The sequence below is a fragment of the Ictidomys tridecemlineatus genome, chromosome 14 (assembly GCF_052094955.1).
Source record: "Ictidomys tridecemlineatus isolate mIctTri1 chromosome 14, mIctTri1.hap1, whole genome shotgun sequence".
NCBI lineage: Eukaryota > Metazoa > Chordata > Mammalia > Rodentia > Sciuridae > Ictidomys > Ictidomys tridecemlineatus.
This window is the reverse complement of record NC_135490.1, coordinates 5,443,706-5,552,149: the sequence shown is the minus strand read 5'-3', so window position 1 is coordinate 5,552,149 and position 108,444 is coordinate 5,443,706. Positions and strand designations below refer to the sequence as shown.

Below are 108,444 nucleotides of genomic sequence, written 5' to 3'. Positions count from 1 at the left end.
GTTTGACAAAAATAAGATACTCCATGCTCTTAGAATTATAGCGGAGTGAATGCATGATTCCTGAAGGTAATAAAGCAATCTTAACCAAAGGGAACAATTTTGCCTCTATCCAAATGATAACCAAAAGAGGAAAGGTGAAGAGAGGTAAACCTAGTTCCTACAAAGAGAGATCAAAAGGAATTTCATCTGAATACAGAGATTTGCAGAGCACGGTTATCCAGAGTAATTCTTGACAAAGTCAGAAGTCACGAGCTAGAAATGCTAGTAGATATCCAAGAATGTCCTTGCATATCTGACCTAAGCAGATTGACCTTGAAAAATATTTCCAAATTAATGATACAGAGAGCAAGCTCAGGAGTGGATCAGTGGTAATGAAGCTAACCAAATAGAGAAGCTGAGGACTAGTAGATATCCAAGAATGTCCTTGAATATCTGACCCAAGCAAATAGACCTTGAAATATATTTCCAAATTAAAGATACAGAGAGCAAGCTCAGGATTGGATCAGTGGTAATGAACCCAACCAAATAGAGAAGCTGAGGACGACGTGGTGGGTTCAATGTGGAATTTCACCCAACCCAGGCTTCAAAAAGTTCTAAGAAAGGTTTCTTAAACTCTTCTACAGAAAGAAAGGGAAAAAAATCATCCCCATGGGATGCTGTGGGGTCACGATGATTCTCTACCATAACATGATATAAGAAAAACCGAGCAAGACAATGAGAGCTATTCAGCGGCAGAGAAGAATGAAATTCTGACATTTTCCAAACAAGCTGTGGATGGAACCAGTGTACATCCTTTGCTAGACATGCCAAACCAGTGTTTGTTCCTAGGTGTGGATACTAAGGGGAGAAGCTACCCTAAAGGGGGAAGGGGGAAGGCGAGAGGTGGGTGCTGAGAGGGGGGAGGGGAGAGAGAATGGAAGAGCAGGTCAGAAGAGAGGGGAGAATGGGTAGAGGAAGGCTGGGTGAGGATGACCCAGGACTTCTATGTGCCTGTGTGGAAATAGCACCGGGAATAACACTGCTCTATCCATCGGAGGTAGGCCCTATTCTACCCAAGAGTCCATGGTAAACTACAGCAGTTTTCATACACATTGATCCACCTGCTCACAGGTGTCAGAATGCTGCAGTAAATATTCTCTGAAATTGAAATAGTTCTGTAGTGAGTTGAACCTCCAATGACCTATTTGACCCTGCTCAGCATAAAGAAACACACTTGAAAAACCTTAATTTTACAAGCACCTCCCCCTCCATCCTTAACATTTTCCCCACCTACATGTCTTCTAAGGAATCTTCTGTAAACTACCTGGGAAAAGAAAACCAACCTGAGACCCCACTGTTCTGCTGTCTCCTGTCAGCAGGCGCTCAGACAGGTGAGGGCTGTACACAGAGCCCAGGAAGAGATGCAGCCTCCTGGATGCCAGCCGGAAGGGGCAGTGAGGGAAGGGGGCTTCTGGGAACTTGTCTCCTCCCCCAGGATCACGTGATGCAACACGTCATCTTCAATACCACAGGTGCAATTTTAGGCCAAAATTCAGTGACTCACACCTTTGATTTCCATGACTCTACCCAGAACAAAGATTTGCCAGCCTTTTCGAGTCAGTACTTTCCTGTACAGAGGTTTGAAATCCATAGTTTGAATGACATTGAGGTGCTGGGAAGAGGTCAGAGGCCAGTTGACATAAGGGCCTTGGAGTTTTTACAAGTTTGCTCTCTGGGGTATCAATTTTTTTTTTAACTCTGCCATTTTAACATAAGGATTCCAGAAATCAAAGAAATGCTTTCCAATGCTTTCATACTTTATGTGACATAACTAAGCTCTGGATTGCATTGACTCTACACTTTCATTGGAAGAGTACTTCTTTTTCTGCTGGGTTTGGCATGACATTTGTGGACATGCAAGTGCTCAGAATGACCACAGGGCTGAAGTCTCCTTCTCCTGCTGCTGAGGGCTGATGTCCCTGGTTTCTCATCCAAATCTGGTGGGGTTCTGAGCTCCCTTGGAGGAAGAGGGTGGGGTTCTGGCTTCAGCTCCCAGGCCCCGCCCCCAGGGAATCCCCTCAGGCCCTCTCTTGGGCCAATCCTGCAATGTTGCTGCAGAGGAGAAATACACCTGTGTAAGTCTCAAGAGTCCCTGACCAGCAGGATTTTCCAGCACTCTACCAGGGCTCTTGTGCTGGTGTCGCTTCCTTTGTAGGTCACCATGGATTTTGTGCACACACATTTGCACTTCTCAATACACAGGCCTATGGGTACACAGTTCAGAACACCTGGTACCTCAGTAGCTTTGCTAATCTTCAATACCACAGAAAAGTGAATGCAGCCTCCACTCCCACAGTCCCCTTTAGAGGTTTTCCTTTTATGTTGTTAAATATTTTTACTTGTTCATGGACCTTTTGTTTATGCATTTATGTAGGTGCAGGGCTTAGAATCAAAGCACACTCACCCATGGTTGGGAGGCCAACCCTCTGCAACTTAGCAACACCCCGAGTCCTATCTTTTCATAGTTCTTGAAATAATGGGTAGAATCAATTCGAAGCTAGCTTCATTTTCCCAGTTCAAACCATCATGAAATTCTATCAGGAAAGAAGTCAAAATAATGGAATTGAAGAAAGAATGAAAATGTTTGTTTTTCATGAATAGTTTTGAAGGAATACCAACTCAATGCATTGTTAGCCTGTAATATTAGTAGGCTCCATTCATAACTGAAAGTACATATGAACACACAGGCACATGCATAGGAATGTGCACATGAACATATCCACAAACACACTCACGCACACACAAACACCCATGAACACCACCATCCCCTCCCACACACACACAAACGCCTGTACACACATAAGCAGCTAGAATTCTTTTTCTGGAATTTTTGTTTGTTTGTTTGGAGAGAGGAGATCCAAGTGCATCCCATTACCGCTTGCGTGCTGCCCTACTTGAAAGTTTATGAAGCAACTGGACCTCCCTAAATATACTTGAACCATCCTTGTAATGAATCTGCTTCATTACTTCTGGTGTTCACAAAGAGTCTTTGGAGAACAGGCTGCCTTCAGCACTCCAGGCTGTGAACTGGCCACACCCAAATCTTTCTCATCTCCTTAAGTTCTCAGGAGGTATTGTGGATCTGACACCAAGGGAGTGGGTGTGCTGGGTCGACTACTGATCACGTGAGTATATGGAAAATTCCCCCCTTGGAAACCATCTCAGCAGGGGAAGTGTCTCTCTTCCACTTGAGGTCAGGCAGGAACTTCCACTAGTCACTGAGGGTGGAGACGAGGAGGCAGCTTCCCTCCACAGGTGAGAGCAGTCTCCTGAGGATGACCTTACTTAGCCCAATTCTTCTCCATCAAATGCAGCTGATGCTCAAGTCCTCTTGGGTTCTTCTCTACATGCAACTTCCAAAGAGTGACCCTGGGCACATGGACACTTAACACGTAACAGTTTCTTTCAATCCACTTTGGGATGCTAGAGAGAAACTATCTGCCTGGAAGAGTCTTTCTGTGGGTGGCTCTGGGCTGTGGAATATGGGAAACACCTGCTAGGTGAAAGCAGCTCTGCTCCGTCTGAGCCCCAGAGCCCCTCAGTCAATGAAGGAAGTGGAGGAAGAGGTTCTATGTTCTGGAGAGTACAGAATGCATCCTAGTCAAGGCTAAAAGAAAGTATTTGTGTCCATGGACCCAATTCAGTGCCTCCAAAGGTCCCCATTTGGGAAACCCAATTGTTACAGGTCGGAACCCTTCCCAGGGAGAAGGGGAAGTTGACTCAGGACCCATGATACTCTTGGCATGCAGGATAGAAGAGACTCCTCACAGGACACAGTTGAGCACATTCACAGAGGTTAGGTTAAGATAAACAATGCTGACATGGTTGGAAGGCAGCAGCCAATGCAGGCTGAGATGGATGAACCACTTCAGGCTGGCCATTCACAACCTACTCTCTGTCCTTGGAACACACCCATCTGTGTAATCAAGAAAAAATCTATCTGGCCACTGGAGATTAGTACAAGATCTCAGGGCAGTTAATTGTGTTAATGAGCCAATGGGAGCCTTGCAACCAGGGCTTCCTTGTACAGCTGTTCCTTTGGGTTATCATTTAATAGTAATAGATTTAAAAGATTGTTTCTTTTCTCTACCTTTCCACCCAGAGGACTGTAAAAGGTTTGCCTTTAGTGTCCTGGCAATAAATTTGAAAGAACTAGTCAAAAGATATTGTTGCCTTAGGGAATGTGTAACAGCCCTACCCTATGTCAAAATTTGTGGCACAGGACATCATGCTTGTGAGGGAGAAATTCCCTGATGCATATATGATTCACTTTATGGATGATATATGTGTATCTCATGCTAATCCAGATGTACTCCTAAAAATCTTTACCCAAACAGACTTCACTCACAGCAATGGGTTTGTGCATCTCACCTCAGAAGGTGCAAAGGACATCTCTTTTCAATATCTAGATCATGTGATCGAAGGACATAGAATCCATCCTCAAACCTCACAAATAAGAGTCAAGGAGCTGAACACCCTTAATGATTTTCTTTCTTTTTTTTTTTTAAGAGAGAGTGAGAGAGGAGAGAGAGAGAGAGAGAGAGAGAGAGAGAGAGAGAGAGAGAGAGAGAGAGAGAGAATTTTTAATGTTTTATTGTTTAGTTCTCGGCGGACACAACATCTTTGTTGGTATGTGGTGCTGAGGATCGCACCCGGGCCGCACGCATGTCAGGCGAGCACGCTACCTCTTGAGCCACATCCCCAGCCCCCTTAATGATTTTCAAAACCTATTGGGTGATATCAATTGGCTGAGACCATTTTTAAAGCTACTACTTCAGATTGGAATCAGAGTTTTAATGACTACACAGGATGAGTATGTAAGTGTTACCTCTCTATTTCTTGTAATTTTGAGTTGAATTCACACTAGTTTTTCCTTAAAGAATATTAGAATTCGGCAGTGAAACCAATGTGGTCCTAGACTTTAAAAAAAAATGGGGTAGGGAGGGAGAGCATGGGAGGAGGATTACCTCTAGATAGGAAATGAGGGAGGGAGGGAAAGGGAGGGAGGAGGGGAATAGCATGAATGGTGGAAGAACACCCTCATCATGGTACAAAATACATGTATGAAGATGTGAATTTGGTGCACCTCTGCTCCTCAGAGAATCAGGCTCCACTTCAGGGACCTTCTTGGCCCTATGCCTGGTCAGGGGGGCGATCAGGTGCACTCCTGCTAATGGACATGAAGTGCCAGCATGGGCATGCCTTTCTCTGGTCCAGTCATGGCTCTGGCACCCGGGTGTTCTGCACACCTTTCTTTTAGACCCTACTATGTGTGAGGTGGGCCCAGAACAAAGTACTCCTGAGTGCACACTGGGGAGCAGATATGGTTCCTTCACCCTCTGCATTGTCCAGACTAATCTCCCCGCCTCTCCACCCCTGCTTTCCCTTTCTAAATGTGCATCACTTGGTGAAGTTTGCTCACAGCACGGCTGGGAGAAGCAATTCCTACACTAGTTGGGGGGCCCAGGACAGACCCCTGTATATATGGCACTCTCCACATCAGGATTGCAACTAGGAAATGTACAGGAAAACCTACACTGAGGGAAAAACCAAATCTGAATATGGAATGCATCTCAAGAGCTGCCTGTCCCAGACATCAGTGTTCACATATCTCCATTCTTTCAGGCTCCAAACTCAAATTGAGGAGCTCCATGTTTCTCCTCCCTGTTTCCCTGCGAAATCACCTGCCTGTGGGTCAGAATTCACAGCACCCGGACTCTGTCTCTGAATAGGAACAGCCATGTCAGTGCCATCTGGAGAAGGGAGTGTCCAGTTGATAAATCTTGGCTAAAAAGCCACAGAGTCATTCTGGAGCCTGGACACACATGTTCCCAGACATAGGACAAGAGCTCTTTCCACCTGCTGCAGTGGTTCCACAACTGCTCACAGTTAGGAGCACCCAGAGAGAGTTGAGAAGCCCCAGTGTTCAGGCCTCCAAATCACAAGTGAGTTCTTTGATCTGGAAACACAATTTCATGCCGGGGTCCTGCCCTAGCGGAGTCCAGGAAGACCTGATGGATGAGTGGCGTTGGCGAAAAGATGAGACAGGAGTCGTTCCGTTGGAGCAATCTCCAGAGAGAGAGAGAGCTAATGCAGCTTTCTCTGGGTCATCTTTTATTACAATTTTCCTCATCCTTATAGATTGAGAATACGTCATTGATTATATAATTTCAAACTTTGCCAAGACATGACATTTCCTTAACCATGATTGGTGTTACAAAAAATGGAACATTAATTTACATATTTCCAGGATATGACCTTCAGTTATGCAATTATTAAAAGTATAGAATCATTAATAAAATACATCACTAATTTACATTTTTCAGATTTTCCCAAGATTTACTATTTTCCCCAAGATATGTTATTTTCTTATTGACTAATGCCAAACTACGTAACCAAACTCTAAGTCTCCTAACCAATCATTAACCTAAAGTACACTTGTACTTTATTTCTAATCTAAAATTCCCATCTAAAAAAATCCCATTAAATCTTATACTTAAAGCATCCTAAAGTATATCAATCATTCTTAAAACATATCAGAAACCTATACAACTAAAAACTTAAGAATTTCTAAACTTAAGAATCTAAATAAAATAATATTTCTAACATTCTAAAACTGTGTCTTATAAAGCTGTTTTAATTAATTTCTAAATTTATTCTCATAAAACTGGTTGAGCTATTTTCTCAAAGAATTTCTTTGTTTCTCAGTCAAGGTGCACTAGTTCTCATATCTTTATAATCTTTCTCAATAGAAAGTAAGATCCAAACATCAATCCACTGTCCACCAATATTAACTATGCTCATCATATATCCCTAGGTAAAGTAAGAAAGGGTTTATAAAAAGAGAAGAATATATCTTTATATGTTTTAACTTTCCTAAGTGTATAATACAACTTTCCTTAATCAAAAATGAGACTACATGTGGTGAACTTTGTAAAATAAGCCTAATCATTAAGTTTTCTAAGAGGCTGGAAATATGGGCTTGGGTTCTCCTTGATATAATCAATGTGGTGCCTAAAACTCTCATGACCTTTCAGAGGATGATTGTTGTCCATGATCAGGTTTGTCCACAATGTACTGAGTTAGAAGAACAGCCTTCTACTTTGTCCTTGATATGCTGAGGGCTAGTAGAACAGCCTCCATGGCATGATGTACCTGTTCTGTTCTAGCCATCTGAAATTTAATTTGTTTGGCATCTAACATACTTATGCCTCCTGAAGAAACATAAGCATGAAAATGAAAAGTCCCAATTACATAAAAAAGGGTCTCATGGTTTCAGTTTCCCACCAACCAGCGTGGCTTTGCCAGCATTCATCCTCACTGTGACCCTGTCAAGACAGTGGGAGAGCGGCTTTGCCAACACTTTTTCTCACTGTGACCCTGTTAAGACAGTGAGTGGGGGATCGCTTTCGCCAATTTCACCCATTTATCATGGTAGTATGGGGAATCCAGGGATATCCTGAACTACAACCAATGAATGATCTTAATTGACACGTGGACATCACCTGAGACATTCGGGCTGTCCAAGGCATTACAATTGAGCACCAGGACACAACAAATGCAGTTTGACGGAGAGACAAGGTACAAAGGCAAATACCTATTGAGCAGTCCAACTATGCACATTGTAAAACATGGGGAAAATTGGATGAGGATTCAGAGAAATGTCAAGTACATGATTATCATAAGGGGCAAGGAACAAAAAAGGAAAGGCCAGGGAAAGTGTCCACAATGCTTTCCATGACCACATTCAAGAGTCAAGAAGGTCCACTGCAGAACAGGACAGAGGTCCCAGTGATCAGCAGGTGCTACACTCCATGTGGTCATAGGACAAAAGGGACAAACTTGAGCCTTCTACTTCTGTTCCACTTCCGTCTCTACACCTGCATATCCACTCCATTTGTCATCTCATAGACAGCCTGTGGAAGGTGACATGAGCACATTGGACCATCCCCTGGAAACCCCATTCAGAGGAGTCTCTCCTCTGAGTCCTGGACAGGTGGCTGTGCATCAGAGGCAGGGTCCGGGGCTGTGCCAGAGCTTTCTGAAGTCCCAGCCTTTGCTCCTACTCCATAGCTAGGAAGGTCCTGTGACCCTGGTGCCACCTGCTCCTGCATCTTTGCTTCCTCAGCGTGAGAGACCCTGCAAGTCATTGGAGCCCCAAAGGCCATTCTTCCCTGCTATGGTGTGCCTCACTCCATGTCACTGTCCTCAGAGGAGGAGGACACCTGAAGGTCTTCATAGAGGACACTCAGTGGCTCGTGGGAGCTGGGCCTCTGGGACTCATCAAGATAGGGAGGAGTGTCAGCAAGAGCACTGGTCTCTGCAGCGGGACAGGAAGGGAGATCGGCAATGAACCTGGATCTCCACCAGTTCTTGTGCATTCTCTTGAAGAGCATCCGGAGGGGCTGTCGGGGAACACAGCTGGGTGCTGGTGGACTCGATTTGGTGCGCGGCTCCACTGGATTCAGGAAGCTGCTTTCCTTGGGAGGGCGAAGATCCATGCTGGAATCATGGGCTGGAATTTTTCTGGTCACCTGGGGTGACCCATTTAGTCCGATACCACTTGTGTCTTGCCAAGCAGGCAGAGACTTCCTGGCCTCCGAGCCTGGCCTGCAGGTGTTCCCCCGTGGAGTGGGACTGTGCCCCAGCCTGAGTTTCTTTGGGGAGTTCTGGCCAGTCTGGATGTGGACCTGAGCTCGTCTCTTGCCTGGGGCCTGGAGGCTGAGTTCGTGGCCCTGGCCCTGTGGACATGCTGCAGGCTGCAGGCAGGGCTCTTTGCTCACATCAGGACCCCTGGCTAGTGATGGAGGGTGGAGCAGAGGGCCCCCTCCGAGAAGACTGGCAGAAGTCTGGGCAATTTTGGAGGGGACCACCTCTGGTGTTTCAGGTGCTTTCTTCCCAAGGAGGGCAGGGTTCTGCCCTGAGGGCCTTGCTGCCGGCTGGATGGTGCCAGGGGTGCTCACATCCTGTTTATCCTGGATCCCGGGACCTGAGTGGAGTCCACCTTTGGGTCTCTGAAAGGGAGGTGCGCTAGTGAAGGTGAGACTCTCATCCGAGCTCTGGACACAAGGCTGACTCTGCAACACGGAGCCCAGGACACACCTCGTCCTGGTCGTGTGGACGGGCAGTGGCCTGCTGGGCTTCTGGAGGAAAAGACAAACACAGGAAACTCTCCTGAGTCCCTGCACTCAAGCACCAACAAGGCCCACCTAAACAGGAATTCGGCTACAGAACATAGAGTGGAACAGGAAGACACGTCTTCAGCCCAGGAAAGGAAAGGGGCGCTCCACCTCCACCTCCATGGCTATCGGCCAAAGACCCATTCCAAGAAGGACTTGACATGTTTCAGGGCACATCGGGAAGTATCCCGTTCTTAATCGGAGGTCTCGTGCCTTGAGATGGGCAGGGCTCTTTTGTGTGTCCTTCCATGGGATGTCGATGGCTAACGCTCCTCTCAGCAGATGTGGCCACTCAGGAGTTGGCCTACAGAAGCTGAGAGTGTTCTCCCACTTTCAATAGGAATATGCCTGCATTGGACATTGTGTCCTCTGAGACGTTGGCGTCAACTCTGCCCCCATGAGCCCATGCACCACGTCATGGGGAAGATGAAAAAAGTCCCACACAAAATTGGAAAGAGCAAATGTGGAGGACCCCCAAGCTTCAGTCCCATTGGGCTTAAATGTTGATAGCACATGCCTCAGGCAGAAGGGCCACAGAGAAGGAATTTATCAGGCTTCTCCAGGACACCAAAAGAGCAGGCCACCATGCACATACTCACCCTTAGGCAGGCACTGGGTTCTGTCTCTTCCTTCCATTTGGGTTGCTGCCTCTCCTGGGGTCTCCTATAGGTACTCCATGTCTGGAGTAGAGCCTTTCCCCGTTGTTCCTCTTCTTGCCTGCAGAACACACGATGGTATTTGGATGGATGCAGAGGAGGGAGCAAAATGAGAGGTGCCCGTTTTCTTAGTGTCTCCTGTGCTACCCTGGGTTCTCCCCCAAGTCTGTGCCTTTCCTCCTACAACAGCCAGTCCCTACATCCAGGAAGCCCTTCTCATCTACCACTAAGTAGTTGCCTGTGGACACATTGCTTTTGTGCCTCCCGCGGTCATGTTCCTAGTGCTGCCCTGACCCCCTTCCCTTTCTGAATTGAATGCACAGGAGAATGTGCTGCAGGCTCTGGCTTTGGGACATGGAGTCCTTGCCTATCTCTCTCCATTGACCCAGTCATTAGCTGCATGCGAATGTGTGGAGATGACTATGTGGAGAAGGGGAGACACCACCCCGCTGGAGTTCCATGCCCGAGGCTTGGATCCCAGCTTCCCCATCCCTCACCTGTGCACCTGGCCCTTCATTCTGGCTGGCTGCTCACAGGCCCCTGTGTTCTGGAGATTCCTAGGCTTGCTTGGTGCCTGGTTCTCCTTCTCCTTCTTTGGGCCCAAGGGTTGTGGGGCCAGCGCACCATCCCAGCGCTTGATGGGGCATCTTCTGCTCCTCGCAGTGTGTCCAAAAGCCCCACAGTCCCTACACTTCAGCTGTCGGTGGAAAAGCACAAGTTGTCAGGAGTCGGCCCAACCACAACCAGCTCTGCCCTTTTACAGACAAAGTGAGATTTGAAGTCTTAGTTTCCCCTCGTTGTAGGTCAGGCACTCAGGCCTGTGAACCATGAATTTCTAGGGATTTTAAGGTCCTAGAACACGTTTGTGGAAGCGCCTATTATGAAGGGGCACTGGAAGGAAGGTTTGGATGTTGCAACTTGAGGAGCCTGGGCCAGATTTCAACAACAGGACAAATGTTGGGATGCATGGGTTTCAAGTGGTTCCAAAAGATGACTCCTCCCATCCTAGGAAAGGACTAAGCTGAGAGGAGGTGCCCGGGCAGGTCCTCTTGGGGTGGAATGGGAGAATTGGGTGGTAGAGGCAATCTGAGAGGACGTCACCACGATTCTGACCTGTGTCGGCCCCTGGCTTCCCGTTGCCTCCGATGTCCACATACCCTGGGGTCCTCCTCTTCAGGGGGAGGAGCCCGATGCCCCACAGCTCCCCTCTGCTGGTGCTTCTTATTCTGGATTTGCATGAGGCTCGGGGCCAGAGGCTGTGAGGCCTGCTCTGCCGACTTTCTCATGTTCTTCAAGTCAGGCCCCATTCCCTCAGATGCTGACACTGGGCCCTCCTAGGTCCAAGAGAAAAGAAAAAAGTGTCATGACCAAAGTCAACATGGGATCTTTCATTTGTTCTCCACATTTTGGCATGGAGCACATCCCATGATCTGAGGAGCCCAGTAGAATAGGTGGAGCACAGATGGGTGCACAATCAAGGGAGAGTAGGCCAACTACTGCGTTTGACAAAAATAAGATACTCCATGCTCTTAGAATTATAGCGGAGTGAATGCATGATTCCTGAAGGTAATAAAGCAATCTTAACCAAAGGGAACAATTTTGCCTCTATCCAAATGATAACCAAAAGAGGAAAGGTGAAGAGAGGTAAACCTAGTTCCTACAAAGAGAGATCAAAAGGAATTTCATCTGAATACAGAGATTTGCAGAGCACGGTTATCCAGAGTAATTCTTGACAAAGTCAGAAGTCACGAGCTAGAAATGCTAGTAGATATCCAAGAATGTCCTTGCATATCTGACCTAAGCAGATTGACCTTGAAAAATATTTCCAAATTAATGATACAGAGAGCAAGCTCAGGAGTGGATCAGTGGTAATGAAGCTAACCAAATAGAGAAGCTGAGGACTAGTAGATATCCAAGAATGTCCTTGAATATCTGACCCAAGCAAATAGACCTTGAAATATATTTCCAAATTAAAGATACAGAGAGCAAGCTCAGGATTGGATCAGTGGTAATGAACCCAACCAAATAGAGAAGCTGAGGACGACGTGGTGGGTTCAATGTGGAATTTCACCCAACCCAGGCTTCAAAAAGTTCTAAGAAAGGTTTCTTAAACTCTTCTACAGAAAGAAAGGGAAAAAAATCATCCCCATGGGATGCTGTGGGGTCACGATGATTCTCTACCATAACATGATATAAGAAAAACCGAGCAAGACAATGAGAGCTATTCAGCGGCAGAGAAGAATGAAATTCTGACATTTTCCAAACAAGCTGTGGATGGAACCAGTGTACATCCTTTGCTAGACATGCCAAACCAGTGTTTGTTCCTAGGTGTGGATACTAAGGGGAGAAGCTACCCTAAAGGGGGAAGGGGGAAGGCGAGAGGTGGGTGCTGAGAGGGGGGAGGGGAGAGAGAATGGAAGAGCAGGTCAGAAGAGAGGGGATAATGGGTAGAGGAAGGCTGGGTGAGGATGACCCAGGACTTTTATGTGCCTGTGTGGAAATAGCACAGGGAATAACACTGCTCTATCCATCGGAGGTAGGCCCTATTCTACCCAAGAGTCCATGGTAAACTACAGCAGTTTTCATACACATTGATCCACCTGCTCACAGGTGTCAGAATGCTGCAGTAAATATTCTCTGAAATTGAAATAGTTCTGTAGTGAGTTGAACCTCCAATGACCTATTTGACCCTGCTCAGCATAAAGAAACACACTTGAAAAACCTTAATTTTACAAGCACCTCCCCCTCCATCCTTAACATTTTCCCCACCTACATGTCTTCTAAGGAATCTTCTGTAAACTACCTGGGAAAAGAAAACCAACCTGAGACCCCACTGTTCTGCTGTCTCCTGTCAGCAGGCGCTCAGACAGGTGAGGGCTGTACACAGAGCCCAGGAAGAGATGCAGCCTCCTGGATGCCAGCCGGAAGGGGCAGTGAGGGAAGGGGGCTTCTGGGAACTTGTCTCCTCCCCCAGGATCACGTGATGCAACACGTCATCTTCAATACCACAGGTGCAATTTTAGGCCAAAATTCAGTGACTCACACCTTTGATTTCCATGACTCTACCCAGAACAAAGATTTGCCAGCCTTTTCGAGTCAGTACTTTCCTGTACAGAGGTTTGAAATCCATAGTTTGAATGACATTGAGGTGCTGGGAAGAGGTCAGAGGCCAGTTGACATAAGGGCCTTGGAGTTTTTACAAGTTTGCTCTCTGGGGTATCAATTTTTTTTTAACTCTGCCATTTTAACATAAGGATTCCAGAAATCAAAGAAATGCTTTCCAATGCTTTCATACTTTATGTGACATAACTAAGCTCTGGATTGCATTGACTCTACACTTTCATTGGAAGAGTACTTCTTTTTCTGCTGGGTTTGGCATGACATTTGTGGACATGCAAGTGCTCAGAATGACCACAGGGCTGAAGTCTCCTTCTCCTGCTGCTGAGGGCTGATGTCCCTGGTTTCTCATCCAAATCTGGTGGGGTTCTGAGCTCCCTTGGAGGAAGAGGGTGGGGTTCTGGCTTCAGCTCCCAGGCCCCGCCCCCAGGGAATCCCCTCAGGCCCTCTCTTGGGCCAATCCTGCAATGTTGCTGCAGAGGAGAAATACACCTGTGTAAGTCTCAAGAGTCCCTGACCAGCAGGATTTTCCAGCACTCTACCAGGGCTCTTGTGCTGGTGTCGCTTCCTTTGTAGGTCACCATGGATTTTGTGCACACACATTTGCACTTCTCAATACACAGGCCTATGGGTACACAGTTCAGAACACCTGGTACCTCAGTAGCTTTGCTAATCTTCAATATCACAGAAAAGTGAATGCAGCCTCCACTCCCACAGTCCCCTTTAGAGGTTTTCCTTTTATGTTGTTAAATATTTTTACTTGTTCATGGACCTTTTGTTTATGCATTTATGTAGGTGCAGGGCTTAGAATCAAAGCACACTCACCCATGGTTGGGAGGCCAACCCTCTGCAACTTAGCAACAACCCGAGTCCTATCTTTTCATAGTTCTTGAAATAATGGGTAGAATCAATTCGAAGCTAGCTTCATTTTCCCAGTTCAAACCATCATGAAATTCTATCAGGAAAGAAGTCAAAATAATGGAATTGAAGAAAGAATGAAAATGTTTGTTTTTCATGAATAGTTTTGAAGGAATACCAACTCAATGCATTGTTAGCCTGTAATATTAGTAGGCTCCATTCATAACTGAAAGTACATATGAACACACAGACACATGCATAGGAATGTGCACATGAACATATCCACAAACACACTCACGCACACACAAACACCCATGAACACCACCATCCCCCCCCCCCCACACACACACAAACGCCTGTACACACATAAGCAGCTAGAATTCTTTTTCTGGAATTTTTGTTTGTTTGTTTGGAGAGAGGAGATCCAAGTGCATCCCATTAACGCTTGCGTGCTGCCCTACTTGAAAGTTTATGAAGCAACTGGACCTCCCTAAATATACTTGAAGCATCCTTGTAATGAATCTCCTTCATTACTTCTGGTGTTCACAAAGAGTCTTTGGAGAACAGGCTGCCTTCAGCACTCCAGGCTGTGAACTGGCCACACCCAAATCTTTCTCATCTCCTTAAGTTCTCAGAAGGTATTGTGGATCTGACACCAAGGGAGTGGGTGTGCTGGGTCGACTACTGATCACGTGAGTATATGGAAAATTCCCCCCTTGGAAACCATCTCAGCAGGGGAAGTGTCTCTCTTCCACTTGAGGTCAGGCAGGAACTTCCACTAGTCACTGAGGGTGGAGACGAGGAGGCAGCTTCCCTCCACAGGTGAGAGCAGTCTCCTGAGGATGACCTTACTTAGCCCAATTCTTCTCCATCAAATGCAGCTGATGCTCAAGTCCTCTTGGGTTCTTCTCTACATGGACCTAGACCAGCTAATTGTACTCTTCCTGGAGACTCAAAGCCTTATATCAGATCAGGTATTAAATTGGGAGTTTTTGTTTACAAATGAGTCATCTCAGCAGAACATCCACCAACACCTCATGGTCCTAACTGTTCTGCAATAGAAATTGGCACCTTTCCTAAGTGGATGGATTGTATAAATACTTTCCCAGTACAGCATAAGGTGTCTAGAAATAGTGGCTACTTTTCCGACTGGTCTCCTAGAATTGACAAAAAACAATTGCAAAAGGGTGCTGCCATGACCCCTGGAAGATTTTTAGTAACATCTTGACCTTCAGTGGAGGTGGCATTCAAAAAGATGTCTGATGCTTATTTGCTCCCTCAGAATTCTTACATTTTACTGACAAGACTTTACTGGACTTTGTAGGCAAAAACTGGAAGGTGGACTGAATTGTGGGCCTGTGTTCAATCTCCTTACATTTTAATTACTGAAAATGTAAAAGTTAAAAAAAGGTGATAGATATCTTGTATCATGTAATAAATGTAATTTAACTATTTGCATCACCAGATATAATAGAGGGAAATGAATGCTAATACTTCTCAAGCCCCCCCCCCTTTTTTTCTTTTTGTCAGCTAATATTTCAGGGCCATGGTACACTTATGCTGGTTGTCAAGTCTTATAACAAATACATGTCCAGTTACTAAGACCTAAACGGGCTCTTGGACTTGTATTATTGGGAGTAGTTGCCTTGGTTTCCTTTGTAGCTTCCACAGCCACAGCTTCAGTGGCCATATCTCAAAATATTCAACATGCAAATTTTCTTAAATTTTGGCTCAGAATACTTCCAAAGCTCTTCATAATCAAATAAATATTGATGAAAGGATTGAGACTAAGCTAAATTCCTTAGAAGCTACTGTCATAAATATTGGTCATGAACTTTCTGCTTTGAAATTCAAAGACTTAAGTAAGTGTCATGTGACTATAAGTATGCGTGTGTTTCTAATGCCAAATACAAGGCTTCCTAATGGGATTGGGAGAGGGTTAAAAACCATTTGTTTGGTATTTGGCAAAATAATAATAACCGCTTGGATCTTTTGGAGTTACATCATTATATTCAAGATATACAAAAAAGTAAGATTAATTTTTCATATTCTACTTCTTTAGCTGATCAAATACTTAGAGAAATGAATGGCTTTAACCCTGCAAACATTCTTAAAACATTCTGGGGGTCTATCCTTGAATTGTTCTCTTTGCTACTAATTCTCTCTTGTATTGTAATTGTAGGATGTCATACCTTCAGAACAAGAATTTGGGGCTCAAAATAATGACTCATCAGCTTCTTTTTCAAAGAAAGAAGGGGGACTATGTGGGGAGCTACATTGAATGACCACACTTTCCAGTCCTGATGCCTCAGATTCTGACCAAACTCTGCATTTGCTGTGGCTTGGGTGGGGTCTAGTTCTGATAGTAAGGGGTCTTCTTTGTGGGGCGTGCCCCTAGTGTTGAGTTACGCTCACCTGTCCCCTGTAGTCCTGCCCCTTCTTCCCTTTTTGGATAGAACTTTCTAAGAACAAGAGTCCCACAATAAATGCTCACTTCCAAATGTGTTCCCCCTCTCTCTCGACAGCCTCTCATGACTTTCTGTTGCTCTCCCTTTTGGGAGCATGAGGCTGAGAGTCAGGGAAGCCATCCTGAAGTTTGTGTAAAGGTAAATTGTGTCTGTGTTTTATTTGATGTCCCTGAAAATTCACAGGAGCAATCTTAAGTTCAGCTGCCTGCCCTGGTCGAGGGTGGCAAAGGGTGATAATCCCCCTCCAGCACTGCAGCCCAAGCTAGCTGTCTCTCCTTCTCCACACCACTCCACTTCTATCTCCAGGCAATTACAGAAAAACCTGAAAGGAATAGGCAAGAGGTCTAGGGTTGTAGCTCAGCAGTAGAGTGCTCGCCTAGCCCACACAAGGCCCTGGGTTCGATCCTTAGAACCACATAAAAATAAATAAATAAAATAAAGGTATTATGCCCAACTATAAATAAAAAATGAATATTAAAAGAAAGAAATAGACCAAAGTTCCATAGCAGGAATCCAAACCCAGGAGCTCATTTTTCTCAAGTCAATTAGTAATGGGGAGGGTTCACAGCACCTGTAGGTGCTTGGAACATCACAAATACAAAAGGAATGGAGAACATATAAAACTACTTAGATGGACCTTGAGAAGGGCTGCCTGGGGTTAGGGATAGGGTGTTATATGAGTGCAGGCACAGACTAGCAAAGGTCACAGGGCTTCAGTATGTGTATCATCAATCTGTTCTGGACAATGCAATTGTGGTTTGTGTATTTTTCAGATGTAGCATTTCCAATGCTTTGAAGGAGGACTTGCATGTCTCTCCTGGCAGGTAGGCATGGTTGAATCTAATCACTCCACAAGAGCAAGTCCTACTACAGGAGACCTTTTTTTTCTTAATATTTTTTAGCTGTCAATGGATCTTTAATTTATTTATTTATACGTGGTGCTGAGAATCAAAACCAGTGCCCCACACATGCTAGGCAAATACTCTACCACTGAGCCACAACCCCAACCCTACAGGAGATTCTTATTTACAGTGGGTATATATCCTCAACTTGTCTTCAGAGTGCCCTTAAAATTATGTCAATCAATTACACTTGAAACAAAAATGCAGGAAAGAGCCTTTTAAATCCTCATTAACCATATGACATATTAAGAATGTTTTTATTTTCTAATTTGGCATGAAGTGTATCAAGTGGATAATCTAATGTATTGATATTGTATCACCACAGAGGTGGAGCACTTCCTCAAGTTTAAAATGACTATGAGTTTTTATTTTACAGTTAACTTTCACATGCTATGTTCCATATCTTATTTGATTGATTTTCATTTTCACCTGATGTAAGAAGTACTGAGTATTTTATGTATCTGTCTTTTCCTACAGAATCGAAGTAGACCAATGCCCATTCAATAACCAAGAAGAGATCTGTCCTAGGCCCTGTCCTCTTGAGTCAGCCACCTGTCAATATCAGTCACGGGAGACCCATCTGTACAGCCATGCTGCCCATCCAAATGCCTGAACTTGTCCTCTACTCACCTCCTGTCCTGGGAAAGAACAGGAGGTGGTTGTCACTGGTACCTGCCAGCCAGCATAAAGGCACTCTGGCCAGAACCTTGCCTTCCTTGTGAAAACAGAAGTCCAAAAGCCAAAGGGTGTCTCCTTTAAAGGTCTCATGCTGCCTTCAAAAGGAATGGCATGGGCCAGGTACTCAACCCTCAAGCACCAGACAGGTGTCCTGATGTGTCCAAGCTGCCTGAAGCTTGTAGCATACAGAGAGGACCAGGACCCAAAAGTCAGCCTTAAGGGCCCCGGATAAGAAACATGTCCAGGTCCCCACTGAGTCTTGCCAGAATGCCCCAAAGAAACCTAGACTCAGCCACACCCAGACGTCCCAGAGGAGCACCCAGAATCCTGGGTTGGGATCTTTCCAGCCTCTGCTGCCTCTGTCAGGTACAAGTGAACTTAGACCAAAAGTCTCACTCCAAGTTATCAGGAAAATACCAGCCCAGATGCCCAGCATTGGCCTGTACCCTCCAAGCAAAACACATGTCCTGAATTCTGTGGAGGTCTGCACCAAGTCCCATAACCCACCATCCACCTGTGCTTCAAAACAGCCCCTCAGAGTGGTCTTCAGGAGACTGGGAAATGACAGGTGGATCTCCCAGTTCATCACAGCTCTCTCCTTCCAGGCTCCTGAGAAGACAATCTGTCCTGCTAAGAGCCCTCCCATCCTGTAGAAGGCTGAGGGACAGGGCTCCCATGTGCCCGAGAGTGTCTTCTCTGAAGACCTTCAGGTCTGCTCCTCCCCTGAGGTCAGTGACAGGGAGTGAAACACTCCATGGAAGAGAAGTCTCATGCTCGTCACACACAGGTGACTAAGAGAGCCCTCTTGGCCTGAGGAGGCAAAGACACAGGGAGCAGGCTGCACCTAGTGAAGAGGAACCTTCCCATCTGTGGAGTCCATTGCTGGGACCCCAAAGTGCTGGAAACAGACACACAGACGTTGACTCTGAATTATGGGGAAGTAAACTGACCCTAACATTGGCACTTAGTGAATCAGCATGTAAGGTGTTTTACATGAAGTCAATTCTAGGAAAACGTGAGTTGATATGCACGTGTATACAGAGGGCTGATATAAGTTGATACTAGGTGATGGTCCACACTGTTGAGATAGTTTTGATTTCTTTTATGAGTTAACAAATGTTGAATCATTGTACAGTTGTAAATTAGCCCTTCCTCAATATCATTCCTTTTAAATGAATTTTCCTGCAGATGAGACTTCTGCTTTGGTAGGAAATAGTGATTTGGTAGTAATGTACCCATACAAAGTCATATTTTAATTTCTCTAAGAAGAGTCTGAGACTAAGAAGTCACAGTCTAAAAACAACAATCTTTCTGGTTTTACTTCTGGGCACACAGCATATGATGTCCAGGTAGACCAAATACGTAACAGTTAGTAACATTCTAATTATTTGGCCCACAGATTAATTTTGAGGATTTTAATGTTTCCAAGGCTACACATATGGGCAAAGTTTACGTGATTGTCCATTTTTTAAAGCAATCTCAACTCCTGGTTTTGAACTCATGCCAATTTCTCAGTTATCTTAGATAACTCAAGAGTTTTGGTTCAGAAAATGCTAAATTTTGACAATAGAGTTTGCTAATTCTGCTAAATTAATCTATTATTTCATTGTCAGTGTGCATTTTCATCAAATCCCCAATGTTTATTGGAAAAAAATAAGGCTAACCTTCTAATTCAGCCAATGAGAACTGTTTAACAGGGAAAATATTGAAGTGTTTTTTTCACAAGAGTAGGATATAATCTTGATGTGTACCCATAGCTGGGAGGAGCCTACAAATGCTCATGAACACATTCAAAGAAGAGTGCAGAAAAATCAGTCTTTTCAAAATGGAGGAAGTGCATTTCTCTACAGTGTACTAAATATGATCTTTAATCACAATTCAATATGAACCTCAAGAGAACACCAAACGTGCTGTTATTTTCACTATTCTCTTATCAAGCATAGAGGATAAAAGCCGTTTTTAAAATATTTCATCCATTTATAAATTCAAAAATGTTCCTTATGTTTTTTGCTTCCCTTTGTATTTTTGGATTTGGTGTCAAAACATATAAAACTGTGGTCCAGAGTACATTCTAGTGTGTCAAAAAATAAATTGTAGTTAAATGAAGATACAGCTATGCTCTGTACAATTATGAATTCTGTGATAGAATCAGGAGAGAGATTGGAGAGGGATATGGGGATTCTATTCAGCTGTAAATCCATCTGGATTTTTGTTGGAAGGTTCCAATTACTGCTTCGATCGCATTGCACATTATTGTTCTTTTTAGGTTTTCTACATCCTCTTGCTTCAACTTGATAGGCAACATATATCTAGAAATTGCTCCCTATTTTGTAGATTTTCTAATTTGTTGGAATATAAATTTTTAAAATATTCTCTAATCATCCTTTGGATTTCAGAGATTTCTGTTGTATTATCTCCTTTGTGATTTCTAATGTTATAAATTTGAGTCCTCATTCTTTTTCCTTTTATTGGTGTGGTTAGTGGTTTATCAGTTTTGTTATTCAAGTCTGTTTCAGTGATCATTTTTATTGTTTTTTCTCTTTTATTAATTTCTATTTTGATTTTCAATATTTATTTATTTCTCTTGATTCATAAAAATGCTTACTATTGCTTTTCTGAGACCTTGAAATGCATGCTTTGGTTGGTTTCTTGGGTCTTTCTTTTAATGTTGGTGATCATAGCTATAAAGATTCCTTCTTAGAATCGCCTTTGCTGTATCCCACCGGCTTTGTTTGCTGTGTTAATATTCTGGTTGATTATAGGAATTTTTGAACTTTTCTTTGATGGACCAGATCATTCAGAAGTATCTTGTTTAATGACTATGTATTTGTGTAGTTTCTGTAGTTTATTTCTTTCTGTTGATTTCTAATTTCACTCCATGATTATCTAAAAAGACATGAGAGACTATTTCAATTAAAAATTTATTTAAACACATTAAACATGTTTTCTTGGCTGACTTCCAACGTTTTCCTTATTTTTCCTCCATACATCATGGACTTGATGATAATGTACAATTATTAGTACAAACTCAAAATTTCATTGTTTTCTATATCCCTGGGTAGAGTGTGAATTCTACAAATCAGATGTAGAATGAAGAGAAATTCTATGAATGGTAACATACAGGGGAGCTCCCCACACACAGAGTCCATTGCACAACAGAGACTTATGTTTCGGTACAGCTGTGTGCCTAGCCAGTGGGTCTGTTCTTAGAAATGTCAAATGAAGGTGTCGTTAAATGAATGATATGGTCTAAATGTAGGAGAGGACAATGGAAAAATATTCCTCATGTGTTGTCATGATTCTTGTCATATGCCAATCATAAATTATGTGTTTTTCATGCATTGGTTCTGGCTTTAGGGGAACGGGGTAGTAATGCATGTACTGGGTCATATTTCTATAGAGGCTATAGTTCTCATTGTCTTTGATCATATTCCTGAATCATATCTGCTCAGGTTGTCATCTCCATTTTATATTCTTTCTGTTTTCCAATCTTGAAAATTTTATAATGTGTTTCTATTACCTTCAGTTTTTTTTCATCTGACTCATATATTCCATTTAGGTGTCAGGTTTGAAATACATTATTATGCCCATGGATTTTTTCAACATTTTCATTCTCTCAATATCATGATAATGATTTGTTTGGTTCTCTAGGAAGATAGGCTGGAAAATTACATGCAAAAACAGCCATTTAATTTAAGAAAATAATTAGGAACGACACACTCACCATGTCAGTTTCATGGATGTGAACATTGGTAATGGAATTAAAGACCTGGGAGTGGAATAAATGACTAATGCAGCTCAATTGCCTGATAGTAATATAGTTAAGATGAAGAATTTTCTGAGCCAAAAACTCTAACTTGTTTGAATTAAGTGTGAAATTAACATAAGTTAAAAAACAGAAGTTGAAATCTTTAAGAAAGGGGAAATTTAATAAGCATTATCCATGTATCTGGTCTTTGAAATATATTGAAATCCTCAAAATTAATAAGTGGATCCCACAGGAGGGTGCTACCAAATGGACAATATTTGTCCTACATGGCAATAATGGGCTATGTATATAGAAGTAAAAATGGATTTTTTTTATTATTACAAGTTTGTTTAGGATCATATATAGAGAAATTAATACATGGTTTTATGTAGGAACATGATTACCAACTTTCAATCTCTTTCCAAAGCAGAAACCTCATAGCCAGAAAGATGTATTTGAAAACAGTGATTTGGAGGCAGGTCTAACTCACTACATTGCATTGATTCGACATTGATTAAGTCAAAATGCAAAGAAATGTTACGTCAACAAACAGGACAATCAATCCTTTACCAACTATTCAGATCTTAATGGACATGAGGAAAAAATCATAGTAAAGATAAATATGAATCTTATGTATGCATAATAATATGCTCATAATAATATACTCGGGCCATGGTAGTGTTCCCTAGGACGCTGCAGGCGCGGGAGAGAGATGGTCACCAGATGGAGCCGCGCCAAGTCCGCAGTCTGTGGGTCAAGGACGGCGTGTTGTGTGCGTGGAGCGCCCCCTGCAGACCAGGCCGGGGCGCACTGCTTGGCTGGCGCCAGCTTTATGTAAATTAACTTTATGTAAATAAGGGCTGCTCCAGGGCGGGGCGGCCCTCGCGTCCAATAAGAAGAGCCCCGGCTTGGCACCTGCCCACGCTCCGGGAGCGCGCCCGCCCGCGACCCCGCGCACCGCCTCGCCGCCCAGCCGCGGGCGAGCCACTCCCGGACGCTACTCCGACTTCCAACGAGACCGGGAAGCCCGGCGAGGTGAAGGCCGTCCCCACCGTCCTCGTGGCGTCCCTGCTCCTCCTGCTGTCGCCCACGCCCAGCCTCGGCTCAAGTCCTCCAAGGTAAGCGGCCGGCGAGCGCCCACGGCCCACGGGGCTCTCCAGGGGGCGAGGGCCGGGGTCTCGGGGCCAGCCTGCCACCCTGCGCGGCAGTGGACCTCCTGGCGGCGTTTGAAGTGCCAGGGACGCCCCGGGTCTGGCCCCAGCCCGAGGGCAGCGCTGAAGGGTCGCCTCAAGGCTCTGCCCGGCCGCGGGGAAGGCGTGGGACCCTCCCGGCTCCCCTCCCGCTGCCCTCCCGGCCGCCGGCAGGTCCTCGGAGCCGGCCCTGCGGAGCGCGCTTCCCCTGGGAACCGCAGGACTCCGCGCTCTGGCCGCGAGTGGGGACTCCCGCGGGGACCTGGTGACCGCCAGCACAGCGAGGGCCGGCGTCAGCGTGGCCTTTGAATTCCGTAGGCAGCAGAAAGCTGCGTATTTGTGCAAACCAGCGGGTTCGCGTCTCCACGGAAACTTTTGTACCACACTTTGACGTCTTGGGTTTGCCAAAGGGGAATTTGTTGTTGCCTCACAGTAACAACAACCGAAGGACGTGCGTCTGCTACCCGATGTAAGTTGCCTTTTCCTACTTTTCACAGATGGGTCGCAGGAAAAGTCTGTGGATCATGTACGTGAGCGGGGAATTGTAATGTTATGGGTTAGTGGGGGCCCCAGAGATGGAGTTTAAAGCCACATTTCTTGGAGAACACTTTACAGTTCTTACGGAATTTTCTGTTCCTGCGGCATACTTCTGGCAATTAGCTTAATCATATGTGCACACACACAATATCGCTAAAGTTGTATTCCATCACCTCATTACAAGGTGCAGTACATTTTGTAGAGAAGTAAATTGTTTGGTTCTTGGCTTACTGGCTGAAAAGACAAATACCCCAAACCACCACACAATACTGAAATTTTACTTGGATTGAGTTTTTGCTATCAGGATGATTCGTGTTTTGAAGTTCTTGCTAGCTTTTTTAGATGGCGTGACAAATTTTGTTTTTAAAGATGGTGGAATGAGATGGACATCATTACCCTAGGTATATGTATGGCTGCACATATGGTGTGACGTTACATCGCCTACAACAAGAGAATTGAAAAGTTGTGCTGCAGTTGTGTACAATGAATCAAAATGCATTCTGCTGTCATATTAACCTAATTTAAAAAATTGATTGATTTAAAAATTAAAAATATATTTAGTTACACATGGACACAATATCTTTTTTGTCGTAAACCTTTTATTACGCTTTATTTTTTAAATTTATTCTGATTTGTTATACATGATGGCAGAATACAATTCATTTTATATTATACATATAGAACATGATTTTTTAAGACATTGATTGTACCCAGAATATTTTCACACCATTCGTGTCTTATACATGTATTTAGGATAATAATGTCTAACTCATTCCACCATCATTCCTTTCTTCCTCTCCCTTCCCCTCCCTCTCCTATGCTCTTTCTAAATTTCCTCTATTCCTCCCATGCTCCACCCTGCCCATCACCATTCTGTGTTTGGCTTTTGGGTTTTGGGGATTGCCTTGCTTCACTTAGCATTATATTCTCCAGCTCCATCCATTTACCTGCAAATGCCATGATTTAACTCTCTTTTAATGCTGAGTAATGTTCCATTGTGTGTATATACCAAGGTTTCCCTACCCATTCATCTACTGAAGGGCATCTATCTTTTTAGTTTCAGTCAGAAGAATGAAGAAGGTAGAATGGATAGTTAGTCTTTTGAAGTGATGCCATATTTATTAGAAAAATTGAAACAAGTTATTGGTTAAAATATGCTACAGGGCCCATTGGAAAGCATATATAAAACAATATTCACATCAGCTAATAGTAGTCTAAGATGAGCGGATATATCATTAATTAATCATTTTTAACTTGTTAAACAAATATAGTGTTTTTAATTTTTAAAAGGTAGTCTTTTAAATACCTTTATTTCATTTTAAAAATGTGGTGCTGAGGATTGAACCCATGCTAGGTGAGCCTCACCCATGCTAGGTGAGTGCTCTACTACTGAGCCACAACCCCAGCCCCAAATGCAGTTTTACTGAGGGCTATTACAATATGATTTGTCTGTGTAATTTTACATTGTGATTTGAAGATCAACATAAGTTGATATGTAGATATAATCGGATTATGAGCATTTCAGTTTGCATGCACTTAGAATATTTTACACTTGTGATCTTGGATTGTTCTGCATTTTTACTGTTTACTCACCCAGCAAAGAACCAGTGGGTCAAGAAACACTGAGGATGATCCCTTGCTGACAATTTGCATCCGGGTGAAAACAACAACAATAAAATGATTATATCTCATGTGAAGGGCAGGAATGTTTGAAAGGACATAGGGATTTTTTACGACCCAGAAAATGCAATAAGAAGGACCCTGGAGGGATACAATATGAATGTCATCTATGTAGCAAACACTTAAATCAAACCTCTGATCTCAAGAGAATCAATGAAACTAAAACAGGAGAAATGATGCGTGAATGTAATTTTTGTGAGAAAGTCCTTAGGAACTGTTCTGAGCTTAGACAACATGAGAGAACCAAAACTGGCGAGAAGAAAATGAATGCCATGTGTGTGGGAAAGCCTTTTGTAAATTAGACAACATTCAAATGCATGAGAAAACTTACACAGGAGAGAAACCATATGAATGCCATGTGTGTGGGAAAGCCTTCAGCAAATCAGTTCATCTTAGACATCATCAGATAATCCACAAAGGAGAGAGACCATACCAATGTCAATTGTGTGGTAAATCCTTTAGTCTATCATGTTACCTTAGAATACATTATAGAATCCACACTGGAGAAAAATGATATCAATGTCAATTTTGTGAGAAATCCTTTGGTCAGTCATGCCACCTTAAAATACATGAAAGAATCAACACTGGAGAGAAACCATATCAATGACAAATTTGTGGGAAACCCTTTGGTCTTTTATGCTTCCTTAAAACACACCAGAGTATCCACACTGGTGAGAAACCATATGAATGCCCTGTGTGTAGGAAATCCTTCAATCCAGCAAGCCACCTGAGACTGCATCAAAGAACACACACTGGAGAGAAACCCTACCAGTGCCACGTGTGTGGGAAATCCTACAGTCAATTGTGTTACCTTAAACCACACCAGAAAATTCACACTGGTGAAAAACCATATGAATGCGATGTGTGTGGGAAAGTCTTCAGTCTATCATCTGGCCTTAGATACCCTGAGAAAACACATATTGAAGAAAAACATTCAAATGTCACCTGTGTGGAAAAGCTTTCAGTACATACTCTCTTCTGAGATGGCATGATAAAATACATACTGGAGAGAAACCATACAAATGCCCTGTGTGTTGGAAAGATTTTAGCTGATCAGCTGGCCTAAGAGTTCATGAGAGAACGTACACTGGAGCAAAATAACATGCATGCCACCTGTGTGGCATAGTCCTTGACCATCACCGTACCATTAAAAAAATCAAAGAAGAGTCACCTTGGAGAGTGGTCACTGGAATGTAGCCTGTGTGGAAAGGCCTCTCTTTAAGACCCTAACCTTAGAAAACACGAGCCAGCTCAATAAAGAGAAACCTCATGTGTGGCATCTATGTGGGAAAGGCTTCAGTCAGTCTTATTGCATGAGAAAATGCACATGAAATCAATTGTGGGAATGTCAGCTGTTTGAGATCTTGCCAATGTTCTGCATGTAGGAACCCATGCTGGAGACAAACTTGAGTTCCTGTAACATATATTCTAACCTGGTATTGCAAGATATAATAACTAAAATTTTTGACTTCTATTTCATATATTTCTGCTCCTACTCTTATTTTTTCTTTCCTACTTACCTAATTTCAAAATAAACTGATTGCTGACCTATTTATTACGGATGAAAGTATTTTAAGTTATAAATGTTTATCTGTGTACTCTTTTATCCCACAGATTCTGACATTGAAAGATCTCTCAGCTCATTTAGTTCAAAGCACTTTTTATTTACTTCTCTTTTGCCTTTTCCCTTGCCATTTTATGTTGAAGGACTTGACATGGGTGATGGGTTCTATAGATCTCAAGTGGTTTGATTTCTAATATAATAAACTATGCAGGAAACACAGTCTTCCTGGTTTAAATTATTTAGAAGTGTAATGGAAATGCTTAAAATTTGAATGATAAGATTGTACTCATTACATACATGTCAAAATTGATAAAATTGCATTCATCCAATATGTGCATTTGATTGTTCTTCAGCTTTACCTCAATAAAGCTATTTTTAAAAATGTGAAGCAAACTTCAGCTCTACATGTGAAATCTAAATCTGAGCACCCCAAAATTGATGAATCACCATTAATCTGTTTGAAAAAATTTTAAGTAATTTTAATCCTCTGTTGACAAACACAAGTTCCTGGAAAATAAGCCATATGAATAAAATTTGTTTTCAAAAGCCCTAGTAAGTGATCCTTCTTAAATTGCATGAATATTATAACCCTTGTCAAGAAAAGATTGTAGTAGTCTACATTCTCAATTCTCAGCTTTTAATATACCAGCGTGTTTTACAGGAAAGTCATATTGACACTATCCAGGTCCTAGACAGGATTTCCTCAATCCTGTGTACTTTCAGACCTAACCCCACCCCCTTGTATTCCTCAGGAACTTCTTGAGCTTCATTCACATTGGTTCCCCTGTATCCACTGGTGGGACTTTTGAGAACAATCCCATAAACAACAAAAAGTATTTTCAAGGATTTTACTTTCAATTATTATGTGCTTGAATCTCTCCATTTAATCTGGTATTCCAAAGAGGGGGGAATGAATGATTAAATTTACATTAGTAAGTTACAGTTGTATTCTTTTTTTTTTTTTTAAGAGAGAATGAGAGAGAGGGGGACAGAGAGAGAGAATTTTAACATTTATTTATTTTTTCTTAGTTCTCGGGCGGACACAACATCTTCGTTTGTATGTGGTGCTGAGGATCGAACCCGGGCCGCACGCCCACTAGGCGAGCGCGCTACCGCTTGAGCCACATCCCCAGCCCTACAGTTGTATTCTTGTTACTCAGATCAACAATGATTACAAGTAGAATGAAACAGTTTTAATGTGAGAGACATAATGACACAAAGAGTGTCGTTGGAAAATTGTTGCCTTTAATGATATTTTCCCCATGTTCTTTGAACAAGAAAATAAATTTTAATTTGTGCTGGAATTTGTGAAATAGGCCAGAAACTTGGTGGCAACACCAATAAAATCCATTAAGTCACAGATTAACAGGTCAGAAGTCCAAGTCAGAGCAGGTTGGATCCTCTGGAAGCCTGTCACAGGACCTCATGCAGGTGCTGGCTGCATCATGAGCTCCATGGGGCCTGTGGATCCCCTCTCTCTGTCTTTGGGGTGGGTGAAGTTACTTGAGGCTGTGGGGCTGTGGACCTGAATTTTGACACCCTGATTTTTGTTTCCTTTTATATGTCTCCTTATATTCTGTGGAAATTTGCAGACTTGGGGTGTGTTTGTGTTTGTTGCAATGTTTGATTATTTGGGCTGGCTAGACAAGCACTGTACCACTGCACTGTACCCAGGCCCACAGTTGCTTCTTCTGTGCCTGAAGGAGACCTGTTCAGAGTTTGATTCTGTCTGCGATCCTCCTATCACAAGTAATAGATTCCTGTTACACCACTCAGCTTTTCAGGTTCTCTCAGGTGCCTTCCCTTTGATTAGCTCACAGTGTCTGTAATTGCATGAGCAAACTACCCCCCTCCTTGCCAGTTTTTGTGGCTGGGAACAAAATATGTGTGACAAGAACAACTTATAGAACAAGTATTTTGTTTTGGACTCAGTTTTACAGTTTCAGTCCATGGCCACCTGACTGCAATGCTTTAGGCCTGAGGTGAGGCAGAACATCCTGGCACAAGGACATGAGAGAGGAAAGATACTCTGCTAATGGCAACCAGGAGCAGAGAGAGTGAGGAGCCAGGGATGAGGTGCTTATTCTCCAAGGCCGTTAGGGGACTACTTCCTCAAGCTCTGGCCCAACCTCCAACAGTTTCCATCTGGTAGCCCGGTCAAATTATTGGCCAATCAATTCACTGATCAGGTCACATCCATCTCTCCTAATGTTATCATCTCACCTCCAAAATTTTGGAACATTTCTAGATTTTTAATAGGAGACTTTGAGGGAGACCTCATTTCCAAATTATAGTCATGAACAAGAGAGCAAGGTGAGGACAATGATGGTGACAGAGCCACAGGGAACCTCAACAGAAAGGAGAGCACCACAAAGATGAAGCCTTGGGTATCAGATCCTTCTTCAGCTGCAATTGTACCTCTGGATGTAATTTAACAAATCTAGTCTTTCAGTGTCAGGTCACACCCTACCCACTGGCTAGGACACTCTTGTTGCCCAAACTGTCACAACCCCCAATCACCCTACAACCAAAGCATCAAAAATAAAATGAAAGCTCACTGGTAGCTATTCAATGAATAACAAACCCACTGAGGAGCAGAAAATTGAGGCAGAAACAGAAGAAACATTTCCTTAACAATTCCACCTCTGGCTAGGCACCCAAGGGAAGCCTAAAATTCCAGACTCCAGAGCCCCAGGAAGAAAAATTCCAAGATGAAAGCCAGCCTCTGCAATATGGTGAGGCCCTAAGCAACATAGAGTGGCCCTACCTCAAAAAATGAAAAGTCCATATAGTTACTTCACAAAAACATGGGCAAATGAACAGACACTTCCCCAAAAAGAAATACAAATGCCCAACAAACACCTGAAAAAAGTGATTGATATCATTAGTTATCAAGAAATGCCAGTGATAACCAGAAAAGATATAAAATGAATATTCACCAAAGAAATAAAAATGTAACAAATGTTAACAAGGATGTAGAACCTTCATGTGTAGAAATTAAATCTTATATAGTTGTGAGGTCACTTGGTGATCAACAATATATCTGTTAATGAAGTGGAAACAGTTCAATTTAAACGTGTGTGTTGGTATGCACACACGTGCATGTGTGTGCCTGTGCAGCCATTCTCGAAGATACCCAAACAAACCTTGGGATTCTATAGTGTTTAGTATCTCTCATGTGTGGATAAGGAATATTTGAGGCTTTGCCCATTCAATTTTTATTTTGCATACTGTTTGCTGTTTACAATAGGAACTAGAAAGTGCAATGCCAACCTCTCTGTGCAAGAACAGTTTCACTCCAATGTGGCAAATTCCATTTTGACTTGCTATTGGCAAGGATAACAGAGACCAATCTGTGGACTCACCTCCTGGCCCTTCATGGAACCATTCCCTGGGCAGTGCTGGTAGAGGGCTGAGCCTTTGATTTAATATGACAGAGTTTCTTGCCATTTTTGCACAGATAATTTCACCTAAACAGATGCCCTATGTTTCCACCCACATCTCCATACCAGTAATGACTTGTATACTTCTAAATAGATAGAATAGGGACTTTGGATGTTCTCACACAATTACATGGTATCACTGAGGAAGTAGATTTACTCAATGAACAGAGTTGTGGAAATATCAGGTGGTACTCTGCAGATATACACAATTATTCCATCAATTAACAGGAAAAAAAAACAAAGATAGAGATGGTATGTAAGCTCCCTTCTCTTTATTTACTTTCAATTTACTTTATTTCCCACTTCAGTCAGTTTATAAATTTAAATGCCTTTGGCACAACTAGGTGTGGTATTCCATATTTGGATCAACTTGTTAATTTCCATAACACTGTAACTTTTGACTCATATTTATTCTCTGAAATACTATTGTAAATTTTAAAATCTGATATTTTATCTCTTATTTGTACTCTGTTGCTAAGTATTTATGTCATATCTCTATAATATAACCTCTAAAATGTGCACTTGGGAAATAAATGAAATTTGCTTCTATCCATTAAAAACTAATTTGAGGTTTTTCAGGGATATCTAATAGGTGAATCTTTCTTTCCCATAAATATTAAAAAAGAAAACATAAGAGAATTGATCTTCACATTTTAATAACCTAGTTTATATCATCATTTTGTCTATAATTTCTTTAAATTTATAATTTCTATAAATTATCTAATTTATATTTTTACTATGACAAATTAAATTCAGGAAAATTAAAAGCCTTCAGAGGAATTTGTTCACTAAAAACCTAGACCAATAAAAGGAGAAAATATCATCTTATGTACATAAAGTTCCTTTGGGGCAGTTTGATGGGGTCACCTTTCAAGGCCACATGATAACACTCCTAATGGTATCAGTGGGACCAAATTACATCTATTCTAATCATCTCTGGGATATTTTCAAACTCATCACTTAACATTTCTTTATATCTAACTATTTTGATACATGCACATTTGTAAAGTGAACACAATACTTTGTACAATTGTCACTATATTGCTTCATCCTCCACCTTGGCTTCTCAAATAAATAAGTAATTGCACATTAAATGGACCTGATGGTACACAATTTAATCTCAGGAACTCAGGAGGCTGAGGCAGGAAGGTTGCAACTTGGAGGCCTGCCCTAGGAACTTAGCGAGACCATCAGATCTTAGCAAGACTCTCTCTCAAAATAAAAACTGAAAGGACTCGGGATGTAGCTCAGTGGTAAAGCTTTCCTGGTTCAATTCTAGCAGCTAAATAAACAAATATATACATAAGAAATAAAAATAGTTTCACATGAAATGTTACTCTCTTGTTGAATATACCTCTAGTTTACTGCATTGCACTGTGGTTTGCTAGTGATTGATAAAGATGCACTAAGATTGTTTAAATTTCCTATGTCCTGTAGATCAACATTAGTAGTTTCCAACTCTCAAATGCCTTCTCCTCTATACTTCCAGAATTTACCTATTTCCTCATCCTTACTTTCCAAAGTCTTATTCTAAATTAATCCTTTATGAAGTCTGGTGGAACACTTCAGAAAGAGCCAACAACAATGAGTAAGTGTGGAAATTCCACCTATGAGTTGAAAGTTCTCTCATAATAATTTTGTGTTGAGATTGAGAAAATAAGATGTTACCATAAAGGAAGGACTGATTGGGGGTTCCTCTGTCCATGTCATTCTGCAGTTCCCAGCCTCACATTAAAATGCATTCCAAAAAAATGAGGATTCTGCTTATTCTACATCATTTCCTTTGCAGTCAGTTTTCTGTCCGTTGCGTGTACATAGTTCAGCCATTGTTTGGAGGTTTGATGCATCCAGTATTGAAGGAGGGAGGAGAAGAGAATGTATCTACACATTTTTATGATTGTGTGTATAAACTGGGACACAACAGTTGTTGAAAAAAATCAAGTCACTGATTTATAAGTCAGGATTCCAGGTCCGGCCAAGCTGGGTCCTCTGAAAACTTCTCATGGGCCCTCCAGTTGGTGTTATCTGGGGCTGTGATCTCAGGAGAGGCTGCTGGTCCTCACATATCCCACAGACTGTTGGAAGGGTTCCATTCCGTGGGGGCTGGGGACCTCAGTTTTCATACTCTGACTTCTGTTCCCTCCTATATATCCCTGTCCCTTTCTATTCTATGAGGTACTCTGTATAATTTTTTCTACCATTTCAGGAGAGGGCAGTCAGGGCCTCAGGCTTGCTGGTTTTGCAGTGCACCACTGCATCTCACAACCAACTCAAGGTTGCTTCTTTAATGCCAGCTAGAGACCTTCTTAGGGTTCAAAACTCTGCCTGAAATTCTCCTTTCATAATTAGAACAAGAAATTATCAGGCTCACCTGGTCAACTTAGGTTCACTCTGGATTTTTCCCTGTGATTAACTGACAATGAATGGAAATTGTATCTGCAAAATCCCTTCATAATTTCCTCAAAACCCAGCCCTGAGAGGTGGGTGCACAGAGCCCTGGACAGTATTTCAGAATTACTTCCTCAACACAGTGACCTTCTGCTCTCTAACCAACACAGAGAGTGTGTGAGTCCCTCAGTTTCCTGGAGCTGCTCCTTAGTACTCAGCACAAAGTCCTGGGACAGGAGAGACGGAGCATGGTGAGGGGGGGAAATACACTTCCCTGGACATTATTGTCACAGCTCACTTTCTTCCTTTAAGAACAGGCTTTTCTCATAATCACTCTATGCCAGTGATCATGGTGTGTTTGGTAAAAACTGGAGTTTTGTCTATTGTAATGTGGGAAATATGGAAATCAGACTCTGAAACCAGAATTATTCATTTAATTTATTTTTTGTTTTGTTTTGCTTTTGATGTTTCTAGGATTGTAGCTGCCACTGGTCATACCATTTCCCCAAACTATCCTTACAAAATCTGAGCTTCCATGTGTGCTCCTTAATGTCTCAGGGCCTCTTGCTTCTGTTCCGATGATGTGTTGACTGTCTCGACAATAGAAATTTAAAGACATCTCTGCTGGTAAGTCAACTGGATGAGGGTTAGGGAAAAAGAACAGGGGTGTCACAGGGTAGGTGGAACCCCCACATCCAACTTCAGGGTTCTCCCTGAGTCAGAACTAAGAAGGAGAGGTCTCAGGAACTTAGGCTCAGACCCCAAAGGTCATGAGGATCCATAGGGGATCTTAGCAAGGTGTGGCCTGCGTAATGTCAGGGCCAGGGGAGGTTGGCACATCCCTGCATTATCTGGGAGGAACTGAGAATGGTGAGAACTGACTCGCTGGTGAGAGTGGCTTGTCCCTGTGTGGGGTGAGGAGGGAGATGGGGAGGAAGGAAAGCAAGGAAAGGGGCGGGAGAAGAGAGTTGGAGAGACTCTAACCAAACACAGCCAGGTGCAGATGCCCCCCTAGGGGTGTGTCACCTAGTCTCCCAGGGCCCTGACACGTGGGTGGAGACCACGATGTGCGCAGGGACTTTAGGACTGTGGAGCCCACATGTGGAGAACTGGGTGACACAGGCACTTATGAACTGAACTACTGACACTCACTCCAGAAGAGGGAAACCTGCTTCAGGGCCAGCAGGAAACTGGTCTGCAGGGGTGTGGCCAGAATGGGTGGGGCCTTAGGCTTCTCTACAGCACCTTCAGGTCCTTGCTGGCCTGGGGCCCTCCACACCTCCAGACCAAGGCACCTCTGTCTCCATGGAGCTCAGTAGCAGGCTTGGTGTCCAGTAGGCTTGGGCTGCATCTGGCTCTGCAAGGTAAGGTTCACATTTCCCACTTATGTGAAAATTTAGAGTCCTGAAGATATTTATGCTGAGCATGCCAGTGTTTTCTTCTCAATGCTGAAAAACACATTATGACAAAATCTGTATATTGAACCAGTCCTGTCGGAACCGAAAGGTTACATGATCCAGCCTCAAAGTGGGGACTTTGATCAGGGTCCATATAGGGGGTGGATCACTTTAGAAACTTCTGTGGGTCCTGCATTCAGACCAGTTATTCAGGTGAGGACATTCAGCTGGACCCATCTGGATTTCTCACTTGAACCTGGTTTCCATTTCTACTGGTCAGGTGTACACCAGCACCCCAGCTGAGCCAGAGTGAAAGTGAAGAATCTCCCAGGGTCAATGTTCAGCCTGAGGAGGGAAGAACACCTGCCATTCTGGGGCTGAAAACGCATTGACCACAGAACCCTCAGCTGGATGAACTGCACCTATCTCAGTCGGCAGCTCTCAGCCTGGGGCCAGTAGTCCTGTCCATGGAGAGGCCTGGCAGGCAGGAGGGAGCCTGTCTCCCAGGACAGCAGGCTGCCTTGGGCTGCAGCACCACGTCACTGCCCAGCACCTCTGAGACGGGTCAGAACGTCAGGAACTGAACCCACAGTCCACACTTGAGGTGGACTCCTTCCTGGAAGACCCCACGAGATTCCTGCAGGTCAATGAATATTTACATACAGTAGTCCCTATGCAGCAGGGCATGAGAGTAAGGGAGGAAGTCTTCAGACATGACTTGAGTTGCTCTTCATCACTAAGGTTGGTCAAGTGCACACACACTACAGAGGGGTGCAGAGTTGAATGGCAGGTGCTCCTCACCTGAGCACTTCTTTTAGGTCATTGCTCTTCTTCACACACTCTGATGTCTTCTCTTCTGAGGGCAGGTACTGAGGTCTAGGGAGAGTAGTGAGGGCATGAGACCTAAATAAAGGGAAATGGCAAGCCCCAACACCCAGGACTTCCGAAATCCTCCCCCCCAGCCAGCAGGAGTACAAGGAGGCCATTCCCCTCTGCCAATCACACAGACAGACTTCACTCCAGGAAGGTCTCCCTATAATTCCCCCTGAATGGGAGCATTAGATTCGCTGCTGCACCTGGACACAATGCTCCAGCACAGCTTGCCTCTCTGAGGTTCAGCACCTGGCAACAGGGACCTGTGTTCTCAGTGCCTCTAGCTTCTATACCCCAGTGCCTGTGCATGCAGAGCTCCACAGAAAGCTCCCTTCCTTTTATGGAAATTCTCCCTGACATTTTCCTTCTCATCCTTCCAGCACCTGCACCCTGCTTCCTTTCTTAATGTATTTCACTATCAATCACTCAAACCAAGGGACATGAGAATTAAATCCCACAATGCATTGGGGGGTTCAAGCACAGGTGCCTGAGCACAAGGCATCCTGAGCCACATGTGAGAAAAGAGTGAAATGCAGTAAAAGTCATTTTGGTAGGAGAAGGCATATTGTTTTCCAAAGGCTGCCCTGCTCAGACATCTTTTTATATGACTGCATTTACTATTGCTCAGAATTACAGTGATCTTTCAGGGAGGAAATTGATACACTTCAATGATCCCAACCCTAGTTTAGATAAGAAAGGCCACTTTGCACGAAGGGTGTCACTGTGCTGTGCTGTCTCCCATAACAGGGATGTGCCTGCATCCCATGTTATAGGGCATAGTCTGTGAGGGGACTAACATCACCTTGGGCATTGACCTTACTAAAGATATAAGTGTTCACCTCTATCCAGATTTCAGAGTCACACATTTCTAGAATTTAAGCCCTGCTTCTCAAAGTGAATTCCAGGTCATTGGGGGTTTACGAAGCTGTCTTTAGATAAATAGTTCTCCTCCATGATTCTCCATAGAGATCACCTGCCTTGTTTTTTTAAAGTCATTTTAAGAAGTATCATCACATCAAATACTCCCTGTGAATAAGGACAGCAGTGTTAGTGCTCTCAGAGAGGAGGGAAGAGGCATCTGCTTCATGTCCCTAGGAAGCCATAGAGACTTTCTTGATCCTAGTCAGACAGGTTTCCAAAGGGAGAGAATGGTGACTGTATGTCACTGACTTGTGGTCTTTTCCAGCCAACTCCAGTGATTCTCAAATTTTGCTCACAGTTTGAGTGGCTTAGACATTATTTTAAATTTCCAGTTTCCAGGCCTGGAACAATAAAACAAACTTTTGTATGTCAGTTATTAGCATTTAATAGGTTTGTTGAGAGAGAATGGGAAAATACAGTGATAGAGGATTCAGCATACAGTATCAATCAGCTTGATTGCTGTATTCACTATTTTAGGGCCACCCAGTGTTCCCAGGGTGAGGCAAGTAGAGATTCTGTGTATAGCAAATAAACTTTGTGAAGAAAACCATTTTGAAAGAGATTTGCATAGCCAAGCAGTCAAAATGTGGACATGGCATCCCACACTGGGGAGAATATTATTAACATTGAAATAAATGTTTAGGACTACTGAAGAAAGACTTTAAAGAGCCACAACATGCAAGGTCAAGATAAGCATTTCTCAATGTAGGTCCGTAATTAGGCCCATCAACAGTTCCCCCCTCTATGTCTTAAACAACCTGAGTAGTAAGCCAATTTTATGTTCAGCTGGATGCACACAGCTAAGAAGGCATGTTATAATAAACAAGGCTAACATGAGAAGAATACTGAGTATGCCATATATTAACAGATTGTAGGGATTAAATTATGAAATTAACTTTTGCCAATGGTTAAGTAGGTGTTTAGCCCACCCTTGGATGAAGTTGGGAACTGTAGGTATCTTAATTTGAGTAGAATTCATTTTTTATAATTTTAGTAGTCAAATTAAGGAGAGTTTGTTGAAATGATTGACCCAAGGTCCATGAATATGATTTGACTAATTAGTATAATTTTGTAAAGAATCACTCCAAAGAAATTGAGTCACACAAATGTCCATAAAATGCATCTCACAAAACAGTCTTTGAGTTTGATGTAGAGCTTTGATTTGCTCTTCTTGAAGGTCATTTTTTTTGTTGTTGTTGGAGAACCAAGATGGCAGCATGTAACTGTTGACTGATTCATTTTTGATTCTCAAAAGTGGTGCTGATTTGTTGTGTTATGTTGTTTACAGTCTGGCAGTCTGTAAAGATTGGGTTAAGGATATTGCAGCAGAGGCACTAGAAGCTAGCATTGTAATAAGAGAAATGATTCCAGCCATGATGTGGCCAAGAGTTTCTTCTGTTCCCTTTAGCCCTCGTTGTAACCAAGGTATGTTAACCAAGTTAATATGTTAATTCTCGTTTAACCAAGGTATAAACTTTCTTCCATAGACTGATTCAATTGTCTGTCAGGTTTATAGGAAGCCAGATAAGAGGAAGCATGCAAACTAAATAAAGAAAAGTACTGAACTTATTGGCTGCAACACATGAAATTAAGCAGCAGGTATTGTTGCTGGAATATGGTATTCCTGTTGAGTTAAAGGAATCATTAGTGGCAAGTCAAAGGATAGAGAGGTGACACAAGCTTGAGAATATAATTTCATATCATCCTAAGAGTGGATTGAAACATTGGTTTATTGATCCGCCCAGTGTATAGTGACATTGATATCTCAAAGCAGAGCCCAGGACCATGCATCCAAGTTAACAGTGGAAGACTTGCGTGCATGACAAGGATTCCAAGGAAAAGTGGTGTTATCAAAAGCTTGTGCAGGGGTACACTGGGAACAAATAGGGACAAAATGCTGTTTACAGGTTCCATTAAACTTTTGATCACATCGTGAATGAAGGTCCAAATGGGTCATCAGAACACACTCATAGAAAAATCCTGCAGAAAATGTAGTACAAGGATGTGTGGAAATTCTTTCAGTGATGTTATTATGTGTAAAAACTAAATAAAAACAAAGAGGTTTGTCTGGCAAGGCAATGGAGGAATCCCAGGATACTTTGGAGAAACCTATTGGAGAAGCAATATCTGTAAACAGGTGAGTTTTATTGCTGAATTGAGGAAAGGGCTTATCTCTTTTTACATCTGTTAAGGAAAGGAGGATGAGGGATGAAGGTCCACAAAGGAACAGCCTGTGGGCTCTCAATGTTGAAAGCAATTAAAGGGCAAATGAAGAGTATAGACAGCTGGGAGATATTTTGATGTGAGTTTCTCCCAATCTGTTCAGCCTGTATGACCAACCCTTTGATGTCACCTCAGGTGATTGGATGTTTTGTTTCCTTTGCCATTTGCTGATACTTTCTCCTCTTGAGAGTCAGTTGGTGCCTCAGGGAATCAGCTGTCCAAGGTTGCACAAGGCTCGCTGGGACCCAGATTGATTGGTATAGCGTTTTCTGGAAAGACACAAGCAAAACTTCACCCTCAGCTTAATAAAGGGTCTGGTGGTTGCTCTTGCTGTGTCTGAGGATGCTTCCAGACTCTTGTGGTAACTGTGAGGGACCTATTAATGGCTCCCAATGTCTCTGTATTGGGGTATGGTTAGCATCATCAAAATTTTTAAAAACTAACCTGTTTAAGGTCTTATTGGTTAAAATATGAGGATTTGCTTTAGTTAGCAAGGGATTCCCCCCTTTGAGTTTTGTGATTTGAGACTTAATATTTTGGTTGGCTCTCTCAAGCATGGCTTCTCCCTGAGAGTTACAAGGAATCACAGTAGAATTTTGAATACTCCATTGTGCACAGAATTCAACAAGCTTTGGAAGTATAACTGGACCACTGTCCATTTTTACATTAAGTGGAATGCCTGCTGCTATAATGCACTTGAGTATATGTTAAAGGACATAATTAGGTTTTTTCTCCACCATAGGGGTAGCCATAAGTACCTGAGAAAAACTGTCAATAGTGACATGTACGTATTTTCATTTACCAAAAAAGGGTATGTGTGTAACATCCATCCACCATAAAGATAATGCATTTAAACACTGTGGATTGACTCCTGGAGGCTGTAAGGGTCCCAAAGGCAGAAATGGAGCACAACTTTTACAAGTTCTATCTGTTTAGTTTGTTGGATAGTGAGTGCAGGAGACAACTGTTTGAGGGAGTGGACGGACTAATGGAAATGAGCATGAGCTCTGGTGCTGATTCCCAATCAGTAATGTATACATTTCCTGTGGTTTGCTCTGTTAAACTATTAAGCTTTGAGAGAGGTTCCAGTAACCAGTATGAGCTCTGATATGAATGGTAAACAGTGAATTAGTATATTTCTAGAGCACTCTTTGAAGATAATAAAGGAATATATCCAAAGCTGATTTTGTTTACCTTTAATAAAGGAATGAGGAATCTGGGTATAAGATGGGTACAATAAACACTATCAGTAAAGATATTTATAGCTTGTGAAGTTAGCTTTGATGGCCCATGAGATAACTCTAATAATTGAGGTGAGTTATTAGTTATTATATGGTGGCTCCTTATAAGTGCAAGTTTTGTACTCATCCCTGGTAAGATTATAAATGAGGGTTACTAGGCCACCAGAAGAACTGGCATCAGTAAAGATGAGTTCAGCTCCAGGGATTGGTTCATAACAAATTGTTTTTGAAAAGTTAACTGTTTTAACAATTAAAGCTTGGATAGATTTCCAAAGAGGTAAATGATCATCCAATTTTCCTGGAAAAGACAGAGTTGCACCCTGAAACAGGATATTATTTTTTAAAAGAAGGCTTATCTCCTGTTAATACCAAGGTTAGTTGATCAGGTACTAGCCAAAATAATTGAAAAGTCAGTGTGCAGATGTGATGTCATCAGACAAAAAAAATCTAATTTTGTGGTAATTTTGGAAGAAACATTGGTATAAAGAAGCACCCATTCTATAGGGTTACCTGTTTCCTGCAATAATGTCCTTGTCAGATTCCATCAACTAAGATGCAAGTTAACAAGTTGATTATTAACCTTCTGCAAGGTTAATAATTTTAGGAGTTAATTTTAGTAGTTAACCTTGTTAAAGACAAAGGGCATATGTCACCCTCCAAACACTGGAACACAGGAGGTACAGCCTATGAAGAAACCTGGAGAAATGACTTAAGCCAATTTATGTCTCTTAAAACCTTTTGTAACTCATTCAAAGTAATGGGAGATATTATGTAAATGCTTGGAGCCTATATTGAGATGTCTTCAGGGGTTAATATGGTTCCCAGAAACTGAAAAGGAACTAGTTTTTGTGCCTTTTCTGGAGCTGAATTTAAAACCAATTTCTTTAAGCACTAGTTGGACTCATTGGAAAATAGATTCTAGGTCTGGTGCAGAGCAATGGGCTTAAAGTCATCCATTCGATGAATAATCATGAGCTCCATACCTTTAAAAAAAGGCTCCAAAGCCTCAAACATACAATACTGAGAAATGGTAGGCCTGGTTTTCATGACTTGTGGTAAAACTTCCCATTGCCCTCCTTGACAAGGGACAGCTTGATCCAACAGATGCAGGAGGAGTTGAGTCCTCTAGATGGCGATGTTGCAACATTCCTGACAAAGCAGGCTGTAATAACCTGTAGCCAGAAGAGGATGCTCCTTGCTCTGAGTTTTTATGTTCTTGCTCCTGTTCTTTCTTCAGTCTCAACATTTGCATTAGATCCCTGTTTTCTTCTACATCTGTGTTATCCTCCTCTTGTTTACCACCCCCACCCCATCCGAGCAATGCCCAGCACTTTCTTTCATTTTTCTTTGCTTTCTGGTTTCTTTTGATCTTCTCTCCTGGTAACTGCCTGTCCAAACAACAGTGAGTGGGGCAGGGGAGTGCTAGGCACTGGGATTGGAATTTTCCTGGTCACTTGGGGTCACACTATTCTTCCAAGTCCACTTGTACCTTGAACATTAGAGAAGCTGGAGTACCCCCAAGCCTGGTCTCTGACTGGTCCCCTGAGGAGTTTAGAAGGAACTGCTCCTAGGGAGGCTTCCTTCAGGCATTCTTGCCAGTCTTTATGGGGTCCTGATGGTGAGTTTGGAGTTTGGGGCCTCTTTCTGTGCTGCAGGTTGCAGGCAGGGCTGTTTGGTCACATCAGGACACCTGGCCGGAGCCCGAGAGTTTCTCCTTTGGCCCATGCCTTGCCTTTTGGAGACTGCCTTGGCAACTTTAGAGGAGACACCCTCTGGCCTTTGGACTGCTGTCTTTACACATAGGAGAGGGTTCTGCCCAGAGTGACTTAAATTTGCCTGGCAGGTGCCAGTGCCAGTCACTCCCTTTACTTTTTTTGGCCCAGGAGATGAGTAGAAAGCAATTTTAGGGTTTGGGTGGAAGACAGCAGGGCAGAGTGTTCTCATGTTGGTGTTATTGACAGATGGCTGCCTTGAAAACACATGGTCCAGTAATGTCTTCCTGATTACTCAAAGGCACATTGCCCTGCTTGGGGCAGAGTCCAGCACAAAGTTCTCACTAATACTACATCAAGTACAAGATAAAATTAGCCAATTAACTCATGGAGCAAATAAAAGAAGCATAAATATAAAACAAATACAATGAGTTTCAATATGAAGAAGTGTTCAACCTCAGTGGTGATTTGAAAAAAAAGACAATAAAGCAATACATGCCATATTAGCAAAAGCACTGTATATGCTGTCAATTAATTTGTATCGACTCTGTCCTATATTTTATGGAGTGTCTCTGGCTAATGCAATCCTGAGGGCACTCTTACTGTGGTTGTAACCTATGGAGGCCTCCTGTTGGCTTGTCTCTTCAGGTTTTCACATGCTCTATGTTGTTGGAGCACATAGTGCAATGGACTCTGTTGTTTCTGTTGTCTCAGGGTCCTCTAATATAAAGGGAATTTCAGAAATGGAAGTTCAATCTCCAGTCCTAATTAGAGAGGAGAATACTTGTCATTTAATAATCACCCATATAGTAACATTTATTGAAAATTCACTATGGTTCTCTACATTCTCTATATCTCCTGGGAAAGGATGATCTGCCTCCAATACTGATTCCTTCTCAGTACCTAATTATCTTTCCAGCTCATGCTGGGAAATTGCTGAACACAGCCTGCTTCTTCTCCTTCCACAAGGGGCCACCACAGATCTCCAGTGCAGCCAGAATCTATCCCTTCCATTAATTCTGTTTGTATTCTCAAAACTGACTTTTCTGCTGATCCTTGAAGATGCCCTCAAGCTCTCCCCCTGGTCTTCCTACCTCATCTCATCCCTGCAGAACTGGGCTTTCCATCTAGCCTTGGACAGTAGGGGCTGTGCACTGGGTACATCTAGTTGGCCACTTTCAGCACACCCTATCAATAAGTTTTGATATTGTCTTGAAAATACAACTTAGCCCATGTCATACTATTGCCCTCTCCATCATAGTAATAATTTTTTTGTTACACCATTTTCTTCTTGAAAACTTTCCTGTATATTCATTTTTCATTGCATTTTCAAGTCTACTATTCTGCCAGGCAGTTGTGCCTTTTGCCCATGGGACCTCTGTCTGCCAAATTCCTGGCCAAATTCGTATCATTAGAATGCCTCCCATCCACAGGATGCACACAGGGCTATTTATAAGTGAATGCCTCTCATTTTGAGAGTAGCCATCCCTTATTAATCTCCAACTGTGTGTGGAAAACCACTTTAGAGTAGTCTGGAAAATACAATCAACCTGAGAGGGTGTATTCCAAGTTGAAGCCGTGGTTAGGGTCGGTGTCTGTGAAGTCAGATTGTGTCCCTAGAATGTGGTCCTGATGAGATTTTCAAACTGATTGACCCTAAATAAAAGGAAGTTAAGCAGAGGTCACATGTTCCCAGAGAAGAGGCACTGAAGAGTCCAGAGCCTGGGAGAAGAGCAAGTCCCTGCTCACCCGAGGAACCCTGCTGGCTGTCTTCTCCACCTCCTCCAACTCTTCTTTCCTGGAGAGTTCTCCAGGAAACGGGATGGGAGGCTCATTGCTTCACAGTGAGAGAAACCCTCTCTGGGCATTTGGGCCATCAGAGCAGCATTTTATGATCTCTAAATTTATTGTTTCTGCAGGGACTTCTTTACTCTTTCTGACTTGACTCTTATTGAACCATTTTCTTTTTTTTCTTGAATCTATTTTGTGTTGTGACTTTAGTTTCTTCTTTCATGATTTTACATCTGATACTACCAACAGCCAGTAACCAGTGGTATAAATCTAAATGATTCATAATTGAAATGGAAATAAATATGGACTATGAAATATGAGTAGGAAGCTGCAATGTATCTGGAAATTAATGAGTTGATCAAACTATGGAATAACACCCACATTTGTGTCAAAGGGAATTGAATTTATAAAATCAACTTAAGTGTATAATAAAGTAAATTGAAAGTAAATAAAGAGAAGGGAACTTGCATACCACCTCTATCTTTGTTTCTTTTACCTATTGATTGACAGAATAATCGTGCCTATCTGCAGAGTACCAACTGATATTTACACACCTCTATTCACTGAGTGAATCTGCTTCCTCAGTGATACTATGTAATTGTGTGAGAACATCCAAAGCCCCTATTCTACCTATTTTGAAATGTACAAATCCTTACTGGTATAGACATGTGGGTGTAACCAGAGGACATCTGTTTAGGTGAAATAATCTGTGCAAAAATGCCAAAAAACTCTGTTGTATTAAAGCAAAGACTCAGCAGGTAGTAGAAAAAATATGAGTAGGAGCAAAAATATGTGAATTATAGAGAAAAATTTTAGTTATTACATCTTGTAATACCAGGTTATAATATATGCTACAAGAATTCAACTTTGTCTCCATCATAGGTTCCTACATGCAGAACATTGCCTAGACATCTCAAAGAGCTGACATTCCCACAGTTGATTTCATGTGCATTTCTCATGCAGTCTAAGGCAATAACATTGACTGAGGCCTTTCCCACATAGATGCAACTCATGAGGTTTCTCTTCATTGAGCTGGCTCATGTTTTCTAAGGTTAGAGTCTTAAAGAGAAGCCTTTCCACACAAACTACATTCCAATGGCCACACTCCACGGTGCGTCATGTTCCATTTTTCCAAACACAAACACACCCAAATCTGCAAACTCCTACAGAATATAAAGAGACATAAGACAGGATGATGGGTGATGGACAAGGAGTATGCTACACAGGTGGCATTCATGTTATTTTGCTCCAGTGTGTGTTCTCTCATGAACTCTGAGGCCAGATGATCGACTGAAGGCTTTCCCACACACAGGGCATTTGTATGGTTTCTCTCCAGTATGTGTTTTCTCATGGTGTCTCAGGCCAGAGCATGTACTGAAAGCTTTTCCACATAGGTGACATTTGTATTGTTTGTCTCCAATGTGTGTTTTCTCATGGTGTCTAAGGCCAGATGATAGACTGAAGGCTTTCCCACATACATGGCATTCATATGGTTTCTCACCAGTGTGGATTCTCTGATGTGGTTTAAGGTAACTAGATTGACTGAAGGACTTCCCACACAGGTGGCATTGATAGGGTTTCTCTCCAGTGTGTGTCCTCTGATGAAGTTTAAGGTAGCACGTTTGACCAAAGGATTTCTCACATAATTGACATTGATATGGTTTCTCTCCAGTGTGGATTCTTTCATGTATTTTAAGGTGGCATGATTGGCCAAAGGATTTCCCACAAAATTGGCATTGATATGGTTTCTCTCCAGTGTGGATTCTTGCATGTATTCTAAGGTAGCATGATTGACCAAAGGATTTCCCACACAGTTGACATTGGTATGGTTTCTCTCCTGTGTGGATTATCTGATGACGTCTAACGTGAACTGATTTGCTGAAAGCTTTCCCACACACATGGCATTTGTATGATTTCTCTCCAGTATGGACTTTCTCATGCATTTGAAGGCTGTATAATTCACAAAAGGCTTTCTCACACCAGTGGCATCTGTATGGTTTCTCTCCAGTATGGACTTTCTCATGCATTTTAAGGTTGTAAGAATTCCTAAAGCCTTTCCCACACACATGGCATTTATTTTGTTTCTCACCCATTTGGGTTCTCTCATGTTGTCTAAACTCAGAGCTGTAACTGAAGACTTTCCCAGAAAAATTACATTCACGCTTCTTTTCCCCTGTTCTAGTTTCAATGAGTCTGCTTAGATCAGAGGATTGATTAAAGGATTTGCTGCATAGATGACGTTCATATTGTATCTCTGCAGGATCATTCTGGTTGCATTTTCTAGGTAGTAAACAATTCCTATGTCCTTTCAAACATTCTTGCCCTTCACATGAGACACAATCATTTTTCTTGTTTTCACCAAGATGCACATTATCAGCAAGAGATCGTCCACAGTGTTTGTTCTCCCAGTGGTTCCTTGCTGGACGTGTAAACCAAGATCGAATACATGCAGGGCTGTGACATAGATCTTCCTCCAAGACTTTCCATTCCAAGGAATTCTCTTTAACATGAGATTCCTGCTTCATAAAGAAGATGAATATTTCTTAATGATATCTCCATATAAATTTACAAATTAATTTTTCTACATAAGAATCCATTATAACATGAATATGTAAATCTTTTTACGTTTAATTCCATGTACATTGTAGGTAATTCACAGGTGAGCCAAGTATTTTCCATTTGCTAGTATTTAATTTAAAGGGGCTCAGATTAACTTTATGGTCTTCAATATTTCAAAGAATAGCTACATGAGAAATTCTTGTGTATTTGGAGTCTTTTAAATTTCTCCCAGAATGCAAGCTATACAGATGTTTTGACACAGAAATTTTGTATTTTTAACATAATCACAGCCATGAAATTGTACTCAGTTACTAATTTATTCCACAGACAGATCTTTAACTTACATAATCAGTGTTCCCATCTTTGAAACTTACCATTGACATGTTGATGGGTGTGTCCTTTCTTTTCAAAACTTCTCTGCATATCATTTCATGTCTTGGATGTGCACTTTCCATTCCTAGAAGAGTTTGAAGTACAAATTGTTAGTATGAAATTCAGAGAGACAAAGTTAAAAATCAACAATCTCACGAGAATGTCTTTTTCATCATTGACACTTTCATGGAGGTTATGGCTTAAATCAAGAAAAATTATATTGTTGCAGTAAATTCACTTGCAGGTCAGCATGAGAAAGAAGAAGCAGAGCAAGCAAAGCAGCAGCAGAAAAAAAGTTCTTTATTATATACAAGCAATCTTTTTATAGTATTGTGAACAAAGAAGGCAGCCTTCCAACAGCAATAAATCAGGTCTTTCAGCTTATTAAACATAGAATACAGAAGTTGTGCTTTATAATCAGAAGTGACCCGCTTCTCATGGCTAATCTACTCTCGGCCTGGAGCATGCCCAGCTCTGCTCTTGTTAAGAGCAGATAATAAAATTTTTCTCAGCGCCCTCCTAGCCCACTTGGCAGAACATCCCGTTTGCAGGCAAGTCCTCCCAAGGACAGCAGACACCTCATTTTCAAGCATGTCCGCTGTTACCTATCTATACCTTGACAGAATATCCCATTTGCAGGCAGACTCCATCAAAAACAGTAAGAGTAATGCAGTCACATCTGATTCTCTACATTATATATCTTGGAAAAATAGAACACTGATATATAAAAGATTTCAAGATAGAATTGTTTTTAAAAATGTAATTTAAAGGAGAAAATCTGGAAAAGACACATGGAAATTGACCTAAAAAATACACTAACAGGTTTTTTCCCCTCAATGAAAATATAAATAAAGAGGAAACATTTTGAGTGTAAAATAAAATGAGCTATCTCAATACATGAGAAATTTTGTTCCATGATCCCCTACTATATTTTAGACAACCACATTCATTTCACAGCTATGTCAGTTAATATTTCCAAGCTCAATAACTGTGCACCCATCTCTGTAGAATCACAAAAGTCTCTGTTTCTTAAGCACTCTGGCTTGGGAACAACCCTGTCCCTTCTCCCATCCACAGATTTTTCCTTCCTCCAGATACAAAGTCCAGTCTGATTTGCAGAACAGATACCCTATGCATGGTGAAAGAAAGCCATTGGATTTTAGGGTTTCTGTTAAGAAATGTGCATAAGTTTCAAGGCCATGAAGATGACTTAACAATAATAAAGAGAACCAAAGAATTGGGAGAATCTATTTAGCAGAGAAAAGATAGAAAGCTCCCATACTATGGAGGATTGAAGGACACCCATGCTCACGATGACATTCAAAGAATGCTGAACCAGGTACTTCATCTCTCCACTAGATGTTACTTTCAAATGGAATCCAAATAATACAAAAAATGTGCAGAATTCTCTTGTTTTGGTATTCAATCCTCCAGCACACTGACCATATAAGGATAATTATTTTTAAATATTAGGTCTATGTATAATTTAACTTTAATGGATACATAACATTATGGTGTGGACCATATTGTAGGGTGGTTTAAAATAAGTTGTAATTAAAGTAAAAAATAAGAGCAGCTTTCTTACATGTAATTATAAGTTCTATGAGAAAATCAGGATAGAGATTGGAATTGAATAGAGAGAGGCTATTCCAGATACTGTTATTGAAGAAATAGGTATACCCTCACATCTTTCATATGTATCATTAATGGACTTACCAACTGATACCAGATGATTAATGATTTCCAGCATCACTGATTGGTGTAGCATTTTCTGAGATGGGTCCAGCATGGCCCACTCTTCTTGGGTGAAACTTATGCTTACATCTTCAATGGTCATCAATTCCTAGAACGGTATTGACAAGCTAGTTTAGAAAGAGCAAGGAGATCAATTTCACAAAAGAAGGGTTGAGAGGACAGCATGAGACAGAGGGGAAACTAGGTGTGCAGGAGATCAAACTGTTAAAGCACCAGCCTATTCATTTTCAGCTTCCAACATTCTTACTTTCAGAAACCCAGAATGTACATACATTGAATTCATAGAATTTATAGTAAAGGAATATGGAACGATAGAGAATCATGAAATATGAAAAAAATTTAAAGACTGGTAAGAATAACTTTCAATCAGGCTATTATAAAATTTTCACTTGAATCTTTTCAACTAAAATTTAAATCCCCATTTATTTAAATAGCTTTCCAGAATTATCACCAGGCCAACCTTAACATTAATTTGTCATCTTGGAAATTGATTATGTATAAAATAGTCATTTTCACAAAGAGGTATCTTAGATCCCTCATCAGTAAAATATTTAGTAATGTGTTTAAAAGGCCAATGAATTTCTTTATATCTTCAAAACATGTTTAAACTGTAACCAGAACAATGCAGACATTCTTGAACCAATCTCCAGAATTTTTGAGAACTGAACAAACTGCATGTAACTTGCTGTCAGTAGGAAGAGTCACTCTTCTCAATGTGACCAAGGAGGTCAGAATAAGGTTAAGGACAGACATTTGAGCAGCACAAGACACAGTCTCTGAGACTTGTACTCTGAGGCAGAGTCCCAGCAACCATCCCTATACTACAACTCTCATCCTCAATTCTCTCTTGAGCTCCAAAGACTACTTTTCAATCTCTCTGATATCTTGATCTCATTTCTCTGTTTCTTTATTGTTTTTATGTATCCAGTTCTTCAAAAAAATTGCTACATCTACTTTGATTTACTAGTATATTTTAATGATAAACATCAATTAAGTTAATATAAGTTGGTGTAAACAACTTCCAGTACAAAATATGAAGGAATATTTTATTAATAAGTTATAACAACATTAGGAATAAAAATGATCATGATTAATTTAGGGTTTTTTTGGGGGGGATTATCAACAGTTGAAATTTATTCCATAAAACTCTAAGTTTAAAATTGCAAAAAAAAATATTTCTCATGCCTTCTCTAGCTTAGGTCTTTTATTTTTTCTCAGTATGACTGCAATGACTGTGGCACTGGGTCAACAGAATACACGTGCTAGAATATCTGCCTCCATGTCGGGCTGTGAGGTTCTACTCCTCACTCATTTCCCTGACCTGAATTCACTACAATCCAAACATCATTGCAATAAGTAGCATCATTAATCAGCAATTATTTCAAATGGAGTCATAGGCAAAATGTGAGATTCAATATGACCTTCTGGAAGTACACAGCCAGGAATGGTACCATGGTATAGTGGTGTTCTAACAGGAAGGACATCAGCTGCCTGCTGATGAGTTCCTGACCCATGGTGACAGCTGCAGAGTTGAGGGGTACAGGTGTAACTCCTGCTTGCACTGAAGACTTGGCATCTCTGTCAATAGGGCGGAAATTTTAGTAGAAAAGCCATTCACTGCTTACCCACCGATGGATTATTAGCCATGGTTTTGCTTTCTGAAATCTTCCTCTTCATTCACACACAGTCCAAACAGTTTTCAGAAAATACCTTGGATGAAGAAGAAAAAGCATGATATTCAGCACATTTAGAAGACATCCTGACTCCTCTCTTATGAAATCCTAAACATTCTTTTGTCTAAAATGTAGTGCTAACCCTGGGAAAATTCAGATTGCCCAAGAGTTATAGGTGCAGTACTCTGTTCATATTCCAAGGTCAAAATTCAAAAGAATGTGAACATGATTGCTAACAAAAATGAAGGAATTAAACCTCCATATATGCATTTACATATATATGGAGAACCTTGATTTTCACATGTGAATTGCCCGGTAAATGGTCCAGAATTTTAAAATGCTCTTAGATTTTGAAGAAGCATCACTTTTTTAACCAACATGCATCACTTTTTTAACCAACTTTGGTTTCCACTTCTAGGGAAACATTGTGGAATTTCTCAGATTTCACTGATTTTGCTCTATTTGTTAGCAGTGATTCTCTAAGTTAAATTGTGTCCCCTTGGAGTCTCACTCCCTGCCAACCCTCCCTCACGCATGAGATAGATCTATTCTTCCTGGATTTAGGAGCAATCAAGTCAGGATCTCTATTATGAAAGCATGAATCAACTCAAGTTGATTTCCATTTTGAGGAATCAATGGCTCCATCCTGCCAATCCAGCCCTTATAGTTCCATTTATCCAAATCAGCTTAAATACTGGGGTCCTAGTGGGAGTGTCAGGGCTGGTCACATTAATTTATATTAAGGATGTTCAGAAATGATGCTCATAGATGATGACTGGGGATCAGGATGAAATCTATTTGGTTAGTCTGGTCATTTGCTAATGTGCTGGTTGAAACCTTTGAAATCCTGTTCAATATCCATCCATCATCAGCTTTGATATCTGTTTTTAATTATACATCCATACATAGGAGAGAGATATTTATAAATTATAGTGTATCCATCAACATATTACACATTTTGTGGAGGAATTATGATTTTTATTACTAAGATTAAAATTCACTCACATTATTGTGCCTCCACTGAAAAAAGCAAAAAATCTACATGCAGTGATGCATCAACATATCCTAAATTTTGTGGAGGAATTACAATTTTTATTATGAAGACTAAAATTCATGCATGTTATTGTGCCTCCATTGAAAAAAAGAGAAAAATCCAGGTGCAGTGATGCATACCTGAAAGACCAGCCGCCCAGGAGGCTGAGGCAGGAAGACTGAAGTTCAATGCCATCTTCAGAAACATCCAGGCTCTAAACTACTAAGTGAGATTCTGTCTCAAAATACAAAAAAAAAAAAAAAAAAAACAAAAACCAAAAACCCAAAAACCACAAAATAGGCTGGGGATGGGGATGGGACTCAGGGGTTCAGCAACCCTGTGCTCAATCCCTGCTCTCAAACATAAAAAATAAAAATAAAAAAGTGCTGGGAATGTAGCTCTGTGGCATGATTTCCCTGTGTTCCATCCCAATCAAAAACAAAGAAACAAAACAAAGAAACACAAAACAAAACTAAAAAAGCACCAATAATTTACTAAATGTGATTACAAATTTTCAAATATTGGGTTCTTATCATAACCCTGCTGATTAAAGGGCAATTCATAAATTAAAAAATGACCTAAACAAAGATTTACATGGTTTTCATTAGATGATGAATTTATCCAACTGGAAAATAAACAGTAACATTTTTCCCTTTTTTTTCCCTTTTGCTTGAGTGCAAAAGAAGATACCAACACAACCTCTAAGCTGACCTATGACAGTGCCTCTGCTGTTAAAGAGCACAAGCCCTACCTGTCAGGGCACGGTCTTCCTTCTCACCTATCAAGCTCACTCTCCTTTCCCAGACCCTACCATTCAGGATCTTCCAGTGCACTGACCCCACCTCCCAAACCTCATCCTCTTTTTCTTATCACTGCTCAACTTGTTAGGCTCTTACTCATTTCAACACACACTCATCAAGCTCATCTGGTCTTCACTACACCATTTCCCACATTTGTCCTCCAGCCCCTGTAGCAGGGGAATGCTTGTATGTGTCTCTTCTTCAGCTGCATCTGAGAACCTTTGACTGTAGTGGCCATCCATATCTGAACTCAGAATCACGACTCCCATTGGCTTTCAAAGTATTTAGAATCTGATATATTTTTCTAAATAAGCCATAATTTTATGATCCACAAAATTTTTCTTCTCAAAATTGTGGAAAATCACCTTCTAATTTCATCCATATTTTCAAAAGATTAGTACGTCTGCTACTAAAACTATTGTGTTAGTTCACCAAGTTTGAATGGGCTTTCATGAGAGTTTCATAACTTTCATAACAGTAAGACAGAAACAGGGTGGCTTTAAAAACAAATTGATTTTCTCATGATTCTGGAGGCTAGGAGTGTGAGATCAACTTGTCTGCAGGGCTTGTTTCTACTGAGACCTCTGTTCCTGCCTTGTACACGCTGGCCGCCCTGTGTCTCTATATGGTGTTCCTGCTCCCAACTCTTCCCCAAACTCTTTCTATTGTGAGGGTACTGATCATATTGCAATGGTGTCCCCACAATTATCTTGATTGAATTTTCCTCTTTTAACACCATATGTCCAAATACAGTTAACTTTTAGAAAACAACAACCTAGCTATAGAGCAGTTTTGAAGAAACTAACAATTGGATTAGTGCTTCTCAATTAGTCATTCATGTAGGCAAAGTTACACTAATCCACATGTCATGTGATGTCAGCAAGGGTATTGGTACAACTTGTCCTCTCCCTCCAGGTCCCTTAGGAAGACATCAGGGAGGAGTCTCTCTGTATCCTCACTATCAAGTTAGTGTTTGAGGCATTCCTCACCACTGAGATGCCAGCTTGGGAATTCCCAGTCCTCCTAGCATGTTTCAACATGCATTTGGTTCCCAATTGCAGAAGAATTAAGTAATTGTACTATGGTGACACAGGCATACCCATGTTTATGGTAGCAAAATTCACAGTAGCTAAACTATGGAAGCAGCCTCAGTTCCATCAACAGATGAATGCACAAAGAAAAATGTGGTATCTTTACACGGGGACGGGGGTTTAGTTACAAAGAAAAATGAAACTGTCATTTGCAGGAAAACGGATGGAACTAGACACCAGTATGTTAAGGGAAATAAGTCAAACTCAGGAAGTTAAATGTCCTGTGGTTTCTCTCAAAGGCAGAAGCTAAAGAGGAAAATAGGGTGGGTGTGGATGTCCTAAGAATGACAGATCAGTAGAGGAAAGGAGCAAGGGGTGAGAGGGAGGCAGCAGGGGCCTAAGAAAATGCTGGGGAGTGATATTGGCCACTTTATGTTGTATACTGTGTGCATGTACAAATACAGAGCAACAAATCCCATCATCACGTACAAATATAATGCAACTCTAAAAAATGTAAAGAAAACTAAAAAGAAGTCAGGACAGGTCATAATAGCAAGAAACCACGAGAAAACTTCAATCACCAGAGATAAAATATAAACCCAAGGCATACCTTGAGTGGTTTAGAAAACTCAGCTACACCCTACCTGCCCTCAGTCACCACCCAGTTAATCCCTTTAAGGCTTTGAATCACTGATTAGGTGAAAGTTATCATAAGCCAATCTCTCACCTCTAACTTTCATGCATTGTCTCTCATGCAAGCCTTCTAAACCTCAAATCTAAACCATGACCCCCTAATCTCATAATTCTCAGTGTTCAAAATGGGATAAATCCTCTACCCAATGCTGGAGATATGCTTCTTCCCAATGCTGGACATAGCTGAGTGGTTCTTCCCTAGTGCCTTTTATATTTTAGCAATGCAGGCATAAAAGCAGAGTCTAAATCTATAGTACAGGAGAACAGCTTTAAACATACAGTAACTGAGAAATCAATATGAACCTATGTCGATGAGATAAATGGAAAATACAATTTGATAAAATTGGATTACAACAAAAACCCCAGCTGTGCAAGATTTTCATAATCTGGTTTATCCATAAGAATGCAGCTAATGGAAAAAAGAAATCTCTACCACTTGAATCAGAAGAGATTCTGATTTGTATTTGGTATTTGGTACTGGAGATTGAACCTAAAGACTCTTACTGCAGAGCCACAAACCTAGTAATTTTTGTATTTTTCTTTTGTGTCAGAGTCTCTCTAAGTTGATGAAGACCCTGGTACATTATTTAGGAAGGCCTGGAACTTGCAATTCTCCTTTCTTAACATTGCAAATGACAAGGATTACAGATATACATGAGTTCATTTCCATTTCAATGATGAGTCATTTAAATTTATAACCACTAGATATTGGTTGTTGGTTATAGCAAGATACAAAATCATGGAAGAGGAAACTAAGATCATAACCTAGATTCAAGACAAATGGAAATGGTTCCCTAATTGTCAAAGCAGGAAGAGTTGAGAAGTCCCTGTTGAAACAATACAATTTAGAGATTATAATTCTGAGGTGAGGCACAAATTCCTAGAGAGAGAGGATTTAACTCACAGTGAAGCAAAGAGGCTCCCATCCCATTGTCTGGAGAACTCACCAGGAAATAAGAGTTGGAGGAGAAGACAGCCAGCAGGTTCCTTAGGTGAGCAGGGACTTGCTCTTCTCCCAAGCTCTGGACTATTCAGTGCCCCTTCTCTGGGAACATGCCACCTCTGCTTGACTTCCTTTTATTTAGGGTCAATCAGTTTGTAAATCTCATCAGGGCCACATTCCAGGGACACACCCTGGATTCACAGACACTGATCCTATCCTGTCTTCAGTTGGGAACACACCCTCTCAGGCTGATTGGATTTCCCAGACTACATTAAATCTGTTTCCCCACACCTAGTTTGAGATAAATGAGGGAAGGCTACTCCTGAGGGGGAATTTGCAAGATAACTTTGGTCTTCACTCACTTACAAATAGCCCTGTGTCCATCCTGTGCATGGGAAGCATTCTAATAATAGGAATCTGTCCAGAAAACCAGCAAACAAGTGTCTCATGGGCAAAAGGCACAATTGCCTGGCAAAATAGTGGATTTTAATATATAATAAAAGGTGAATAAAAATGTTTTCAAGAAGAAAATGGTTTAACCAAAAATTATTATTGTGTTGGAGAGGGCCATGTTAGGGCATTGGCTAAATTGTATTTCCACAAAGATATTGATAATTTGTTGCAAGGGTCTTCTGAAAATGGCCAGTAGAGGAACCCAGTACAGAGCCACTGCTGTCCAAGGCTGAATGGTGTTGGGGTTTTAAGTCCTCATTTCTTCCTGACCTGTGGGATAGTTGGGGAGAGTATGCCCCGACCAGGAGAAGCCAAGAAAGGAGAGGGCCAACTAACCACTCACTCAGTCCTCCCTCGCCGGAGGACAATCAGATGTGTCATGGAGACCAGTCAAAGCAGGATGTCGTTTAATGAGAAAACACACACAGCTAATATAATGTACAGGAGCCAATCAGGATAAAGGTCAGCAGGGTTGGGAGAGGTCACGTGTACACCCATCCTACAGGCAGTAATGGGAGACATGAGCTGTCCACGAGGGTGGAAGGGTTCTGAGCCTATCCTAGAGGTGGTCCATTTTTTTTGTCACAACCCACAACAATGCCTTCTAGCTGATTGGCAGGAGCTATCTTAGCCACATGTGGCCCCCGGACCAGGAATCAGGGTAGCAGCTAGCAAGTTAGGTTTCCTTTTTTCTGATGCAGCATGCCCTACATGTTGCATGCCCTACATCAAGTTAGGTTTCCTCCATTCTGATGCAACATGCCCCACATGTTACATCATACCCTATAGAATAGGAAGCACAGTTCTGCAGGGATTGAAAAACTGCTGTGACTCCATTTTTGAAAACCCAGCTTCTACCTCAAGACCTGTCCAAAGGGAGGGGGCGGTGACCGTTGTCCTTGGAAAAATCAACAGAGCATTCCTAGTCACATAGCAATCCTGCTGAGTTGTTTTTCTGCAAATAACAGGATAGATCTGTAGGGTCAGGTGTCCCTAACTCAGATAAGCTAGGTGAGTACCCATAGCAAACCCCTAGCAGCCAACAATCAGCATGAGACAGGGAAAATTTTCTGAAATGCCAGGTGACCGTCCCAGTAGTGTTCATGATTGATAACATTATTTAGGCAACTCTGCAGTTTAGCCTATACACTCTTGCAACCCCTCATGGCTTAAACCAATCAGTTCAAATGTATCCATCTCTTGAACTCACCAATCACCCTTAACCAACTTGTTCCCACCAGTGAAAGTCCTAATCAGTGTTAGGAGTTGTTTGATTTTCCCCATGGTATGAAATGATTTGCTGTGTGATGTTGTGATGCATAGAGTATCCCCCCAAAAAACCTATAAATACTCAATGAACTAAGGGCTGGGACTCACTCCTCAGGACCCCTGTGTCAGAAATGGTTGTGAGTCCAGGCTCAAGCTTGCAATAAAGACTCTTGTGTGATTGAATCAGATTCGGCTCCTGGAACTCTATTGGGGATTTTAGCCCCATGCCACGAATCCGGCATTACAAGATGAGAAGAAGTAGGAAGAGCAGGGAAGAGCTGGAAGGTGTCTCCCAGGGTTAGAGGCCAGAGGAGGAGCAGATTGTCAGCTTTGAGAATAAAAGGTGAATGTATAAAATGAGTAGACTGTGGCAGCACTGGAGACAAGTAGAGGCAAGTATCAAAGGTGAAGGAGAAGCAGGCTGTGTTGTCTAGCAATTTTACAGTCTGAGCCAGAAAAACATTCTGATACTGAGAAGGAATCAGTATGGGAGAGAAATTGGCTTTTCCCAGCAGATGTAGAGAATGTGGGAGTCTTGCCAGCTTACAGACCCTCTGTGTCCCCTTCCTTCCTTCCTTCCTTCCTTCCTTCCTTCCTTCCTTCCTTCCTTCCTTCCTTCCTTCCTTCCTTCCTTCCTTCCTTTTCTTTGTCTTGTTGATGAAGTGGTGTTATAGTTGAAGCTTTGTCCCGGGATTTAATAAACTGACTGTAAAGGACGATGGAAAAGCTCCATAAGCTCAACAAGCCAAAACAACCGTTTACATGTCCGAGATTTTGTTAGCAGGACCATAGCGGTCAGTCACAGAAGAGGAGGGGATCGTGAGAAGGGGGGGGGAGAGATAAAGAGAGAGAGAGAGAGAGAGAGAGAGAGAGAGAGAGGAGGGAGGGAGGGAGGGAGGAGAGAGACAAGAGAGAGAGGAGGGGGAGAGAGAGGAGGGGGAAGAAAGAGGGGAGAGTAAGAGAGAGAGGGAGAGTAAGAGAGAGTAAGAGTAAGAGAGTGAACATGAACAGGGCGTTGATATTAATGGGCTTAACACAGGATGAGGAGGAGCAAGGTGAGTGGGCTGTTACTTCTTTACTGGCTGAGAGTTCACGCCACTTCAGGGATTAGAGGTGCGCCATTCAAAGTTTGTGCATTCACAGGGATTGGAGGTGACCGTACACGTGCCATTCAGTGCATCATGGACCTGAGCTCCCTGAAGAGAAGCAGTCTGTGCACCATCTTTACCAACATTCTCCCTTTTTTGTTTTGGTTTGGGGGCGTTATATTTGATCTGGCTACTTTCTACTGAGTAGGGGCATAATTTAGAGGGAGGGAAGGAGGTCAGTTGGTTGGAGAAGGGCCAGGAGGCCCCATATCCATGCACTGAAGGCATGGATTTCCTCTGGGGAGAAGTCCATGAATATGCCCTGCAACTATGAAAAGAAACAGCATTCATTTCTGGCATGTCATCCAGTCTGTAGGGCTGGTAGAAAAAGCCTTTGCCCAGGAGAAGGCAGATTAGAACATATAAAGCTGAAAACCAAGGGCTTATTTTTTTGGCATGATGGCCCTTTGGTGGAGTTGTCATTCGGTATCTTCATCTTTCAGCACTTGGTGGAGGTTTCTTGGGATGACTGGATGTGCATGTCATCCAGATTGTTGGCAAGTAGCTGGGAATCCCTGAGGAGCAGCTGATTGAAAGTTTGGCTAGAGATTTTGTTAATTTGTCCTTGAAGGAATTTTAAAATGCAAGGAAGGAAAGCACAGAATAAAAAGACCAACTAGAGGTCCCAGTATCAGAAGAATCCAGCGGATAATGGGGTTTTTGAAGAGGTCTTCTCTGGAATGGGATGAAGAGTGGTGCGTGACTGAAAAACGGAGCTTGAGAGAGTTATCTGGGGATATCTCACAGGTAAATCTGAGTGATTGTGGGGGTCCTGCAAGGTTGGGAGCTGTGGTGGGATTGTTCTCTGGAGGGCTTGCCTTCAGTTTTAACCTAGAAATATGAATCCAGGGGGTTAGTTTCTTTCCTTCCTGTTGTAGTTTTGCAGCATTAGGTGTACACAGGACTACTTGTAATGGCCCTTCCCATTTTGGGGTTAGGGGGGATATTTCCCCTGGGGAAGAAAAGTAGACCCATTCTCCTGGTTTGAGCAGAAAGGAGGCAGCTGAGTTCTCTGGATCCAGAAACAACAAATCTTGTTGCTTTCATAGCTCAGAGTGTATAAGGAAGAGGAGGGGAAGAGCATATTGGTTGGGAAGGGGCCAAGGCTCTGGTAAGATTCCTGGGGGGAGAAGGGGACGACCATACATTATCTCAAAGAGGGAGGCAAGGGATGGCTTTTTTGGTAAAGCCCTCATGTGTAGTAGGGCAAGAGGGAGGAGTTTAACCCAATCTAAATGAGTCTCTAAAGATAGTTTTGATATAATGTCTTTCATTGTGTGGTTGGCTCACTCAACCTTACCTGAGGCTTGGGGGCAATAGGGACAATGAAGGAGCCATGGGATGGACAATGTCTTTGCCACATTCTGGGTTACTTGAGAGACAAACTCAGGCCTGTTGTCAGATTGAATTGGTGGGCATCCCAAACCGAGGGATTACTTCAGTTAGGAGGATGTTATCCACTGTGGTAGCCCGCTTATTTGAGGTGGGGAAGGCCTCTACCCAACCCAAGAATGTGTCTATTAAAACTAGTATGTACTTGAAGTTTTTTACTCTGGGCATGTTGGTAAAGTTGATTTGCCAATCTGCCCCAGGAATATGACCCCTAGCCTGGTGAGAAGGGAAGGTTCCAGGTTTTAAAGACGTATTGGAATTCACTCTTTTGCATATCTGGCATGAGGCTGTGATTTGCTGTATCACTTCTTTATCTCGGGGAGTCAGAGTAAAGAAAGGCTTTGAGAGACTGTAGACTGGTATGGAAAATGGAGTGGAGGTAAGTAAAGAGGGCATGTTTAGGTGGGTCTCTGTTATTGGGTAATGATGGAGAGCATGTGGCAATGAGAGATGTGGTGAGATCTGAAAGAGCAGCTGACCTGGCTGCCTGATCTGCTTTTGAATTCCCCTGTGTGACGGGAGAGGAGTCATTTTGGTGTGATCTGCAGTGGACAACTCCAGTTTTTTAGGAAGCTGGGAGGCTTGTAGTAGCTGTGTGATGTATATGGAATTGGTTATAGAGGTGCCCTTTGAGTTCAGGAGACCTCTCTCCTTCCAAATTGCTGCATGAGATAAAAGAATGTGAAAAACATATTTGGAATCAGTATAAAGTGTAAGATTTTCCCCTGCTTCCAATTTGCAGGTTCGTGTTGCAGCTACCAGCTCAGCCTGTTGGTTAGTGGTATTTGCAGGCAGGGGATTGGCTTCTATTACTCATGATAGGGACACTATGGCATATCCAGGTTGTCTGATCCCCTCATGCATAAAGGAGCTGCCATCAGTGAACCAGGTGTAATCAGATTGGTCTAGAGGTCCCTCAGTGATATTAATTGGGCATGGGAGGAAGTTTTTTAGAATTTCCCTGCATTTATGTATTGGGGACTGTGTTTGACCTTGAGCCTGAATGGGTAACAGAGTTGCCGGGTTGAGAGAGGCGTAGGTTTGGAAGGACATGGAGGAGTCATAGAGGAAAGAGACCAAGAGAGAGAGAATTCGACAGGGAGGGAGGGTTTGCAGTCTTTTGTATGTTAGCAAGTCCTTGTGGTGATGAGGGGAGGTGAGAGTGATTTGGGCTCCAAAGGTAAGCTTTTGTGATTCCTTTAATAAAATATAGGAGGCCGCTAGGGCATGTGTTAGAGTCTGTAAACAAGTCAAAATAACATCTGGTATTTTGCCAGGGGAATGTTAGCATTCGTAAACAAGTCTGGATGGTGCCTGGTAAAATGCCAGAGGGAGTGGTTTGAGAAGTAACAAAAGCGAGCCATTAAGTGTGGAGATTCCTTATTGGTTGACTGATGTATCTAGTTTATGCTAATTAAGATAAGCTGTGCAAAATGTATGAATATCTCTGTTGCCCTACAATAAACGGCTTCCACTCCTGCTGTATCAATCTACACAAGTTGTTCGTCACCCCCCCGTTATTCTGCTGCAGCTGGACTGCGGCAACACGGAGACAAGGAACCCATCCCCAGACAGTTGGATCTAATGTTTCAAAAGGTATGCCACCAGAGCGAAGGTGGGCCCATACCTTTGTCCCAGCACCCCCAAGTTTTGCCTTTTGTTTTCATGAACATAGAGAGTAAAAGGCCTATTAACATCTGGCAGGTGTAGAGCCAGTGCTTGTATGAGGACCTTCTGGAGGGTTCTGAAATGTGGTGCTGCTGAAAGTAACAAGGGCTCATGCGTGTTCCCCTTTGCTAGATCATATAATGGTTTGACAAGTAATGAGTAATTTGGTACCCATGCTCTAAAATAGCCTTCCAGACCCAGGAATGAAAGAATCTCCTCTAGTTTTTGGTACTGGAAGGCTTTCAATAAGGCCTTTTCTATTGGTTGTAATAGCTTTCTTTCCTGGGGAAATGTGGAACCCTAAGTAAACAACCTCAGAGAGAGAGAGAGAGAGAGCTGTACCTTTTGCAGAGAAACCCTATATCCTCAGTGAGCAAGAAAATTCAGAAGGGTGGCTGTGTCTGAATTTGAGGTTTCTAATGAGGGACTACAGAGGAGGATGTCAATAATATATTGTAGGAGGGTTGAGTCGGGGCATAAAGGGAAAAACTCCTCAAGATCTCCAGCGAGGACTTGTCCAAAAATATGTTGGCTGTCTTGAAACCCCTGGGGCAGGACAGTCCAGGTTACCTGTTGGGAATGTCTAGTTTTTGGATCAGTCCAGGTGAAGGCAAATATGTCTTGGGAAGAGACAGATAGTAGAATCAAAAAGAAGGCATCTTTAAGATCAATAACTGAAAAACAGGTGGAGTTTGAAGGAATGGAGGAAAGGATATAAGGGTTTGGAACCAGGGGATGTATGGGCCTGGTTGAAGAATTTATAAACCTTAAGTCCTGCACCAAACAGTATGTTCCTTAGGCTATTTTACTGCTAAAATTGGGATATTGAGTGAAAAGTGTGTGGGACAGAGGAACCCCTTACTTAGTAAGCTCTGAATGATTGGCTTTAGGCCCTTAAGACTGGCAGTTGGCAGCAGATATTGAGCCTGGTTTGGGAAGTGGTTAGGGTCTTTAAGATGCACTTCCACGGGAGAGCAATTTGCAGAGGATGGGGTTTCAGTGTCCCATACAATTGGATCTACCATTTTACAGGGGAGGGGAAAATGTGTGTTCTGGTGGTCACTGGGATCTCCACACCAGACAAAAAGGGGTAAAGTCTCTTCTTCATCTGGGAGTAAAGCCATAATGAAGATATAAGTAGGGGAGGAAAATAAGGGTAAGGTTATGGAGGCCTTCAAGATGGATAATATATCCCTTCCCAGCAAGGGCACCAGACACTGAGGCATAACCAAAAAATGGTGTGAAAAGGAGAACTCAGATAAGGAGCATGTGAGGGGAGGAGTTCTGCGTGGGATGATGGTTTGACTTCCTACCCCAACAATAGGAGATTCAGAGGGATAGGTAGTTCCCCAAAACTCTCTCAGAACCAAGAATTTGGCCCCGGTGTCTATCAAAAAATTTATGGGACACCCATCCACTCGGATAACTACCCTGGGTTCCTGCTTAGTGATTGAATAGGTTGGGACAGAAGACCTAAGACCCCATCAATCCTTGGCTGCTAGGCCTAGCAAGTCACTGGCGGGGTGACTGACCTCTGATCCCCTACGGGAATTGGGGCAGTCTGATCCCCAGTGGCCAGGATGTCTGCATCTGGGGCATGGTCTGGGTGATGCCCTGGGGTTAGGGCAAGCTCTAGCCCAATGTCCTTCATCACCACACTTAAAGCAGGGCCCAAGGGGTTCTCACTGGTGAGGTTGTTGTCTCCCCCTTTCCATAGGTTGGAAGCAGTGCCCAGAGGGTCCTCGTTGAGGGGGTTGTTGTCTCCCCCTCTCCTTAAGTTGGAAGGAGCCCTGTAACACCTGGGTCAACATCTGGCATTTTTGGCATTTTGCTCTTTCATCTCTGTTGTGTAGACCTGGAAGGCCATGGCCAACACCTCAGTCTGAGGAGTCAAGGTTTCCCTCTCTAATTTTTTTAGCTTTACCTGTATGTTGGGGTAGCTTTGGGAGAAAAAATAGGTCATAAGAAGTTGCCTGCCATCTGGGGATTCAGGGTCCAAATTAGTGCACTGAAGGAGAGCCTTTGTTAGTCAGTCTAGGAAGGCTGAGGGGTCTTCATTCTTCTCCTGGATGACTTCCTGGAGTATATCAAAGCTAATTGCCTTTTGTGCTGCCGCCTTTAGGCCAGCTGTCAGACAGGTAATAAGGTGGTCCCTACATCCCAGGTCTTGGGGTCATTATAATCCCAATGGGGGTCTTGGTCTGGAACCGCCTGGGCCCCTAAGGGATGGTGGGCATCAGTCTGATGAACCTGGTCTGCATAGGCCATAGCCTGGTCCCAGACCCTTCTCCTTTCCTCAGGGAGGAGAGCATTGGACAGAATCATATAGAGATCATGAAAGGTGAGACTATAGGCTTGAGTTAAGTACTGAAACTCTTTAATTATAAGAGACAGAGTTTGCAATGTAAGATCCCAATTTTTTTTCTACTTGAGAAAGGTCAAGCATAGAAGAAGGAACATAAACACTTAAAATCCCATTCGGCCCAGCGACCTCCCGAAGGGGGCCACAACATGTGAAGTTTGAGTCAGGTGATGAGATGTGGTGACTTGTGGGGTAGGTGCTGTATTAGTGAGTGAACGGGTGGCTGAATGGGTGGCGGGTGGACTAGACTGAGATGGAGGGACTGGGATGGAAGGAACAGAAGTGGAAGGAGTTTGAGCAGAAGTATCGGGAGGAAGAGGAGGAGAAGTGTCTGAAGAAGAAGCCACAGATGTAGAAGACAGGGAAGTGGGAGGAGTGAAAGTGGGGAAAGCAAGGCTGAGGGCAGGGGAAAGTGGTATGGAGGCAGTTCATCAGCCGGATTAAAAGTGGAGGCGGAGAGCAGAGAAGAGGAAGGAGGAGGAGAAGATGTGGAGGCAGAGAGTGGAGAAGAAGAGGAGGAAGGAGGTTTGAGAGCAAGGAGTAGCTGTTGAGGCTTGCATTGAGTGCAGAGATTTGGATGACATCGAAGCAAGGGAAAAGCCTCAACATAGGGAATCAAGTTTCACTTTTTTGATTGCTCACATAATTAAAAGATCCCAGAGTAAATTGGGATCCAGAGACCCACACATGGGCCAAACATTTTGGATGTCTAAGGGGTATGTAGGCCAGTCCTAGGTACAGAATTTTATGAGCCTTTTCGGTTTAATATCAGGGGCTAGGCTCAGGGTTTTCAAATTATCTAAGAGGCCCCACAAGGGAGAATGGGCCCGGAGGGACAAGGAATATCCCATGCTGGAAGGGCAAGATGGGAGTCAGAGAAAGAGTAAGAGAGAGGGACAGAGAGAAAATCTGGTCCGGAAAAAGTTTCCTGGAAGCTCCGGGGGAATGGAGGATCAAGTGGGCATCCCCAAAATGACCAACTGCCGCGATGAAATACAGAGGGCACTACCCAGTCATCACCAGTGAAGTGCGATCTGTGAGACCCAAATAGGGCCGGGGCTGCGGGCAACCTGACATCAGGAAAGGATTTCAACTGGAACGAGAGAGTCAGGAATGGGAGGAACAGAGTTCAGGGAGGAACAGAGTTCTGGACTCTGGTTGGACGGGCTTTAGCAATTACACTAACCCATCCACAGGTTATAAAAGTGAAGAGAGACGGAGGAGTTAGAAAGAGAGAATTAATCCTATGTTCCAGGAAGTTGATTCCCAGGGGTGTCCTAGCAGAGCACACGGGGTCCACTGCAACCCTGATGGGTCTGGGTGGGGTGCATCCCCCCCCCGCAAAACACTCGGAGGGCCAATTCCCTCATTCTGGTGAGTTAGGATTCAGGAGCTCATGGGATGGAGGAACTCACCAATTTGCAGGATGGTGGTGGATGTCAGGCAGGTGATCAGAGGAGTAGACTACAACAGGAAAGGTTGGACTCGGAATTTGGGAACGGGGTTCTGCCTTGAGCGATGGGGATCCACGTCCCAGAGTTTGGCACCAATTTAAAGGACAATGGAAAAGCTCCATAAACTCAACAAGCCAAAACAACCGTTTACCTGTCTGAGATTTATTAGCAGGACCATATCGGTCAGTCACAGAAGAGAAGGGGATCGCGAGAACGAGAGAGAGAGAGAGAGAGAGAGAGAGAGAGAGAGAGAGAGAGAGAGAGAGAGAGAGAGAAGGGAGGGAAGAGAGAGGGGAGTGTAAGAAAGAGAGGGAGAATAAGAGAGAGTAAGAGTAAGAGAGTGAACACGAACAGGGTGTTGATATTTATGGGCTTAACACAGGATGAGAAGGAGCAAGGCCAGTGGGCTGTTACTTCTGCATTGGCTGAGAGTTCACGCCACTTCAGGGATTGGAGGTGCACCATTCAAAGTTTGAACCATTCACAGGGATTGGAGGTGACGGTTCGAAGATTCGCGTGCCATTCAGTGCAACATGGACCTGAGCTCCCGGAAGAGAAGCAGTCTGGGTGCCATCTTTACCAACACTGACTTCCAGACCACTCACGTATAATCAAATCAAGCCTTTATTGAAGCACACTAGTGGCGACTGATCAGAACATAAAGCAGTTCCCCGGATCAGCTACAAACAATTGCAAGGGCGCTCCTTATAAGCCTCAAAATCACAAAAGGGATGTTCAGGGGCCCAGCCAATGCAAGCCAGCCAGGATACAGAAGCGGGAGAGTGCAGTCAAGCGGCGGGAAGCCTAACCAATCACAGTTAACCCAGTCACCTCAGTTATAGAAACAGAGCCCTGTTACCCTAGTTACAGAAACAATGACACATTAGGTAGTTCCATGTTCTTAAAGGTTTCTATAGCAAAAGGAAAAGAACATCTTGCCCCAGTCATGACCCTTCTACTTGGCATGGTTGTTTTACAGGATAAAGTCATAAAACAAAATGGAGTCACATTTGCTTCTACTATCACAGTGATACTTCTTTCTCCACAGAAAAGACTCCACAGAAAAGGTTCGCTGCCCACGTTGATGTGTCCTGCCGGATGGGACACATGATTTTGTGGCAAGATGCCCAATTTTAAGAAAAGATCAGGTTGGGTCTATCAACAGTAGTTTCTCAATCTCTACAGAACTGTGCTTTCCATTCAGCCTTGGACAGCAGTGGCTGTGCACTGGGTTCCTCTACTGGGCATTTTCAGAAGACCCTTGCAACAAATTATTGATATCTTCTTGGAAATACAATTTAGCCCATGCCCTAACATGGCCCTCTTCATCACAATAACAATTTTTTTTGTTAAACCATTTTCTTCTTGAAAATTGTTTTATTCACCTTTCATTATGTTTTAAAATCCACTATTCTGCCAGGCAATTGTGCTTTTTGCCCATGGGACATTTATCTGCCAGATTTCTGGCCAGATTCCTATCATTAGAATGCTTCCCATGCACAGGATGGACCCAGGGCTATTTATAAGTGAATGAAGACCCAAGTTATCTTGCAAATTCCCCCTCAGGAGTGGCCTTCCCTCATTGACCTCAAACTAGGTGTGGGGAAACAGATTTAATGTAGTCTGGGATATCCAATCAGTCTGAGAGGGTGTGTTCCCAGCTAAATACAGGATAGGATCAGAGAGTCTGTGAAGCCAGGGTGTTTCCCTGGAATGTGGCCTTGATTAGATTTAGTAACTGATTACCCATATAAAAAAGGAAGTCAAGCAGAGGTTGCCTGTTCTCAGAGAAGGGATACTGAAGGGTCCAGAGCCTGGGAAAAGAGCAAGTCCCTGCTCACATGAGGAACCCTACTGGCTGTCTTTCCCTTCATCTCTTATTTCCTGGTGAGTTCTGCAGACAATGGGATAGGAGCCTCCTTGCTCACAGTGAGATAAACCCTCTCTCTTGGAATTTGTACCATCACAGCAGCATGTATGGTCTCTAAATTGTATTGTTTCAACAGGGACTTCTCCATTCTTACTCTGATTATTAGAAACCATTTCCATTTGTCTTGAATCTAGGTTATAATCTTAATATCCTCTTCCATGATTTTGTATCTTGTGACTTACTATGAACAACCAATAACTAGTGGTTATAAATTTAAATGACTCATCATTGAAAAGGAAATGAATTCATATATCTGTAATCCTTGTCATTTGCAATGTTGAGAAAGGAGGATTGCAAAAAAAAATTCTGAGTAATGTACCAGGGTCTTCAGCAGCTTAGTGAGACTCTGACTCAAAAGAAAACTTCAAAAATTACTAGATTTGTGGCTCTGCAGTAAGAGTCTGTTGGGTTAAATCCCCAGTACCAAATACCAAATACAAAAAGGCTCTTCTGATTCAAGTGGTAGATGTTTCTTTTTTCCATTAGCTGCATTCTTATGGATGAACTGGAATATAAAAATCTTGCAAAGCTGGGTTTTTGTTGTAATCCAATTTTATGAAGTTGGATTTTCTATTTATATCATTGACATCGGTTCATATTGATTTCTCTCTTACTGTGTGTTTAAAGCTGTTCTCATGTACTATAGATTTGGTCTCTGCTTTAATCCCTGCATTGCTAGAATATAAAAGGCACTAGGGAAGAACCATTCACTATGTCTGCAATTGAGAAGAGGCATATCCCCTGCATTGAGTAGAGGATTTATCCCATCCTGAACACTGAGAATTATGAGATTAGGGGGTCATGGTTTAGATATGAGGTTCAGAAGGCTTGCATGAGAGACAATGCATGAAATTTAGAGGTGAGAGATTGGCTTATGATAACTTTCACCTAATCAGTGATACAAAGCCTTAAAGGGATTAACTTGGTGGTGACTGAGGGCAGGTAGGGTGTAGCTGAGTTTTCTAAACCACTCAAGGTATGCCTTGGGTTTATATTTTGTCTCTGGTGATTGAAGTTCTCTCCTTGGTTTCTTGCTATTATGACCTCTCCTGACTTCCTTTTAGTTTTCTCTACATTTTTTAGAGTTGCATTATATTTGTACGTGATAATGGGATTTGTTGCTCTGTATTTGTACATGCACACAGTATACAACATAATGTGGCCAATATCACTCCCCAGCATTTTCTTAGGCCCCTGCTGCCTCCCTCCCACCCCTTGCTCCTTTCCTCTACTGATCTCCAGTCATTCTTAGGACATCCACACCCACTCTTATTTTCCTCTCTAGCTTCTGCCTATGAGAGAAACCACAGGACATTTAACTTCCTGAGTTTGACTTATTTCCCTTAACCTACTGGTGTCTAGTTCCATCCGTTTTCCTGCAAATGACAGAGTTTCATTTTTCTTTGTAACTAAACCCCCCTCCCCGTGTAAAGATACCACATTTTTCTTTGTGCATTCATCTGTTGATGGAACTGAGGCTGGTTCCATAGTTTAGCTACTGTGAATTTTGCTACCATAAACATGGGTATGCCTGTGTCACCATAGTACAATTACTTAATTCTTCTGCAATCAGGAACCAAATGCATGTTGAAACATGCTAGGAGGACTGGGAATTCCCAAGCTGGCATCTCAGTGGTGAGGAATGCCTCAAACACTACCTTGATAGTGAGGATACAGAGAGACTCCTCCCTGATGTCTTCCTAAGGGACCTGGAGGGAGAGGACAAGTTGTACCAATACCCTTGCTGACATCACATGACATGTGGATTAGTGTAACTTTGCCTACATGAATGACTAATGGAGAAGCACTAAACCAATTGTTAGTTTCTTCAAAACTGCTCTATAGCTAGGTTGTTGTTTTCTGAAAGTTAACTGTATTTGGACATATGGTGTTAAAAGAGGAAAATTCAATCAAGATAAATGTGTGGACACCATTGCGATATGATCAGTACTCTCACAACAGAAGGAGTTTGGGGAAGGGTTGGGAGCAGGAAGACTATGTAGAGACACAGGCAGCCAGCCTGTACAAGGAAGGAACAGAGGTCTCAGAAGAAACAGGCCCTGCAGACACGTTGATCTCACACTCCTAGTCTCCAGAATCATGAGAGAATCATTTTGTTTTTAAAGCCACCCTGTCTCTGTCTTACTGTTATGAAAGTTATGAAACTCTTATGAAAGCCCATTCAAACTTGGTAAACTAACACAATATTCTTAGCAGCAGGCGTACTAATCTTTTGAAAATATGGATGAAATTAGAAGGTGATTTTCCACAATTTTGAGAAGAAAAATTTTGTGGATCATAAAATTATGGCTTATTTAGAAAAATATATCAGATTCTAAATACTTTGAAGCCAACAGGAGTGGTGATTTTGAGTTTAATCATGGATGAACACCACAGTCAAGGGTTCTGAGATGCAGTTGAAGAAAAGACGCATACAAGCATTCCCCTGCTACAGGGGCTGGAGGACAAAAGTGGGAAATGGTGTAGCAAAGACCAGATGAGCTTGATGTGTGTGTGTTGAAGTGAGTAAGAACTTAACAAGTTGAGCAGTGATAAGAAAAAGAGGATGAGGTTTGGGAGGTGGGGTCAGTGCACTGGAGGATCCTGAATGGTAGGGTCTGGGAAAGGAGAGTGAGCTTGATAAATGAGAAGGAAGACCGTGCCCTGACAGGTAGGGCTTGTGCTCTTTAACAGCAGAGGCACTATCGCGGGTCAGCTTAGAGGTTGTGTTGGTGTGTTCAAAGACATTGCGCTCAGCTAAAAGGGAAAAAAAGGGAAAATTGTTGCTGTCGTATTTTCCAGTTGGATAAATTCATCATCTAATGAAGACCATGTGAATCTTTGTTTTGGTAATTTTTAAAATATGAATTGACCTTTAATCAACACGGCTATGATAATAACCAAATATTGGAAAAATTGTAATCATATTTAGTAAATTATTGGTGCTTTTTTTTGTTTTGTTTTGTGTTTCTTTGTTTGGTTTCTTTGTTTTTCATTGGGATAGAACTCAGGGAAATCAGGTCACGGAGCTACATTCACAGCACTTTATTTTTTATTTTTATTTTTCATATTTTGAGAGCAGGGATTGAGCACAGGGATGCTTAACCCCTGAGTCTCATCCCCATCCCAGTCTATTTTATTATTATTATTGTTATTATTATTATTATTGTTTGTATTTTGAGACAGAATCTCACTTAGTAGTTTAGAGCCTGGCTGTTTCTGAGGATGGGATTGAACTTTGGTCTTCCTGCCTCAGCCTCCTGGGTGGCTGGTCTTTCAGGTGTGCATCACTGCACCTGGATTTTTCTCTTTTTTCAATGGTGGCACAGTAATGTGAGTGAATTTTAGTCTTCATAATAAAAATTGTAATTCCTCCACAAAATTTATGATATGTTGATGGATAGTAGTAAACATCATAATTCCTCCACAAAATTTATGATATGTTGATGGATACACTACAATTTATAAATCTCTCTCTCCTATGTATGGATCTATAATTAAAAACAGATATCAAAGCTGATGATGGATGGTTATTGAACAGGATTACAAAGGTTTCAACCAGCACATTAACAAATGACCAATCAAATAGATTTCATCCTGATCCCCAGTCATCATCTATGAGCATCATTTCTGAACATCCTTAATATAAATTAATGTGACCAGCCCTGACACTCCCACTAGGACCCAGTACTTAAGCTGATTTGGATAAATGGAACTATAAGGGCTGGATTGGCAGGATGGAGCCATTGATTCCTCAAAATGGAAATCAACTTGAGTTGATTCATGCTTTCATAATAGAGATCCTGACTTGATTGCTCCTAAATCCAGGAAGATAGATGTACCTCATGGGTGAGGGAGGGTTGGCAGGGAGTGAGACTCCAAGGGGACACAATTTAACTTAGAGAATCACTGCTAACAAATAGAGCAAAATCAATGAAATCTGAGAAATTCCACAATGTTTCCCTAAAAGTGGAAACCAAAGTCTGCATGTTGGTTAAAAAAGTGATGCTTCTTCAAAATCTAAGAGCATTTTATAACTCTGGACCCTTTATCAGGCAATTGATATGTGAAAATCAAGGTTCTCCATATATATGTAAATGCATATATGGAGGTTTAATTCCTTCATTTTTGTTAGCAATCATGTTCACATTCTTTTGAATTTTGACCTTGGAATATGAACAGAGTACTGCACCTATAACTCTTGGGCAATCTGAATTTTCCCAGTGTTAGCACTGCATTTTAGACAAAAGAATGTCTAGGATTTCATGAGAGGGGAGTCAGGATGCCTTCTAAATGTGTTGAATATCATGATTTTTCTTCTTCATCCACAGTATTTTCTGCAAATTGTTTGGACTGTGTGAGTGAAGAGCAAGATTGCAGAAAGAAAAACCATGGCTAAGAATCCATTGGTGGGTGAGCAGTAAATGGCTTTTCTATTGAAATTTCCGCCCTATTGACAGAGATGCCAAGTCTTCAGTGCAAGCAGGAGTTAGTCCTGTACCCCACAACTCTGCAGCTGGCATCATGGGTCAGGAACTCATCAGCAGGCAACCGATGTCCTTCCTGTTAGGACACCATTATACCGTGGTACCATTCCTGGCTGTGTACTTCCAGAAGGTCATATTGAATCTCACATTCTGCTATGACTTCATTTGAAATAATTGCTGATTAATGATACTACTTATTGCAATGATGTTTGGATTGTGGTGAATTCAGGTGAGGGAAATGAGTGAGGAGTAGAACCTCACAGCCCAACATGGAGGCAGATATTCCAGCAGCTGAATTCTGTTGACCTAGTGCCACAGGAATTCAAGTAATACTGAGAAAAAATAAACAACCTAGGATAGAGAAGGCATGAGAAATAATTTCTTTTTTGCAATTTTAAACTTAAAGTTTTATGGAATAAATTTCAACTTTTGATAATCCCCCCGAAAAATAACCTAAATAAATCAGATCATTTTTATTCCCAATGTTATTACAACTTACTAATAAAATATTCCTTCAAATTTCATACTGGAAGTTTTTTACATCAAGGTATGTTAACTTAATTGATGTTTGTCATTAAAATATACTAGTAAATCACATAGTAGATGGAGCAAATTTTTGAAGAACTGGATACATGAAAACTAATAAAAAGAGAAATGAGATCAAGATATCAGAGAGATATTGAAAAGTAGTCTTTGGAGCTCACGAGAGAATTGAGGATGAGAGTTGTAGTAAGGAATGGTTGCTGGGACTCTGCCTCAGAGTACAAGTCTCAGAGACTGTGCCTTGTGCTGCTCAAATGTCTGTCCTTAACCTTATTCTGACCTCCTTGCTCACATTGAGAAGAGTGACTCTTCCTACTGATACCAAGTTACATGTAGTTTGCTCAGTTCTCAAAAATTCTGAAGATTGGTTCAAGAATGACTGCATTGTTCTGGTTATAGGGTTATAGTTTAAACATGTTTTGAAGATATAAAGAAAATCATTGGCTTTTTAAACACTCACATTACTGAATATTTCACTGATGAGGGATATTAGATACCTCTTTGTGAAAATGACTATTTTACACATAACCAATCTTCAAGATGACAAATTAATGTTAAGGTTGGCCTGGTGATAATTCTGGAAAGCTATTTAAATAAATGGGGATTTAAATTTTAGTTGAAAAGATTCAAGTGAAAATTTTATAATAGCCTGATTGAAAGTTATTCTTACCTGTCTTTAAATTTTTTTTCATATTTCATGATTCTCTATCATTCCATATTCCTTTACTATAAATTCTATGAATTCAATGTATGTACATCCTGGGTTTCTGAAAGTAAGAATGTTGGAAGCTGAAAATGAATAGGCTGGTGCTTTAACAGTTTGATCTCCTGCACACCTAGTTTCCCCTCTGTCTCATGCTGTCCTCTCAACCCTTCTTTTGTGAAATTGATCTCCTTGCTCTTTCTAAACTAGCTTGTCAATACCATTCTAGGAATTGGTGACCATTGAAGATGTAAGCATAAGTTTCACCCAAGAAGAGTGGGCCATGCTGGACCCATTTCAGAAAATGCTACACCAATCAGTGATGCTGGAAACCATTAATCATCTGGTATCAGTTGGTAAGTCCATTAATGATATATATGAAAGATGTGAGGGTATACCTATTTCTTCAATAGCAGTATCTGGAATAGCCTCTCTCTATTCAATTCCAATCTCTATCCTGACTTTCTCATAGAACTTATAATTACATGCAAGAAAGCTGCTCTTATTTATTACTTTAATTACAACTTATTTTACACCACCCTACAATATAGTCCACACCATAATGTTATGTATCCATTAAAGTTAAATTATACATAGACCTAATATTTATAAATAATTATACTTATATTGTCACTGTGCTGGAGGATTGAGACCAAAACAAGAGAATTCTGAACATTTTGGTGTAATTATTTGGATTCCATTTGAAAGTAATATTTAGTGGAGAGATGAAGTGCCTGAAAGAACTGCTGATTTGGAATTCTTTGAATGTTATTGTGAACATTGGTGCCTTCAGTCCTCCCTGGTATGGGAGCATTCTATCTTTTATTCTGCTTCAGTGAGTGAACTTCAAAATTTTCTCTGCTAAATACTTTCTCCCAGTACCTTGGTTCTCTATTGTTGTTAAGTCATCTTCTTGGCCTTGTCACTAATGCACATTTCTTGGCAGAAATGCTAAAATCCAATGGCTTTTTTTTTTCTACCATGCATAGGGTATCCGTTCTGCAAATCAGATGTGACTTTGTATGTGGAGGAAGGAAAAATCCTGTGGATGGGAGAAGGGACAAGATTTCTCCCAAGGCAGAGTGCAGGTAAGAGACAGAGACATTTGTGATTCTACAGAGATGGGTGCCCAGCCAGTGACTGAGCTTGGAAATATTAAATGACATAGCTGTGAAATTAATGTGGTTGTCTAAAATATAGTAGGGGACCATGGGACAAAATTTCTCATGTATGACTTTGCTTCTTTTAATCTAAATTCAAAATGTTTCCTCTATATTTATATTTTCATTGGGAGAAAACCTGTTAGTGTGTTTTTTAGGTCAATTTTCATGTCTCTTTTTCAGATTTTCTCTTTTAAATTTTTTTCTCCATTACTTTTTTAACAATAATTCTATGTTGATGTTTTTATTTTATAATTCCCAGTGTTTTATTTTTCCAAGATATATATTTTTTATCTAAGCCATATCCTCCATGAAAAAGTCAATGATGAAAAAAGACATTCTTATAAGATTGTTGACTTTCAAATTGTGTCTCTGAATTTCATGCTACTAATTTGTATTTCCAACTCTTCTAGGGATGGAAAATGAATATCAAAAACATGAAATGATATGCAGAGCAGTTTTGAAGAGAAAGGCTACACCCATCAACAGGTCAATGGTAGGTTTCAAGAATGGGAACACTAATTATGTAAGTTAAAAACCTGTCTGTGGATTAAATTAGTGACCGAGTACAACTTGATGGCTGTCATTATGTTGGGAATACACAACTTCTGTGTCAAAACATCTGTATAGCTTGCATTCTGGGAGAAATTAAAAAGATTCCAAATGCACAAGCATTTCTCATGTAGCTATTTGAAATATTGAAGACAAAGTTAATCAGAGCCCCTTTAAATAAAATACTAGTAAACGGAAAAATACTTGGCTCACTTGGGAATTATCTACAATGTTCGCGGAATTAAAAGTAAGAAGATTTTCATTTTCATATTATACTGTATTGTTTTAAGATTCTTATGTAGAAAAATTAAGTTTATATGGAGACATTGTTAAGAAATGTTCATCTTCTTTACAAAACAGGAATCTCATTTTAAAAAGGATTCCTTGGAATGGAGAAAAGCAAGGAACCACTGGGACAACAAACACTGTGCACGATCCCTTGCTGACCATATGTATCTTGGTGAAAACAAGAAAAATGATTGTGTCTCATGTGAAGGGCAAGAATATTTGGAAGGACATAGGAACTGTTTACAACCTAGAAAATGCAACAAGAATGACCCTGGAGAGACACAATATGAATGTCATCTATGTAGCAAATCCTTTAATCAAACCTCTGATCTAAGCAGACTCAATGAAACTAGAACAGGGGAAAAGAATTGTGAAAATAATTTTTCTGAGAAAGTCTTCAGTTACTGCTCTAAGCATAGACAACATGAGAGAACCCAAACAGGTGATAAACAAAATGAATGCCACATGTGTGGGAAAGCCTTCAGGAAGTCTTTCAACCTTAAAATGCATGAGAAAGTCCATACTGGAGAGAAACTATACAGATGTCATTGGTGTGGGAAAGCTTTTTGTAAATTATACAGCCTTCAAATGCATGAGAAAATCCACACAGGAGAGAAACCATACAAATGCCATGTGTGTGGGAAAGCCTTCAGGAAATCAGTTCACCTTCGTCGTCATCAGATAATCCACACAGGAGAGAAACCATACCAATGTCAATTGTGTGGGAAATCCTTTGGTCAATCATGCTACCTTAGAATACATGCAAGGATCCACACTGGAGAGAAACCATACAAATGCCATGTGTGTGAGAAAGCCTTCAGCAAATCAGTTCACCTTCGTCGTCATCAGATAATCCACACAGGAGAGAAACCATACCAATGTCAATTGTGTGGGAAATCCTTTGGTCAATCATGCTACCTTAGAATACATGCAAGGATCCACACTGGAGAGAAACCATACAAATGCCATGTGTGTGAGAAAGCCTTCAGCAAATCAGTTCACGTTCGTCGTCATCAGATAATCCACACGGGAGAGAAACCATACCAATGTCAATTGTGTGGGAAATTCTTTGCTCAATCATGCTACCTTAGAATACATGCAAAAATTCACACTGGAGACAAACCATACAAATGCCATGTGTGTGGGAAAGCCTTCAGCAATTCAGTTCACCTTAGTCGTCATCAGAGAACACACACTGGAGAGAAACCCTATCAATGCCACCTGTGTGGGAAGTTCTTCAGTCAATCTAGTTACCTTAAACCACATCAGAGAATCCACACTGGTGAGAAACCATATGTATGTGGTGTATGTGGGAAAGCCTTCAGTCTATCATCTGGCCTTAGACACCATGAGAAAACACACATTGGAGACAAACAATACAAATGTCACCTATGTGGAAAAGCTTTCAATACATGCTCTGGCCTGAGACACCATGAGAAAACACACATTGGAGACAAACAATATAAATGTCACCTATGTGGAAAAGCTTTCAATACATGCTCTGGCCTTAGACACCATGAGAAAACACACATTGGAGACAAACAATACAAATGTCACCTATGTGGAAAAGCTTTCAATACATGCTCTGGCCTGAGACACCATGAGAAAACACATACTGGAGAGAAACCATACAAATGCCCTGTGTGTGGGAAAGCCTTCAGTCGATCATCTGGTCTCAGAGTTCATGAGAGAACACACACTGGAGAAAAATAACATGCATGCCACCTGTGTGGCATACTCCTTGGCCATCACCCTAGTATGGAAATGAAACATGTCTTGCCTTGGAGAGTGGCCATTGGAATGTTGCCTGACCTTACCTTAGAAAAATCGAGCCAGCTCAATGGAGAGAAAGCTCATGAGTGGCATCTATGTGGGAAAGGCTTCAGTCAATCTTACTACCTTAGACTGCACAAGAAAATGTACAAGAAATCATTCATAGGAATGTCAGCTGTTTGGGAGGTCCTGCCAATGTTCTGCATGTAGGAACCCATGATGGAGACAAACTTGAGTTTCTGTAGCATATATTCTAACCTGCTATTACAAGATATAATAACTAAAAATTTTTTTCTCTGTAGTTCACATATTTTTGCTCCTACTCATATTTTTTCCTACTTCCAAATTTGAAAATTATTTGATTCTTAACCTAGCTTCTTTCTTAGTAATATGTTAAGTTATAAATATTCATCTGAGTGCACTTTTATCCCAGAAATTCTAATATTTAAAGCTTTTATTATCACTTCTTTCAAAGCACTGTTTATTTCCTTCTCTTGTGCCTTGTTCCTTGACCTGTGAGATATGTATAGGTGTTCCATTTTGTGTTGAAGGACCTGAAGTGTGGTGATGGGATTCTATAGATCTTAAGGTGATTGATTTCTAATATAATCAATTATGCATTAAACAATCTGCATGATTTTAACTTTTTAAAAAGGTAATGGAAATGCTTAAAATTTTAAATATAAGATTGTATTAGTCACATACATGTCAAAACTATCAAATTGCATGCTTCCAATATGTGCATTTTATTGTACTTCAATTTTACCTCAATAAAGCCATGAAAAAATGTGAAGAAACATTCAATTGTACTTGTGAAATCTAAATCTGAGCACCCCATAATTGAAGAACACCCTTTAATCAGTATGAAAAAAGTTGAAGTAATTTGAATCCTCTCTTGATGTACACAAGTCCCTGTAAAATAAACCATACGAATGATGTTTGATTTAAAAGGTCATAATAAGTGATCTTTCTTAAATGGCATATGCTTCTTTTAAATCCTGTCAAGAAAAGAATGTAGTAACGTACAATTTCAACTCTCAGCTCTCAACCAACCAGAGTGTTTGACAGGAAGGTCATATTGACACAATCCAGGTCCTAGACAGGGTTTCCTCAATCCTGTGTATGTTCAGACCATACCCCACCCCCTTGTATTCCTCAGGAACTTCTTGAGCTTCATTCACATTGGTTCCCCTTGTCCACTGGGGGAACTTTTCAGAATTAAACAATTTTTTTTAAAAAATTGCATTTTCAAGGAATTCACATTAAAGTTTAATGTTCTCTCATCTCTCCATTTAATCTGGTATTTGCAAAGGTGAAGCAAGTTGAATGATTGAATTTACATTATTAAGTGACAGTTGTACTCCTATTACTCAGATCAACAATAATTAAAACAGAAAACACAATTTTAACGGGAGAGACATAATGAAACAAAAAGTTTGGATTGCAATTTGTTGCATTTAATGATAATTTCCCCATGTTCTTTGAACAAGAAAACCAATATTAATTTGTGCTGGCATTTGTGTACTATGTAGAAATTTTGATTATACCACCAAGGAGATATATTTGGTAGTTTTTTTTTTCTTTTTTCCTGATTTTCACCAAGTTCAGAATCAACTGGATTTAGAAGATACAGATTAAAATTTGTTTCACATGATTCTCTTTCTCAGCATGTTCTCTGTCTCTTTCATGTGCATCATTTAAATCTTGTTTGGATGTTCAATTTATGTTGTGAGCTGCTAGAGGGAGAAGTTGAAATTTTCTGTGCTTCTTTTCTAGTTATGTGCAGCACATTGCCAGAAACTTAGTGGCAACACCAATAAAATCCATTAAGTCATAGACTCGTAGGTCAGAAGTCCAAGTCAGAGCAGGTTGGATCCTCTTGAAGCCTTTCTCAGGACCTCATGCAGGTGCTGGCTACATCATGATCTCCTTGGGGCCTGTTGATTCTCTCTCTCTCAGTCTTTGGGGTGGGTACAGGTCCTTGGGGCTGTAGGCTGTGGACCTGAATTTTGACACCCTGAGTTTTGTTTCCTCTCATGTATCTCCTTATATTTTGTGAGAATTTGCAGATTTGGGTGTGTCTGTGTTTGTTGCACTATACCACTGCACTGTATCCCAGGCTCACAGTTGCTTCTTCTGTGCCTGAAGGAGACCTGTTCAGAGTTTGATTCTGTCTGCAAACCTCCTAACACAAGTAATTGATTCATGTTACACCACTCAGCTTTTCAGGTTTTCTCAGGTGCCTTCCCTTTCTTTGATTAGCTCACAGTGTTAGTAATTGCATGAATAAACTACCCCCCTCATTGCCAGTTTTTGTGGCTGGGAACAAAATATATGACAAGAACAAATTATAGAACAAGCATTTTGTTTTGGACTCAGTTTTAGAGGTTTCAACCCATGGCCACCTGACTGCAATGCTTTAGGCCTAAGGTGAAGCAGAACATCCTGGCACAAGGGCATGAGAGAGAAAAGATACTCTGCTAATGGAAACCAGGAGCAGAGAGATTGAGGAGCCAGGGATGAGGTGCTTATTCCCCAAGGCCATTAGGGAACAACTTCCTCGGGCTCTGGCCCAATTTCCAACAGTTTCCCTCCAGTAGCCCATTCAAATTATTGGTCAATCAATTCACTGATCAGGTCAAATCCATCTCTCCTAATGTAATCATCTCAACTACAAAATTTTGGAACATTTCTAGATTTTTAATATCAGCCTTCGAGGAGACCTCATTTCCAAGCCATAGTCATGGACTAGAGAGCAGGGTGAGGACAATGATGGTGACTGAGAGCCACAGTGAGCCTCATGAGACAGGAGAGCACCTCAAAGATGAAGCCTTGGGTGTCAGATCCTTCTTAGGCTGTAATTCCACCTTTGGATATAATTTTAAAAAACTAGTCATTCAATATCAGGTCACATCCTACCCAGGGGCTGGGACATCCTTTTTGTCCAAACTGACACAACCCCCATTCACTCTGACAACCAAAGCATTATGAGCCTCAAAAATAAAATAAAATGAAAGCTCACTGGTAGCTATTCAATGAATAACAAACCCACTGAAGAGTAGGACATTGAGGCAGAAACAGAAGAGCTCATTTCCTTAACAATTTCCTTAACACTCTAGCTAGGTGCCCAAGGGCAAGCCTATAATCCCAGAGACTCCAGAGCCCCAGGCAGGTACTTCACAATTTGAAAGCCAGCTTCTGCAATATGGTGAGGCCCTAAGCAACATAGAGAGCCCCTACCTAAAAAAGAAAGAAAGAAAGAAAGAAAAAATACAAATGGCCAACAAACACTTGAAAAGGGTGCTGGATATCACTAGTTTTCAAGGATGCAATGATAACCAGATGAAAGAAATAAAAATATAACAAATGTTGGCAAGGATATAGAAGGTTTGTGAGTGAAAGCTCATAGTTGTAAGGTCACATATGATGATCAATAACATATCTATTTGGTAATGAATTGGAAACAGTTCAATTTAAACGTGTGTTTGTATGCACATGCACGCATGTGTGTGCATGCAAACAAATTTTGAAGAGGGCCCACAAAGCCTGGGAGTCTACACTATTTAGTATCTCTGATGTATAGATTAGGAATGTTTGAGGTTCTGGCCATTCAATTTCTATTTTGTAGATTGTTTGCTTTTTATAGCAGGATCTAGAAAGTGCAATGCCAACCTCTCTGTGCAAGAGAAGTTTCACCCTAATGTGGCCAATTCCATTTTGACTTGCTATTGGCAATGGTGACAGAGACCAATGTGTGGACTCACCTCCTGGCCCTTCATGGAACCAGCCTCCAGGCAGTGCTGGTAGAGGGATGAGCCTTTGCTTTAATATGACAGGTTTTCTTGCCATTTTTGCACAGATTATTTCACCTAAACAGATGCCCTCTGGTTCCACCCACATCTCCATACCAGTAATGATTTGTATACTTCAAAATAGATGGAATAGGGACTTTGGATGTTCTCACACAACTACAAGGTATCACTGAGGAAGTAGATTTATTCAATGAACAGAGGTGTGGAAATATCAGGTGGTACTCTGCAGATATACACAATTATTCTATCAATTAACAGGAAAAAGAAACAAAGATAGAGGTGGTATGTAAGTTCCCTTCTCTTTATTTACTTTCAACTTATTTTATTTCACACTTTTGTGTGGTATTTCATACTTGGATCAACTCAGTAATTTCCAGAACATTTTAATATTCAACTCACAGTTATCTTTATTCTCTGAAATACTATTTTAAATTTCAAATTCTGATATTTTATGTATGATTTTGGAGTCTATTGCTAAGTATTTATGTCATATCTCAATAATATAACTTGTAAATTGTGTACTTGGGAAACATATGTAATTTGTTTCTATCCATTAAAAAATAATTTGGGGTATTTTCAGGGATATCTAATAGGTGCATCATTCTTTCCCATAAATATTTAAAAAGGAAACATTCTAAGAGAGTTGAATTTTTACATTTTAATGACCTAATTTATATCACAATTATGTCTGTAATTTCTGTATTTGATTCTATAAATTATTTTACATTGTATTATTACAAATTAAATTAAGGAAATTTGACAGACTTCAGAGGAATTTGTTAACTAAAAATCTAGACCACTTTAAGGAGAAACTATCACCCTAGATACATAGAGTTCCTTTGGGGCAGTTTGATGGGGTCACCTTTCAAGGCCACATGACAGCACTCCAAATCCTATCAGTGAGACTGAATTACATCTATTCTAATCATCTCTGGGATATTTTGAAACTGACCACTTAACATTTCTTTATACCAAAATATTTTGATACATGCACATTTGTAAAGTGAACACAATACTTTGTACAATTGTCACTATATTGCTTCATCCTCCACCTTGGTTTCTCAAATAAAGAAATAATTGCACATTAACTGGACCTGGTGGTGGACACTTTAATCTCAGGAACTCAGGAGGCTGAGGCAGGAGCGTTGCAATTTGGAGGCCTGCCCTGGGAATTTAGCGAGACCATCAGATCGTAGCAAGACTCTCTCTCAAAATAAAAACTGAACGGACTGGGGATGTAGCTCAGTGGTAAACCTTTCCTGGGTTCAATTCTAGCAGCTAGATAAACAAATACATACATAACAAAAAAAATAGTTTCACATAAAATGTTACTCTCCTATCGAATATACAAAATTAACGAGTTGATCCAAATATGGAATACCACACCCAGTTGTGCCAAAGGTATTTGAATTTATAAATCGACTGAAGTGTGAAATAAAGTAAATTGAAAGTAAATAAAGAAAAGGGAACTTGCATACCATCTCTATCTTTGTTTCTTTTTCCTGTTCATTGATAGAAAAATTGTGTATATCTGCAGAGTACCACCTGATATTTCCACATCTCTGTTCATTGAGTAAATCTACTTCCTCAATAATACCATGTAATTGTGTGAGAACATCCAAAGTCCCTACTCTATCTATTTTGAAGTATACAAATCATTATTGGTATGGAGATGTGGGTGGAACCAGAGGGCATCTGTTTAGGTGAAATAATCTGTGCACAAATGGCAAGAAACCTTATCATGTTAAAGCAAAGGTTCAGCACTCTGCCAGCACTGCCCGGGGGCTGGTTCCATGAAGGGCCAGGAGTTGAGTCCACAGATTGGTCTCTGTCATCTTTGCCAATAGCAAGTCAAAATGGAATTGGCCACATTGGGGTGAAACTGTTCTTGCACCGAGAGGTTGGCATTGCACTTTCTAGCTTCTACTGTAAACAGCAAACGGTATGCAAAATAAAAATTGAATGGCCAGAGCCTCAAACATTTCTAATCCACACATCAGAGATACTAAATACTATAGACGCCCAACGTTTGTTTGGCACTCTTCGAGATTTGGCTGTGAGCGCACACACATGCGCGTGTGTGCATACAAACACACACGTTTAAATTGAACTGTTTCCAAATCGTTAACAGATGTGTTGTTGATCACCAAGTGACCTCACAACTATGTAAGATTTAACTTCTACACATGAAGGTTCTACATCCTTGTCAACATTTGTTACATTTTATTTCTTTGGTGATATTCATTCTAACTGGTGTGAGCTGGTATCTTTTCTGTTTATCATTGGCATTTCTTGATAACCTAATGATATCAATCACTTTTTTCAAGTGTTTGTTGGGCATTTGTATTTCTTTTTGGGGAAGTGTCTGTTCATTTGCCCATGTTTTTGTGAAGTAACTATATGGCCTCTTTTCATTTTTTGAGGTAGGGCCACTTATGTTGCTTAGGGCCTCACCATTTGCAGAGGCTGGCTTTCACCTTGGAATTTTTCTGCCTGAGGCTCTGGAATCTCTGGAATTTTAGGCTTCCCTTGGGTGCCTAGCCAGAGGTGGAATTGTTAAGGAAATGAGTTCTTCTGTTTCTGCCTCAATGTCCTGCTCCTCAGTGGGTTTGTTATTCATTGAATAGTTACCAGTGAGCTTTCATTTCATTTTATTTTTGAGATTCTTGATGCTTTGGTTGTAGGGTGATTGGGGGTTGTGACAGTTTTGGCAACAAGAGTGTCTAGCCAGTGGGTAGGGTGTGACCTGACACTGAAAGACTAGATTTGTTAAATTACATCCAGAGGTACAATTGCAGCTGAAGAAGGATCTGATACCCAAGGCTTCATCTTCAAGGTGCTCTCCTGTCTGATGAGGTTGCCTGTGGCTCTGTCACCATCATTGTCCTCACCCTGCTCTCTTTCATGACTATGGCTTGGAAATGAGGTCTCCCTCAAAGTCTCATATTAAAAATCTAGAAATGTTCCAAAATTTTGGAGGTGAGATGATAACATTAGGAGAGATGGATGTGACCTGATCAGTGAATTGATTGGCCAATAATTTGACCGGGCTACCAGATGGAAACTGTTGGAAGTTGGGCCAGAGCTTGAGGAAGTAGTCCCCTAACGGCCTTGGAGAATAAGCACCTCATCCCTGGCTCCTCACTCTCTCTGCTCCTGGTTGCCATTAGCAGAGTATCTTTCCTCTCTCATGTCCTTGTGCCAGGATGTTCTGCCTCACCTCAGGCCTAAAGCATTGCAGTCAGGTGGCCATGGACTGAAACTGTAAAACTGAGTCCAAAACAAAATACTTGTTCTATAAGTTGTTCTTGTCACACATATTTTGTTCCCAGCCACAAAAACTGGCAAGGAGGGGGGTAGTTTGCTCATGCAATTACAGACACTGTGAGCTAATCAAAGGGAAGGCACCTGAGAGAACCTGAAAAGCTGAGTGGTGTAACAGGAATCTATTACTTGTGATAGGAGGATCGCAGACAGAATCAAACTCTGAACAGGTCTCCTTCAGGCACAGAAGAAGCAACTGTGGGCCTGGGTACAGGGCAGTGATATAGTACTTGTCTAGCCAGCCCAAATAATCAAACACTGCAACAAACACAAACACACTCCAAGTCTGCAAATTCTCACAGAATATCAAGCGACATATGAGAGGAAACAAAACTCAGGGTGTCAAAATTCATGTCCAGAGCCCCACAGCCCCCAAGGAACTGTACCCACCCCAAAGACTGAGAGAGAGAGAATCAACAGGCCCCAAAGAGATCATGATGCAGCCAGCACCTGCATGAGATCCTGTGACAGGCTTCCAGAGGATCCAACCTGCTCTGAATTGGACTTCTGACCTATTAATTTGTGACTTAATGGATTTTATTGGTGTTGCCACTAAGTTTCTGGCAATGTGCTGCGCATAACTAGAAAAGAAGCACAGAGAATTTCCCCTTCTCCCTCCCACAATTCAAAACATAAATTCAACATCCAAACAAGAGTTGAATGATTTATATGTAAAAGGAGGAGAACAGGCTGAGAAAGAGAATCAGGTGGAACAAATTCCATCTTTATTTTCAAGACACAGTTGATGCTGAGGCTGGTAAAACACAGGAAAAAGAGGAAAAAAACTACTAAATATATCTCTTTATGTGGCATAATCATGACTTTCTTCATATTTTACAAATTCAAGCACAAATTAAAATTTGTTTTCTTGTTCAAAGAACATGGGGGAAATATCAATAAAGGCAACAATTTTCCAACCACACTCTTTGTCTCATTATGTCTCTCAGATTAAAACTGTTTTATTCTACTTTTAATTATTGTTGATCTGGGTAACAAGAATACAACTGTAACTTATTATTATAAATTTAATCATTCATCATGCTCCCCCTTTGGACTACCAGATTAAATGGAGAGATGGGAGCACATCTAACTTGAAAGTGAAATACTTGAAAATACTTTTTTGTTTGTTTGTTTATGGGATTGTTCTCAAAAGTCCCACCAGTGGACACAAGGGAACCAATGTGAATGAAGATCAAGAAGTTCCTGAGGAATACAAGGGGGTGGGTTGGGACTGAAAGTACACAGGATTGAGGAAATCCTGTCTAGGACCTGGATCTTGTCAATATGACTTTCCTGTCAAACACTCTAGTTTATTAAAAGCTGAGAATAGAGATCTTAGACTACAATATTATATTCTTGACAGGGGCTATAATACTCATGCCGTTTAAGAAAGATAACTTATTAAGGTTTTTGAAATCAAATTTTATTCTTATGGCTTATTTTCCAGGCCCTTGTGTTTGTCAAGAGAGGATTAAAATTACTTAAAATTTTTTCATTGTGATTAATGGTGATTCATCAATTTTGGGGTGCTCACATTTGGATTTCACAAGTAGAGATGAAGGTTCCTTCACATTTTTTAAAATAGCTTTATTGAGGTAATGTTGAAAAACAATCAAATGCACAAATTGGAAGCATGCAATTTGATCAGTTTTTACATATACAATCTTATTGTTCAAATTTTAAGCATTTCCATTACCTTTTTTAATAATTTAGATAATTTAAACCATGCAGACTGTGTTTTCTGCAGGGTTTATTATATTAGAAATCAATCCCCTTGAGATCTATAGAACCCCATCACCACATGTCAAGTCCTTCAACATGAAATGGCAAGGAAGAAGGCAAAAAGAAGTAAATAAAAAGTGCTTTGAACTAAGTGAACTTTGAACTAAGTGATCTTTCAATGTCAGAATCTGTGGGATAAAAGAGTACACAAACATTTGTAACTTAATGTACTTTTTATCAGGAATAAGCTAGAGCAACAATCAGTTTATTTTTAAATTAAGTGGTAGGAAAGAAAAAATAAGAGTAGGAGCAGACATATATGAAATAGAAGTCAAAATTTTAGTTATTATATCTTGCAATACCAGGTTAGAATATATGTTACAGGAACTCAAGTTTGTCTCCATCATGGGTTCCTACATGCAGAACATTGGCAAGACATCTCAAACAGCTGACATTCCTATGATTGATTTTTTGTGCATTTTCTCACGCAGTCTAAGGCAATAAGATTGATTGAAGCTTTTCCCACCTAGATGGCACTCATGTAGTTGCTCCTCATTGAGTTTGCTTGTGTTTTCTAAGGTTAGGGTATTAATAGAGGCCTTTCCACACAGGATACATTCCATTGACCACTATCCAAGGTGAGTCTTGTTAGATTTTTTAATGGTACGGTGATGGTCAAAGACTATGCCACATAGGTGGCATGCATGCCATTTTGCTCCAGTGTGTGTTCTCTCATGAACTCTAAGGCCCACTGATCAGCTGAAAGCTTTCCACACACAGGGCATTTGTATGGTTTCTCTCCAGTAAGTATTTTATCATGCCATATCAGAAGAGGGCATGTCTGAAAGCTTTTCCACACAGGTGACATCTGAATGTTTTTTTTTTCCAATATGTATTTTCTCAGGGTGTCTAAGGCCAGATGATAGACTGAAGACTTTCCCATACACAGGACATTCATATGGATTTTTAGCAGTGTGGATTCTCTGGTGTGGTTTAAGGTAACACGATTGATTGAAGGATTTTTCCACACACTTAGCACTAGTAGGGTTTCTCTCCAGTGTATGTTCTTTGTTGCAGTCTCAGTGGCTTGCTTGATTGAAGGATTTCTTACACACATGGCATTCATATAGTTTCCCACCAGTGTGGATTCTCTCATGTATTCTAAGGTAGTATGATAGACCAAAGGAGTTCCCACACAACTGACATTGGTATGGTTTCTCTCCTGTGTGGATTATCTGATGACAACTAATGTTAACTGATTTGCTGAAGGCTTTCCTACACACATTACATTCATATGGTTTCTCTCCTGTGTGAGTTTTCTCATGCATTTGAAGGTTGTATGATTTACAAAAGGATTTCCCACACAACTGACATTGGTATTGTTTCTTTCCTGTGGATTATCTGATGACAACTAATAATAACAACTGATTTACTGAAGGCTTTCCCACACACATGGCATTCATATGGTTTCTCTCCTGTGTGAGTTTTTTTCATGAATTTGTGCTGCAGTCTGGCTGGGCAAAATAACCGAGGGGTGGCAAGCAACTTGTGAAGATTGAAACAGAAGGATCCCCTTTATTGTAGGACAGCAGAGGTATTTATACCTAACTCATTATACACAGCTTGTTTCAATTAAAATCATCTAGATACATCAATTAGTCATTAAGGAATCCTCATCATCTTAATAATTACACACAGCTTAACTTAATTAACAGCATCTAGATATAGCAGTCAGTCATTAAGGAATCTCCATCATCTTAATGGCTCGCTGGCGTTACTTCTCAAACCACTCCTCCTGGCAAAGTACCAGGTGCCATCTTGACTTGTCTGTGGCCCTCAACACATTTGAAGGTTGTATAATTTACAAAAGGCTTTCCCACACCAATGGCATCTGTATGGTTTCTGTCCAGTATGGATTTTCTCGTGCCTTTGAAGATTGTAAGACTTCCTGAAGGCTTTCCCACACACATGGCATTCATTTTCTTCTCACCAATTTTAGTTCTCTCATGTTGTCTAAGGTCAGAACAATTCCTGAGAAATTCTCACAAAAATTACATTCCTGCAACTTTTCCCCTGTTTTAGTTTCATTGATTCTCCTGAGATCAGTGGTTTAATTTAAGTGTTTGCTACATAGATAACTTTCATATTATATCTCTCCAGGGTCATTCTTGTTGCATTTTCTGGGTTGTAAAAAATCCCTATGTCCTTTCAAACATTCCTGCCCTTCACAAGAGATATAATAATTTTTTGTTGTTTTCATCTGGATACAAATTATCAGCAAGGGATGATCCACAGTGTTTGTTGACCCATGGTTCTTTGCAGGGTGAGTAAACAGAGATTGAATGCATGCAGTGTTATGATGCAGATCTTCCTGAAAGTCTTTCCATCCAAAGAAATCCCCTTGAACATGAGATTTCTGCTTTGTAAAGAAGATGAACATTTCTTAATGATGTCTCCATATAAACTTACAAATTAATTTTTCTACATAAGAATTATAGAACAAAAAATTATAATAAGAAAAAAATCTTTTTGCTTTTAACCCCAAAACACATTGCACATAATTCCTGGAGAGCCAAGTATTTTTATTTGCTAGTATTTTATTTAAAGGGGCTCAGATTAACTTTATGGTCTTCAATATTTCAAAGATTTGCTTCTTGGGAAATGCTTGTTATTTTGGAATCTTGTTAATTTCTCAAAGAATGAAAACTATACAGATCTTTGGACTCAGAAATTATGTAATGGCAACATAATTACAGCCATGAAATTGTACTCAATAACTAATTTATTCCACTGACAGGTCTTTAATTTACATAATTAGTGTTCCCATCCCTGAAACTCACCATTGACATGTTGATGGGTGTGTCCTTCCTGTTCAAAAGTGCTCTGCATATCATTTCATGTTTTTGATTTGCAATTTCCATCCCTAGAATAGTTGGAAATATGAATTTGTAGCATGAAATTCAGAGACAGACAAAGTTGAGTATCAATAATCTCATGAGAATTTTGTTCATAATTGACACTTTCAGGAGGAAATGGCTTAAGTCAAGAAAAACTGTCTATCTTAGAAAAATATAACTCTGGTAATTATAAAAGATATATGGATAAACTTGCTTTTTTAATGTAATGGAGAAAAAAATTTAAAGGAGAAATTTGGAAAAGCATTCATAGAAATTGACCTGAAAAAAAATCAGTAACATGTTTTGCCCTCAATAAATATAAAATTATAGAGGAAACATTTTGAATGTAAAATAAAAGATCTAGGTCAATATGTGAGAAATTAGTCCCATTATCCCCCACTATGTTTTAGACAACAACATACTTTTCATAAATACGTTGCTCAATATTTCCAAGCTCAGTCACTGGCTGGGCACCCATCTCTACTGAAACACAAAAGTCTCTGTTTCCTACCTGCACTCTGGCTTGGGAGAAACCCTGTCCCTTCTACCATCCACAGAATTTCTTCTTGCTCCAGATGCAAAGTCCCTTCTGATTTACAGAACCAAAACCCTATTTATGGGAAAGAAGGAAATTCAATTTTAGGGTTTCTGCCAAGAAATGTGCATCATCATCAGGGCCATGAAGACGACTTAGCAGCAGTTCAGAGAACCAAGGCAGTGTGAGAAACCATTTAGCATAGAAAATATTGAAGTTCCCTCACTGCAGCAGAATAAAAGATAGAATGCTCCCATACCAAGGAGGACTGAAGGACACCCATGCTCTCAATGACATTCAAAGAATGCTGAATCAGCAGTCCTTTCAGGAACTCCATCTCTCCACTAGATATTACTTTCAAATGGAATTCAAATAAGCACACAAAAATATTCAGAATTTTCTAGTTTTGGTATTCAATCCTCAAGCACAATGACCATATAAGAATAATTATTTATAAATATTATGTCTATTTATGGTTTTCAAATAATTTATTCAGGAGATTTAGTTGCAATAAATACATACCATTATGGTGCTGACCACATTGTAGTGTCATGTAAAATGTTGTGTAATGCAATTTTATAAAAAAGCATCTTTCTTGTATGTAATTAAAATGTCTATGAGAGAATCAGAACAGACTGGAATTGAATAGAGAGAGTCTATCCTGGATACTGTTGATTGAAGATATATGTATACCCTCACATCTTTCATACATAACATTGATGGACTCACCAACTGATATTAGATGATTAACAATTTCCAGAATCACTGACCAGTGTAGTATTTTCTGATATGGGTCCAGCATGGCCCACCCTTCTTGGGTGAAACTTATACTTACATCTTCAATGGTCATCAATTCCTAGAAGAGTACAGTCAAGCTAGTTTAGAAAGACCAATGAGATCAATTTCACAAAAGAAGGGTTGAGAGGACAGAATGAGGCAGAGGGGAATCTAGGTGTGCAGGGAGATCAAACTGTTAAAGCACCAACCTATTTATTCCCAACACCCAAAATTCTTACTTTCAGAAACCCAGAACATCAATACATTGAATTCATAGAATTTATAGTACAGAAATATGGAATAAAATATGGAATTTTAAGGACTTGGAATAATAATTTTCAAACAGGTTATTATAAAATTTTTTACTTGAAACATTTTAACTAAAATTTAAATCCCCAATTGTTTAAGTAAACTTTGTCAGTCTTGAAAAATGATTATATATAAAATAGTAATTTTCACAGAGAGGTATCTTAGATCCCTCACAGATAAAATGGTTAGTCATGTGAATATTTAAAAGGTTGAAGAATTTCTTCTTATCTTCACAACATGTGTGAACTATAACCCTATAACCAAAACAATGCAGACATTCTTGAACCAATCTCCAGAATTTTGGGGAACTGAACAAACTGCATGTATCTTGGTATCAGCAGGAATATTCACTCTTCTCAGGATGTGACCAGGGAGGTGAGAATAAGGTCAAGGACAGATATTTCAGCAGCACAAGACAGTCTCTGAGATTTGTATTCTGAAGCAGGGTCCCAGCAAACATCCCTATACTTCCCTATACCAAAACTCTCATTTTTCACTTCTCTCTTGAGCTCCAAAGAATACTTTTGAATAGCTCTCTGGTATCTTGATCTTGTTTTTCTTTTTTTTTTTTTATTAGTTTTCATGTATCCAGTTCTTTAAAAAATCTGCTCTATCTACTACTATGTTATTTACTAGTATGTTTTAATGACACAACATCAATGAAGTTAGCATAAGTTGGTGTAAATAATTTCCAGTATGAAATATGAAGAAATGGTTTACTAGTAAGTTGTAGCAACACTGGGAATAAAAATGATCATGATAATTTTAGGCATTTTGGGGGACTTCCCAAAAGGTTGAGACTTATTCCATGATATTTTAAGTTTAAAACTGGAAAAAATAAATAAATTTGTTCTCTTGCCTTCTCTAGCCTACATTTTCAATTTTTCTCAGTGTCACTCCAATGTCTGTGGAACTGGGTCAACAGAATCCAATTGCTGGAAAATCTGCTTCCATGTTGGGCTGTGATGTTCTACTCCTCACTTAATTATCTAGAATACATTCACCAGAATCCAAACATCATTGCAATAAATAGCATCATTCATCATCAATTATTTCAAACGAAGTCACAGACAGAAAGTGAGATTCAATATGTCCCCTTCCTTTTGGAGGTACACAGCCAGGAATGGTACCATGGTATAGTGGTGTCCCAACAGGGAAAAGATCAGCTGCCTGCTGATGAGTTCCTGACCCATGGTGACAACTGCAGAGTTGTGGGGTACAGGACTAACTCCTGCTTGCACTGAAGACTTGGCATCTCTGTCAATAGGGGGGAAATTTCAATAGAAAAGCCATTCACTGCTCACCTGGAAATTCATAGCCATTGATTTTGCATTTTTCTCTCTTCTTCTCTCAAAATTCAAACTGTATTCAGGAAAAGTCTGTGGATGAAGAAATGAATCATGAGGTAGCAAGGAGCTAAGCTTCTAAGTGAGATTTTGTCTCAAAATACAAAAATACAAAATGGGCTGGGGCTGGTGGAGGGACTCAGTGGTTCAATCCTGTGTTCAATCCCTGCTATCAAAAAATAATAAATAAGTAAATAAAAAAATAATAGAGTGCTGGGTATGTAGCTTCATGGTCTGATATCCCTGAGTTCAATCACAACAGTAAACAAAACATAATAAAAATAACCAATAATTCATTAAGTGTGACTATGCTTACAAATTTTCACATATTTGGTTATTATCATAACCCAGTTGACTATAGGATAATTCACAATTTAAAAAAATGACAAGCAAAGATTTGCAAGGTGTTCTCATTATGATAAATTTATCCCAGTGGAAAATATGTAGCAATATTTTTCCTTTTTTGTTGTTTTCTGTTTGTTTGTTTGTTTTGATTTTTCTATGACCTGAGCTCAATGTCTTTGAAGACACCAACACAACCTCTAAGTTGATCTGGAATAGTACCTCTGATGTTAAAGAGCACAAGCCCTACCATGTGATTCAATGGTCTTCTTTCTCATTTCTCAAAGACCACTCTCCTTTCACAGATTCTACCATTCATGATCCTCTAATGCATTAACCACACCTCCCAAACACAATCTTATTTTTCTTATCACTGCTTATTTTATTACATTCTTACTCATTTTGAGACACACTCATCAACCTAATCTGGTCATCTGTACACCATTTTCCACATCTTGTCACCAAGCCCCTGTACAAACAAAATGCTTATATGTCTTTTCCTCAATTGCACGGGAGAAGACTTGACCATGATGTGCATCTCAAAAGTACTGCTCCCATTGGCTTCCAAAGTTGTAGAAACTTATGTGTGTTTGTAAGTAATCTATAATTTCATGATCCACAATAATTTTCCTTCTCCAAAATTGTTGACAAATCACCTTCTAATTACATCCTGATTTTCAAAAGATTACTACAGCTTGGACTAAGAATATTTATTATTTCACCAATTTTGAATGGTTGTAGGGCTTTCATAACAATAATACAGAGACAGGGTGGCTTTTAAAACAAAATGACTTGTGGAGAGTGGGACAGTGACTGGGAGAGCAGTGTCTGAGATTGGGGTCCCTGATGACTTCATGGCTGTGGCAAACTTGGTGATTGGGGAAACCTCTGTGCAAAGGCATAGCATGCCTTGTTGCTGTGGAGATGTCCTCCATTATAGAGTCTTGTCAGCCTCCACCTTAATCTCAGGCCCAGCAGCTCTGGGAATGAAGGCACTTCCTTGCTAAAATAACAATAATTCACCAGTTCGGCTGCTCCTGAATCTGCCCACAAATTAGTAACTTTAAACAATGGGCTTTCATAAGAGCTGAAAAATGCTCCTAACTTTGCACATTGCAACCATAGATGGTAACTGAGGAAACAGCTGCATACTGTTGCATAGTCCTTAATCTGATTCAGAGACATATATAATAAAGATTGCTGGTGTAATTCTCCATCAGAGAGCAGCGCTCCATCCGACCACAGCTGTTTTATCTTCAAGATCTGCAAGTGTTGCTCTTGATTTCTTCCAATCTCCCTAGGTTTCAGTAAGGAGTGATTTCCTTCCAATCACTCCTTACTGAAACCTAGTATTCGCCAGCGCTGGTCAAGATGCTAGAGTCTAGGGTTGTGATATCAACATGTCTGCAGGGTCTGTTTCTTCTGAGACCTGCTTTCCTCCCTTGTATATGCCTGTCTCCCTGTGTCTCTACATGGTCTTCCCGGCTCACATCTCTTTATAAACTCTTTCTACTGTAAACCTACTGATCACATTGCAATAGGGTCCACCCAATTACCTCTATTGAATTTTCCTCTTTAAACACCATAGAGTTAGCTTTCAGAAAACAACAACCTAGCTGCAGAGCAGTTTCGAAGAAACTAACAATTGGCCTAGTGATTCCCAATTAGTCACTCATGTAGGCAAAGTTACACTGATCCATGTGCAATAGCAGGAGTAGTGACACATCACTGTGATGTCAGCAAGGGTATTGGTACAACTTGTCCTCTCCTTCCAGGTCCCTTAGGAAGACACTAGGGAAGAGCCATTCTGTATCCTCACTATCAACGTAGTGTTTGAGGGCATTCCTCACCACTAGGTGGCAGCCTTGGGAATTCCCAGTCCTCCCAGGATATTTCAACATGGATTTAGTTCCTGGTTGCAGTGTTAGGGACCTTTTTTCCCCCTGCACTCAAAACTACATTCTGCAAAGATTGTCTTCAAATATAACTGATCTCCATGAGAAATCCACTGTTCTTTTCCTTTCCATTCAAACCTACAACCAAAAAGTAAGCTACTTAAATAGGGTTTTCATGACCTTTTTCATCACTCTGACCAATAGGGCTGGCAAGAACAATATAGAGGAGGAAAAGTTTACTTGACTGGAAGTTGCAGAGAACTCGGTCCATAGACAGCTGACTCCACAGCCCTGGGCCTGAGTCAGGCAGAATATCATGGGGGAACAATATGGCAAAAGAAATCAGTTGAATAAAAACAACAACCACATGGTACTGGTTTGAATACAGACAGAGAGACCAAGAGTACACAATGGAAGAAACACAGACAAAACCATATATCTTCAGTCACCTGATCCTTGACAATGTTGTTAAAGCACACATTGGATAAAACACCCCTATTTAAAAAGTGGTGCTAGTTCAACTGGTTATTCCACATGAGGAGAATGAAGCTAGACACTTATCTCTCACCCTACAAAAAATTAAACCACAATGGACCAAACACCTTGGACATAGATTTAAAATAATGTAATTCCTAAAAGAAAATTTATGGTCAACCCACCACTTTTAGGCACACGAATGACTTTCTCAATAGAAGCCCTAAAACTCTGGAACTAATGCCAAGAGTTAATAAATGGGATGACATTGAATTAAAATGCTTCTGCACAGCAAAGATCACAATTGGAAATGTGAAGAGAGAACCTACAGAGAGGAAAACAGCTTGGCTAGCTATTATTCTGACTGAGGATTTACATCTACAATGTATAAAGATCTCAGAAAATGCTAAACCATAAAACAATCAGAAGCCCACCTTCTAAATGGGCAATTAAACTGAACAGACACTTCTCAAAAAGAGAAATAGAAATGGCCATCTAATACATTAAAAAAGGTTCAACATTCTTAGCAATTAGGGAAAAGCAAATCAAAAGTAAACAGGGATCTCATCTCATACCAGTCAGAATGGCAATCTTCAAAAACAGAAATAAAAATTAATGCGAGAGAGGACGTGGATAAAATGGAAAACTTTTACACTGTTCGTGAGACTGTCAATGAGTCTATCCACAATGGAAATCAGTAGGGAGGAGTCTCAGGACTAGGCATGGAACCACCATATGACCCAGCTATAAAACTTTTCAGGATGTGCCCTGAAGAATTGAAGTAATTGTACTGTGGTGATAAATGCATGCCCATGTTTATGGCAACACAATTCACACTAGTTAGACTATGAAACCAGTCTCAGTGTCCATCAACAGATGAACTCACACAGAAAATGTGGTATCTGTACACAGTGGAGTTTTATTTAGTCAGAAACAATAATGAAACTGTTATTTGCAGGGAAATGGATGGAACAAGAGACCGTCCTGTCAAGGGAAATAAGTCAAACTAAGAGAGATAGGAGTAGTATATTTTCTTTAATATGTGGAAGCTAGAGAAAAAAAAGGAAAGTAAGGGTGGGTGTGGGTCTCCTAAAAATTAAATAAAGATCAGTAAAGGAAAGGAGCAAAGGATAGGAGGAGCCAGAGGAGTAGAAAAATTCTGGGGAGTGATATTGGCCCCTTTATGTTGTCTTACTGTGTGCAGGCACAGGTGTGGAGCAACAAATCCCATCCACATGTACAAATATAATACAACAATTAAAAAATGTACAGAAAGCTAAAACGAAAACTGTACAGGTCGTAAAGGCAAGAAACCAAATGGAAAATGTCAATCACCAGAGACAAAACATAAACCCAAAGGCCCACCATCAGTGGGATACCACACTCAGCCACACCTTATCTGCCTTCAGTCACCACCCAGTTAATCCCTTTAAGGCTTTCAAGCACTAATTAGATGAAAGTTATCACAAGCCAATCTCTCACCAATAAACTTTCATGCATTCTTTCACATAATCCATTGGGAACCTCATATCTAAACCATGAAACAGACCTTTTGATTCTCAGCCTCAGGGATGGGATAAGGCTTCTTCCCAATGCTGGGTATATGCAGTGGACATAGACCGAGGAGGTTCTTCCCCATTGCCTTTTATATTCTAGCAAAGCAGGCAAAAATGCAAAGACCAAATCTAGAGTACATGACAATAGCTTTAAACCCACAGTAAGTGAGAAGGCAATATAAACCTATGTCAGTGATATACACGGAGAATACAATATTCTCCAAATATGTTACAACACAAAACCCAGCGTTGCAAGATATTCATCATCCATTTCATTCATAATAATGCAGCGTATGGAAAAAGGAGAACTGTGTGAAATTGTTTTATGATTCTGAACATAAATATCTACCACTTGAATCAGAAGAGCCTTTTGTATTTGGCATTTGGTACTGGGGATTGAACACAACACAGTTTTACTATAGAACCACAACCCAACTAAGTTTTTGTACTTTTCTTTTGAGAGAGGGTCTCCCTAAGTTGCTGAAGACCCTGGTAAATGGCTTAGGAGGGCCTGGAATTTGCAATCTTCCTATCTCACCCTTGCAAATAAAAAGGATTAGAGATATACATGAATTCATTTCCATTTCAATGATGAGTCATTTAAATTTATAACCACTAGTTATTGGTTGTTGGTAGTAGCAACATACAAAATCATGGAAGAGGAAACTAAGATCATAACCTAGATTCAAGACAAAGGAACTGGTTCCCTAATTGCAAAGCAGGAAGAGTGGAGAAGTCCCTGTTGAAACAACACAAGTTAGAGACCATAGATGCTGCTGTGATGGCACAAATTCCAAGAGAGAGAGGGTTGATCTCTCTGTGAGACAAGGCGCTCCCATCCCATTGTCTGGAGAACTCCCCAGGAAATAAGAGTTGGAGGGGAAGACAGGCAGCAGGGTTCCTCAGGTGAGCAGGGACTTGCTCTTCTCCCAGGCCCTGGACTCTTCAGTGCCCCTTCTCTGGGAACCTGTGACCTCTGCTTAGCTTCCTTTTCTATATGGATAATCAGTTATTAAATCTAATCAGGGACACACCCTGCCTTCATGGACAGGGACCCTAATCAGGGCTTCAGTGGGAACACTCCCTTTCAGTTGATGGATTTTCCAGACTAATCTGAAGCTCTTTCCCACACAGTTGGAGATCAGTGAGGGAAGGCCTCTCCTGAAGGGGACTGGGCAAGATGACTCAGCTCTTCACTCACTCACAGACAGCCCTGTGTGCATCCTGTAGCCTGGAAACATTCTAATGATAGGAAATTGCCCAGGAATCTGGCAGACTGGACAAAAGGCCGAACTCACTGGCAGAACAGTGGACTTGAAAATACAATGAAGGATGAATACACAGGAAAGATTTCAAGAAGAAAACGGAGTAAGAAATTGTCACTGAGATCAGGAGAGAAATGCTAGGGCACTGGTTACATTGTTCTTTAAAGAAAATAGGAAGGGTGCTCTGAAAATGGCCAAGTAGAGGAACCCAGTGCAGAGCTGCTGCTCTCCAGGGCTGAATGGAAAACACAGTTCTGCAGTGATGAGTTGAGGGAGGAAGACCAGGGAAGAGATGGTGGAGTCTCCCAGGGCTAGCAGAAAGGGGAGGAGCAGAGAAGACAGTTTTCAGAAGACAAAGAGAATTAATGAGGAATGGACTGTGCCAGCACTGGGGATGTGTGGTGGCAGGCGGGGAAGAAAAAGGAGAAGCAGGCTGTGCTGTCCCGTAATTTCACAGTCTGAGCCCGAAAGATGTTCACATACTGAGAAGAATCACTTTGGGAGAGCCATCAGATTTCCCAGGAAAATGAGAAAATGGGGAAAGCCTTGCCAGTTTACAGACTCTTCATGTTGACTTACTGCTCAGTATAGTAGAAATCCCTGCAGGTTTTTTATTATTATTATTCGGGCTCTGTTAATGGATTGCTTTTGTTTGTACCCAAGACACAGAGGTCATGTGTCCTAGATTTTCACTGTGCACAAATGATGAATCCATCTGGACATGGAGTGAGACTCTGCCATAGTTTTACTGAAGATTTGGGCAGGATAGGAACTTTGGCCTCCAGGATTTAGGTCTGCAGAGTAGAAAGAAGCAATGGGCACTTCCATTTCAAAGTGGGGGTCTAACTGCTTGATAAGGAACAAGGCTGTTGGCATTTAGAACTGGGTCTAGTTGGGGTTGTGTGAAAGGTGCTACCTTCAGAATTCTAGCTCAGGGTGCCCCAGCTCCCACACACCCAGAAGTATCTGGAAGCAATCCCCAGACTCCTTCCCAGCCCATGGAAATCACCTGAGTCTTGCAATCTGCCTTGGCCCACAGGCTGTCCAGGACAGAAGACTGGTCAGTACCTGCTGCCAGAGCCACACTCCCTTCCGCAGATGGAAAAACAGAGCCACACTGAGGGTGAGTTAGGCTCTGAACAGGAAATTCTCCTTCATACTCACTCTCAGGTAAAAGCAGGCAGAGCTTAGCAGAGAGACCCCTGAAAATTATGCCCAGTTTGGATCAAAGTGAATTAGCAACAATGGATAGGATGATTGATTTCTTGTTACAAACACCCTCATTTCCAGGGGACTTTACAGTGAAAACCATGGAAACATCTTCATTTCCAAATCCTCAGCAAGGAGAAAACAGAGATCTCTTTGTGATTCTTGTTATGCTGCGTCTTTTCTCTCCAGTGTCTTAGAAATGCTCTATTGTTTTGCTCAAAGGTTGTGTTGAGTACAACTTGTCCATCACCTGAACTTTCACTCAGCCACTCCTTTGCTTCTGTGCTCCCTCAACTGCCCTTCTGCTTCACTCTCCCTTCTGCTGTCTCCTTCCCTTTCTCACGTGGTTCCTTTGCAATTGTCTTGTTAACCCTCTTCTTCCAGTCAGTTGAGTAGTGCTCACAGTATGACTCATGCTTCAGGCTTCAGCCAGTCTATTTTATTTATTTACCACTTTCATTGGTTAACCCAGTTGTAGAGATCAGCAGTAAATATTAAATGCATGTCACTACAGAGATAGCAATGACATTGACAGGTTCTCTCCTCTCTAATAGGGGCTGGAGATTGAACTTCCCTTTCTGATTACATTGGATACCCTCACACAACAGAAGCAACAGAGTCCCTCGCAGCATGTGCTCCAACAAATCAGAGAATTTGAAAACCGGAAGAGACCAGCCAACAGAGGCCTCCATAGGTTACAACCACAGTAAGAGCGCCCTCAAAATCACAATAGTCAATGACACTTCATAGAATGTAGGAAACAATTTAACAAATTACTAACAACACATAATGCATGATTTTATTTTCTAATATGGCATGAATTGCATAATGTAGACACCATAAATTATTTTTTAATCAACACTGAGGTTCAGCAATCTATTGAATACGACTCTAGTTGTTTTACATTTAAACTTCTTTTCTTTCTTTCACATCTTACTTGCTAATCACTCGCACCTTTGCACTACATGACTCTCTCGGTATATGTTTTTGTGAATCACTGTGTTCTAGATACCGTGCTGCTTCCCTGACTTCAGTGTCAATCTCTCTCAGCCAATATTTTTCAGAAACAGGTTTAAAATCAGTAGTTAGAAGGATTTTGAGACCCTGGGTAGATTGCACATGCCAGTTGACCTGGATGACTTTGAGTTTTTACAAATTTTGCTCTCTGGGGTCTCAAAGATTTCTTTCCTACCATTTTATTTAATGATGCCTTAATTAAAAGACATGAACTACAGTGCTTTAATGCTTTGAATATTATGAGAACTATTTTTATCATGAAGAGAATATGAATCCCCGTTTATATTGAAAAATCTTTCCTTTTGTCCACAGTTTGGAATCACATTTCTGGACATGGAAGGGCCCAGCATTTCCACATGGTGAAGGATATCCTGGTGCTGAGGGCTGATGACCCTGTTTCCCATGCGAATCTGGGGCTTCTGAGTTCCACTGCAGGAGCAAAGTGTGGTTCTGGTTCAGCCCTGCTCCAGAGGAGTCCACTCAGGCCCTCAACTGGCCAACTCATTCAGTGTGTGGCAAATGGGAACATGCCAGTGTCCCTGTCCACCACCCCTGACCAACAGTAGTTCCCAGCACTCTTCCAGTCCTCTCCTGCTAGAGTCCCTCCCTTCCTGTGTCTCCAAAAATTCCACTCACAGAGATTTGTACTGCTCAAAGCACTGGTGGGAGGGTGCAGAGCTCAGACCACATGGTGCCTGAGGATTTTATGCTCACTTATCTTAAATGTCACAGGAAATTGAAGGCAAGCTCTACTCCCAGACTCCTTTCATTTTTTTAAAGAGGTAAAAATCATTATAAACTATTTTCGCAATATAAAAACAACATAAAAATCTGTCAGGAAAGACAGACAATTTAGTTAATTAAGAAAAAATGAAAATATTTCCTTTTCATGGATTATTTTTAATGAATGCAAACACTAATATATTATTAGCATACATCGTTAACATGGGAGGTCCAGAACTAAAAGTACATATGAATATACAAACACAAACAAACACACAGGTATAATTTTTTTTGTAGAGTTCTTCCTTTTGCTTGTTTTGGAAAACCTAATTGAACTGTTTCTCCATCACAGACTCCTTGCAGCACTGTCTGGGATTTGTATTAAATGACTGGATTTCTCTGAAAATTCTTAAACCATCCTGATAATGAAATTGGCTTCTATGCATAAGGTGTTTCACCAAAATAATTGCAGAAGGAACACACCCAAATTCCCCAGAAAATTCTCTGGCTGCTCCTAAAGCTTTCTAATCCAATTAAAATTTAGAAGGGATTGTGGATCTGACACCAAGTGAGTGGGTGTGGTGGGTAGAACACGGATCAACTGAGGATATGGAAAATCCTGCCCTTGGAAAACCACCTCAGTAGAAGAGTTTCTCTTCCTCTTGAGGTCAGGCAGGGAATCCTTGGAGTCACTGATGGTGGAGACATGGAGGCAGCTTCCCTCGTCAGGAGAGACCAGTATCAATTGGATGACGTTGTTGACCCCACATCTTCTCCCTGAAATCCAGCTGATGCTAAAGTTAATTTGGGTCCTTCTCTACCTGCAGGGTCACCAGTGTAACCTTGGGCACATGCACACTTGAAAAACACTTTCTTTAAATGTCCTTTGGGGACTCCGAAGGCTCCTAGGGGAAACTGTCTGGAAGTGTCATTCTGTCTCTGTCGCTGGCTGTGGAATATAAAAAGCACCTGCTAGGTGAATGCAGCTCTGCACAGTCTGAGCCACAGAGCTCTGCGGTCAATGAAGTGGAGGAGGAGGTTTTATGTACAGGAGAAAACCGAATGCATCCTAGTCAGGCCAAAAGAACGTACTTGTGTAAATTGACCAAATTCAGTGCCTCCAAAGGTCCCCATTAGGGACACCAAGAAGTTACAGGTCTGGAACTTTCCCAGGAAGAAGGACCTTGACTCAGGACACATGGGGTTCTTAACATTCATGACAGAATAGAAATTCCACGTGCCCCACTTAAAGTCATAGACAGGGATTTGTGTAGAGATGCATTGTGGTGAAGCAAACAATAGGGACTGGAGGGAGAATGTGGCCTCTCCAGAGGGAGAGACACTGCCCCTAGGTGAGGGGTGTTAACATTTTAGTGTGACAGTCTCCTGCACTAGAGTGGGAGGCAGTTGGGTTGCACAATTTCATGCTAGAGCTTATGAACTAAAGTATATTTTTAAGATGTAATGTGTTCCTTTGAACACGTTTAAAGGTTTCAGTAAATTCAAATTATCCAGAGGTTTTGCTGAGGCCTTGAGGCAGGCAGATGTGCTCAGACTCTAATTAAACCATGGCCATGTCTTCCATCTCTGTCACCACTATTCAAATCCACAGAACTTACCACTGAGAGGGTAAAGGGTGTGTCTTTACATCTTCTGTCTTCTCTGGATGTTCCCTCAAGTTCTTCATGTGAATCTTTCCTTCCTGTAATTCTGGTCATAGGAAAAGTCTCTGGAAAATTAGGAGAATGAGAGTGTTGAAGTGTGTCCCTGCCCGTGGGTGTGCAATTATCCAGTGGGCACTTCAATGGAGCAGATGGGCCAGATGAAAGAAAACTGCAGTCCTGAAAAAGGCCCTAGAAATCAAAGGTCATGAACATTTCTGATCCTCCTACAAAAATTAAATGGAAAAGCAAGCCTGGGCACACAAACATCAGGACTATCTTGAAAGGAGAAAATGAAGACAAGGATCTCTCAGGATATGTAGTTCCCACATGCATTAGTATTTTCCCCACCAAGTCAAACACAATGGTAAGAGAACACTTAAAATACGCTTAGTTATGGAAGGAAAGATGACAATACAGGAGGAATTTTGTCCCACTCTTCCCTTTTCTGTGTAGATAAGATCATTCATTGTGACAGGACAAGGAAAGTGTCCACAATGTTTTCCACCATCACATTCTACAGTCAAGAATGCCCATTGCAGGCCAGAACAGAGGTCCCAGCAATCAGCTAGTGTTGCTCCATTCAGTCACAGGACAACAGACTGACAGTTGAGCCTCCTACTGACATTACAGTTCCATATATACACCAGCATATCAACTCCCATTTTTATTATCTGCACAAAATAAAAAACTACATGTGCCCATTTGAAAAGTCCCAATAGAAATCTCAAAAGAAACCTCTGTCATTCAGAGCCAGTGTCTGTGTCTGATCCCATTGTTTCTGGACTCCCAGCATTTCCTGTACCAGTCCTGATCTTTGTCTTCCCTCTCTTTCTGGGTCACCACGAAATTCAGAATCAGAGATTTGTACTTCAGATACCTCTATATGAGGGGACAAGGCTCATCCCAAGAGGCACCTGAGTATTTTAGGCGCACTTGTCTCAAAGGTAAAAGAAAACATAATGCAACCCTTACTTTCTGACTCCTTTCATATTTCTGCCAAAGGCAAGTAGAGTCCACACTAACTCCTGTCTTTCCAATCCAAACCTTGAGGACAAAGTTTCATGAAAAACACCCAAGACATATTGGTAACCTGTGAAAGCATAGGTTTGAAAAATAAATCTGTGGTAATCAAACATTCTGAAAATCGAAAATGCTTCCAGGATCCTTGTGTTTCCACAAATAGAAACTGTAAAAGAACACTAAAAAGCTCTGATTCATATAGAATGGAAATGCTCAAAGTTTCCTAATCCAGCTAGTCCAGGAATCTCTGAGAAGTGATTGGTGGATCTGACATGGAGAGAGAGGGGCGGTGGGTGGACTCCCTGCAGGCTGAGGATGTGAGGAAGCCTGTCCTATGGAAACCTGCTCAGAGAATGTCTCCCTTTCTTCTGAGCTCCCAGCAGGAGTCCCTTGTGCCCCTTGATCCTCCATGCATGGAGGCAGCTTTCATCCACTAGAAAGACCCGTCTCAGGTGGATGATATTAGGAACTGCAACAGTTTTCAGACAATGCCCCTGACACTCAAGTCTACCTGGGCTCTCCTCTCCTTGCAGAGTCATCAGTGTCATTTGGGCCAATGCAAAGTTGAACAACAATTTGACTACAGAACACGTGTTGGCTCTGGAGCCTTCCTGTGCTGTCCTATTCATAGATCTGCATGCTGAGTGGGATGCAAGCCCACAGGATCCCTGCTCTCCACCAGCCTGGCCATATCATCCATCCCAGCCTGCATTGGCTGCTGCCTTCCACCCATCTCAGCCTTGTTTATCCTAACCTAGACCTCTGTCTATGTGCTTAACTGTGTCCTGTGGGGATTCTCTTCTATCCTGCATGCAAAGAATACCATGGGTCCTGAGTCAACTCCCCCTTCTCCCTGGGAAGGGTTCTGACCTGTAACAATTACGTTTCCCAAATGGGGACCTTTGGAGGCACTGAATTGGATCCATGGACACAAATACTTTCCTTTAGCCTTGACTATGATGCATTCTGTACTCTCAAGAACTTAGAACCTCTTCCTCCACTTCCTTCATTGACTGAGGGGCTCTGGGGCTCAGACGGAGCAGAGCTGCTTTCACCTAGCAGGTGTTTCCCATATTCCACAGCCCAGAGCCACCCACAGAAAGACTCTTCCAGGCAGATAGTTTCTCTCTAGCAGCCCAAAGTGGATTGAAAGAAACTGTTACGTGTTAAGTGTCCATGTGCCCAGGGTCACACTGTGGAAGTTCCATGTAGAGAAGAACCCAAGAGGACTTGAGCATCAGCTGAATTTGATGGAGAAGAATTGGGCTAAGTAAGGTCATCCTCAGGAGACTGCTCTCACCTGTGGAGGGAAGCTGCCTCCTCGTCTCCACCCTCAGTGACTAGTGGAAGTTCCTGCCTGACCTCAAGTGGAAGAGAGACACTTCCCCTGCTGAGATGGTTTCCAAGGGGGGAATTTTCCATATACTCACGTGATCAGTAGTCGACCCAGCACACCCACTCCCTTGGTGTCAGATCCACAATACCTCCTGAGAACTTAAGGAGATGAGAAAGATTTGGGTGTGGCCAGTTCACAGCCTGGAGTGCTGAAGGCAGCCTGTTCTCCAAAGACTCTTTGTGAACACCAGAAGTAATGAAGCAGATTCATTACAAGGATGGTTCAAGTATATTTAGGGAGGTCCAATTGCTTCATAAACTTTCAAGTAGGGCAGCACGCAAGCGGTAATGGGATGCACTTGGATCTCCTCTCTCCAAACAAACAAACAAAAATTCCAGAAAAAGAATTCTAGCTGCTTATGTGTGTACAGGCGTTTGTGTGTGTGTGTGTGTGGGGATGGTGGTGTTCATGGGTGTTTGTGTGTGCGTGAGTGTGTTTGTGGATATGTTCATGTGGATATGTTCATGTGCACATTCCTATGCATGTGTCTGTGTGTTCATATGTACTTTCAGTTATGAATGGAGCCTACTAATATTACAGGCTAACAATGCATTGAGTTGGTATTCCTTCAAAACTATTCATGAAAAACAAACATTTTCATTCTTTCTTCAATTCCATTATTTTGACTTCTTTCCTGATAGAATTTCATGATGGTTTGAACTGGGAAAATGAAGCTAGCTTCGAATTGATTCTACCCATTATTTCAAGAACTATGAAAAGATAGGACTCGGGTTGTTGCTAAGTTGCAGAGGGTTGGCCTCCCAACCATGGGTGAGTGTGCTTTGATTCTAAGCCCTGCACCTACATAAATGCATAAACAAAAGGTCCATGAACAAGTAAAAATATTTAACAACATAAAAGGAAAACCTCTAAAGGGGACTGTGGGAGTGGAGGCTGCATTCACTTTTCTGTGATATTGAAGATTAGCAAAGCTACTGAGGTACCAGGTGTTCTGAACTGTGTACCCATAGGCCTGTGTATTGAGAAGTGCAAATGTGTGTGCACAAAATCCATGGTGACCTACAAAGGAAGCGACACCAGCACAAGAGCCCTGGTAGAGTGCTGGAAAATCCTGCTGGTCAGGGACTCTTGAGACTTACACAGGTGTATTTCTCCTCTGCAGCAACATTGCAGGATTGGCCCAAGAGAGGGCCTGAGGGGATTCCCTGGGGGCGGGGCCTGGGAGCTGAAGCCAGAACCCCACCCTCTTCCTCCAAGGGAGCTCAGAACCCCACCAGATTTGGATGAGAAACCAGGGACATCAGCCCTCAGCAGCAGGAGAAGGAGACTTCAGCCCTGTGGTCATTCTGAGCACTTGCATGTCCACAAATGTCATGCCAAACCCAGCAGAAAAAGAAGTACTCTTCCAATGAAAGTGTAGAGTCAATGCAATCCAGAGCTTAGTTATGTCACATAAAGTATGAAAGCATTGGGCAGCATTTCTTTGATTTCTGGAATCCTTATGTTAAAATGGCAGAGTTAAAAAAAAAATTGATACCCCAGAGAGCAAACTTGTAAAAACTCCAAGGCCCTTATGTCAACTGGCCTCTGACCTCTTCCCAGCACCTCAATGTCATTCAAACTATGGATTTCAAACCTCTGTACAGGAAAGTACTGACTCGAAAAGGCTGGCAAATCTTTGTTCTGGGTAGAGTCATGGAAATCAAAGGTGTGAGTCACTGAATTTTGGCCTAAAATTGCACCTGTGGTATTGAAGATGACGTGTTGCATCACGTGATCCTGGGGGAGGAGACAAGTTCCCAGAAGCCCCCTTCCCTCACTGCCCCTTCCGGCTGGCATCCAGGAGGCTGCATCTCTTCCTGGGCTCTGTGTACAGCCCTCACCTGTCTGAGCGCCTGCTGACAGGAGACAGCAGAACAGTGGGGTCTCAGGTTGGTTTTCTTTTCCCAGGTAGTTTACAGAAGATTCCTTAGAAGACATGTAGGTGGGGAAAATGTTAAGGATGGAGGGGGAGGTGCTTGTAAAATTAAGGTTTTTCAAGTGTGTTTCTTTATGCTGAGGTGGATCAGATAGGTCATTGGAGGTTCAACTCACCACAGAACTATTTCAATTTCAGAGAATATTTACTGCAGCATTCTGACACCTGTGAGCAGGTGGATCAATGTGTTTGAAAACTGCTGTAGTTTACCATGGACTCTTGGGTAGAATAGGGCCTACCTCCGATGGATAGAGCAGTGTTATTCCCGGTGCTATTTCCACACAGGCACATAGAAGTCCTGGGTCATCCTCACCCAGCCTTCCTCTACCCATTCTCCCCTCTCTTCTGACCTGCTCTTCCATTCTCTCTCCCCTCCCCCCTCTCAGCACCCACCTCTCGCCTTCCCCCTTCCCCCTTTAGGGTAGCTTCTCCCCTTAGTATCCACACCTAGGAACAAACACTGGTTTGGCATGTCTAGCAAAGGATGTACACTGGTTCCATCCACAGCTTGTTTGGAAAATGTCAGAATTTCATTCTTCTCTGCCGCTGAATAGCTCTCATTGTCTTGCTCGGTTTTTCTTATATCATGTTATGGTAGAGAATCATCGTGACCCCACAGCATCCCTTGGGGATGATTTTTTTCCCTTTCTTTCTGTAGAAGAGTTTAAGAAACCTTTCTTAGAACTTTTTGAAGCCTGGGTTGGGTGAAATTCCACATTGAACCCACCACGTCGTCCTCAGCTTCTCTATTTGGTTAGGTTCATTACCACTGATCCAATCCTGAGCTTGCTCTCTGTATCTTTAATTTAGAAATATATTTCAAGGTCTATTTGCTTGGGTCAGATATTCAAGGACATTCTTGGATATCTACTAGTCCTCAGCTTCTCTATTTGGTTAGCTTCATTACCACTGATCCACTCCTGAGCTTGCTCTCTGTATCATTAATTTGGAAATATTTTTCAAGGTCAATCTGCTTAGGTCAGATATGCAAGGACATTCTTGGATATCTACTAGCATTTCTAGCTCGTGACTTCTGACTTTGTCAAGAATTACTCTGGATAACCGTGCTCTGCAAATCTCTGTATTCAGATGAAATTCCTTTTGATCTCTCTTTGTAGGAACTAGGTTTACCTCTCTTCACCTTTCCTCTTTTGGTTATCATTTGGATAGAGGCAAAATTGTTCCCTTTGGTTAAGATTGCTTTATTACCTTCAGGAATCATGCATTCACTCTGCTATAATTCTAAGAGCATGGAGTATCTTATTTTTGTCAAACGCAGTAGTTGGCCTACTCTCCCTTGATTGTGCACCCATCTGTGCTCCACCTATTCTACTGGGCTCCTCAGATCATGGGATGTGCTCCATGCCAAAATGTGGAGAACAAATGAAAGATCCCATGTTGACTTTGGTCATGACACTTTTTTCTTTTCTCTTGGACCTAGGAGGGCCCAGTGTCAGCATCTGAGGGAATGGGGCCTGACTTGAAGAACATGAGAAAGTCGGCAGAGCAGGCCTCACAGCCTCTGGCCCCGAGCCTCATGCAAATCCAGAATAAGAAGCACCAGCAGAGGGGAGCTGTGGGGCATCGGGCTCCTCCCCCTGAAGAGGAGGACCCCAGGGTATGTGGACATCGGAGGCAACGGGAAGCCAGGGGCCGACACAGGTCAGAATCGTGGTGACGTCCTCTCAGATTGCCTCTACCACCCAATTCTCCCATTCCACCCCACCAGGACCTGCCCGGGCACCTCCTCTCAGCTTAGTCCTTTCCTAGGATGGGAGGAGTCATCTTTTGGAACCACTTGAAACCCATGCATCCCAACGTTTGTCCTGTTGTTGAAATCTGGCCCAGGCTCCTCAAGTTGCAACATCCAAACCTTCCTTCCAGTGCCCCTTCATAATAGGTGCTTCCACAAACGTGTTCTAGGACCTTAAAATCCCTAGAAATTCATGGTTCACAGGCCTGAGTGCCTGACCTACAACGAGGGGAAACTAAGACTTCAAATCTCACTTTGTCTGTAAAAGGGCAGAGCTGGTTGTGGTTGGGCCGACTCCTGACAACTTGTGCTTTTCCACCGACAGCTGAAGTGTAGGGACTGTGGGGCTTTTGGACACACTGCGAGGAGCAGAAGATGCCCCATCAAGCGCTGGGATGGTGCGCTGGCCCCACAACCCTTGGGCCCAAAGAAGGAGAAGGAGAACCAGGCACCAAGCAAGCCTAGGAATCTCCAGAACACAGGGGCCTGTGAGCAGCCAGCCAGAATGAAGGGCCAGGTGCACAGGTGAGGGATGGGGAAGCTGGGATCCAAGCCTCGGGCATGGAACTCCAGCGGGGTGGTGTCTCCCCTTCTCCACATAGTCATCTCCACACATTCGCATGCAGCTAATGACTGGGTCAATGGAGAGAGATAGACAAGGACTCCATGTCCCAAAGCCAGAGCCTGCAGCACATTCTCCTGTGCATTCAATTCAGAAAGGGAAGGGGGTCAGGGCAGCACTAGGAACATGACCGCGGGAGGCACAAAAGCAATGTGTCCACAGGCAACTACTTAGTGGTAGATGAGAAGGGCTTCCTGGATGTAGGGACTGGCTGTTGTAGGAGGAAAGGCACAGACTTGGGGGAGAACCCAGGGTAGCACAGGAGACACTAAGAAAACGGGCACCTCTCATTTTGCTCCCTCCTCTGCATCCATCCAAATACCATCGTGTGTTCTGCAGGCAAGAAGAGGAACAACGGGGAAAGGCTCTACTCCAGACATGGAGTACCTATAGGAGACCCCAGGAGAGGCAGCAACCCAAATGGAAGGAAGAGACAGAACCCAGTGCCTACCTAAGGGTGAGTATGTGCATGGTGGCCTGCTCTTTTGGTGTCCTGGAGAAGCCTGATAAATTCCCTCTCTGTGGCCCTTCTGCCTGAGGCATTTGCTATCAACATTTAAGCCCAATGGGACTGAAGCTTGGGGGTCCTCCACATTTGCTCTTTCCAATTTTGTGTGGGACTTTTTTCATCTTCCCCATGACGTGGTGCATGGGCTCATGGGGGCAGAGTTGACGCCAACGTCTCAGAGGACACAATGTCCAATGCAGGCATATTCCTATTGAAAGTGGGAGAACACTCTCAGCTTCTGTAGGCCAACTCCTGAGTGGCCACATCTGCTGAGAGGAGCGTTAGCCATCGACATCCCATGGAAGGACACACAAAAGAGCCCTGCCCATCTCAAGGCACGAGACCTCCAATTAAGAACGGGATACTTCCCGATGTGCCCTGAAACATGTCAAGTCCTTCTTGGAACGGGTCTTTGGCCGATAGCCATGGAGGTGGAGGTGGAGCGCCCCTTTCCTTTCCTGGGCTGAAGACGTGTCTTTCTGTTCCACTCTATGTTCTGTAGCCGAATTCCTGTTTAGGTGGGCCTTGTTGGTGCTTGAGTGCAGGGACTCAGGAGAGTTTCCTGTGTTTGTCTTTTCCTCCAGAAGCCCAGCAGGCCACTGCCCGTCCACACGACCAGGACGAGGTGTGTCCTGGCTCCGTGTTGCAGAGTCAGCCTTGTGTCCAGAGCTCGGATGAGAGTCTCACCTTCACTAGCGCACCTCCCTTTCAGAGACCCAAAGGTGGACTCCACTCAGGTCCCGGGATCCAGGATAAACAGGATGTGAGCACCCCTGGCACCATCCAGCCGGCAGCAAGGCCCTCAGGGCAGAACCCTGCCCTCCTTGGGAAGAAAGCACCTGAAACACCAGAGGTGGTCTCCTCCAAAATTGCCCAGACTTCTGCCAGTCTTCTCGGAGGGGGCCCTGTGCTCCACCCTCCATCACTAGCCAGGGGTCCTGATGTGAGCAAAGAGCCCTGCCTGCAGCCTGCAGCATGTCCACAGGGCCAGGGCCACGAACTCAGCCTCCAGGCCCCAGGCAAGAGACGAGCTCAGGTCCACATCCAGACTGGCCAGAACTCCCCAAAGAAACTCAGGCTGGGGCACAGTCCCACTCCACGGGGGAACACCTGCAGGCCAGGCTCGGAGGCCAGGAAGTCTCTGCCTGCTTGGCAAGACACAAGTGGTATCGGACTAAATGGGTCACCCCAGGTGACCAGAAAAATTCCAGCCCATGATTCCAGCATGGATCTTCGCCCTCCCAAGGAAAGCAGCTTCCTGAATCCAGTGGAGCCGCGCACCAAATCGAGTCCACCAGCACCCAGCTGTGTTCCCCGACAGCCCCTCCGGATGCTCTTCAAGAGAATGCACAAGAACTGGTGGAGATCCAGGTTCATTGCCGATCTCCCTTCCTGTCCCGCTGCAGAGACCAGTGCTCTTGCTGACACTCCTCCCTATCTTGATGAGTCCCAGAGGCCCAGCTCCCACGAGCCACTGAGTGTCCTCTATGAAGACCTTCAGGTGTCCTCCTCCTCTGAGGACAGTGACATGGAGTGAGGCACACCATAGCAGGGAAGAATGGCCTTTGGGGCTCCAATGACTTGCAGGGTCTCTCACGCTGAGGAAGCAAAGATGCAGGAGCAGGTGGCACCAGGGTCACAGGACCTTCCTAGCTATGGAGTAGGAGCAAAGGCTGGGACTTCAGAAAGCTCT

General features: G+C 41.8%; 3 protein-coding genes across 6 annotated transcripts; 2 read left to right on the top strand and 1 right to left on the bottom strand.

The window, feature by feature from the left end:
• Nucleotides 1–21,689: 21,689 nt before the first annotated feature.
• Nucleotides 21,690–75,445, top strand: LOC144370254 (uncharacterized). 4 transcript variants are annotated; one of them, XM_078030768.1, is made up of 9 exons: nucleotides 22,288–22,763; nucleotides 32,922–33,074; nucleotides 34,125–34,487; nucleotides 36,927–37,063; nucleotides 69,472–69,549; nucleotides 71,103–71,229; nucleotides 71,863–71,961; nucleotides 72,447–72,529; nucleotides 72,946–75,445. In XM_078030768.1, exons 5-9 carry the CDS (start codon nucleotides 69,532–69,534, stop codon nucleotides 74,584–74,586), a joined length of 1,968 nt encoding a protein of 655 aa, XP_077886894.1. In that variant the 5' UTR covers nucleotides 22,288–22,763; nucleotides 32,922–33,074; nucleotides 34,125–34,487; nucleotides 36,927–37,063; nucleotides 69,472–69,531; the 3' UTR covers nucleotides 74,587–75,445. The 4 variants fall into 4 exon arrangements, with proteins under 4 accessions (XP_077886896.1, XP_077886894.1, XP_077886895.1 ...); XM_078030767.1 differs by adding an exon at nucleotides 33,690–33,811 and having other exon boundaries at nucleotides 22,303–22,763; nucleotides 34,125–37,063; XM_078030769.1 differs by lacking the exon at nucleotides 36,927–37,063 and having other exon boundaries at nucleotides 22,290–22,763.
• LOC144370653 (uncharacterized) lies at nucleotides 43,844–63,388 on the bottom strand. Its single transcript, XM_078031367.1, has 6 exons — nucleotides 63,362–63,388; nucleotides 63,172–63,266; nucleotides 60,927–61,166; nucleotides 48,713–48,869; nucleotides 47,253–47,379; nucleotides 43,844–44,742 (listed from the first exon to the last, which is right to left on the bottom strand). Exons 1-6 carry the CDS (start codon nucleotides 63,386–63,388, stop codon nucleotides 43,844–43,846), a joined length of 1,545 nt encoding a protein of 514 aa, XP_077887493.1.
• Nucleotides 75,446–105,336: 29,891 nt separating the features above from the next.
• LOC144370652 (protein FAM90A26-like) lies at nucleotides 105,337–108,288 on the top strand. Its single transcript, XM_078031366.1, has 3 exons — nucleotides 105,337–105,486; nucleotides 105,947–106,076; nucleotides 107,336–108,288. The coding sequence occupies exons 1-3, from the start codon at nucleotides 105,337–105,339 to the stop codon at nucleotides 108,286–108,288; spliced, it is 1,233 nt and encodes a 410-aa protein (XP_077887492.1).
• The last annotated feature ends 156 nt before the right edge of the window (nucleotides 108,289–108,444 follow it).

What these genes read in the sequence shown, in the direction of transcription:
- LOC144370653 (XM_078031367.1), bottom strand. Translation starts at nt 63,388, where the DNA reads ATGGTCCTGCTAATAAATCTCAGACAG. An exon ending in ATTCCCGTAGGGGATCAGAG is followed by an intron (nt 48,870 to 60,926) that starts GTCAGTCACCCC and finishes CCCTATTGACAG; the next exon opens with AGATGCCAAGTCTTCAGTGC. An exon ending in TAATCATCTGGTATCAGTTG is followed by an intron (nt 44,743 to 47,252) that starts GTAAGTCCATTA and finishes TTTCTGGGAAAG; the next exon opens with TCTTCAGTTACAGCTCTGAG.
- LOC144370254 (XM_078030770.1), top strand. An exon ending in TCTCCCAAGGCAGAGTGCAG is followed by an intron (nt 71,962 to 72,446) that starts GTAAGAGACAGA and finishes CAACTCTTCTAG; the next exon opens with GGATGGAAAATGAATATCAA. An exon ending in CACCCATCAACAGGTCAATG is followed by an intron (nt 72,530 to 72,945) that starts GTAGGTTTCAAG and finishes TTTACAAAACAG; the next exon opens with GAATCTCATTTTAAAAAGGA.
- LOC144370652 (XM_078031366.1), top strand. Translation starts at nt 105,337, where the DNA reads ATGGGGCCTGACTTGAAGAACATGAGAAAGTCGGCAGAGCAGGCCTCA. An exon ending in CTGAAGAGGAGGACCCCAGG is followed by an intron (nt 105,487 to 105,946) that starts GTATGTGGACAT and finishes TTCCACCGACAG; the next exon opens with CTGAAGTGTAGGGACTGTGG. An exon ending in GAAGGAGAACCAGGCACCAA is followed by an intron (nt 106,077 to 107,335) that starts GCAAGCCTAGGA and finishes CTTTTCCTCCAG; the next exon opens with AAGCCCAGCAGGCCACTGCC.